This window comes from Lepus europaeus, chromosome 14 (assembly GCF_033115175.1).
Source record: "Lepus europaeus isolate LE1 chromosome 14, mLepTim1.pri, whole genome shotgun sequence".
In the NCBI taxonomy this organism is placed as follows: Eukaryota; Metazoa; Chordata; class Mammalia; order Lagomorpha; family Leporidae; genus Lepus; species Lepus europaeus.
Genome location: NC_084840.1, coordinates 90,875,495 through 91,018,021, shown reverse-complemented (window position 1 = coordinate 91,018,021; position 142,527 = coordinate 90,875,495). Strand labels below are relative to the sequence as shown.

The 142,527-nt window shown below is 53.0% G+C and overlaps 2 protein-coding genes across 2 annotated transcripts; both read right to left on the bottom strand.

Moving 5' to 3' along the window:
* Positions 1–34,380: 34,380 nt before the first annotated feature.
* JCAD (junctional cadherin 5 associated) lies at positions 34,381–83,882 on the bottom strand. Its single transcript, XM_062211117.1, has 4 exons — positions 83,853–83,882; positions 69,143–69,452; positions 47,392–50,945; positions 34,381–36,352 (listed from the first exon to the last, which is right to left on the bottom strand). The coding sequence occupies exons 2-4, from the start codon at positions 69,388–69,390 to the stop codon at positions 36,318–36,320; spliced, it is 3,837 nt and encodes a 1,278-aa protein (XP_062067101.1). The 5' UTR covers positions 69,391–69,452; positions 83,853–83,882; the 3' UTR covers positions 34,381–36,317.
* Positions 83,883–86,596: 2,714 nt separating this feature from the next.
* On the bottom strand, positions 86,597–87,404 carry LOC133773514 (uncharacterized; the record flags this gene model as incomplete). The annotated part of the gene is given in 2 exon segments (XM_062210823.1): positions 86,597–87,109; positions 87,111–87,404. Coding segments are annotated over 2 exon segments (807 nt in total), but the record flags the coding sequence as incomplete, so codon positions are not given.
* Positions 87,405–142,527: the final 55,123 nt, after the last annotated feature.

The following is a 142,527-nucleotide window of genomic DNA, read 5'->3' as shown; positions in this document are numbered from 1 at the left end:
GAGATTAGCCCCCAGGCCCCGGCTCCAGCGCTATCGGGCTCCAGCACTGCTGTCTACACTGATAACACGGCTACATCCGGGCTTTTCCTGCTGCTTTTTTTTTTTTTTTTTTCTCAGCTGTGTGCCCCGCCTGGTCCTGGAGCAGGAGTTGACCATTTGTTCAGCAGTCTGCTTGCCGGCCAGTGCTGCCGACAAAATACCGGGTGTCAAGACGCCACCCACGAGAGCCCCAGCCGCTGGGTCCCGTTCAACAATCCCCAGGGAATTCCTGCAAGGAGAACCAAGAGGCCTTTCAAAACAAAAATGGGTCTTCCGAATTTTTTGTTTCTTCTCATTTATTGGAAAGGCAAAGATCTTCCAACCACTGGTTCGCACCCCCAAATGCTCGAAGCAGCTGAGCTTGGACCAGGTTGAAGCGAGGAGCCAGGAGCTCCATCCGGGTCTTCCCCATGGGAGGCAGGGACCCGAGCACTTGGGCCATCACCTGCTGCCTCCCAGGGCGTGCACGAGCAGGGAGCTGGAACCGGAAGTGGAGTCTGGGATCCAGCCATGTTGTCCTTTCTTTCTTATTACTACACGAATCTGAGTCCAACTTGTTTGTCTCTTCTACTCTTTCCAGTTTCGGGCTATTACTGGCATGTTCTGAAGAGAAGAGCTAATTGAAATAACAAAAAAGAAAGCCATAGCAACAAAAATATGCGGTACATGCATGCATGCTTGCACAAATGCATGCTCACACACATGTACACACACATGCAAACGCATGTACACACATGCACACACAGGTTCGTGAAATCTTCAAGGGTTAGGAGTTCATTACTTTCTGTGACATACAAACAGCACGTATGAGGGTACTTCAGAAAGTTAATGAGAAATGGATTTAAAAGTTTAGGGCTGGGTGCTTAAGAAATCTGAATCCCAAATGGGAGAGCCTGGGTTCTGTTTCTGTTTCTAGCTCCAGCTGCGGCCTGGAACTTTCTGCTAATGAGAACCCCGGGAGGCAGAAGGTGATGGCTCAAGCACTTGGATCCCAGCCACCCACATCGGAGGCCTGGATGGAGCTCCTGGCCCCTGGCTTCGGGCCAGCCCGGACCCTGCTGTGGTGGGCATCTGGGGAACGCATAAGCAGATAGTAGCTCTGTCGTGCTTGCTCTCTGTTTCTCTGTTAAATAAAATAAAATTAGTTGGTTTTGGTGCAAAAGAATTCTGAAATCCATGCATGTGAGGGCTGGTGTTGTGGCACAATGGACACACCTGTGACACCGGCATGCCACATGGGTGCCGATTCAAGTCCCAGCTGTTTCACTTCCGAACCAGCTCCCTGCTAATGTGCCTGGGAAAAGCAGTGGAGGATGACCCAAGTACTTGAGCCCCTGCACCTAAATGGGAGACCTGGATGAAGCTCCTGGCTCCTGGTTGCAGCCATCTGGGGAGTAAACCAGTGGATGGAAGACCTCTCTCTCTCTCTCTCTCTCTCTCTCTGTAGCTCTGTCTTTCAAATAAATAAATAATTTTTTAAAGTTTATTATTTATTTTATTTATTTGCATGACAATGAGGGGGAGAGAGAGAGAGATTTTACATCTGTAGTTCACTCCCCCAATGCCTGCAGCAGCCAGGATTAAACCAGCTGAAGTTAGGATCCCAGAATTCAATGTGGATCTCTCACGAGAGTGACAGGGACCCACATACTTGAGCGATCACTGCTGCCTCTTCCCAGGCTGCACACAAGCAAGAAGCAGAGCTGGGAGTCAAACCTGTGGGCTGCACACATTTCAAACTCCATCTTCACCACCGGGGGCCAAACGCCCTCCCGACCTGGCACCCCCCCCTCTGCAGTGCAAGCTTCCGGCTTCAAGTCATGCCACCACCTTCGGTGTGCGATAAATGCCTTCCAGAATAAAGAAACCAGGTTCACGAGCTTTACCCACATTTCCGTGCAGGCGGGCCTTCGACACTGTTAGTCCTTCCTAGCAATGCCACACGGAAGTTCTGCTCGGAGCTGGGAAGCAGAGAGAACTTGGTTTGGATCTCGTCCTCAGCTGCTTCATCGGGACCACGTGGGGGATTTAACGCGATCAAGTAAATGAAGCGCTGAGTGCATACTTACAGACTCGATAAATACGCACATTGTAAAAGTTGTCACCGCTTAGGATCCAGAGTCCCCCTTGAACACAGGATGGATTTTGTTTGTTGAACTGATGGATTGATTTTGCTTTTAGAAAGAACAGAAAGCAAAGGAAGCCCACGGAGACTACCTAAGGTCTAATTGAACAAAGCCTCGCGTCTTCACAGCTTGGTTGTGTGCTTATTGCAAGGACACGCGTTAATCCCAGCAGCTCTGCTAACAGATTTCCAGAATTCAAATGACACTGGCCTCCGTGGGGCCCTGGCGTCGGCCCGAGCTTTTTCTAGGGTGTTGTCTGCTGGCTCTGAGCCGAAGGCACCACTGGACAGTGGTTGGGAAAAAGCCGGCTTGAATCTCCTCGAAGCAACCACTGCTAAGAAACCACATGGTCAGGCTGGGCAGGGTGGGGAGAGTGGACGGACTCTGTCCATTCCATCCGTTGGGCTTTGGCCTGCGCAGACAGGGGGCTGGTGTCCTGCTCGGGGGTGTCTTCAACCCACCCTCCCAGGATGCACCACAGCAGGACGCTGGAGCTGGGTCAAGAGCTGGGGCTCAGACCCGGGCCCTGTGGTCTGGGGCGCGGAGACCTTTGTTGGCACCCTAACTCTTGCTAAAATGCCAGCCACCCTTCTCACTTCCGATTCTCACTGCATCCCCCAAAACCCCAGGGATGCCCAGGGCGCCAACCACCCACCCTCCTGGATTCGGCCGGAAGAACACACCATGAGCGGACCAGAAGAGGGTCCCCCGAGAAACGCGTTTTGTCTGCAGAACTTTAACATACGCAAGGTGACCTCAAGACATTTGTGGAGGAGGAAATTAAAAGTTGCGTTTATTTTGCTGCTAAAAAGCTTTGGATTTGGGCATACTTTTTGTCCATGGCACACATTTTTTGGGGAACTTTTTCGAGACTACTCATTTGCCTGGATTTCTGAAGTTTTGGTGCCAAAGTACATTTGTCTTTTCCTTCCATTTCCCACGGGGTTCCGGAAGCTCCTCTGGAAGGCAGAGCCCTGCTCCCATAAGAAAACGGGATTTACTTGATGCCTGCTCCAAAGGAGGCAAAGCTGGCCTTCCTCGTATCATACACAAAAATACACAGCAGGGGCCCGCGCTGTGGCGTGGCAGGTTAAAGCCCCGGCCTGAAGCACCGGCATCCCGTGTGGGCACTGGTTCGAGTCCTGGCTACTCCACTTCCCATCCAGCGCTCTGCTGTGGCCTGGGAAAGCAGCAAAGATGGCCCAAGTCCTTGGGCCCCTGCACCTATGTGGGAGACCTGGAAGAAGCTCCTGGCTCCTGGCTTCGGATCGGCGCAGTTCCTGCTGTTGCGGCCATCTGGGGAGTGAACCAGCAGATGGAAGACCTCTCTTTCTGTCTCTACCTCTCTCTGTAACTCTTTCAAATAAATAAAATAAATCTTTTAAAAAAATAAAACAATATCAACTTGGAGGAATGTTTGGCAGAGTAGTTTTATAATCTAGGGGTTATAGAGAGATTTTTTTAATGATCTATTTATTTACTTATTATTTATTTTATTTTTAAACAAGAAATTTATTTAAACAACAAGATGTTTGACTTGAAGGGAAAATTATCTAGAATTCATTTTTGAAGAGTAATTGGGCTTTGCGTCCACTTAGCAAAAGAGGTACTGGGTCCGCACCCAGCGAGCATGCCAGCAGCACCAGGAGCTGCAGAAGAAGTTATCTATTTATTTATTTGAAAGGCAGAGTTAGAGAGAGAGGGAGGGAGGAGAGAGGAGTGGAGGAGAGAGAGGGCTTCCATCTGCTGGTTCACCCCACAAATGGCCGCAATGGCCAGAACCAGGCCAGGCCAAAGCCAGGAGCCAGGAACTCTAGCTGGGTCTCCCACATGGGTACAAAGGCCCAAGCGTCTGGGCCATCTTCAGCTGCTTTCCCAGGTGCATTAGCAGGGAGCTGGATCGGAAGTGGAGCAGCCGGGACTCGAACTGGAGCTCACATGGCATGCTGGCAGCCCCTAGAGTTCCTTTAAAGTAGAAAACTTGCGTTTAAAGAAACACACGTGTTTGACTCCATGAGAAGTGACACGGACACTTTGTATTATCGTATTAAGGATACTAGAAGCAGAGTCAAAAAATAAATTAGTAATGGGAAAAAGTAAGATTTTACACATGTGTGACAGATAAATGGTTGATAACCAAATAAGTAAACCAAACTAAGAGAAAAAAACATAATTCATTAAAAGCGTGCAATAAGGGGGCCAGCGCACCTTCCAGGGAAGCCGTTCTGTTGTAAATGAACCTGGCAGTCAAACACCCACCCCCTCTCCCTACCCCCTAGCCCCAGCTGAGCTAATCCTGAGCCTACAACGCGGGCACGTGACTTAAAGGACCTGATGGCACTGTCCTGTTTATATCACTGGGAGGTGCAGAGCCCAGCGCATCCCATTCCCTTACTGGGCGTGGCCATTAGATGCAGGTGCCCATTTGTCTTATCGACGCCTCTGATGCACCTCCCGGCTCCCATCCAGGATGCATGATTGTCATCGGGTGCATCTGTGTTGATGGACAATCACGTGTCCTTGGGCGTGGAGGCATGTGCATACAAGCTTAGGAAGTGACAATGCCTCTGACTGAATTAGCCTCCAAGGCTGCGCTTGTTGGGCCATGGGGTTCTGCGGTCGCCTGCAGGTGAATCTGGGTCTAGCTGTTTCCCCAATGGGAAGATGAGACTTCAGAAACTGCATGAAGAAAGGTGAGGAAAAGAACTCTGTATGGATTTCAAAACTGTTTTGCACCAAGATAAACTTTTAAAAAAATTCTTTGTTCAATTTATTTAAAGGCGGAGAGAGAGAGAAATCTCACATCCACTGGTTCACCCCCCAAATGCACGGAAGAGTAGATGCTGGGCCAGGCCAAAGACAGGAGCCTGAAACTCCATCTGGGACTCCTATGGCGGGGGCAGGGGCCCAAGTCCTTGAGCCACCACCTGCTACCTTCCCAGGAGCATTAGCAGGAAGCAACCAGGACGCTAACCAGCATCCGAATACTATGCTGGCATCACAGGCAGTGGCTTAACACACTGTGCCACAACACCAGCCCCAGCTTATCTGGTTTTTAAAAATTATTTATTTAATTTCTTTGAAAGGGAGGGAGAGAGAGAGAGAGGGAGGGAGAGAGAGAGAGAGATCTCCCATCTAATGGTTCATTCCCCAAATGCATGCAAGAGCAGAGGTTGGGCCAGGCCTCAGCTTGAATCTCCCACATACGCGGCAGCGACCCTCGTCCTTGAGCTGTTCACTCTCTGCTATCCAGGGTGTGGCTGGACTCAGGAGCCGAGCGAGGGCTCAAATCCAGCCACTCCAGTATGGGCTGTGGGCATTGCAAGCATCGTCTGAAGCGCTACACCAAGGCCCGCCCCCTACATCTTGTCATTCCATTTCCCGCACACCTTCTGAGTACCCTGGTACCAGCTCTCCACACCCGGGAAATTCCCAGCTGCGTAGGTTGCTGGTGTGGAGCCCAAGGAATCCAGCCGCAGGCAGACTCCGCGAAGCCTTTGCCTGAACCGCAGCTGCTGGGGGCTCGGCTTTGATGAGCTATGTGGGGCAAGAACTTCGCAGCCCACAAGGAGCCTAGGAAAACAGAAGCCTGAAATTCACAGGGTCCGTTCGCAGTTCTCTGCCCTGGGCTGTTTGGATTCTCAGTTCCCGAGGTCCGCCTGGACGGATTAACTTCTTCCTTGGCCCTGGTGGGGAGAACGCAGGCACCACGTGTCAATGGCACCTGACCATTTCTGGCCAGGGGTTGGAATCCTGGGATTGCAATTGGGGTTGGAATTCCGAGTGGATCTTGGAAAAATAAAATCATTTAGAAGACGTGTGCAAGGTCTGTTGGCTGAAATCATTGCCTCTTTTCATTTATCTTCATAGACGTTTGCTTCCTGCCCAAGAACCAACTTGAATAACAAATCTAGGCCGGGCCCCTCCACACGTGGGTGGACTGGGCCCGCAGCGCGTCCTCTGGAGCGTCCAACTGGTCCAGGGAGAAATCCAGACTTGTGTGATGGATTCCTCTTGCTCCCCAGACAAATGATGATTCATTGGGAAAATGTTCCCTGTGGTTTTTAAGACCCATGGCGAGGCCCGGGCAGGCTGAAGAGTCTTGCTTAGTGGCAGACAATAAACTCTGTGGCTGGGAGAAAAACTTCGTCTTGAAATTGGAAACCTCACGCAGCCCTGGGGTTCAGCATTGCAAGGACCCTCAGATCATTTCGCCCAGCGAAAAACCTGGCTTATAAACCATTCCGTCAAGTCTGGACCCTTCAAAAAATGTGCCCTTTCTTCTGTTTCATAAAATGCTGGGAGTTTTTTTTTTTTTTTTTTTAAGCCTACAGATTTATTTATTTATTTATTTATTTATTTATTTATTTAAAAGGCATTGTTACAAAGAGAAAGGGAGAGACAGGGAGAGAAAGATTTTCCATCTACTGGTTCACTCCCCAAATGGCTGCAATGGCCAGAGCTGGTCCTGGCCAAAGCCAGGAGTTAGGAACAGTTCGCAGCTCTGCCATGCAGGTGCAGGCATCCCAGCTCTTGGGCCATCCTCTGCTGCTCCTCCAGGTGCAATAAAAGGGAGCTGAATCAGAAGAGGAGCAGCCAGGACTTGAAATGGTGGCCATATGGGATGCTGGCATCGCAGGCAGTGGCTTTATCTGCTATCCTAGCTCCAAAACATTGTGTTTTTTTACAGACAAATTTAGCCCTGGCATCAGATGTCTGTGCAGTGTGGGATGCACGTGGCAGAGAGGAGACAGAACACACAGAGTGTTTGAGCCAAACCCAAATCCCTGCTAGGGCTTGGGCAGGGACACTCTTAGTCCGCAGAGTGGGAGCAAAATCCCACAGCCCACTCCATCGCCCGTCTGGATGGCAGTGGGTCTTTCCTCTGTCCGATCCAGTATACCTAGCTACTTAAAGTTCAGGCGACCTGAGACTCTTGGGCACCTGCCTAATGGCGCTGTCTCTTTAACTGTCAATTTGATATGCCCACCTTCCCAGGATGCACCTCTTTCGGTTTTTCCTTTCTCTCTAGTTTACGGGCAGTTCTTTGGCTCACTCACGTCAGCTGTTTCCCAGCGTGGGGCAGCCCATGCTTGCACACGAATGTGTGTTTACTCCCCCACTGCCAAAGAAACTCTCTTCCTATTTGAACACAACACCAGCATCCACTTGGTATTTCTATTGTGGCGGGAGGCAAGAACCTGGATTAAAAAAAAAAAAACTGATCTATTCATTGCCTACATCATATCGATACCATGGGCAGGGTTCCCTTCCAAAGAGCCCACGAGGCTCTGTTTACCCCATGAGGCAAGACTAGGGTGCTGCAGCCCCATGTGATGTGCAAAAACTCTGGGAGAGCAGGTGCAGCCAGGCATGCTCAGCCCTAGTTCAAGGCTTTACAGGTATCGAGACCTTTCTAGAAGGATATAGAAAGAATCAACAGTTAGCTATCCTGGGGTAGGATGGAAGAGGTAGTGCCCCCTGCTCGAGCGCACACACGCACTGGGGAAGCTGAGTGCGGGAAGAGGGTCCGGCTTGCTTCCTGCAGACACACAGCTGTGAGGGTGGAATAATTCCAAGACCGAAGAAGGTAGCATTTCCCCACGACTTCACAGCACCCGGAACACCCTAGCACCACCCGGAATTCTGTCAGGGTCAAAGCCAGGCTGCGCCGCTGTCACACGTCCGTCTGTCCCCAGCAGGCTCCCCAGCAGAGGCATCTGGAAACCAAGCCTTGGTGGAGCTGTCTGCTTCCGCCGGAGCACAGCGCTCTGTGCATTTCACTTCATTTTCTTCTCTTCTCCTTCTCGCTCGTAGCCATGTGGGCCAACTGCCACAACTCCCTGAGTGCACTGGGCAGATGCTGAGCACAGAGGGCCTGGCTGCCGGCCCAGCCGGTGTAGACACAATACGAGAACGCCGCCGCCACGAACCTACAAACGGCTCTAAAAAGCAAAGTCTACTGAAAACTTCCCACAATTACATAAATAAATAAAAACCAGAGGACGAGCATTCCAAGTGCTAGAAGACGAATCCCGGGTTCAAGTTTCCAGTTCCTGAAGTTTCAATGCGTCTGCAATGCAGGGATGGGGGTCTGTGGCCCCTCGGCCTGTCGGTTAGCCATCCGGGTATCCACCGACCTACATTCTAGATACCTAGGAACAGATCAGAGTGGGCGCCGGACCAAACCCGTGTCCCGTGCCTGCTGTGGGCAACTCAAGTGCGCCAACCCAGCAGTGGCGGTGCCTTGTTTGATGCAAGAATGGCCACTACCATAGGACAGCAGGCAGCCCTGGCCAACAGAGATGGGGGTTTCTGGGGAGATCCTCTCCTGATGTCTCCACTCTCCTTGGCTGGAAGCCCAGGAAGGAGATGAGGTGGCCCCAAATTCACAACCGGAGCCTTGTTTTTTGTTTTTGTTTTTAAGTCCTTGCATTTTATCAACAGTGCAAGCCAGATGGGTAAAGAATCCAGCCCTCTTGTAACAGGATGCTCCACAGAGCTCTGTCACCAGCTCACCAAACGGGTTGGCCCGAATCCCTTTCCAGTTAAGTAGTTCCCATGGGATCAAGGGTTCCCTTGGTGTTTCTAAAGGTGTCAGCCAAGCACTCATGGTGGGTATGTTATCTTCAGTAAGAATCTATTTGTTTTTTAAAGCCAGGAGCTTCTTCCGGGTCTCCCACGTGGGTGTATGGGCCCAAGCACTTGGGCCATCTTCTACTGCTATCCCAGGCCATCAGCAGAGAGCTGGGTTGGAAGGGGGCAGCCAGGACTAGAATCGGCCCCTGTATGGGATGGCGCCACCACAGGTGGAGGATTAGCCTACTGCACCACAGCACCGGCCCCTCTATTTGGTTTTACACAAAGTTCAAAAAGTTCATGGAAAATGAAATGAAAAGATAAGGTTATTTCAGTGCAAACCATTGAAACCCACACATAGCTTTTCCATGGGACACATTTTCCAGAAATTCTGTAAACATTTCATATATATTCAGTGAGGCTGAATTAAGCAGAGTCCAGCTGACATCTTCAACTTCACCCACGACTGCCTGGATCCCAAAGCATAAAACTCCAACAGTGGAGGAAGGAAAGGTATTTGGTGCACTGGTTAGGACACCCACATCCCTGGTTCAAGTTCTGGATCTGAGAGATAGAGAGAGATAGAGATAGAGATAGAGATAGAGATAGAGATAGAGATAGAGATAGAGATGATAGAGATAGAGATAGAGATAGAGATAGAGATAGAGATGATAGAGATGATAGAGATAGAGATGATAGAGATAGAGATAGAGATAGAGATGATAGAGATGATAGAGATAGAGATAGAGATGATAGAGATAGAGATAGAGATAGAGATAGAGATAGAGATGATAGAGATAGAGAGATAGAGGATAGAGAGGAAGAAAGAGAGAGAGAGAGAGAGAGAGGAAGACAAAACAGGTGGAAGGAAGGGAAGAAGGAAGGAGGGAAGAATAATCCAGGTCCACCCATTCATTTGGTGCCATCCTGGGAGGCTCGGGCTGTGGCATTCTTCACTATAGGTCTCGTCTCCCTCATGCCTCTCCCCCAGGCCCGGCTCAGCATTCTGGAGTGCCAAAGCCCGGCTCAGCAGCCTGCCTGTCGGCCCAGCTCCTATGTCTTCGGCTCGCTGTGTTCTGCATCCATCCTCCAAGTTCACGTGTTGGGAGCTTCATCCTGAGTGCCCCAGGATGGAGAGGCGGGACCAACGAGCTGTGCTTAGGTCACGGAGCTGCACTCACAGGACAGCAATGCCATCGTAGCCACAGTGCGCTCGGCACCGCGGCTGTGGGTTTGCTACACGAGTGAGCGCGGCCCCCTCTTGCTGTCTCATGCCTGCTTGCCCGGTTGCTTTCTGCGTGGGGTGATCCGGCATGAACGCCCTAACCAGAAGCCTCTGCAGGTATAGGAGACAAATGCTGCCTCTCCTCCCTTGTCCAGGCCCTGCTCTCCTCTCCTGGTGGGCTTCCTGCCTTCTGTCTCTCACAGCTGCTGGGGGGAGGTGTAGGCATAGACTCTGGTGAGGCTGCCCCCTGCCTGCAGCCTGCTGTCCACTCCAGCTGAGACTAAGAGAGGAAAAGAGCCCGTGCGAAGGTTTGAATCTGGACACAGACCTGGGCATATTTGGTGTTCAAATTGGAGACTTCTGCTTGGAATGTCCTAGGAGCTCTGGCACGATGCTGCAGAGCCCGCAGTTGGGGCATTGATTTCTCTTCTTCCCCACAGCTCGGCCCCTTGCCCCACCTCGGAGCTGAGACCCTCCACCCCCACTGGTGGCCCCCGGGAGTCCCAGCACCCTCAGGGAAGCTGCCGCCTCAGCAGCCTGTGCTGGGGACCCTGAGTCCGCCAGGGTGGCCAGGGCCAGGCAGGGCCAAAGCCAAAGCCAAAGCCAAAGTCAAGTCTCAGGGGACGACCTCTTGCTGTCCCCGCAGCAGAAAAAGGAGCTGCGTCCCTGGCTCTGTTGCAAAGTGGTCATCCAAGCAGCCCTGTTGCTTACCCGATGTACTTCTCATTCTTAGCCGCCGTCCGGCAGGAGGTGAGGCCAGGCCAAGGGAAGGGAGGTATCGCAGGGGTGGGAAGATCATCACAACAAGGAGCACGCTTTGAGCCACCTGCACCGCGTGGGCAGCCTCGGCCCCCGGCTGGACACAGCTGACAGTGTGGACGCACAGGTCTGTGAGGACAAGGGAGGGCACCGAGAGGAAGGGAAGGGGCAATGCATGGCAGTGCTGGACTCACGGAGGTGTCTACTGTGTGCAATGCCTTGACGAGGAAGATGGGAGGGAGCGAGACCCTCCCTGCCCACCACAGCAGCATCGCCATACCCGAGAGGACCCGTAGCATTCTGGCTACGGGTGCAGTTACTTGCACCTTGCATTATAAAGTACAAGGTTTGGGGGCCAGCGCTGTGGTGCAGTGGGTTAAGTGGCCACCTGTGACAGCTGGGAGCCCCCAGCAGGGGGATTGCTGCCCTGATCTAAGGGCTCTGGGGAGCTGCTTTGCCGGGCAGAGGCCCTCGCTGGAACCCAAGCACGCAGGCACCCCGATCTCACACATGCAGCCTCCAGGGGTGGGGGGGGGGCGTGTCTGTGGGTGACACGCCACGCAGGCTGTGGCGCTCGGATGTGGCAGCCCGCGCTGCAGAGGGCAGATCGCTGCGAGTGATAAACGAGCGCCTGGCCATCCTTCCTTCCTCTCCTGCACCCCCCATCCCCCCTGCACAGAGCTGCAAGCCCCCTCCCCCTCCTCTGTCATCCGGGAAGTTTCTCTCCTCTGACTTTAACCAGCAAAATGCACAGTCAGCATTTCAGCATTTTGGGTCCCGGTTTAGTTGTCTTCCTGGAGAAATGTACCCCTCGTTGGAGTGCTGGAAGGTTGCAGTTTGTGTCTGGTCTGACATATGTCAGAGGAACCCAGACCAGCGGGGCACAGACTGCCTGGGAGTGGGCACAGGTCCTGGGCAGGCATCTTGGGATTGCGATTCCGGGTGTGGATTTAGTCGGATGCTTCCTTATGGGCGCTGGTTCAAGTCCCGGCTGCTCCACTTCTGATCCAGCTCTCTGCTGTGGCCTGGGAAAGCAGTAGAAGATGGCCCAGGTCCTTGGGTCCCTGCACTCGCATGGGAGACCCGGAAGAAGCTCCTAGCTCCTGGCTTCGGATTGGCTCAGCTCTGACAGTTGCAGCCATCTGGGGATGAACCAGCGGATGGAAGACCTCTCTCTCTCTCTCTCTTTCTCTGCCTCTCTGCCTCTCCTCTGTCTGTGTAACTCTGACTTTTGAATAAATATTTAATTTTTTTTTTAAAAAAATACAATAAAAAGTTCCTGGCAAATGCATCTTTTGGGAAAAGTAGGCATGGATTTCAAACACGTCTGTTACTAAAATGGACATCTTCGACTTGCATTTTTCCGCTGGCTTTTCGAGGTCCTCTGGTGCCGTCCTCGCGTGTGTTGATTTACGAACCCGCGATCACGAGCAGTATATATTTCTTCTCACTTTCCTCATTTGCTGGCCCTGAGAATGATCTGGTGCATTTTATGGGCGGCGGTAAGCATCGCCATAAATCAGCCATTTTAAAAAGCGCCTTTCTCGAAAACATAATTACTCGTGTTTTGGCTCGTGGAGAGGAAGCCCCCAGAGACACCTCCTTCCTCGTGTTGGAGGAAATGCAAATATTTTTATGAAAACAGCGCTCGCTCCGTGCAGTGGTATCCGAGGGAGAGTACACAGAGTCCTTCTCCCAGGCAGCTGAGCCGAAAACCAAGACACATATTTTGAACAATGCGGGTGACAGGAAGAGGCCGGAAGCCTCCACTTCTTCAAACACCAGCAGGGTCCCCAGCGGGGGCCGGGGCTGGAAGATGGGGGGGGGGGGGAGGGATGAAAGATCAGAAACAGACGGGAGGTTCTGCAGCTGTGATGTGGGGAAGAGTGGTGGGCTGAGATGAAAGCCACAGCCTCCACCCCCCAGGCTTGGTGCCTGGGTCACTCCGGAGCTTGAAGGCCTGGAGCCCTGGAGGCCGGCAATTCAATGCTGAGGGAGGGGGGCTGTTTTCACCAAATCCCAATCCCCTGGCCCCTGTGGTCCCGAGACCCAGGGTGGGTCAGGCGCTCCAGTTCCCAAGAACCCCCTCACTCCCAGTACCATCCTGCTTACTAATAATTTTTCAATATTATCAAACTTGTGGGCCATGAACTCAGAGAATTCTAAATACTGGTTCATATAGAATAGACCAGACTGCAAGGTAAGATTTAAGGATTTTATTCAGTGAGAGCAATGCGCAGGAGAGTGAGGGCTTTAATTAGGGGAGAAAGAAAAGTCTAGAAGCTAAATTGGGTCCATACCAAGCAGAGAGCAGGAGCCACATGGAGCAAGCATGGAGGCAGGAAGGCAGAGTGTGGTGGTGGCCAAGGGAGTGGCCACTGTGTTCCAGGCCTTTTATCCACTTCCAAAGGGGAGTGGTTATGTGGCCTGATTGGCAGGTGGGCGTACAGGTGGGATAAAATAGGGGCGTGGTGAGGGCTTGGTCTTCCAGCTCACAAACCTAATTGATGTTATCCTATCTGCCTGCTTATATCAGCTCCCAAAAGGAGAAAGAAGTTTCAGACCCCAGATGCGGCCTCCCTGGGCCTGCAGTCTGCCTTGGATGGAGTAACAGTGACACCAGCCACCTCGAGGTCCCTATGCACCAGGCACAAGGCTACAAGGAACACGAGCCGTGTCATTATAGCCATTTACCTCTGATCTCCTCCATGCCATAGGTGGAGACGCTGGGCTGTGGTGTCGGCAAGAGATTTTCACCAAGGCAACAGCCATGGGCCGTGGAGCTTGGATTCGAACTCCAGTCACAGGCCCGTGGTTACGCTGCCCTGTGGGTATTTATAAAGATGTTGACCAGGAGTCTAAATGGCCTTTTTTTTTGTGGGGGGAGGTTAGGGGAGCAACATTGCTCTCTGGGATCCCAGGGTAGCAGGCAGACTTGGCCCAGGAACGGAGAAGAAGTAAGCTCTTACCTGCCCCCAAGAAAATGCTCATCTTCTGTCACTTGGGTGCCACTTGGGTGTCACACTGCTCTTCCCGCTGGCTGGGTGCTGTCACCCTCTCCACACCTCTCTCGAGGCCCTGGTGACGCCCTCAGGGGTTCTGGGGCACCTCCATCTCCCTGTGACTCCTGCCTGTCTGGGAGACAGCCTATAAGTCCTGGAGATGTCTGATGGCACTGGGCACAGCCCGGACTTTGCAGTGGGACAGGCAGGTAGGCCCCGCCCCACGTGTAACAGGGTCCTCCTACTTGCCATCACAACACCCCCTTTCCCAGGGTGCCTCTGGGTCATCATCCTGGAGTTTTATGGAGGTATCCTAAAACTCCCAGGTGACTTCATGCCTGCAGGAGCGCCAGTCCCCTGGTGGGGCGCTCTCTCTCCTGCCAGAGACCAGGACTGGAGGAGGTGCGGGGGTGTGCTTTTCCCTTCCCCTCCCCCACCTCCTTTCCCTTTTGGGCCCACTGCCCACTCACGATGGGTGCCTCTCTGCGGGGCAACCCATGTTCATGTGTGTGTGTCTGTCTGTCTGTCTGCGTGTGCTTCTTTCTCATCTTTCAAATAAGACTTTATCACTTTGTGCACTGGCACACGCCTGTACTTAAAATGTTTCTCTAAGGTACAAGGCAAGAGCCTGGAATAAAGAATGCAATAAGCCACTCCCCCTCAGCACCTGGGTTAGTGCGCGTGCTCCTCAACCATCGGCAGCGCACCCACTCTGGCAGGCTGGGGGCTGGGGGCAAGGCTCGAACAAGGCAAGTGTTGCTAAGGAACTCGGAGAGCGAGTGGTGTGTGCAGGAGGTGAGCGTTAGACTCCCTTGAATTTATTTTATTTATTTGAAAGGCAGAGTGACAGAGAGAGAGAGAGAGAGAGAGAGAGAGAGAGAAATCGTCTATTCACTGGTTCACTACCCAAATGGCCACAACAGCCATGCCTGGGTGAGGGTGAGCCAGGAGCCTGGAATTCCATCTGGGTCTCCCACATGGGTAGCAGGGGAACATGTACTTGGGTCTTTCTCTGCCACCTGCCCAGGCACATTAGCAGGGAGCTGGATCAAAAGTGGAGCAGGGGGCCGGTGCTGTGGCTAAGCCTCCACCTGCGGCGCCTACATCCCATGTGGGCACCGGTTCAAGTTCTGGCTGCTCCTCTTCTGATCCAGCTCTCTGCTGTGGGCTGGGAAAGCAGCAGATGATGGTCCAAGTTCTTGGGACCCTGCAACCATGTTGGAGACCCGGATGAAGCTCTTGGCTCCTGGCTTCGGCCTGGCCCAGGCCTGGCCTTTGGGGCCATCTAGGGAGTAAGCCAGTAGATGGAAGATCTCTCTCTCTCTCTCTCTCTCATATTGCCTTTCAAATAAATAAATAACTCTAAAAAAACTTTCTTTTTCTGTGTATAAAACAAGAATGGGAAGACTAACCTCAGAGAGCTTTTCATTCACCCAACAAATGTTGATTGAACACCTGCTAGGTGGCAGGAAGAAGCCAGAATCCCCTCCATGGGTTTCCAGAATGAGGGTGGCCCTGAGAGGGGCCCAGCAGACCCAAAGCACCCCATAGATAAGTCTGAGCTGCATGGTTGACCAAGAGGCATCACCCCCACCTGATCACCCCCTACAGCTCAAGGACTGTAAGGCGCGTAGCCTGAAATTCGTACAAAACCACAGACCTAGTTAGCATGAGCACAGCCAGCACCAGGCCCAAGCATAACATACAGGTGGGCGCTAAAAAAAACTCCAACTAAGATGAATAATAATTTTTAAAGATTTATTTATTTATTTGAAAGGCAGAGTGACAGAGAGAGAGAAGGAGAGAGACAGCCAGAGCCAGAGGCACACACAGCAAGATCTTGTATCTGCGGTTTTACTGCCCTACTGTCCACAACAGCCCAACAGCCAGGTCTAGGTCCAGCCGAAGCCAGGAGCCAAGAGCTCCATCTGGCCACCTGTGTGGGTGGCAGGGGCCCAAGTACTTGGACCATCACCTGCTGCCTCCCAGGGGCAGTAGAGGGAGCTGGCGCAGCGTAGCCAACATTTGAAGCAGCATTCCGATCGTGGGGTGCAGGGATCCCAGGAGCTGCTTTAATCTGTTGCACCATGTGCTTAGCCCCAAAATATGGATTTTAACTCAGCCTCAAAAGAGCACGCAAGTACATGCACACTGAACAGAAGGCCAGCGTCTTAAATTAAAGTGAACTCCGGCCTCGCAAGCTCAGCCCCGCACGTGGTATCTGCCCGGCGTCCCTCTGTGCCCCAGCACGGCTGCTGGCGTGGACTCCGCCTGCTGAGCGGACGGACGTCAGCTCAGCCCCTCTGCCCTGTGCAGGCTCAGAAGGGGAGTTTGTGTTGTTCCTTAACACCCACCAGAACGGAACGAGCGCCCTTCTGGCTGTTGTTGGTGGCTGTTGTTGGCCGCGCCTAAGAAAAGGAAAACCAGCAGGCCCAGGCCCAGGCAAAGCCGGACAGAGCCCAGCATAGGGGAAAACAAGGGACCCTCTTCCTGGGGGCCTGGGGCTGTGGGGACTCTGTCCCCCTTCAGGGCACCCACGGCTCACGCGTGCCCACCTGGTCATGACTCCTGTGGCCGGAACACAACCTCACACCCTTGTAGGAGTTAAAATAGTGGCAATTGTTTGTGTCACACTCAGGATATGGGTGTAAGTAGAAGACGGGCCAGATGAATGTGGGTGTGCACCAGTGTGTCTGGGTGTACCCTGTGTGTGTGTCCATGTGTCAGTGCGTGTGTGTGTGCCTATGTGTCTGTGTGTGTCCAGGTGTATGGGTATCTCAGCATAACGTCATGTGCAGTCAGTGTGTGCGTGTGCCAGGGTGTCTATGTGTATTTCAGTGTGTCAGTATGTCTGTGTCTGGGTGTATCTATGTGTGTGTATGTCAATGTATGTGTGTTTCAGTGTGTCTGTGTGTGTCCATGGGTCACTGTGTGTCAGTGTGTATCTATGCATCTGTGTGTGTCAGTGTGTGTGTTAGTGTGCCAATGTTTCAATGTATATTGTCGGTGTGTATGTGTTGGTGTGTGCATGTCTGTGTGTGCCAGTGTGTATGTCAGTGTGTCTATGTGTATCCACGTGTATGGATGTGTCAGTGTCTCTGTGTGTGTGTCAGTGAATGTATGTGTATGTGTTTGTATAAATATATAACGTGTGTATATATATGATGTACATATATGTATTATTTGTGTCTGAGTATATTTGTGTGTATATATATAAGGTGCCTGCATATGTGGGTATATATATAATATACATGGTGTGTATATGTATATATAATGTGTGTGTCTATGTGTGGATATATGTGTATGTATATATATGGTGTCTGTGTGTATGTATTACATATAAATGGTGTGTTTATATGGTGTGAGTATATATATAATTGTGTGTATATGTGCGTATACATATATATGGTGTATTTGAGTGTATATGTGTGTATATGGTGTCTGTGTGTGTATATATATAATGTATGTCTATATATAAAATGTGTATATGTACATATAGTGTGTGTCAGTGTGTACATGTGTATATATGGTGTGTCAGTGTGTGTATATAATGTGTGTATATATATATATAGTGTCAGTGTATATGTGTATATTGTGTGTCCGTGTGTGTGTATATAATGTGTGCATGTACACGTAGTGTGTGTGTCAGTGTGTGTATGTGTATATATGGTGTGTCCGTGTGTGTATATATAATGTGTGAGACACACGCATGTGTCTCAGTGTATATGTATATGTATGGTGTGTCCATGTGTGTATACATGTGTATACATGTGTGTGTGTGCACGTGGCCACTCAGAGAGGCCTGGGCTGCAGGGCATTCCCAGCGCGGTCACCATGTGTGGTGGCCTCCATGTTGTTGGAGGACAGCCTGCCCTCTCGGCTCCGCGTTGGGCCCAGCCTGCAGCCCAAGTGGTTAGGAGGTGATTTGTGGCTGTCCCAGCATCTCGCTGTGGATTTCATTGTCAGGAGCAGAGCTGTGGGTTACAGGGCGGCAGGGCGGGGGCGGGTTCAAGTTGAGCTGCAAGACAAGGTCTGGGGGCTGGGACATCCCCCCTTCCCACATCAGCTCCCAGGAGTGAACCCAGGTGGAGTTCTTGGCCCCAACCTTGGGCCTGGCCCAGCTCCAGCTGTTGCAAGTTTTGGGGATGGAATGAGCAGATGGGAGATCTCTCTCTCTTTCTCTCTCTCTCTCTCACTCTCTGCCTCTGCCTCTCTCCCTCTATGTACTTACCTTTCAAATAACTAAGTATGCTAAAAAAAATTTTAGATTTGTTTGCTTATTTGAAAGGCAGAGTTGAGAGAGAGAGAGAGAGAGAGAGAGATCTTCCATCTGTGGATTCACCCCCAAATAGTAGCAACAACCAAGGCTGGGGCAGGCTGAAGCCAGGAGCCTGGGACTTCATCCAGATCTCCCACATGGGTGGCAGGAGCCCAACGGCTTGAGCCATCATCAGCTGCTTTCCCAGGTGCATCAGCAGAGAGTGGATTGGTAGCAGAGCAGCTGGGACTTGAACCAACCCTCATAAAGGATGCCGGTGTCGCAGGGAGTGGCTTAACCCACTGCACCACACCGCCAGCCCCAAGTTAAAGTTTTAAAAGGCACCCTTGGAATCAGTCTTTTCACTGGGAACCATACCCACCGTGTTAAGTGTTAAGTCTTTCTTATCAGTCGACAGCCACTGTTGCTTTCTGGGCTAGAAGCTTGGAGGGGAAGGAGCAGACAGGACCTGCACCTTCACAGGGTCTATGCAGCACGTGGGGCTGCAGGAACCCCACGGGGCTCTGACCAGTGCTCCGTGGACTCACTGGGAGACCACCGTCAGGGCAGGAGCTTCCGCCGCCTCTCAAAGCAGCTAGCAGCCTGGGCAAAATGCAGAACCTCAGCAGGAGGTCGGGGTGCTAACGAGCCATGGGGACCCCATGGGTTCCTGGGACAGCCTGAAATTTAGAACCACCATGTTGGACACACTTCTTTATCTCTTTGGTGCTATGTTTATCACTCCCCCAAAAATGGTAAAAAATAAAAAAATCAATCATCAATCACATCACTCTCCACTCAGGTTAGGGGTGGGGATCCGGGGAGCCCCTCAAGACACTGAGCCACTTCCAAGGGTGGGGCCCTGGCGTTGTCAGGGCGTTCACAACCTCATGCGATCACCACAGATCTCTGCCTCCGGGACTCTACGCCTTCCGCACCGGAAGTCTGGGTTTGCTAAGCAGACCTCCCCGGTCTGCCTCCCCACAGTCCTGCTCTCTGCCTCTCTGAGTTTGGCGCCTGCAGGAATATCGCATGAGAAGAATGTGACAGCACATGTCCCCTGGTGACTGGCTCCTGTCACTCAAGGTGCACCTGTGCTGAGCACTTGCCTAGGGTTGGCGCTGTGGCTCAGCGGGTAGAGCTGCTGCCTTCCATGCCAGTATCCCCTATGGGTCCTGGTTCGAGACCTGGCTGCTCCACTTCTGATCCAGCTCCCTGCTAACACACCTGGGAAAAGCAGCAGCAGATGGCCCAAGTCCTTGGGCCCCTATACCTACGTGGTAGACCCAGAAGGAGCTCCTGGCTCCAGGCTTCAGATCAGCCCAGCTCTAGCCATTGCAACCATTTAGGGAGTGAACCAGTGGATGGAAGACCCCTCTCTCTCTCTTTCTCTCTCTCTCTCTGTCTCTCTGCCTCTGCCTTTCAAATAAATAAATCTTTTTTTTTAATTGATTTGTCTGTTTTGAAAGGCTAATGCCCACAACAACCAGGGCTGGGCCAAGCTGCAGCCAGGAGTCACACACGCAATCCGGGTCCCCCAAGTGGGTGGCAGGGACCCAAGGACTTGAGCCATCACCACTGCACCCAGGTGCGCATTAGCAGGAAGCAGGAATTGAGAGTGGAGCCGAGACTCAGAAATGGGACATGGGGACAGCACGCTGTGTCTTAACTGCCATGCCAAGAGTTGGAGTTTTGTTCATCTAAAATAAAAGATAAGTGACAAAGAACCAAGGACTGACCCTCCATGGGCAATAGCTGGGATATCTGTGTCACTCAGTAAGGAGCAAGCATCATTTTTTACAATATTCATTTATTTATTTCAAAGGCAGAGTTATATATACAGAGAGAGAGACAGAGACAGAGACAGAGAGATTTCATCCACTGGTTCACTCCCCAGTTGACCTCAACAGCCAGGGCTGGGCCAGGCCAGAGCCAGGAGCTCCATCCAGGTCTCCCACAGAGGCGCAGGGGCCCAAGCACTTGGGCTGTCTTCTGCTGCTTTCCCAGGTGCATTAGCAGGGAGCTGGATCGGATGTGGAGCAACCGGGACTCGAACCCGCGCTGACATGTGATGCTGGTGTCACAGGCAGTGGCCCAACCCTCTGTACCACAGCAGCGGCGCCGTGGGCATGTTCCAGGTGGGTCTGTGAGGCTGACCTCCATGAAATCTCCCAGCTGCCCAGCTTCCTAGGACAGACATGCATCAGGGAAGAGCCTACGATCCTCTGGGCTCCCAGGCTGCCCCCAGCCCCGGGGCCCCCTCGCACAGTGAATAGGATGCAGGTGTGGGGTTAGGCAGGGCCTGCTACTCAGCAGGCGCTGGAAGACAAGACAAGTTCAAGTGCACAGGTGCAGAGGAAGCCAGCGGCTCCCTGTGGGGAGAGAGAGCACGCCCTGGCCAGGACTGTATTACAGACAGAGCTGTGTGTGAGGTGGGACAGTTCATAAATAAATACGAGCTGGGGAGGAAGCAGCGCGCGAGGGCTGAACCTAACAGCAACATCGCATTAGTGGCACAGGGGTGCAGAAGTGCAGGGGAGCCCTCTTCTGTGACTGATGGCGTCCCCCCCAAAACACACCCTTTGTTTTCCTCTGTGCACCTACGTTCTGTTTTCTCAATAGATAACTGGGCAAATACTTCCCTCTCTGGGGGTCTGATGTGGGGTGAGCTCCTCTCGCAAAGCTGACTTCACCCACTGCACACATGAGGCCTGGGCCGCGTTCTTGCCAAAAGAACCTCATGGTCACAAGGAGTCAGCAAAGAAATCTGGTCTGGGCTCTTCAAAGCAGCGTCGAGTTGTGCCGTGCGTCGTCTCAAGAGAAATGAACTCTAAGGCGTAGTGGGTTAATCCTCCACCTGTAGCGCCGGCATCCCATATGGGCACTGGTTCTAGTCCTGGCTGCTCCTTTTCTGATCCAGCTCTCGGCTATGGCTTGGGAATGCAGTAGAAGATGGCCCAAGTGCTTGGGCCCCTGCACCTGCATGGGAGACCCAGAAAAGGCTCCTGGCTCCTGGCTGTGGATTGGTGCAGCTCTGGCTGTTGAGGCCAGTTGGGGAGTGAACCAGAGGATGAAAGACCTCTTTCTCTCTCTCTCTCTCTCTCTCTCTCTCTCTCTCTCTCTCTCTGCCTCTCCTTCTCTCTCTGTGTAACTCTGACTTTCAAATAAATAAATAAACATTTTTTAAAAAGTTCTGTGCCTTGAGCCTATGTGCTGAACTGATATTAGACTAATAGAAGTCAAAGACAGAGTGTTATCTGATATTGATTATTTTATATCCCAAAGAGGAGTGGGCATTTGGCATAATGGTTAATGAATTTTTTTTTGAAGATTTATTTTAATTTATTTTGAAAGGCAAAGTGAGAGAGACAGAGAGAGAGAGAGAGAGATTTTCCATCTACTGGATCACTCCACAAATATCTACCACAGCTGGGGCCGGGCCAGGCAGAAGCCAGGAGCCTGGAACTCCTTCTCACATGGGTAGCAGGGGCACGGGGACTTGGACCATCTTCTACTGCTTTCCTGGACACATTAGCAGGGAGCTGGATCAGAAGTGGAGCAGCTGGGACTTGAGCCAGTGCCCACATAGGATGCCGGTGTCTCGGATGGTAGCTTAACCCACTGTGCCACGATGCATGAGCAATTAATTCATTGCTTGGACATCCACATTCCAAATTAAAGTGCCTGGGTTCAAGTCCCCAGGAGGCAGCAAGTGATGGTCAAATAGTCAGGTTCTTGCCACTCATGTGAGAGACCCGGATCAAGTTTCTGGCTCCTGAATTCGGTCTGGCCCAGCCCTGGCTGTTGTGGACATTTGGGGAGTGGACCAGCAAACGAGAGTTTTGGAATACTGGTCATTTTGAGCTGAAAGCAACTGAGATGCAGCAGGTGCAGGCGGGTCTCGCCTTCCCCTATTCTACTTAAAAAAAGCAGGGCGTGAGTTTCCCATGAGAAGGAACTGCCCTGTGCCTGGAAGAGGAGGAGGTCTTATCCCCAGAGGTGAGGAGCTGAGGTTGATGCTGAATCTCCCTAGGCATGCCCTCACGAGCCGAGAGAGAGAGAGAGAGAGGGGGAGAGAGAGAGAGAGAGAGAGAGAGAGAGAGAGAGAGAGAGAGAGAGAGAGAAAGGCAAAATGTCAACAATTGGTTAAAAAATTTAAAAGTATACCTGTACTCATTATACAGCTCTTGAATTTCATTCTAAAGCTCTTTCCTTTTCGGCTGGATTGAAATTTTTCCAAATGAAAAGGTGGAGTGTAGAAACACTTTGCGAAAAGCTTTTGTAAAAAAATATTTTGACTGGGGCCAGTGCTGTGGCTCACTAGGTTAATCCTCCGCCTGCGGTGCCTGCATCCCATATGGGCGCTGAGTTCTAGTCCCAGTTGTTCCTCTTCCAGGCCAGCTCTCTGCTGTGGCCTGGGAGGGCAGTGGAGGATGGCCCAAGTCCTTGGGCCCCTGCTCCCGCATGGGAGACCAGGAGGAGGCACCTGGCTTCAGGCTTTGGATCAGCGTAGCGCCGGCCGAAGCGGCCATTTGGGGGGTGAACCAACGGAAGGAAGACTTTTCTCTCTGTCTCTCACGATCTAACTCATCTGTCAAATTAAAAAAAAAATCTATTGATTGTATTTATTTGAAAGGCATAGTGACAGAGAGAGAGAGGCAGAGACACAGAGATGTCATATCCACTGGTTCACTCCCCAAATGCGTGCGACAGCTGGGGCTGGGCCAGGCACCCTCCAGGTCTCCCATGTGGGTGGCAGAGACCCAAGAACTTGAGTGATCACCTGCTGCCTCTCTGGGTGTGCACGAACAAGGGTTTGGATTGGAAGTGGAGTTGAGACTTGAACCCAGGCCCTCCAATATGGGATACCAGTGATACTGCCATCCAAAGCAGTGGCTTACCTGCCACGCCACAGTGCCTACTCCTTATTTCTAAGGCTGCCACCACGGCCAGATCCGGCCCAGGTCTGTAGGACCCAAGGCAGTACCAAGCCCATGAAGAGGCAAGTGGCCCAGGGCGAGGACACTGACCACACGTGGTGAGCGCCTGGCCCTCAGTCCCCAGGGGGGCGGGATCACAGGACTCTGGCTTCCTGGACCTGGGCGTCAGCTGCCGATCCACTCTCCACAGCCGCCAAGAACTCATGAACTTGAGACAGAGATTTTCATACACGGTGCACTTCTAAGCTGCTGAAGACTCAAGGCAGGCCAAGAAATTACTGCTTGCAATGGTTCTCATCTACTTTGAATAATGAGTTCGCTCTCTCTCTCTCTCTCTCTCAGTTTTATTTATTTATATATTTGAGAGGGAGAGAGGGAGCCCGCAAGCTTGCATCCACTGGTCCTGTATCTCTTTGAATGACTCATATCTTCTCTGATTCCAAATCAAATTCTTCGCTCTGCTCATCGCATTGGATTTATATTCCTCTCTGTCTCTCTGTTCCTCTGGGCAGGCTGTGAGCGACGAGTGTTTGGCCCACGGTAGGAAGTCAGTAGCTACTGGTTGAATGCATGAACACCATCCAGACCCAGAAAGCAGGAAGGCGGAGCCCAAGGACGGCTCAGCTCTGACAACTGGAGCTTCAGCAAGAGGGGAATGTCTTTGGGTTTGGCCTGAGTTAGACAGGAATGGAGGGCTGCTCTCATTGGGAACCCTGGACGGCCAGGACCAGCGACAGCCAAGGCACAGATAATCCCGTTTCATCTCAACAGCGACTCTCCCAGCGGAATCTTTCCACGGAGCAGTGCCGGCTCTGTAGAAATGTGATGCAACACCTCGTGCGTGCTCGAACATCCTCTAGCATCTACATTTACAAAGGAAAGAGGGTGGACTTAGTTCTAAGTACATTTTATTTGACCCCATATACTTCAATCGTTTTAGTCTGTGATCAATAGGAAGGTGATGGAGTAGGTGTTTGGCTCGGCAGCTGAGTTGCAGGTGGGATTCCTGCATCCTGTGTTGCAGTGCCTGGATTCAAGGCCTGGCTCTGCTCCCAATTCCAGCTTCCTGCTCATGTGCACCTGAGAGGCAGTAGGCGATGGCTCAAGCGGCTGGGCTCCTCCCATGCATGTGGGAGACCTGGATGGCGCTCCAGGTTCCCGGCTTCAGCCTGGCCCAGCCCTGGCTGTAGGGAGCCTTTGGGGAGTGAACCACAGGATGGGACCATCTTTGTCTGTCTCTAACTTTCAAATAAAATGAAAATAAAGAAATTTTAAAAAATTTATAAAGGGGCCAGTGCTGTGGTGTAGCAGGTAAAGCCGCCTCATGCAGTGCCGGTATCCCATATGGGCGCCAGTTCTAGTCCCGGCTGCTCCTCTTCCCATCCAGCTCTCTGCTATGGCCTGGGAAAGCAGTGGAAGATGGCCCAAGTCCTTGGGCCCCTGCACCCACATGGGAGACATGGAAGAAGCTCCTGGCTCCTGGCTTCAGATTGGCTCAGCTCCAGCTGTTGTGGCCATCTGGGGAGTGAGCCAGAGGATGGAAGACCTCTCTCTCTCTTCTCTCTCTCTCTCTGTAACTCTGCCTTTCAAATAGATAAGCAAATCTTTTTAAAAAAAATCTATATAAACATCATAACTGAAACAACTTTGCTTTTTTAACTAAATTTCTGAAATCCAGTGTGCATTGTGTTCAGAGCACATCCCAGCTCTGACTGGCCACACAGGCAGCATTCCAGGGCCCACATGCAGCTGGAGGTGCCATTTTATACCAAGAAGTTTAGAGCGGAAACTCCTCCCACCATGATCAACCCCCCATTCTTGATTGGTCAGAAGAAAGTGAGCCAAAGACAGATCCAGTCACGCACGCTGGAGCGGTCAGCAGTGGGTGTGACTACCTCCAGGTGAGACCACCTCTTGTGGACAGAATTCTGTGGGCATCAAGCAACAAAGCCCCTCCTTGAACAGAGATCAGAAACAGGATCATGGGGTTCAAGCCTCAGGACCATTTCTTTAAAAAATTAATTATTTAAATGTATTTGAGGGTCTATGCCCCATAATTGCCACCATGGCCAGAACCGGGCCAAAGCCAGGAGCTGGGAGCTCCACCCAGGTCTCCCAGGTGGCCGGCAGGAGCACATCTACCTGAACCATCACTGCTGCCTCCCAAGGTCTGTGGGGGGACAGGAAGCTGGAATAGGAGGAGGAGGGAGGGAGGAGGAAGTGGAGGAGGAAGAGGAAGAGGAGAGGAAGGAGGTGCGTTAGGGGAAGCCGTCACCTTTGGAGTGCCGCAGAAATGCAAGTGCTGTGCACTGCACCGTCCATATGCACGCATGCACACCACACACAGTACACACCCATGCAGCACATACAACACACGGAACATGCGTAGGCACCACAAGCTCACACAACACACCCATGCAACCTACACCACAGAGCACCTGTACATGCAGTAGAAGCTCACAAAACACACGCCCATCACCGTGCATGCAACGCAAACACAGAAAACAAGCACGCACACAACACACACGGGACACTACCACACAACACACACCCAACCCAGCTCCTGCGGACCCCCGTGGCGCAGTTCCAGGGATGAGCCAGCAGGGGGCAGCATTGCAAAGGCTTTGTAGGACCAAATGCAATCCATCAGAGGCAGCAATGGAGGAGGACCAACTTCACAGCCTGCACCCAGATGTGCCAGGTGTGCCAGGTGCCTGCAGCAATGCGGGAAACAGAAATGGCCCTGACTTCATCCTTTTTGCACCCTCGAGGGGGCAGGGAGGGGACTTGATCTGGGGTCAACAGGTCTGAGGCTGGGCACGGGGTGGTTACTGCTGCCTGGGGTCCTGCTCGGCCCCTAACTGGGGTTGTGATGCCAGGCAATCCTCGTGAGCTCTGCCCATCTCCTGGAAGAGGACACGTCCAGGAGGAATGCTGGCCACGCGTGGAACTGACGTGTCCAGTGGCGCCACCAGCAATGCAACATGTGAAATCAGCTTTGGTGAGAGACTTGACTTAACCCAATGTATCAAACATAGCTTTTCAGAGCAGGCATTCTCTCTCCCTTCTCTGTTAACCTGCCTTTCAAATAAAAATACAAATAGATATTTTAGATGGTATTTCTACATGTGTGTATAAAAACACTGAGCTAGCTGGCATTCACCTTGTGCTCGCACCCTTCAAAGCCAAGGTGGGCTTTGCCCGGTGGCAGCCCATGTCACCATGGCTACATGGCAGGTGCTCAGAGGGTGGTGGTCGCTCTGTGGGACAGCCCAGGACTGGAGCGCTGACACTCAGGCTAGACAGCCTATTGCAGTGGCCTGGGCAGCGATTTAAAAATGACCCATCCTGGAAGCAGAACAAGTAAACAGACACAGCGGCCAGGCCCTATACACGGGTCCTCCTCTGGCTGGGATTATCACTGAACGCCGGCCAGGGCTGTTCCTTTCCTGTTCCCAGCCTTATCAGCACCCTGTGCGGATCAGAAGTTAGGGTGCTTTTTTAAAAAAGACTTATTTATTATACAAAAGTCAGAATTCCAGACAGAGAGAGAGGGAGATATCTTCCATCTGTTAATTCACTCCCCAGATGGCCGCGGCAGCCATAGCTGACCCAGGCTGAAGTCAGGAGCCAAGAACTTCATCCGGGGACCCCACATGGGTGGCAGGAGCCCAGGCACGTGGGCCATCCTCCGCTGCTTTTCCCAGGCCACGAGTAAGGAGCTGGATTGGAAATGGAGCATCCAGGACTCGAACCGGCACCAATAGGAGATGTTGGTGGTGGAGGCAGTGGCTTTACCCACTATGCCACAGCACCTGCCCCCGAAGTTAGGGCTTGCAGAGTCTCCTTCCGTTACAAGAACCCCCAGAAACGGGGTAGGGGAGAAAGTGGGACTGTTGCTAATGCCCGCCCCATGTCCTCCGGCCCCAGCAGGTGCTGAGCCTGGGAAGGAGCCCTCCACGCCTGTCCATTGTCCAGGTAGGAATGGACTCTGGGCAGCTGCACGCCTTCGCTCTGCAGGCAGCACACGGTGCTCAGCCTCCACAACCCCTCCTCTGGCCCTGGGTGGGGTGGGCTGGGCATGGGATAGGGACTCCCAAGGCTCCTTGCCTGCTGGCCTTTTGGGGATCAACAGGGAGAGGCAGGTGGACTGACAGCTTTTCCCAGGGGGCCCCTCCGCAGCCCCCGGGCACAGGTGCAGCTGCCGCCGACCTCGCTGAGAGAGGGAACCCCGCGGTACAGTGGTCTCCACGGCAGAAGGCTCATAGGGCAAAAATCGCACTGATGGCGCTTTTTCTCCGTGGGGAGCTGAAAATCCAACCAGCCCACAGAAGCGACCCCATGGGGTGGGAAAGCAGGAGGAAACTGGAGAAGATCCTGACTCCCCTCATGTAGCACTTGGCTTCCAGACAGAAGAACCTCCCAGGTGGCATGGGCAAATGGGAATAAAGACACCTGCCAGCCCCACGCCCACCCCACACCCAGGGTTGTTATGGAAACCATAGCCACTGACGACTGCCAAGGGCCCCAACAGCGGGGATAGGGGGGTGGGAGGTTGTCTTTGACTTTGCCCTGCTGGTCGGCCCAGAGTGAGGCTGCCACAGGGCTGAGGGGGGTCGGCAGTGGAAGGCAGACGCCTGCATGGCAGCCATGGTAGCCAGAGTCTCGGCGTCTGCGTGCTCAGATCCCTAGGCCCAAGTTCCCACAGGGCAGGTTGAAAGGGGTCTTGGGTAAGACCTGCACGGGGGCAGGAAGCCTGGATCGGGAGTAAGTCAGACAGGAGCAAAGGCCAGAGACCTCCGGAGCACTGCTTCCTGCCCAAGAATACCCCCTGCACCTGCCACAGCTGCTCGAATTCAGAGCAGCCTGACCACAGCCCGGTGTGCCCTGCCCCTGTGCCAGCTCTGTCCAGGGCCCCCAGGCGCTCTGCTGAGTGGCTGGGTCAAACCCTGAGTGGACTCGGCTGCAGGCCCTGCCATGCCACTCCTGAGACGTCTCTGTGATCGTCACCCAAGCCTGATGGTCCCCACCGCTGTCTACCACTGCTGACTCCCCGGACCGCAGCTAGCAGTGATGGAGGCCGGACGAGGCGGCTGTGCCCTGGGCTGTCAGCCTCCTCCCTGCTCAGCTCCTACAGTATGAGGGGGCTACGAGGGACCCCTGGGGCCCTGTGCACTGCCTCAGGGTGGGGTGTGGGTTCCTTGTGTGCCAGGAAGGCTGGAGTCAGGCTGATCTGAAGCCAGCAGCCAGGAGCTTCCTCTGGGTCTCCCATGTGGGTGCAGGGGCCCAAGCACTTGGGCCATCTTCCTACTGCTTTCCCAGGCCATAGCAGAGATCGGAAGTGGAGCAGCCAGGACTCGAACCACCGTCCATAAGGGATGCCGGTGCCACAGGCAGAGGCTTAGCCCCTACGCCACTGCCTCGGCCCCCAGATGACCCATTCTATCGCCATCAGCCTTTGCAAGGACCCAATCTTAGGACAGATGATTGTAATTGAGATTTAAAAAGTCCCATCAAGGTTCACTTTATTTTTCTTCTTATTTTTCTGCTTATGTATGTGGCATGGATTAGAACCAGAGGTAACACGGCTACAATAGATCTTGGGTGTGGATTCTTCTGAGACTACCAAGGCTTTGTCATAAACGCGGTCATTGAAAAATCCCCGTATGGGGGCCGGCATTTGGGGCAGGGGTTAAGATGCTCACAGCCCACCCCAGAGAGCTAGGGTTCATATCCTGGCTCCATTCTGACTCCAGCTTCCTGCTAGCACAGACCCTCGGAGGCGGCAGGTCAGAGTTCAAGTACCCAAGACCCTGTCACCCACATGGGAGACCTGGGTTGAGCTCCCAGCTCCCAGGGCAGTGTGGGTATTTGGGAGTCAGCCAGCAAATGGGAACTTTCTCTGTCTCTCTGATTCTTGAATAAATCAATGTTTAAAAAAACTCTCAGTATAAACTACAGCAGCAGGGCTGGAGTTGTAGCACAGTGGGCTAAGCCTCCACCTATCGCCAGGGCAACCCACATGCGCACCGGTTTGAGTCCCGGCTGCTCCACTTCTGATCCAGCTCTCTTCTATGGCCTGGGAAAGCAGTAGAAGATGGCCCAAGTCCTTGGGCCCCTGAACCCATGTGGGAGACCTAGAAGAAGCTCCTGGCTCCTGGCTTCAGATCGGCGCAGCTCCGGTTGTTGCAGCCATCTGGGGAGTGAACCAGCAGATGGAAGATCTCTCTCTCTTTCTCTCTCTCTCTCTCTCTGTAACTCTGCCTCTCAAATAAATAAAGTCCTAAACACTGCAGCCCCAATTGGCACGACCTAAGAGCATTCTAAGACCACGCACAAAGGGCTTCCCAAAGGCAGAATCCATTCTCGCAACACCTTCCGTTTGCTCCGCCATCATTGAAAACAAAAGGGCAGATACTAGGGCAGAACCCCAAGGCCAGCAAGGGGCACCCCCAGGTCCCGTCGCGACAACACGAGGCGGACTAAGACGATGGCTGTTGGTGTTCTAGAGGGGACACTTCCAGACCTGTTCCTGAATTTCATTGTGCTGTGCTGTTGGCTTCCTGCTTGGCCAAAAATAAAACAGGACGGCCCGGTGTGCTCCGTCTCTCCCTGTTGTCCAACGTGCTTTGTTCTTGCTTCAAAGTAAATATTTATGGAGAACCGGAGTCACTGGTACGTGCCGGGAACTTTGCCGCATCCTGAGGTCTCGCGAGAGAGCCACCACCCAAACGCTGGTGACACTGCTGCCTGACGGGTCGGTGACATTCAACCCCCTAAGCAGGATCCATTGCAGTCCTTACGGCCACAAAGGGGAGGCCTGACCCACAGCCCCTACCCACACCCGGCTGGGACAGGGGAGTTGAGGATCGAGGCGAAACTGACACACACAGGTGCTCTGGGTGACAGGGGCTGGGACAAGAGCTGGTGTCAGCTCTGCCTGCTCTGTTGGGCCACTCTGAGCGCTCCAGGCTTCTGGAAGTTTCTGTGGAGCTGCTCACAGCCAAGTGGCAATCGCGCTACTTGGAGCGAAGTTGCCCTGGTCCCCACCCCCAGATGTACTAAGTTTGCCTCTTCCTCACTGAACACAATCCAAGGAAGTTGGATTCCCACCTGCATTGGGGTGGGGGGTGCACTCCTAGGGGCCCCCGTGGCTGGGGAGGGTCAGGAAGGAGCCCTTGGGCCTCAGACACCATGGTGTCATTCCACATGTGCCCAGAAGGGGGCCTCACGGGCAGGTGGGGCGGAGGAGTGTGTGTGGAGTGTGAGAAGGCAGATGCAAGCAGAACCACGCTTGGATTCCATAAACTGTATGGGCACGTTTATTCTTCACACTTATAAAAAACTTGTTATTTTTGATCTCTGAAATTGGGGTGCCCTTCTCGTCCAAGGCAAGCCATAATGTAAGCACTGGTGCATTCTGTCAACGTGAAGCGCATGAAATCACGGAGTGTCTTCTGGAACTAGGGGAACTGTCCTGCTGTTCTCCCTGCCGCCTCGCCCACTCCACATGTGGAAGACCCCCGGAGGCAGGGCTACACGGCCCAGAATCTCTGCAGCGTTGATGACGTGCCTGCGTGAGCGCTGCACCTGCCACATCTCAGTGGCTCCCGCTTCCCCGTGTACCGGATGACAGAACAATAGTGGCCCTGGGTGCGAGTTCTCCACCAACAGAGATGCCTGGCCTCCAGGACTGAGCTCAGAACCCTTCCCCTGTGAGCGAGGCCGGCTTCAAAGGAGCAAACAGGCCAAGGTGGCCATGGGCAGCAGAGGCCTGTCCCTGTACCCTTGTCACCAGGGTTCCCAAGGCTGCAGGGCCCGCCTCGGGCTGGTCCTCCCAGCCTCCAGCGATAGGTTTCAGTCCCTGCTCTGCTGTTGCTGTGTGACACACACGAGAACCCAGCCTCTGACCACTGAGCCTCCCGTAACACAACATGCGCCGATGTCACTAATGCACAGAATCTACCCCGCTCCCCGCAGCAGCCACCCAACACCATTCGTGTCACTGCCGTCGTCTCCTCCTCCCCAGGCTGAGCGCTCTTACAAAACACTCAGAGGACATTCTGGGCAGGTGCACACTTGGGTTTATTTTCGGCATAAGGCAACTCTTCTATGCTAACCTTATGACCATCCCAGGGGGCTTGGGTGAGCTAAACACCCCCTAGTTACTGCACTAGGGAGCCCGTGATGGGCAGAGGCCACCCGGAGAACAAACAGCAATGGAATTCTCTGGAACAAAGTCCCCTTAGGCTCGCAGGGGCCCTGAGGGCCGGCGCTCAGCTTTCCATGGACTCAGGTCCCCAAGACCCTGAGCAAAGAGGGGACCCACAGGGTCCCCAGACCACCGGGGGAAGGACTTGCGTTTGGGATAGAAGCAGAAAGGCCAACTTTCTTTTGTTTTATTGGCCAGTGCGTTTGGAGTGGCTGAACGGGGAGACCAGCTGTCTGCATGTCGGCCCGTGCCACTCCGAGCCCGCCAAGGGCTGGCTGCCAGGCTCAGAATCGCTCCAGCGCCCGCCCACTATTGTCAGGGTCTTGGCCGGCCCGTGGCCGTGGTGAGCAGGGGCGGGAGGGAGGGAGTAGCATGATAAGCTGTTGGAAGGGGGAAGTGGACCACCCCCGCGAAAGAAATGATGGCCGGACGCCCACCCTGGCGACCACCCAGTTTTCAAACTGTCTTCTTTTTGAATTCTTCTGGCAGGGCCAAAGGCCCTATGGACTTCAGGGTTGCCAAAAAAAAAAAAAAAGTTACATCATGTGAGACTTGGAAGAAATCAGCTGAAAGTTCACTCTCCTTCTCCACTCGGGGGAGCAGAGCATTCCAGAGTGTGTGGTCAAGGTCAAGGTCACGGCCAGCTGACATCAGAGCCGGGTCCAGTTCTTTTCCAATTCCTAGGCTGTGTTTCACGTTACAGCATTAATTGAGTGAGGTGACTTCTTTATCGGTTGTGATTTATTTAATTACTAAATCGAGAGGCGGAGAGACACAGAGCAAGCCAGCTTCCATTTTTGCTGGTTCACTCCCCTCAAATGCCCACGATGGCCAGGGCTGGGCTGGGGTTGTACTGAACGCAACCCAGGTCTCCCATGTGTGTGGCAGGGACCCAACTATCTGAGCCGTCACTGCTGCCTCCTAGGGTGTGCATTAGCAGGGAGCTGGGCCCAGGAACAGAGCTGGGTGTCTAACCCAGGTACCCTCGGTTGTACATTAATACACGGATTCGCTTATTGCCAGCTGGGGCCAGTCCTCACTGCAAAGCCTTAATGTGCTCTCATTCAGGCTAACAGCAAGCTCTGGAACACTCAAGTCTTGAGCACCACACACCGGGAGACAGGAAAGAAGACCGGGAAAGCAGTGAGCAGGAGATGGAAGAAGCCTAAACTTGAAAAGCACGGCTGTTATTTTTAACTCAGAAACACGGGCCAGTGGTAGGGTGCAACATCTGTGTCCCACATATGAGTATTGAATTGAGTCTGGGCTGCTCTGATTCCCAACCAGCTCCCAGCTCATGCACCTGAGGAAGGGGGGCAGCAGATGATGGCCCAGGTGCTTGGGTCCCTGCCACCCACGTGGAAGACCTGGCTGGAGCTCCTGGCTCCTGGATGTGGCCTGACACAACCCTGGTTGTGGTAGCCACTGAGGGAGTGAACCAGTGAATGGAAGACCTCTCTCTCCTTCCCTGTCACTCTGCCTTTCAAATAAATTAATTCCAATTTTTTTTTCTTTTTAAAAAACTCGGGAAGAACATTCTAGAAGCATATTAGCCATTGAAAATATATGAAGCACTGACGCTGTCCATCTCGGGTGAGTCTGTGAAGCCCACACCGGAGCTGTAGCTCCCAGGAATCCAAGGTGGAGGCCCAAGGCGCTGGGACTCCATGGCCCCCTGTCCCTGCGCTGCCCACACCAACCAGGCTTCCCCTACAGAACTGGCCTGAAGCAACCACAGGGCAGCTCTCGCACCCCAGGTCAAAGGCAACCGGCACAGGTATTCTCTTGCAAGATCTTTATATGGACACGTGTCAGGGAGCTCCTGTCCCCACCGCGCTGGCGTCTCGGCTGCCACCCTATCCCCTCCCATGCCGCCCGGCCTGAGGTGGCCACCACAGCGCGTTCCTGGGACCCTCTCTCCCTGCCTTCTGTACTCACGCACCCCCGAGGAGGAGCACTGTGAGCATTTTTGGGGGTGGAGGGGTGGAGGGGTGGGGGTCCCAGGGTGTCGGGAAGTTTTCTGCATCTCCTGCTTTTGACATGTCGGCTCAGCGTCCATGGCAGACCTGAGTGGGGAGGCTCCACCTGCGAGTTTTGGAATCTGTATGTTACTGCTTCCCGCCCTGGCTGAGAGTCTCTGCCACAGCTTCTCAACTTGAACTTGGACTGCGACAGTAGACGTCACACACCCTGGCTCAGCTGTGGGGCAGGCGTGAAGGGAGGTGGCTTAGCTGGAAGCCCCCGCAGGGCCTGGCTTCCACGTGGGAAAAGGCAACGGGTCCTCCTCTCCCCATGTGGACCAACGGCTGCACAAACCGGCCCTGCCCTTGGGTTTATGTCCCTGGCATCGGCTGTTAGTAAAACCCACCATGACCGGTTCTCATGGCAGGCTGGAATGTGCAGGGTGCTGGCTGCCTCCCCGTACGGCTCAGGGACCTCAACCACGGCTTCACGGGGCACCGGCTGAACCACGGAGACTTTAAGAAGCCTCCACTTGAACGCCTGGTCTTAGCCGCTTCCCAAGCATGCAGGAAACTTCACCAGTTTATCTTACCCACACCCCTGCAACGGGACCTCCCGCCGTGCACACAGGCTCCTAGGGGTCACCTGGAAAGGGTCTCTTAGATCCTTGCCTCCCACACAGGTGCACAGAATCTGCAGTGGTAAGACAGCGCCCCAGGGAGGGCCTGCCAGGCACCCAGGGACGGCTGATCAGAAGGTGGGCAGAGATGTACAGACCCAGAATTCTGCCTGCCCTGGCCATGCTGCAGGAGACACAATCACCGTGCGTGATTCAATCATTCCCGGCAAACAGTAATGGGAGGAAGCACGCAATGTGGCTGAACGGGCAGGCAGGTGCTGCCCCCGTCAGGGCCTCGTGCCGGGAGCCGGTCAGCAGGTACACCGCCGGCTTTCCCACTCTGCCTCCCAGGATCTAAGCCAAGGTGCCCCCCTGAGCATGCCGGGCCACTGCCGTCTCCCAGTCCCCAGAGCTCCGAGTGATGAGGCACAACACAGCAACGGTCCCCAGGACCCACCCAGGGGCTGGCAGCAGCCTTACGGTGCCGTCTTCTGCCGTTTGCAGAGGGACAGAATCCGGGTATCTGAGTTCCCAACCATTCAGGAGTGTTCCCAGGAAAAGCAGTGACACCGAATCACCACCATGCTTCTCTCCGTTTGCCAAGTTGGGACACGTAAACACATTTCAAATGCCAGTCCTCAGAGAACTTTTAGGTCAAATAATCAAAATTAGAATTTTTAATTTCATTGTGGTACGCTCCAAATGATTAAAACACCAACAGCAAGCATATGTATGTATGAGCAATGCAACGACAAATACAAAGTGAAAACTCTCCACGGATCCCCGTGTCGGTGAGGAGCAGGAGGTAAACAGATGGCAGGAACTCCGAAACCTCTGGAAGACGGCTTTCAGCCGCAGGCCCTCATTTAAACGGCTAAGAGCTGTCTGTTCCCCTGCGATGATCCGCAGCCTGGAATCCAGCAAAACTGAAGTAAACGTGCACATGTTGGCAACTGCAGCTGAACTCAAAGACTTCAGGAAGGTGTTAGACGGTAATTTAGAATAAAACAAGGCAGAGCCGCATCGGGTTCTGTTTGGAGAACATACGATTGACGCACACGAGGAAGAAGTGAAAATGTCATTCTTTTCATTGCAAGAAGCTGTTAGGTGGTGTCGACAGAACTGAAGAGGAAGTCAGAACAGAGTTCCCACACATGTACACGGATGGATGCATGCACACACACACACATTGCCCTGCACTTGTCTCATGGTGGCCATGGCAACTAGCGCCTCCTACAGCGTTCGCTAAGAGCCGAGTTCTGGGGGCAGGTGGCTGTGGCAGGTTCCACTGCAGGAGAATCGCGTGGCACAGGTCAGCACGGGCTCTGAGGCCCAGCCGGTCACTCGGGGGCCCCGGGACAGCCCACCCGGGGCTTCACATCCTAGGAAGCTGAAACACCCACAAATAGAGTGGCTTCTCAAAAAAAAAAAAAATTAATAAAGAGAAGGGGAAAAAGGGGCGGGGGGAGGGAAGGAGGGAGGGAGGAAGGAGAGAGAGACAGAGAGGAAGGCATACAGAATGTCTCCAAGCGCTTCTTAAAGACGTGTACCTCGGACAGGGGCAGTCGAGATAACAATACGTCCCTCTGTAAAGGGGCAGTGTGGGGGTGGGGGGCGCACACCAGGGCAGCGGGGACCCTCGTGCGACGCCGGCTGGTCCACCCGGGGCCGTCATCAGGGGGACCTCCCAGCTGCATCTGTAAAACCCTTGCTGTGGGAAGTCTACCTCATCAACCCTGTGCTACGTCCACCCTGACATTCCCTGAAACAACAACAGAAACATCGGAGCGGCCAACGGGCCAGGGCCACGATGCTCTGGGGCAAAAGGGAGCTCCCTCTGGGCTCCTCTCACAGATAGGGATCCAGGCTCCTAAATAAAATAACACCTCCTTAAAAACCTGCTGCCTGGCAAGTGTCTACATCATAGAAAAATAGCAATTTTTTTTTTTGTAAAAAGAAATATAGTTACTTTGTTAAAATGGTCTATTTTAAACCAGCGATTCTTTTTCATATAAAGAATTTCTAAAATATCCACACGGAAAATAAAAATAGATAGTAATACTGAGTGCAAAGCAGACAACGGCATGTTTTCACAGCCCGAGGATTCCATCGCCAGGGAAACACCACTCTCCGTCACCGCCCTGCCCCTGTCCTTGGAAGCGCTGAGCCCAGCCACTTCCAGCCGCAGAATGCCGAGCGGGAAACAGGTCACGTGCACACGCCGAGGCACTGAGGCATGGGCCCGGCCTGGCTGACGGACCACATGCCTCGGGCGGGCGGCGGGAGACCGGCGACATCCACAGTCCTCTCCATTTTGTTCACCGCACTTTCCAGGTCTTACTTTCCAGGAACACCAAGCTCACGACTGGCCTGGCCCAGCGCGTCTCAGGGACGCCCTTCTAAATGCAGGCTTTGGTCTTCATGCTATAAATGCAGGTGCTCTGTCTCCACAGGGGACTCCACATGGACGGCAAGGTCTGGTTCCGCTGGCAGCAGTGGGGGCAGCTCCGACGGGCACGAGGTGGACTGGCCGAGCCCATCAGAGAAGGGCAGGCTGGGGCGGAGCGGCCGTGGGCTCGCCAACGTGCCACCGCCATCACACTCTCTCCACCCGGCTGGGGTCATATGCCTCTGCAAAATAGGAGAGAGAGAGAGAGAGAGAGGAAATTAGTGGGACCATTGCCTGGCCTGGATTCTATGTAGCAGTTGCTAACCCAGCAAAATCCACAAGTGTGTTAACAGTTCATTTTGGGTATTTACAATCACGTGACACACATGGTCAAACATGAGTGGCTTAACGCTCACGGTGGTTACCGGCAGCTTTAACCACAGCATTTCTGCCGTCGGCCCTCCTGTGCCTGGCTGGTACCACAGAGGACTTCTCTCCCCTTTCTGTAAGTCCCCGCTCTAAATGAAAGGTGGGTTGTCAGGTGTGCCTCTCTGTGACCAAACACGGCCCCCCAGAGCCTGGGGATCCTGCCGCCCCAACTGCTCTGCTGGCCAGGGGAGGCCTCCCATCTCCAGCCGCCACCTGCACCTGTCACCGTCTCCCACGGCCTCCATAGGCAGGTGGCTTTGAGTCTGGCCAGCACCCTGGAGAATCCCAGGCTGTGGTTACACAGGACACCCTACAGAAGAGCGAGGACCCCAAGCTGCCACTGGTGCAGCCACTGGGGCCGCCAACCTCTGGGACACAGCTCACTGCTCAGACGTCTCCCGACCTTTCAAGAGAAAATGTTTAGACGGTCTGGAAGCTCTACAGCCATTACGGAAGACATTCTGGAAGTTCCTCAAAAACAGAGCTATCCTATGATGCCAAACTGGTTATCCGGCCAAAGGAAATAAAATCGCTCTCTGGAAAAGGGAGCTCACTCGCATGTCCACTGCAGTGTTTACTCGTGTTAGCCAAGAGTGGAAGCAACTTTCTGAAAGCAGCCTTTAAATGAAGGGAATCTTGCCACTTGCATGATGAACTTGGAGGACATGTGACAAACGAGAAAGAAGCCCGTTACAGACAGACAGGCTCGGCTGATTTCACTTAAAAGGGCCAGCGCTGTGGCGTAGTAGGCTAAGCCTCCGCCTGTGGCACCGGTATCCCACGTGGGCGCTGGTTCGTGTCCCAGCTGCTCCTCTTTCGATCTAGCTCTGCTATGGCCCGGGAAAGCAGTGAGAGACCCGGAAGAAGCTCCTGGCTCCTGGCTGTGGATCAGCTGCTTAGTGCCTCCATCAGCCTTGCATGCCGACCCCTCCCGGGAGCTCGCGTGTCTTCCTATGTGAGCAGGAAGTCACCAAAGGACCCCAATGTGCCAAAGGCACACTGCTGGCCAACAGGAGGCCTAGAAGAGGCTGAGTATTGATCAAATCTCAAACTGCAAGGAGGCAGCACCTTGGGAAGCTTGCCTCAGTGCCCCGGGCATCGGGGGCCCTCCCGGTGGCCTGTGAATCCCACAGTCCTGCAGTGGGAGCCAAGGACTCAGACACAGGGAGCTAGGGAGGCCGTCTGCGGGCCCTTGGGCTGCTGCCTCAGCTCACTGCTGCTCCAGGGCCAATAAAAACACAGCCTGAGCCGCGGAACACTGTTTTCACACTTTCAAGTGACCGCGTTAAAACACACAAGAGCGGAGACGGGTGAAACCAATGGCAATGCTATCTCTTTACCAACTCTATCCAAAATATTACTGCTTCAGCACACAGGCTACACAGAAATCACCAAGCTACACCAGCCCCGTTTTAGTCCCAAGCCTTTGCAGTCCAGCTCCGTGAGGGTGAGCTGCATCCAGCGGCACACGTGACAGGGACACACAGCACAGGTGCACGGGCCAGGGTGCTTGCTACGGGCTACATCTCAGCTGACAGTGTTGCCGTGGCCTGCCGTGGAGCCACACTGTCACCTGGCCTCCTGATGTCGTCACCTGGCTTCAGGAAGCCTGCCCAGGTCTCCCAGGCTCGGTGCCTCCACCAGGCATCTCTCACTCCCATGCATGGGGCCCGCAGCAGAAGGGGAGAGAGCCCGTGCTCACCCTTCAGAGCTGGGACCCGAGCCACCTCCACTCATTCTGAGACATTGAAAATGACCACCGGGTAGATGTTGGCTGAAATGGCCACACTTCGTGTACAACGAAGACCCTTCACCGTATGGCACGTACTACAGTGCCACAGAAGGTTCTAGAAGGGTGTGGGGTTGAGGAGGCACACGGTGTGACCACCACGTTTTACAGTGCCAGACAGGATCTGAACTCAGAAGCCAGGCAGTGGTGCAGGCGCCAGGGGCTCAGGGCGGGGTTAGAAATGACGAGGATTCTTGTGTTTACGTGAAAAGGAAAACATAGTGCAAGAGTTTACCGGAAACACGGCAACAAGGCTTTGTTCTTCTTCTTATTATTGTTATTATTATAAGATTTATTTGTTTAGGGCTGGCACTGTGGCGCAGCAGGTTCAAGCCTCCGTCTGCAGTGCCAGCATTCCATATGGGTGCCAGCTGCTCCACTTCCGATCCGGCTCTCTGCTATGGCCTGGAAAGCAGCAGAAGATGGCCCAAGTCCTTGGCCCCCTGCACCGTGCCACTTGAGAGATCTGGAAGAAGCTCCTGGCTCCTGGCTTCAGACTGGCTCAGATTTATTTGTTTATATGAAAGGCAGAATAATAGACAGGGATAGAGATTGCTCATCTGCTGGTTTATTCCTCAAATAGCCACACAGTTGGGGCCGTACCAGGCTGAAGCCAGGAGCCAAGAGCTCCATCCAGGTCTCCCACACGGATGGTGGGAACCCAAGCACTTGGGCCATCCTCTGCTGCTTCCCAGGTGCATTAGCAGGGAGCTGGATCAGAAGCGGAGCAGCAGGGATTTGAATCTGAACTCCAGTATGCGAGGCAGGCATTGTGAGCGGTGGCTTAAACTGCTACGCCACAATGCCAGCCCCCAAAGGTTCTGTTCTAACTTGTGGGGTAAGTGAACACAAGAGGAGGCTTCACAAAGCTTCCAGGGTTGGGGTGGGCTGGCGTCTGGCCTAGCAGTTAAGACGCCACAGGTTAGGATGCCCGCGCCCCACATCGCCACAGTACTGGGTTCACGTCCCGGCTCCGGCTCCTGGCCCCAGCTTCCTGCTAACACAGATCTTGGCAGGCAGCGGCGGCAGCTGAGGTCGGTGGGTTCCTGCCACTGACGTGGGAGACCAGGGCTGGGATCCAGGAACTGCGGGCAGCTGGGGAGGGAACCAGAGAATGGAACACTCGCTCTCTCCCTCTCCCCTCCCCCCATAAATAAAATGTAAAGATAAAAAAGCTCTTTTTTGTTTTTGAGATAATATATTTTTAGTTTACATTACAGACAGTCAAAAAGGCTTGAGGCTCCACTAAATAGAGCTCAACAAATAAAAAGTACGAAGACTTTGGTTCCGTGAGAATATAGACCAAGGCTAGAAACAATAATCGGATGAAGAAGTGGCCATGTCGCTCATCTACAGCTAACTTTAAAATCATCACAGATCACTAGAACTATAGTAGTCTATCATTCTCAACCGCTGGCTTGACAAAGATACACCACGACACTTGACAAAACTATGTTTACGGCAATAGTGATACACATAGGCATTTCTTTTTTTGTTTTTTGAATTTTGTTTTCCTTTTAAAATTTTAGCTCCCACGTATATGGGAGAACACGCAGTACCTGTCTTGCTGTGTCTGGTTTATTTCACCCTACGTCCGCCCTGCGTCCACTTTGAATTATTCAGCTATAAAAATGAATGAGATTCTACCATTTGCCTGTGTGTACCAGTGTGGCTGCAGATCCAATTTGGTCAAACTTTGTTTCACATCCTTGTCAAACCCACGGTTAAGAATGATATACTGCTACAGTTTTAATGAACTGGGATTATTTCAAAAAAAAAGAAATGAAAGGAAGGAAGGAAGCTAGGGAGAGAGAGAGAGAGACAGAGGGAGAGAGAGAGAAAGAGAGAAAGGGAGGGAGAGAGGAAAGGAATATTTTATTCTTTTTAAAAAAGATTTATTTATTTATTTGAAAGAGTTACAGAGAGAGGGAGAGACAGAGAGAGAGGTCTTCCATCCGCTGGTTCACTACTCAGATGGCCGCAACAGCCGGAGCTGTGCCAATCCGAAGCCGGGAGCCAGGTACTTTTTCCAGGTCTCCCACGTGGGTGCAGGGGCCCAAGGACTTGGGCCATTCTCCACTGCCTTCCCGGGCCACAGCAGAGAGCTGGATCTGAAGAGGAGCAGCTGGGACTCGAACCGGTGCCCATATGGGATGCCGGTGCTACAGGCCAGGGCTTTAACCCACTGCACCCCAGCACACGGCCCCAGGAATATTATATTCTTAGACTTGCATATGAACTACATTGAATCTGTTCTCTGTACTAATATCATGTTAACATGAAAAATATCAGAGGTTAAAAAATGAAAATTAAAAGGTTCATGGAAAATATGTATTAAGAAAAAAGATGCATGCATATACAATTTTGTACTGAAATAAACTTAACTTTTTTTAAAAGATTTTATTTATTTACTTGAAAGTCAGAGTTACAGAGAGGCAGAGGCAGAGAGAGAGAGAGAGAGAGAGAGAGGTCTTCCATCCACTGGTTCACGCCCCAAATGGCCACAACAGCCAGAGCTGTGCCGATCTGAAGCCAGCAGCCGGGTACTTCTTCCAGGTCTCCCACGTGGGTGCAGGGGCCCAAGGACTTAGGCCATCTTCCACTGCTTTCCCAAGCCATAGCAGAGAACTGGATCAAAAGTGGAGCAGCCAGGACTCAAACCAGCGCCCATATGGGATGCGGGCGCTGCAGGCAGCAGCCTTACCCACTACGCCACAGCACTGGCCCCCAAACTTAACTTTTAAAGCCATTTCCCACAAACCTTCTGAAGGATCTCCCAGGTCAACACTGCGACCGTGTGACCTCTATCTCTTCCAAAACAACTGGTGCTGCGTCCTGAGGCCCAGGGACCACTTCATGGAAAGCCCATCACCTGCGCAGGGGCAAAGCTAACAGACTGTGCTGCTCTCCATGGCCTGAGTGAGCTAGAGGGAGCCCAGCCCCAGGATGCTCTGCCTGCGGATATTGGGCTATTTTATTGTGTGTTAACGGCTGTATCAGATAGAGAGCGGAAAAAATAATTAAAATTTCTACTTGTAGGAATTGTGGTTAAAAGAGAGAGAGAGAGAGAGAGAGAGAGAGAGAGCAAGTGCGCAAGCTCCCGGGGAAAGTGGTCCTAGCGGCTAAAGTTAACATTTGTGTTATCTGGTTGTTTTCGGACACCTGCTGGAGCCAGTGCCGAATGGTCAGGCCAAAGCTGAGAAAGTGAGTTCCTGAACAGCACATGGTGCGTTATGCACAACACTCCCTGGAATATGTGTCCGTGAACTGAGACACAGAAATGTTTACAAGTCGTGTTTTTAATAACAAGATTTGTCTTACGTTGAAATCCTTACAATTCTCAGGAAGAAACGGGACTGGTAAACTCACCCTGGGGCAGGCACTGTGCCACAGCGGGTTAAGCCGTCACTTGGGCCGTCTACACCTGGATCGACAGAGTCTGGTTCAAGGCCCAGCTCCTCTGCTTTCGCTCTCACTTCCTGCTAATGCCCCCTGGGAGGCAGCAGGTGATGGTTTAAGTACTTGGGCCCCTGCCACGCACATGGGAGATGAGGATGGAGCCCTGAGATCCTGCCTTGGGCCTGGTCCAGCCCAAGATGATGCAAGCACTGGGGGAGTGAAGGAGCAGATGAAGATCGACCTCTCTCTTTGTCCCTCTGTCTCTGTCTCTGTCTCTCTCCTTTCCCCCTTCTTGCCCCACCCTCTCTCTCCATCTCACTTCCCCCACACCACCCCCATGCCACGCTGCTTTGCAATTAGATGAACAGAACTTGCTCTAAAAGCCCATATCAAGATCTACTTGTTTCAGGGTGATGCTGGAGAGGAATCCTGGCTCCTGGCTTCGGACTGGCACAGCTCCGGCCATTGTGGTCAGTTGGGGAGTGAACCAGTGGATGGAAACGTCTCTCTCTCTGTCTCTCTGCCTCTCCTCTCTCTGTGCAACTCTGACTTTCAAATTAATAAACAAATCTTTAAAGAAAAAAAAAAGAAAAGATGAGCAAAATCAACATAGTATAAGACTCTAACAAAAACAGATAAGAAAAGGGAGACGTCACGAGTGACACCACAGATATACAAATGACTGCTGTGAACAATTATACCTCAGTTAGCTGGACAGCCCGGAAGCCACGGACGAACTCCTGGGTGTGTAACACCTACCGAGACTGGATTAGGAAGAAACAGCCTATCTGTACAGACGGATAACCAAGAAGCAACTGGATCAGAAATAAAGTCTCCCATCAGAGAAAAGCCCCGGACCTGAGGGCTTCCATGTTGAATTCTAGAAAACATTTAAAGAAGAACGAATACTGGCCAGCGCCGTGGCTCACTAGGCTAATCCTCCACCTTGCAGTGCCGGCACACCGGGTTCTAGTCCCGGTCGGGGCACCGATCCTGTCTCGGTTGCCCTTCTTCCAGGCCAGCTCTCTGCTGTGGCCAGGGAGTGCAGTGGAGGATGGCCCAAGTGCTTGGGCCCTGCACCCCATGGGAGACCAGGAGAAGCACCTGGCTCCTGCCATCGGATCAGCGTGGTGCGCCTGCAGCAGCGCGCCTACCGCGGCGGCCATTGGAGGGTGAACCAACGGCAAAGGAAGACCTTTCTCTCTATCTCTCTCTCACTGTCCACTCTGCCTGTCAAAAAAAAAAAAAAAAAAAAAAAAGAACGAATACTAATTATTTTCAAACTAGTCTAGAAAAACTAAAAAGAGGACATTTCTTTTTTGAAAAAGATCTATTTTTTACTTGAAAGGTAGACTTAGAGAGAGAAGGAGAGACAGAGCGAGGTCTTCCATCTGCTGGTTCACTCCCCAGATGGCTGTAACAGCTGGGTCTGAGCCAGGCTGAAGCCAGGAGCAGGAGCTTTGTCTGGGTCTCTCTCATGGGTGCAGGGGCCCAGGGACTTGGATGTACTTCAACATCCTTTCATAGTAAAAATTCACTAAATACTGGGGCCAGCACTGTGCTGTAGCAGGTTAAGCTACTGCCTGTGACAATGGCATTCCATGTGGGTGCCGGTTCGAGTCCCAGCTGCTCCACTTCTGATCCAGCTCCCTGCTAATGTGCCTGGGAAACAGAAGAGGGGCCAAGTCCCTGAGCTCCTGCACCAATGTGGGAGACCCAGAAGAATCAGCAGACGGAAGCACTCTCTCTCGCGCACGTGCACTCTCTCTCTCTCTCTGTCTCCCGTTCTCTGTATCTCTGCCTTTCAAATAAATAAAAATAAATCTTAAAAAGAAAAATGACTTTATCTACCATAGCTACAATTTAGAAATAAATATAACCAAGGAGGTGAAAGATCTCTCCACTGAAAACTACAAAACTCTGATGCAAGAAACAGAAAATGGTATGAAGAAAAGAGAAGATCTCCCACGTTCTTTAATAGGAAAATAAATATTATTATGTCCATTCTACCTAAAATAATGCACATATTCAATGTAATCACTATCAAAACAACGACGACACTCTTCACATAAACAGAGACAATCCTAAAACCTGTATGGAGCCATAAGACAATGCTACACAGCCAAAGGTATCTTAAGAAAAAAAAAAAAAAAAAAAACAAAGCTGGAAGCCTCACGTACATAATTCTAAGCGATATTACAAAAATTATAGAAGCCAAACCCAGCACGGCATCTGCCTATAAGCAGACGCAAAGACCAGCACTCAACACAGTCAACCCAGAAACAAACCCACTCAGCTACAACCAACTGGTTTTCCACAAAGGCAGCAAGGGCACGCAATGGCGGAAGAGCGGTCTTCGCAACAAACGGTGCTGAGAAAAATGCAAGTCCACGGGCAACGGCATCAACGTGAACCCCGCCTCTCACTGGACCCACAGATCAACCCAAAGCAGACCAGGGACTCCAACGGGAACCCCCAGGCTGTGGCACAACTAGGAGGAGACGGGAGGAAACCCCACGACACTGGTCTGGATGGCGAGTTTTTGGCCATGACCTCAGAAGCATCAGGAAAATACTAACCAGCACCCCAGTGCCTCTCGCTCCTGGGAGAATGCCCGTTACCAAAACAGACACAGCGGGGTACAAGTGCTGCCAGGGATGCACAGGCAACTATGCAGGCTGCTGGGGGGGGGGGGGGCGGGGGCGTGTCGCCTAGCACAGCCGTCACGTGAAATGATACGGAGGTTCCTCAGACACGACCCAGCCAGCCCGCTGGTGGGTACGCTGCATATCTGAAGGAGACGAGATCACTCTGTTAAAGACACCTGCGCCGCCCTGTTTACGGCAGCGCTACCCCCGACAGCCAGCACAGAGAAACCACCCTGGAGCACGGCGGTGCGCCCACACTGTGCAGCTCCGCTGGGCCTTCACAGAAGAACAAAGCCGTGGCGTTCGCAGGAAGCAGGAGGCCATCACGCTAAGACAAACAGCCCCAGCAAAGACAACAAGCACCGCAAGGTCTCACGCATCCGGGGACCCTGATGCTGTGGACCGGAGGCAAGTGGAGCGGGATGGTGGTGAGCAGAGCCGAGGCGGCCAGGGACCGCGGGTACTGGGGAGGTGCCGGTACGTGACACGTAGCTCGCCAGGAGGAACAGGCCCAGAGGATCCACCGTACAGCACGACAGCTACAGTCAATGATGCGGGATAAGCGCAAAGTGGGGGTGCTCAACATCCTGGTCACAAAGATCACCACGTGAGGTCGCACATTCCTTAAGCAACTAAATCCAGCCATCCGGAGGGGCAGACACTTCCACCCATCATGCTGTGCGTGATAAATACAAACAGTGGTGTCTGTCAATTCAGAGCAAATCCCCATTCAAAAAAAAAAAAAAAGGACCATGTAATGCTTCCTCATTCTTGTCTTCCGCAAAGCCTCCACCTGTCAAACCAGAGGATCCACCAGGCCCCTGAGAAATGGATCACTTCTTTCAGGTACTGGCTAACACCCCACAAATCATACTACATTTGTGGGCAAAATTTCAAAGTGCCCGAGTAGACTTTTGAAAAAAAGAAAGTTCTGGATCTTTCTAGCTGAAACAATTGCTCTTTCCCATTTACCTCTACCTCTGGAATCTTGGAATTTGAGAGGACAGAAAGGACCGGGGTGTGAGGGGTGGGACCACCTGTTGAGCCAGCACAGAAAGATGGATGGGCCTGCCTTGAGAGGTGATATCCAACCCATCTTCCTCTCTGGAGAGAGGTCTGGAATGAGTGATTTAAGGTTGCTCCTAGTCTATGGTTATTTACATTTATCTCAACTCTTCTCATCATTTCCAAGACACATAACTGATTCATTCCCAGTCTCTGAAGAGATGCCCCAAAGAAATGTCAAGAACCCTTATGGGGGCTGGGGGCTGGTACTGTGGTGTAGTGGGCTAAGCCTCCACCTGCAGTGCTGGCATCCCATCCAGGCACTGGTTCGAGTCCCAGCTGCTCCACTTCTGATCCAGCTCTCTGCTATGGCCTGGGAAACCCACGTGGGAGACCTGGAGGAAGCTGCTGGCTCCTGGCTTTGGATTGGTGCAGCCCTGGCTGTTGCGGTCATCTGGGGAGTGAACCAGCGGATGGAAGACCTCTCTCCCTGTCTCTCCCTCTCTGTCTGTAACTGTACCTCTGAAATAAATAAATAAAATCTTAAAAAAAAAAAAACACCTCTTTGGACCTGTTCTGTTAGTGCTGGGATGGTGAAATCTCATTTGAGAAGAACCGCTGTTAATCGATAGGAAACTGCCTTGTGCTTTACCCACCAGAGACGGCTGCAGAAACATAGTAAAGTAGGACCAGGGAGGGGCTCAGAGGCCTGCCGACGCCTGGCCTGAGGTTTAGCGACCACAACTGAGGGCCCTGGGGTGGGCCTTTCGCACACTGGCTACGTCACCACTTGGGATCCCCGCATCCTGTATGGGAGCACCTGGGTCCAAGTCCCGGCTCCATTCCCAACTCCAACTTCCTACTCATGCCCACCCTGGGAGGCAGCAGGAGACAGCTCAAGTGCTCGGCTCCCTGCTCCCTGTGGGGAGACCTGCATGGAGTTCTGCACTCCTGGATCTGGCCTGGCCCAGCCCCAGCAGTTGCAGGTACTTGGGGAGTAAACTAGCGGACAGGGTGACTCTGTCACTGTCTATCAATGACAATAAATATTTTTAAAGGCCAACTTTGGGGGCCATAAGAAACAGGTTGGTGGGTCCCTCTGCTGGAACAAGGATTGTCCACTCCAGAACTCTCCACAGGGCCTTTGAGTGGTGACGAGGGCTTAGGCGGGACGAGGGTCATTCCCCACAGAGCGAGCAAGCTCCCTGGAGAGCAGGCTGCCCTACAGCGACCCTGGCTCCTGCCCACACCGGCTCACACACACGCTGCTCCTCTGCCCGAGCTGGCGTGGCCGGTGGCTTTCAGGCGATGCCGCCTCCCAACCTTGACCTCCCCAGCCTGCAGGGCCGCGAGCCCAAACCAACCTCCTTTATTCAGACGCTGCCCAGTCTCGGGCGTTCTGTTACACAACACAGAGCGGGCCGGGCAGGTGGGGGGTGGGGGGTCAGGGGCTGGGGTGCCGAGAACGTGAAAATCGACCTTTTCATCCACTGGACCTTTGCAAGATTCATAAAGGGTGTGGCAGTGAAAACAGAAAACAAGGAGGGAGATGAGGAGTCCCAGGTGAGACCCAGCAGGTGCTCAGGGGAGACCCAGCAGAGTGGGTCATCCATCAAATCTGCCAGGTGTGGCCTGGATGCCTGCTGTGTAGACAGAGGACAAAGAACGCTGGGTGTGGTCCCCGGCAGGCCTGATCCAAGGTCTGAGCTGGAATACTTGGTGAGTGTTAAGGGGCCCCAGCAGCTGTTCAGGAAGCTAATTGTATGCAGCTCCTTACACAGCTGATGTCTATTAAGGGCACCATCATTTAAAGGATGCCACGAGACACTGAGTTCTAAGGAAGGCTCCTGGGTCATTCTTTGAGAATGGGGACTCTTTTGATGTAACTACTCCCTGGTCGCCTCTGGTCTTTCCTGAGACGCACATCTTCCTTATCCACTGCCCTGGCACGCTCTGTGATCTGAGGATGCCGGATAACTCCGGACACCTGCCCTCCGGCCTCGCTCCTCACCTGGGCACCAGGAGTCTTCACTGGTGATCCTGTCCCTCTGTGCGGCCGGATGCCCGAGGTCTTCCCAAGAGACGCCGCCCCTGGCAGGCGCTGACAACAGCCCCCTCGGGTGCGCGCGGTCCCCGGCGCGGGGAGACCCGCAGCCTGCGGGCTGCCCGGCTTCCTCGGCGGCACGGTCGGCGCTCTGGAAGCTGAGGCAGCGCATCCGGGACACGGAGCTCACCTCCTTCATTCTCATCAGGCGGCTGGGGTCGGCCCTGCGCGGGGGCGCGGCCAACTTCTCCTGCAGACTCTCGATTACCTTGGAAGGGCTCCGCAGCCTCTTCTCCGAGCCTGCCGCCCCCGGGGTCCGCTCTATGACGTGGAACAGCGTGGACCTGAAGGAAGGCGCCAGGCCCCCGGCCCTGCACTCAGAGGGCTTGGGCTCCGGGGCGTCGGGCTGAGGCTCAGGGCTGGGGACCTGGCCAGCGAGGACCCCATCTGCAGCCGAGGGCTCGGGAGCCGGAGGGGCCCGCCGGGTCCCCTCCCGCTCCCCTACAAAGAGAGGGCTTTCCGTCCAGCCGCACTTCCTCCTGCCGTAGAAGGCGTCGGCGGGCGCCGTGGGGCCATCTGAGGGCGCCGAGCTGGCCGGCGAGGCTTCCCGGGGCGGCTCAGGGCGCTGGCTCTGCCCGGCTCTGCTGCTGTCCGGCAGGAGAGACTCCACAGCCACCTCAATGCCTAGGATCCTCGCAGCCCTGGCTTGCAGGGTCTCCCCTGGGGGGATTTCCGCAGCGCTGGAATCGCCCCAAGACCCGTCCGACCCTATGGGGTGCTGCTCTCGCAGCCCCACGCACCGCAGGTCTGGTGCTGAGAGGCCTCGGCTCCTGGCAGCCAGGGGCAGCGGGGCAGGGGGCTCCCCCGCCTCAGGAGGGGCCGCGCCGCTCACTCTCAGGGCGCTGACTTCACGCGTGGGCTCCCGCACGCCAGCAGCGCAGGCCGGGGCGGCTGGCCATGCGTCACTGGCTCTCGAGGACTCCGCTCTTCTGGGAGGACCTGGGCTGTGCACCGGCTCTCTGGCGCTGCGCCCTTCCGCCTGGTCCCGCTTCTCCGGGATGGAGCCCCCATCGGCTGCCAGGAACACCACCCCTCTGCCGTCTTCCGCCTGCGGAGGGCCCCACGGGGACCGAGGACAGGCCTGCGGCCAGCCGGGTGCCACCTGCTCGCTCCAGCCCCCAAATTGGCTCTTGGCTCCTCCCGACCTAAACTCGGGGTGCTGCGGCCCCCACGCCTTTGGCTGCTGCTCCACTCTCTCCTCCCTGTGGCTTTCAGGGAAGCCCGGGTGCTTCTCCAGGCTGGGGTCGCCGTCTTCCCAGGGCCCCTGCCCCTCACTTCCCTCGCTGTCGCTGCCGCTGCCGCCGCCACCATCACTGTCGGGATGGCTTTCTTCTTCCTCCTGCAGTTCCTTGTTGAAACTTTCCAGCTGACTGATCAAGTCCCAGGGCCGGCGACTCACGGGCTTCAGGAGAAACTGACCGAAGGGCTGCTGACTGTTGCACGAGCCTGCGGCTGCCTCCCCCTTCACCACCTCCGGCTGCGGCACGGGGCTGGCCCCAGGCGCCCGGCCGTCCACGCTGGGGCCCGCCTTGGCGGCAGGTGCCCAAGCCGTGGAGGAGGAGGAGGAGGAGGCCCTGGAGAAGGCGCTGTTGCTGGCCGGGCTCAGGGGGGACGCCTGACCCTGGCGGTTCTGAGCGTGGTCCCTGGACGCACATGCCACCGTGTGCGTGCCTGGGTCGGACACGGCGGGGTCTGCACGACACGGAGTCGGCACCGCGGGCCTCGCGGCTCCCAGCTCAGCCGGCTGCTGCGAGCTTTTGGGTTCTTCGGGGAAACTGGTTTGCGTCTGTTGATCTCTGTACTGGTGGCCAGGCCACGCGCCAGGGTACGTGAGCTCAGTGTGTCCGGTAAGGTAAACGAATCTGAGGTCATTCGTGTGCCTGTCCTCCTCGGGTTCTGCGGGCGCTTGTGTGCGGAGCGTAGGTCTCCCCACCAGGCTTCCCGTGAGAGCCTGCAGCTCCAGGTCTGTGCACGAAGCGCTCAGGGGGCTCTTATCAGCCCCATTCATTTGACGGGCGCCCTGTTTTAAGTCATTGTTGTTCCTATCTGTATCTGGCAGCTGCGACTCTGATTTCACTGGGATGGAAACCAAGCAAAATATGGTCTCGTTCACTTTTTTCTTTGACCTTCTCTTGAGCTCAGGCCCAGTTTCAGACTTTTTGAGCTTGGCCTGAGTTTCGCAGAGGCGCTCGCCATGTGGGCTGGCACGGGAAGCCAGGCCCTCGGCGTGCCCATGCTGGCCGTCTCTCGTGATACGGTGGTCTGTTGGGTTAGGGGGGCCACTGCTGTCCCTGTTCCTGGGGAGCTGGCCCCACAGCCACTGGGGGCTCGGCTCAAAGGCCAGGCCTCTGTCATCCCCACCCGGGGGGGTCGGGTTCCGTGGATTCCGCCCGGCGCCATCGAGTTGCGTGACGGTGCGGGCTGGCTCTGGGGGAGCGACAGGACCGAGGCCACAGGAGCTGCCCTCGGGCGTTGCGTCCTGGTGGGCGCCGTGTGGCCAAGCCAGCTTGATGTGCCGTATCCTGGGGTCATCAAAGGGAATGTATTGGACGCCAGCGGGACAGGGAGAGCACTGGCTCACACCGCACTCATCCCCGCTCCCGGAAGACGGCAGCCGGGGCTTCTCGGTCAGGTGCGGCTGCTGGCCGTGGCCGCTGCTAGAAGGTGTAGGCGCCATGTCTTCCAGGTAGGGGTTCGGGATGTGCTCGGGGGGCGACCTGTACGAGGGCGGGGGCACGTACACTGGTGGCTCCAAGCCGGGGTCGGACCCACAGAGCTCGTGCCTGGGCTCACTGGCCTTGCTCCAGCAGGAAACGTGCAGGGCCCCATGCTGGGGGGCCTGAGGGTCGCCGTGCCCTCCCCCACCTGGCTTGACGGGTCTCCCGAACTTGGGCCGGGGCAAGGGCGCCTTCTCGGGGTTCCTCTTGCAGTCCAAGCTCGGCGCGCAGTTGGGGTACGGCGGCATCTGGGGCACACCCGGCACGTGCCCATCGCTGAACGGGATGGGGACCTCCATGTACCTCAGGCTCTCGGGGGACAGAACTCTGGGCAGTGACTGGGACTTCCTCTTGCTTTGAGCAGTCCAGGCGGGCTCGGCCGGGCCGAGCGGGTACAGGTTGTGCGGCAGCCTCTGGCCACCGCCATCGGACATTTGCCTCCCCAGCTGCCTCGGCTGGCTCCAGTTCTCCAAGCTTCCGTCCGGCCACCGGCCAGGGCTCGTCCTCAGCTCTTCCTCCCACGCGGCCTTTCTCATCACCTTCTCTGTCCTTCCACTGACTTCCCAGGGACCCTCTTGCACGGGGGCGGGCAGGCTGTGGGCCTGCGCCATGGCTCTGATGCCCAGCTCTTTCCGCTCTCTTGAGCCCAGCAAGCCGCTGCCCTCGGGCCCTCTCCTCCAGTGGCCTGGGTCGTCCCTCGGCGGGGGCTGAGCAGACCACACTAAGGCCGGGCGATTAGAAAACCTACAAGACAAAGAGACGCAGGTGTCACACGCGGAACCTATACGCACTTCTCTGCCCTGGCGCCTGGCACTCCAACCCGGACCGCGGTCAGGACCTCTGACAGATCGGTTCCCGGCCACAGTTCTCACCGACGGTCAAAAAAACAAACACCCACTATGGCTGGCTGGCAGGGACTCCATTTCTAACCTGCCCCCAGGCCACGCCTCTCTGCTGTGACCCTTAGAACCCAGGAGGGCTTTCAGAGTCCCCAGGACCTGGCAGTGTCCCAGATGCACTGCGTTGGAATCCTGGAAGCCGCACACCAGGCATCCGAGCTTGTCTGGGAGCCCCCGGGCGTCTCCAGCGTGGGGCCGCTGATGATGTAGTCCCCAGGGACTCGGGACACGATGACACTGCAGTCAGCCATGAGTCCTGTGAGATGGGCGTGGAGCTGGTTAATTCCTGCCTGCCGCCGGTGACACCCTGGGACGATGCACTGCACACGGGAAACCAGTCTCCTGCCCGGCCAGGCCTGTGTAAGTGCCCCGGCATGGCCACTGTGTGCAGTGCAGCGCACCTGGTGGCGCCACGAAGCAGCTCCGTCTCTGGCCACACACCTCCTGCAGTATACTTCCAATGGTTATCAGACAGTACATTTAATTTTCAAAAACTCAAAACGTAACCGACGCTGGCAAGGATGTAGAGAAAAGGGAGCAGAAAACAGTATGGAGATTCCTCAGAAAACTAAAAATAGATCCAGGATATGACCCAGCTGTCCCCCTGCTGGGACTATATCCAAAGGAAATGCCATCAGCGCACGGAAGAGATGCCTGCACTCCCCAGTTTACCGCAGCACCGTTCACAACAGCCAAGACACGGAACCACCCTACACGTTTACCAACAGATGGCCACCGATGGCCACGGACACAACGGAGTATTATTCAGCCATAAAAATGAATGAGATCCTGGCATTTGCAACAAAATGCATGGAACTAGAGATTATTATTTTTTTTTTTGACAGGCAGAGTGGACAGTGAGAGAGAGAGAGACAGAGAGAAAGGTCTTCCTTTGCCGTTGGTTCACCCTCCAATGGCTGCTGTGGCCGGCGCACCGTGCTGATCCGAAGCCAGGAGCCAGGTGCTTCTCCTGGTCTCCCATGCAGGCTCAGGGCCCAAGCACTTGGGCCATCCTCCACTGCACTCCGGGGCCACAGCAGAGAGCTGGCCTGGAAGAGGGGCAACCGGGACAGATCCGGCGCCCCAACCGGGACTAGAACCCGGTGTGCCGGTGCCGCAAGGCGGAGGATTAGCCTATTGAGCCGCGGTGCCGGCCGGAACTAGAGATTATTATACCAAGTGAAATAAGCCAGACACAGACAGCATATTTTTTCTTTCATACACACACACACGTCAGGCTGTTATTTGGTATACAGCTGTTATCTTCCTGAACTATACCCCTCACATAACTTCTTCCCTCATTTTATGATCATTGTCAGGAATCCTTCACTGAATGATATTAATATGTCTATCCGTTTAAAAAAAATAGTGTTTGTGTGTGTGTGTATGTGCAATGTTTACTCGTGAGGTAAAGTATTGAAACTACAGCAAAATATTAAAAACTTACATCTCGGTATGCTCACTGAACTCCTCCTTATACCTTTCTGTATTGCTGTAAAATGGCAGGCAGTGCCAGCCGCCCCAGGTCTCTCCTGGGCAGTGACTGACGAGGTGTGTGTGAGTGCACGCCATGTCCAGTCCTCACCCTGGCGACACGGTGCCCAGCGCCACATCGTGGCACGACATGCATTATGCACAAGCCCCCAGCTCTCTCTGCATGGAAGTTCGGGGCCAGCAGGTGCAGCCGGGCCCAGGCGTCTGCATGTTTAATGCATGATATGGGGGATTCTTATCCCTGGGCACTCCGGGCGACTAGGGCAGGGGCTGACTTTGAGGGCGAGGAGCAAGGGGGCTGTGTTCACGGGTGGGAAGGACCCTGCGGGGCAGGAAAAGGTCGCAGCAAGTGCAGGCTGCTGTTCGCTACCCAGGGAGCAGCGCAGCTTCCTTGTGAGCCCACAGCCCCACCGGCAGGTCTAAGGCGGCATCTCTCTGTAGGCTCCAGCACACGACGGGATGGGGAATCGGCCCCCCAGATACCCAGGACGCCTGTGCAGGACTAGGACACGCCTCTCTGACGTCCTGACAGCCAGGGGCGCTCCCGGGACTCAACGCTGGGGTGCTCCCAAACCCCCGCTGGCTCTGCAGGTGATGGAAGCAGTACGCATGCGCTGTTGAAGGTGAACCTGCGGCATCTAGTCCGTGCGTGTGAGGACGTGGGTTTCAAACTGTGCCACCAGGTGCCGTGTCTGGCTTCAGGCGAGCACCTCCTGACGCTGCCAGGACGCACAGCAGCTGTCACTCACACATGGCAGGTACCGAGGACAAGCTCCAACCCCAGCCTTGCCTCCATGTACTCGGTCAAGCTCCAGCAGCGCCCCTCCAAGGTGGGAACGACCCACTGGACAGAGGAGAAGACCGGGGCTCAGCGGCTGCTTGACCTGAACACTTACTGCGAAATTCAAGTGGTGTCATGCATTGTGTGACAAATGCCAGCCGAACTCTCTCTCTCTCTCTCTCTCTCTCTCCCTGCATTTTAAATAAATACAGAGTGTTTTATTTTTATTTATTTTTTTGACAGGCAGAGTGGATAGTGAGAGAGAGAGACAGAGAGAAAGGTCTTCCTTTTGCCGTTGGTTCACCCTCCAATGACCGCTGCGGCCAGCGCATCGTGCTGATCCGAAGCCTGGAGCCAGGTGTTTCTCCTGGTCTCCCATGTGGGTGCAGGGCCCAAGCACTTGGGCCATCCTCCACTGCCTTCCCAGGCCATAGCAGAGAGCTGGCCTGGAAGAGGGGCAACCGGGATAGAATCCGGCGCCCCAACCGGGACTAGAACCCGGTGTGCCGGCACCGCAAGGCGGAGGATTAGCCTGTTAAGCCATGGCACTGGCATACAGAGTGTTTTATAAAAGCCCTTCTGGTTAGTCTCTGTATTTCACTTCTCCCAACAGAATGAAGAATTCCGCAAGTGCTGGATTTTAATGGATAAGCACCATTCTATCATAGGCACGCGGCTGCTGGAGCCACTGCACCGACATGGGGCGTGTGGTGGAGCCCACTTAGAGCACTCGGAGGGACACCACTATCCACAGACACTTCCCGCAGGCCCGGGTCATTTGCAGTCGGTCCCCGGAGCAAGAGGGAGTGGACTGTGGGGTGTACCACCACACCAGCCTCGTCAGACCATCCCCATCCACAGTCTCCCTGGGGCACAGTGGCAGGGGGGTCTTGCCTGGCCTTCTCATTCCTGGCTATCTGTTTGTTTTTCCTTATCAGGGAGGTGGAAAGAACTCATTTTCATTTGCTGCTGTCATGAACCCACACCGTGTGGTTTCCGGTCCACTTTTCAGCCAGCAGTACGGCAGAGTGAGGGCTGGGGACACAGCGGTGCCACAGCCACCAATGCTGTGCCACACAAGGGCATGGAGGGCGCTGGGCACCAGGCCCGTGCTGTGTGCTGGGCTCAAGGAGAACCATTCCCAACACCTGCCAGAGGGTCGCTGTTCTGCAGGAGCCTCTAAAAATCTGCATTTTATTATTATTACTTTTATGTTTTTTTAACTTGTATTTATTTACTTGTGATACAAATAGACGGGGAGTGAGCCAGTGGATGGAAAATCTCTCTCTCTCTCTCTCTCTCTCTCTGAGTTTCAAATAAATAAATAAAACTTAACAACAACAAAGACGACGCACACCTTAGGAAGCTCACACATATCTGCTTCACTGTCACGCTACCTCCTCCACGACCTGCTGCCATTTGTGGCTCCTGCGGGCACTGCTAATACTGAGTACCACTGAGAGAAGCAGTCAGAGGTGACAGCTCCCGGCTCACCCAGAACCAAAGCCAAACCAGCAGCCCAAATGACAGTCCACGTTCCAGCTAAGCTAGGGAGTCTTTGCCAGGACAACCCACTCCCTAAAAAAAAAAAAAAAAAAAGGAACTATTACACCAGATGCACAGATGTCAGCGTAAGGACATGGGAAACACGAAGAAGCAAGGAAGTGGGACACCCCCACAAGGTCACAATGGTCTCCAGAGACAGATCCTGACCTGCAGGAAATCTATAAAATGCGCCAAAAGGAATTTACGACAACGATCCTAAGGAAACGGGATGGGATGTGAGAGAATACGAAGAATGGAGGAAAAGGACACAGGATATGAACAAGAAATTCAACACTGAGACAGAAAGCATTAAGAAGAACCAAACAGAAATGTTGGAGCTGAAAACTAAAATGGAATTAAAAGGATAAATAGGGGCTGGTGCTGTGGCGCAGTGGGTTAATGCCCTGGCCTGAAGCACCGGCATCCCATATGGGTGCCGGTTCTAGTCCCGACTGTTCCTCTTCCAGTCCAGCCCTCTGCTATGGCCTGGGGAAGCAGTAGAAGATGGCCCAAGTCCTTGACCCCTGCACCTGCATGGGGGACCCAGAAGCTCCTGGCTCCTGGCTTCGGATCAGCGCAGCTCCGGCCGTTGTGACCATCTGGGGAGTGAACCATTGGATGGAGGACCTCTCTCTCTCTCTGCCTCTCCTCTCCCTGTGTAACTCTGACTTTCAAATAGATAAATAAATCTTTAAGAAAAAAAAAAGGGTAAGTAAAGTGTTAAAAGCAAAAAGAGACCAAGTGGAGGAAGGAATTTCTGAATTGGAAGAGCACACTCTTGAATTAACTCGGACAAAAATAAAGAGAAAGGAATTTGAAAGAATGAAGACAGCCTGTGCGACGTGTGGGAGAGCATTAAGCGAACAGATATTCACGTCACAGGGACATCTGAGGAGAAGAAGAGGAAAACGAGCACTGAGAACCTACTGAGGGAAACAGCAGCTGAAAACTTGCCGTATCTTGAGAGAATGACAGACGTCAGATGGAGGGAGCTCGAAGGACCCCGACCAGACTCAACCAAAAAAGATCACCTCCAAAGCACGTCACAGTCAAACTGTCAGAAGTTAAGGACAGTGGGGCCAATGCTCTGGCTCAGTGGGTTAAAGCCCTGGCCTGAAGCACTGGCATCCCATATGGGCACCGGTTCTAGTCCTGGCTGCTCCTTTTCCAATCCAGCTCTCTGCTGTGGCCTGGGAAAGCAGTAGAAGATGGCCCAAGTGCTTGGGCCCTGCACCCACATGGGAGACCCGGAGGAAGCTCCTGGCTCCTGGCTTTGGATCACACAGCTCTGGCTGTTGCAGCCATTTGGGGAGTGAACCAGCAGATAGAAGACCTCTCTCTCTCTCTCTCTCTCTCTACCTCTCTCTGTAACTCTGTCTTTCAAATAAATAAAAATAAATCTTAAAAAAAATTAAGGACAAGAAGAGAATCCTAAAGACAATAATAAAAAAAAGTCAAGTTACAAACAAAGGAAGACCAATCAGACTCACATCACAGGTAAAGACACTCACAGACAGAAAGTGAAGGGCTGCAAAAAGCCACCCCGGGCAAACGGAAACAAAAACCAAGTAGGAGTAGCTATACTCACATCAGATGAAACAGACTTTAAATCAAAAACTAAAAAGAGACAAAGAAGGACATTATATATTGATAAAAAATCAATTCAGCAAGAAGCTATAACAATCATAAACATTTATGCACACTCAACACCAAGCCACCCAGATATATGCAGCAAATGCCACTAGACCCAAAGGGACAGAGAGACCCTAATACTATAATAGAGGGAGACTTCACCGCCCCACTGTCATCAGTGGACAGCTCACTCAGATGCAAGTAAACCATGACACAGCAGAGTTGAGCCATACTATTGAGCCGACGGACCTGATAGACATTTACAGAATAGCTACGGAATACATCTCATCAGCAGGTGGAATGTTTTCTAGGATAGACCCTATACCCAGCCACAGATCAAGTCTCAGGAAGTTTAAATCATACCATGCACCTTCTCAGGCCACAGAGGAGTAAAGCTGGAAGGAACAAGAAGAACAGAACATTTACAAACAGATGGAAATTAAACAACACGCAATGGATCTCTGAAGAAATTAAAAACTTTCTTGACCAAAGGAAAATGAAAACACAACATATCAAACCCTCTGGGATATAGCAAAAGCAGTATTAAGAGAGACATTTACAGTGATAAGTGTTGCATTACAAAAAAAAAAAAAGATTTTGAGTAAACAATCTAATCATGCATCTCAAGGACTCAGAAAAACTAAAACAAACCAAACAGCAAATTAACAGGAGGCTAGAAATAATAATCAAAAAGAAAATAAATGAAATTGAAAAAAAAATACAAAAGATCAACAACATAAAAAAGCTAGTTTTTTTTTAAGGAGACAAACAAAATAGATAAACCCTTAGCCAGATTCACAAAGAAGAGAAAAACCTCAAATACATAAAATAAGAGATAAAAAGGATATATTACATTGATATTACTGAAATGTAAAGGATCTTAAGGTAACTACTATGAACAGCTATATGTGAACTCATTGAAAACTTCAAACAGACACATTCCTTGATACAAGCAATTAAGTCATGGGGATGCAGGAAATCTAAACAGACCCACAACAAACAAGACTGAAGCATGGTTACAGGTCTCCCATCAAAGAAATGTCCAGGACCCGACGGCTTCACTACTAAATTCTACAGAACATTTAAAGATGAACTAACTCCGATACTTTCCAAATTATTTCAAAATATCAACAAGATGGAACTCTGACACCTGAACCCAATGAAGATACAACACAGACAGAAAACGACAGACCCATCTCCATACAGGCTACGATTCTCAACAAAAAAAATATAAGCAAACTGGATCCAACTCTGCATCCCAAAGCTCACGCACCACGATCAAGAGAGATTTATCCCAGAGATGCAAGGGTGGGTCAGCCCTGGAAAATCAATAAATGTCACAAATCACATCAGCAGGATGAAGGGCAGAAACCATGTGGCCATCTCCATAGGTGTGGAGAAAGCATCTGATAAGATTAAGCGCCCCTTCATGATAAAGGCCCTCCAGAAACCGTGTGTATCAGGAACATTCCTCAGAGTTATAAAGGGTATATATGGCAGACCAATAGCCAATGTCAACTGAATGGAGAAAGCTGAACTCATTTCCTCTTAAATCTGGAACAGGACAAGGATGTCCACTTTCATCACGCTCATTCAATTTAGGATTGGAGGTATTACAAGAGCAATTAGGGAGGAGAGAGAAATAAAGAGTATCAAAATTGGGAAAGAGGAAATAAATGATCCTTGTTTGCAGATGATACGGTGTTGTACGTGGGAATCCCTAAACACTCCAACAAAAGCCATTAGAACTGATAAACCAACTCAGTAAAGTCACAGGTTACAAAATCAACATTTAAAAACAGCAGCATTTTTATACACCAACAATAATACTGCTAAAAGAGAAAACAGAAAAGAAATCCCATACAGAATAGCTGTAATAAATATTTAGGAATAAACTTAACAAAGAAGTGAAAAATCTCTACAGTTATTATAAATGTTGATGAACAAAATCATCCAGGACACAAAAAATGGGAAGATTTTCCTTGCTCATGGATTGGAATAATTAATATCATTAAAATCTCTATACCACTTAAAGCAATCTATAGATTCAATGTAATCCCTATCAAAATACCAATGACACTCTTTAAAGAATTAGAAAAAAAGAAATCCCAAAATTCATATGGAATCACAAAAGACCCAGAATTGCCAAAGCAATCCTGAGGGGAAAAAAGCCAAGCTGGAGGCATCACAATACCTAATTTCAAAGCTATGGTAATTAAAACAGCACGGTACTGGCATAAAAACCAGCACACAGAAATCCCAGAAATTAATTAGTTAATTTGTATGTGTGTGTGTGTGTGTATCTCCTACTGATTTTGACAAAGGTGCCAAGAACTTACATTGGAAAGGCAAAATAGGATATAAGAAGTATAAAATTAGATTCCTACTGCTCATGATCCACAAAAATTATCAGAGACCTAAATGCAAGACCAGAGAACTATGAAACTGCCAGTACAGGGCATAGAGGAAACACTTCAAGATACCAGTGTAGGTCACGACTTCCTGGGTAAGAATCCAAAAACACAGGCAACAGGGGCAGAACAGACAAGTGAGATTACATCAAGCTCAGAGGCTTCTGCACGGCAAAAGAAACAACGGGGCGAGGAGACATCCGACAGAATGGGAGAAAATTCCTGGATGCTACTTACCTGGCAAGGGAGCAATAATCAGAATACACAGGCAACTTAAAAACCTCAGTATCGAAAAAAACCAATGCAGTTAAGAAATGGGCCAGAGGTCTCAGCAGGCGGTTCTCAAGAGAAGAAACAGAAGTGGCCAATAAACATGCGAAAAAAATGCTCAATATCACCGTTCATCAGGGACATGCACATCAAAATCACAACGGGCTATCACATCACCTCTGTCAGAATGGCTATTATAAAAACAAAAAAAACAGTAACAAATGCTGGTGAGGGTGTAGGGAAAGGGGAACTCTTATACACTGCTGGTGAGAATGCAAGTCAGCTCAGCCAGTATGGAAAACAGTACGGAGATTCTTTTACAAACTAGAAATAGACTTGCCGTATGATCCAGCAATCCCACTGCGGGCATATACCCAAAAGACATGAACATGCCCATGTGTACAGCAGCACTGTTCACAACAGTCAAAACACACAATCATTAAGGTGTCCATCATGGTACACACACACACACGCACACACACAGTGGAATACTATTCAGCTTTTAAAAACAATGCAATCCTGTCGTTTGCAGCAAACCACCTAGAACTGGCAGCAGACTCCGACTGCAGACAAAGTCTCACGGAGACTTGAGAACTGAGACGGACACATGGCAATCATAGGAGCCCCAAGTGCAGAGGAGGGAAAGCAAAGCCCAGGAGGGGCGTGGCTGGTACCTTGCAAAGAAACCTCGTTTTCTCAGCCAATTTTCTGCTTTCCCAGTGAACCTGACTCGTGCTCAGAGGGGTGGCTGAGATCCTAAGGTGAGACATGTGCGTGCTATGCCAGGAGCATAACCAGATAGAAGGCGACATAAACAGGGCAAGCGTATCAGCAGACCGCGCTCCCCACACCCCGGATGCGCGCAGCTTTCTTCTGCGCCCAAGAATGCAATCTTGTGACCGTAACTGTGCCGAAGCTGCCACAGCAACGAACCCACCTGGCTAAGCGTCCCAGCCTAAACTTTCTCCCATTTGCACAATACACCATTTGAGGGATTACCTACTTTAAAAAGATGAGAGGATCTACAAAGAGTGTGTAGAAAATGCACATTGCAGGAAAAAAAAGTGCACAGATGTCAAAAAAGCTCTTGCACCAAAATAAACTTCTCCCTTATTCTCATTTTCCACAAACTCTTGGAAATCCTCTCTCAGTCCTTAGGGCCCCTCCCAAAGGCTATAAAGCATTGATTCATTGCATGTCCCTTCTGCACTGAGGTGAGCCAGGCGCTCTGACAGGCCCAGGTGGCCCTGACGTGGTGAGCATTCTGGCCAGGTCCTACTCCAGGCAACGCAGTGAGTGTGGCTCTTCCACCAGCTCAGACACTCGACATCCACGGCCAGCCTCACAAGGCTTCACAGCCACAGCTTCTAATAGCTTTGATGAAATAAGATTTTTCTTAAAAAAAAAAAAAAAAAAAAAAAACTAGAACTATGGTTGGAGTTCTGTTGAAGCAGGTTAAGCCGCCACCTGCAGTGCTGGCATCCCATATGGGGCACTCAGGAGGGAGCAGGGACCCGGCAAAGAGAGGTGAGGCCAACAGCGCCACCGACAGGCAGTGTCTGGAAAGCACCTGATGTGTGAACCCGTGAGACACCGCCTGCGTGCAGGCACATCAGGGAAGCTACTTGCTGACCGACTGTCCGAGAGCTACTTGGGAGAAAACTTCGGATGATTCTCTGCTGGGTCATGTGACTCGTTTTCAGCTGCAGCAGAAAACACTGCGCCCTTTTTCTGGAAAGTGAAAGCCTGCAGCTCCAAATGGCACTGCCGACAGCCGCGGCTCCACACTCGGGGGCGGGGAGGTGCCGGCAGCTGCCCGGCCTTGCTGCCATCTGGGTGCAGGCTGCCGCTGGGGCAGAGTCAGGGGAAGGGCAGTGCTTTCTGTTGTGGCTGAGGACGAGTCTGGGGCGTAACAGGAATTCCTCCTCATCTTTCTCCTAATTAGCTCTGGTACACTCAGTGAATGGGCGTGCTGACTTAGATACGCTGGTTTTCAGCCGTGCACATTTGAGATTTATCTCTGGTGCCCAGGGGCCAGGGGATCGATGTGTGTGGTTTTGTTTTGTTTTGTTTTAATTTGAAAGACAGAGTTACAAAGAAAGGGGGCAAGACACAGAGAGAGATCTTTCATTTGCTGGTTCAGTCCCCGAATGGCCACAACAGCCAGGGCTGGGCCATGCTGAAGCTGGGAGCCTGGAACTCTCCAACTGGGTCTCCCGCGTGGGTGCAGGGGCCCAAGCACTCGGTCCATCTTCCACTGATTTCCCAGACACATTGGCAGGGAGCTGGTTCAGAAGTGGAGCAGCCTGGACTCGAACCGGTGCTCTTATGGGATGCCTGTGTTGTAGGTAGTGGCTTAACCCACCTCACCACAACGCCAGTCCCTATGTGTGGTTTCCTCAAATTGAAAACTGAAGGAGGCATGTTGGCTGCCTGCAGGCTTGGGGGCCTCATGGGAAATGAACGTGGCCGATGCACACGTGGGGAGTGGTGGGTGGGACTTCACCGTGGAGGCTGGGGTTGGGCGGAGTGCTTCCTGGTCCTGCGTCTGCGGTGCAGCAGGTGCAACAGCTCTCGGCACCAGACTGCTCCTTCAAAGACAAGAACTGCAGAGGAAGGGCAGCTGGTGGGTCAGCTGTCTGTACCCTGAGGGACGAGCTGAGCACAGAGGCCATGGGGACCCCAGGAGGAGGCTCCCACTCCCTGGCCCCGGTACACACTGTGCCCATGCCACAGGGTGGGCTCTGCCACCGAGCCCCACAGAACATGTTTCTCCTGCTCTTACGGCTGGGAGGCCGCACACAGGGCTGGGCAAAGCGGGACGTGTGCTGGGCACCTCAGTCCCCGCACCACACAGGCTCTGCACTCCAGAGTCCTGGGCCCCGTTCCACGTTCCACAAGGATGAGCTTGGAGAGGGGACAGGTCATTTTGAAAGCCAACCTGCCGCAGGGCCACCTGCTCTCCTCGGAGGGCTGCCAGTGTGCGCCAAGCTGCCCCGTGTTCCCTTTGGGCTAGGACGTGAACAGACTTTGGGTTCCTCAAAGTCTAATGCAGATTGTGCCTGGCTGAGACACAGACCCAGCCCCAGAGCCCGGCTTAGGGACTGGAGCAGGGGCTAGGGCTTGCCTTTTATCTGCCTGCAAATCCACAGCAGCTACGAAAGACAGGAAGACAGGTGCACCTGGCAGACCGGGCTCAAAGTCTCCACGGTGAACCTCTGTGGTGTGGCTGAAGACTCAGGGGGCTGAGCATGCGTGCATGTAAGGGGACACGAACCACAGAGGGAGGGCAGCAGGCGCACATGGAAGGAGCTGCTCATCAGCTTCTCGCCAGTGACCTGGTGTTCAGAAGAAAGAGCTTTGAGGCAGGAAACTACGATGAGAAGACCATGTGTGCAGCCAGGCCTGGGCGTCTGGTGCAGGGCTGTGGCCCTGCCTGGGGCTACAGGTGGCACCTGATGGCATCTGGTTTCCCCCACGCTAGCAGGGAGCAGCACGAGCATCTGTTCGGGGCTCTGTGAGGAGGCTGCAGGTCTAAATGCCAACACAGAGCTGCCCAGCTGCAGGCTCTCTGCTTTCTCCCCACCCCACACCTCGCCTGTACTGACGGCAGGAGTTTGTTGGGAGGGATCAAATGAGAGCCTCACGCACAGCGCTTAGCACACTCTGTACACCAGCAGAGGGACCCCTGTGCTCACCAATCAGAACAGCTGGGGCGTGGCCAAGCCATTACCTGCAGTGCCGGCATCCCACATGGGTGCTGGTTCAGGTCCCAGCTGCTCCACTTCTGAACCAGCCCTCTGCTATGGTCTGGGAAAAGCAGCGGAAGACGGCCCAAGTGCCTGGGCCCCTGCCACCTACTTCATCATTGGGTGAAGTTCCTGGCTCCTGGCTTCTGCCTGGCCCAGCTCTGGCCATTGTGGCCATGCTGAGAAATAAATTAGTGGATGGAAGCTCTCTCTCTCTCTCTCTCTCTCTAACTCTTTCAAATAAATCTTTATTACACACACACACACACACACACAGGGATGGCATTGTGGTGTAGTGAGTAAAGCCACCTCTTGTGATGCTGTCATACCATATGGGTGCTGGTTCAAGTCCTAGCTGCTTCACTTCTGATCCAGCTCTCAGCTGATGGCCTGGGAAAGCAGCAGAAGAGGACCCTAGTGCTTGGGCCCCTGCTCCCACGTGGGAGACTTAGATGAAGCTCCTGGCTCCTGGCTTCAGTCTGGCCCATCCCTAGCCACTGCAGCCATTCAGGGAGTGAACCAGCAGACAGATCTCTCTGTCTCTCTCCCTCTGTCTTTCCCTTTCTCTGTAACTCGTTCAAGTAAATAAAAATAAATCTTAAAAAAAAATTACACACACACACACACACACCCCTTGTGGGTCCTTGTATCTCCCAGGCAAGGGTGCAGGCAGCACAAAGGAAAAAGAAGCGCTCTGTCGGCCTTTGATGGCTTCAGTTCCGTGCTGTCTTCTTCCAAGTCGTAACCGGCACACCTTCGTGATGCCAGGGAACAGCCACGGCGGGTGCTGCCTGCCCTCACACGCGGCTGCGCAGGGGCGGCCGGGCCCAGGGCAGGAGCCCGAACCCCTTCCCCAGGACCGTGGGGAGAGAACCAGTAACCAGCTTTCCTCTTTCATAAGGAGGTACTGGATTTCTTGTTTTTTACCAAGGTATAAACTGGATGGTGCCACGCCCATCTTACCCCCCCCCCCCCTCGCATGCTTCCATCCCCACCTGCAGGCTCACGTGCCATTCACCCACTCACAGACATCTAGGGACCGAATCCTGTGCCTCCCACCCACTGTCCAGAAGTGAGGCTGGGACGACTGGGCACCAAGGAAGGCAGACAGGGGCGCCACAGCGGGAAGGGCTGGTGGACCCCCTCGGCCAGTCCCACCTGGCAGCACTCACGCATCAGGGCGTGCGGCTGACACTCGGCAGCCCGACGGACAGATTGGGAGCCCAGGCTGTCTGTCCTTCAAAGAACACAGAGGGACTGGACCTGCGACCCACGTGTGTCACATGATCTACTCTCCCAAGGTCTCCTGCACAGGGACCCCCCCCCAGCTCTCTGTCTCAGTGACAATATGGCCTGGTGACGGCCCGGAGGCCCCGGGCTCGTGGCTGCTCTGGGAGTGGCTCCTGTCACTGCTCTTCCAAGGTCTCACGGTTAAGGACCCAGGCTGCTTCTTGGTGGGGAAAATGGATGTGGGTCCAGCAGTGTGGGGGCACGAGCCGAGGGCCAGCCAGGAAGAGAGAGTGAGGAAAGTGGGGGCGACAGGCGCTCAGGGTCCCCCGAGCGTGTCCGCCAGGGAGCACACAGCTCTCGCCCAGCACAGGCTACGAGACGGCAGGGAGAAGACAGGACACGTGTGGATCAACAGCCACGTGAAGAGAGACACAGGTGGCCTCCGCTGTGGAACGGAGCAGTCCTGATGCGCAGCAGCTGAGCTGGCCCTGCAGAGGCTGCTCTCTCCCAGAGCCGCGGCCTGGCGCGGGGCGATGTTTACCGAGACGGGGCCCCGGGCCACCACATCAGAGGCCGGCGCAGACAGCCAGGTCTCTAATCAGCCCTGGCGGCCGCTGACGACAGCCCATGATTACGAGCTGTTCTCATGGGGAGCTCACAAACACACTTCCCAGAGTTCCCGGGGCCGTGTGGGGCACACAGACCCGGGCCAGGCTGAATCTTTTACAGCTTCCTGTGATTCTAAGGTTTCACAGGAAGCACGCCGAGGAAACCGGGGCTGCCCGATAAGGGGCTCTTGCGTCGTCCACCGGGAGCCGGGCACTACGCAGGCGGGGCTCCTCGTGGGTTAGGCAGCACACTGTTCCCCTAATCCTGGTGTGCTGAGTGTGTGTGTGTGTGCGAGCACCTGTGTGTGTGCGTGTGCAGGTGCATGTGTGCATGAGTTTGAGTGCAGGTGTGTGAGTGGTGCCTAGTGTGTGTGCAAGAGTGCGTGTGTGTGAATGTGTGCATGTGTGTGCATTCCGGAGTATATGTGTGTGCATGTGTGTATGCACGTGTGTGTGTGTGTGTGCTGGTGCGTGTGCTTGTAGGTGGATGTTGCCACAGGTCTCTGGACAGCATGAGGGTAAAGCCGACAGCTGGTCCCATCTCCACCTTCCGTTTCCTGAGCCCAGCCAGGAGCGGCCAGCACGCCCCAAGGGCAGCCAAGTGCAGCCTTTGGGGATCCCTGATGGACAGCAGTCAAGAGAAGAGAACAGGCCGACCTCAAAACCCAAACTGGGAGACAAGGCAGGTGTCAGCGGCGGGCTCTGAGGCGGAACCGTCAGGGGCCTGAGGACAGAACAAAAGCCCGTGGGTTCGGAGGCAAAGGACGCTGCACAGCACAGACGCACGTGCATCAGAGATGGAGGCGTCCCCAGCCCTGGCGTCGCATATCCAACACGGCCCATGGCCTCGCTTCATTTACGGGTGGTGCCAGAGCCTCTTCCACTCAGCTGTATTGTCGGGAGCCCCTTGCACGACCAGAGAGGCCTGGCTGCGGCCATGCCTGTCCCCTCCCCGCCCTTGCTCCCCACCTGTGCCCCCCGAGTCAGCAGGGAAAGGCGGCTGCCACCTCCACCGCCCCTGCCCGGCAGCCCCGGCTCGGCCTCCCCTCTCCTCTGGGCTCAGACACCACTGCCCTGGCATGCAAGTGCCAGGCTTCATCCGGCAACGCTTCTTCTCAGTGAGCGTTTCCTACCAAGCAGTGGTTTCACAGACATTCGCCAAGGGAGAGTATGTGCGCTATGGCGTCAGCTTGCAGGAAGCCAATGGTCCTGGGCACCACGTGTGCTGGGAGACCGTGCAGGAGAGACTCACTTCAAGGAGGGAACTCCAAGAGGCTGAGCTGTGGGAGGAGGAGCCCAGCGGGGTGGGTGGGGCAGAGGGAGCTCAGGGCACGGCGTCTGAAGCCGGAGCCCCCCAAGCCCTCTGGTTACAGGCACGGCTGCCATCTGCCTCCATGGCTCCTCACCTAAGCCACGGAAAGTGGCCCTGCATGAGCTCTCCATTATGGTTATGACAGCACTTTGTCCTCCTGTGGCTGCCGGGACAGCAGGGGACACTGCGTGTTCTGAGTGCTAGACACATCCGTGTGCACAGGGGACAAGAGCACAGTGTGGCCACTGGAGGAGGAGTTTGCAGGGCTGAGTCCTTGCAGGCCTCGCTGGGGGATCTGGCCAGGCGGGGCTTAGAGTCCTAGCCAGGCTCTTCCACTGCCACCAGACCCGGCCCTAAGGAGCACCAACATTCTGTGGGCTCCATGCTCGGCGGCTCCAGGCGACCACGTGGCTGATGTGTAAAACACCCATCTCCATCCAGCTCCGGTAGCTTCCAAGCTGCTCTGACCTCCCCCTCCCCCTGGGGAAGTCCAGTAGCCCTGGGCGCCAGGCCAGGGTGAGGACACTCCAGGGCAGTCCTCAACCTGCTGAGAGGAGCCCCCGCCACTCTCCTCCATTTCCCTGAGGGCTCGCAGCCTTCCCGCCCAGGGACCAGCCCAGAAACAAACAGTCGCTGCGTGGGACAGGACAAAACAGGCGGCAACACACAGTGGCACACGTCAAGCCATGGAAGCTGGGTCCTGGCTGGCACCATGGATTCACACCTGCCACAGTATCGCTGGTTTCTTTGTTTCTTTTTCTGTTAATTTTTTAAGCTGTTAAACTATGGCACCTATCTACTTCCTCCCAAAGCACTTTTTTATTCTGATGGGGAAAGATGGTCCATCTCCACCTTTCTGTTTGCCTTCTATTCCCAGGTCCCTGTTGGCTTCGAAAGAAAGAAAACATCTTCATTGTGAGCCAGGCAGGCCTGTAGTGGGGGTCTTGGGGCCGTGGGCACCAGCCTGGGCCTCTGCAAACACAGACTCACGTTTACATACTACCCCACCAGGCCACAGCATCCACCCACAAGCCACCAAGTAAACAAGGCAAAGGAAACACTGACTCCCAAGTTAATCAGCTGACCCCAGAAACAGGGAGAGGCGGCGGGTCAGGGAGAACCCTGTCATCGGTGCAGGACACCTCAGTGCCACACAAAGTCCCCCACCCGAGCCCCTCAGCAGAGCTGGGCCAGCTGCTTGCAGCTCCGACTGCACCCACCTACCTACGGGCTGGAGGGGCGATCCTTCCGGTTCTCAGAAACCCGTGCGCTCACGGGAAGGGGCAGGAAGGTCCTGAGCAAGTGACACATGAGGTGGGGGCCACCTGCCCCCAGAGACTTTCAAGGGGATTCCATTGCCTGCCAACCTGGGACTCACGTCTGATTGGGCAACCTCAAGTTGGCAGGGGAACCCCCGCCCGACACACGCACATCCCGCGAGCCTTCGTGGGGCGGTGATGAAGGTGGTCTCACCCCGTGGCCCCCTCCTCCACGGGCGCCCCCTCCAAAACCCATAGCAGGCAGAGGGAGTCTCCCACATAACACGGCTGAAAAGTGAGGGCGGCCTGAGACAGGCAGGACACAGCTGTGAGCTCCGAAGGGCCCGGGACTGGGCAGTGAGAACCTGCTCGTCCTACACTGGCAGTGAGGGGCTCGTGCCTTCAGTGCTGCCCACTAGCCCAGGCCCCACCGCTCTGACCACAAACTCCCCGCCCTCCCATTCTTGCTGGAAGCTGTCAAGCATCCCAGAAGCCCCTTTCTGGAGAAAGTAACTTCTAACCACCGGGGGCAGGCTCACCCCCATCCCACGGATTCCCTGTGGCCCGTCTGTCCTTCTCCCCCTCCTGCACCTGTCTCCTGTGGCCAACTCTGCTGGCGGCACACAGCTGCAGGCCACGCCGCCCTTGCTCGGAGCTCTTCGTCCCCGGTCTGCGCCAGGCCTGGGGACGGGGGACAGAGGCCTCCCAGGCTGCCCTCCCTCGGGGGCTCTGTGGAAAGCTCAGATCCCCTTTGCTGCACCGGCCATGGCCCCTTTCTGAGCTGAAGGGAACGGCCACAGATGCAGGCGTGTACAGACCCCATGGGGGAGGATGGGCGGGGTGGGTCTGAATGAATGCACAGGAAGAAAGGTGCATTCTTCAGAGTCGGGAAACACAAGGGAAAATGAAGCCAAAAGCAGTTTATCTGGGTGCAAAAATCCTGAAATCTACACACACACACACACACACAGGCATCTTCAAAAAGTTCATGGAAAGTATTTATTATGAAAAAAATATGTGTGGGGATTTAAAATTTTTTGCACCAAAATTATCTTTAAAATGCATTTTTTCCCCTGGGGTTAGCACTGCGGCATGGCATGTTAAGTGGCCACTTGCAGTGCCAGCATCCCATATGGGAGCTAGTTCAAGTCCTGGCTGCTCCACTTCTGACCCAGCTCCCTGCTAAAATGCCTGGAAAAGCACCAGAAGATGGCCCAGGTGCAGAAGCCCTTGCCAACCACGTGGAAGACCTGGATGGAGTACCCATGCTTCTGGCTCCGACATGGCCCAACCCTGGCTCTGGCAGCCACTTGGGGAGTGAACCAGCGGCTGCAAGATCTCTCTCTCTCTGTGTCTCTCCCTCTCTCTCTAACTCTGCCTTTCAAATAAATAAATCTTTAAAAATAAGTTCCGTTTTTCCATGAACTTCTGGAAGTCCCCTCGTACTTCCACTCTGAAATACACTCACGAGCAGGCTGAATGTGCTATGGACGTGTGTGCGCACGCGCGGCAGCGTCCACCCAGCTCTAAAATGGCCCTGTCCGAGGTGCTGGGAAGACCCGCTCACTGCCAGCATCAGTGCAGCGCTTGGCACCGCGGGAGAGGCAGACCTTGGACGGCCACGCCTGCGCCCGGTGCAGCGGGAAACAGTACTCTTGCCCCTGCCTCTCCCTCTGCCTCCCCGCCCTCGCCAAAGCCAATGGGCAGCCCCCCAAGTGCACAGCCAAGGGCAGGCGCGGGCTCCAGCTTACCGGGCCTCAGCAGCACTGGGCGGCTCCCGGCGGCGTCTGTCGGGGTCACTCACGTGCCCTTTCCCAGGGGGCGTCTTCCTCCGCGCGGGCGCGGCGGGGCCATCCTCGCAGCCGTTCAGCAGGCCGTGGCCGGTCTTCGTCCTCGTCCTGGCCTGCGGGCGGCCCTCAGGGCTCTCCGGGCGCGGTGCTGGGAGCTCGCGGGAGGGCGCATACCCGTGAGATATCAGGAGATCTTCCACACTGTACATGGTGCTCCAGCTTCATCAACGCGCGGCCGCTGGGACCATCGTGGTGGGGGCAGGACCCATCACTGCGGGGACGAGAGAGAGCTCTGTCTGTGACCAGCTCCCCTGCACAGGAGCCTGACGCCTCCCCCCACCAGCAGGACCACTCCCTGCTGCCTTGGCGTGGCAGGGGTGGGTGCCGACCCCGCCCTACAGCAGCTCACCCTCGGACCATGCCTCTGCTAGGGGGGCCTCCAGCGGCGCTTAAGCGCCCACAATGATCAACCCTGCCCGGCGCCCTCGGCCCCACTCATCTAAACACGGCAGACAGAGGAGTGGGGGCGAAGTAAACACAGACTTGGAAGCCGCAATTACTGCTCAGAGTTTCTAAAAAGGGCAACCAGCACCATCCAGCGTCCCCGCGCTGTACGCTCCCTCGCTCTCAGCTTGCACATGCACCTTGCACTCAGAGAGCCGGAGCCGGGTCTGCGATGGGCACCCAGCCACGGGGAACCGCAGCGGAAGTGTGGACCGCGGCGGTGAACGAGGGGCAGGATGCAGACCGCGCCTGCACGGCAGCGAGCGAGCGAGCAAACCCTGCACACATGCCCTGCACGGTCCCCAAGCGCCTTCCCACACGGAACGTTCCAGAATCCAATGCCTTCCCAACCAATCGTGGGCAAAATGTTCTGTGTCTGAGGGCCCTGGATGCTGCTATGGTTGGGGCACCTGCACCCCAAACTCGGAGTTAGTCCCCAAAGTCTTGGGTCAATGGCGCTGAGAAGGGGGGACAATTAACTCCACCATGGCACTTGCAGGCGGAGCCTTTGGGGTGTTCAGATTGGACCGGGTGGGCGGGGTGGGGCCCAGAACTGAAGTCTGACAGCTGTGTCAGGGACCATACATGTGGGTGCCCTGGCTCTTGCCATGACACAGCCTGAGCCACTAGAGGATTCCACCAACAAGAATACCATACCAGAGGCCCCTCAAAGAGGCCTGTGACCCCCGCCCCCCCAGAACTCCCAGTCAAAATAAACTTCTAGCAGCCAGTGTTGTGGCGTACCAAGTAAAGCCACCACCTGCAACGCAGGCTTCACGGAGGGGCGCCAGTTCAAGTCCCACCGCTCCGCTTCCGATCCAGCTCCCTGCTAACATGCCTGGGAAAGCAGAAGAAGATGGCCCGAGTACTTGGGCCCCTGCCAGCCACGTGGGAGACCTGAATGGAGATCCTGGACCCTGGCCAAGGCCCTACCGTTGTGGCTATCTGGGGAGTGAACCAGGAGATGGAAGATCTCTCACTCTCGCTCTGTCGTTCCCTCTCAGTAACTCAGATAAGTAAATAAATCCTTAGAAATGGAAAAGCTGCCTAATACAGCCGCCTGCACCTGAATCCCATCACGGTGGGCAGCAGCAACTTCCCCCAGAAGCGAGTGGGTCAGCAAAGAGCACCAAGGGACAGAAACCTGCACACCAACACAACAGAGGGGCTGCAGCCTCTTGCCTGAGCTTCCCTTGCTCAGTGGGGTATGGAAGATGTTTGGGTGAGGCGGCTCTGCAGAGGCCGGCCCAGGAACACACCAGAGCCGGCCCCATTCCTCTGGTGGACGCCAGCAGAGCCCCGGTGGCCACAGCGAACAATGGCCAGGAAATGCCTGCTGCCCACGTCCAGGTGTGAGGAAGCTGCGTGTGCTTCCTGCCAGCACAGGGCCTGCCCCGGGCCCAGGCCGAGCTCTGCTGACCACACACAGCTCTCCGCACACCACCCATAGCTCGCACCCAGGGGAGCCGGCCTGGCACGGCTACCCCGCGCCATCACACGCCTCCCTCTGATGGACGGCTGGCAAGCTCTGCCAGGTCCTGTCTAGGGGAGACGCGTCCTCAGCAAAGCCACCGTGCCCAATGCTCTGTGGCTGCTACGCCTCTGTCCCACAGCTGTGTGACGTGGGTCATTCACACAGGCGGAAAAAGCAGGCCCAGCGAAGCAGGTGCATCGCGCAAGTCCCTGGGGTAGGGTCTACAGAGGAAAGGGACCCGACCACGCACAGAGGGCCACAGGGCTATGGCAGGGGGCGCGAGGGTGGGCTTCCTCCAGGGCTGTCTCCCCAGTACAGGCACACAGTGTGCCCCTGAGGAACCTGCTGAAAGACACACAAATTAAGAAGGGGGCTTGGGGCTAGGTTTTGAAGGAGTCCATTGGAAAACCTGCATGGGAGATGTGGGGGGCTCGTCATTTAACGACCTGTGGTACACTGATCCCGGGGCAAAGGGGCCCTGGAGGCCAGGATGACAGCCCCCAGACTCCCATGGCCGCTCGGCACCAGGGTCAGAGTTCAGGCTCAGCAGATTCTGTTGCCCTCTCTTCACATCAGAACAGCGAGCGGACAGCATTGCACTGCACCTGGCCACCAGCACGCCGAGGGACCGGCCAGCGTCTACCCAGGGCTGGCTGTGGGGCCACCCACCTGCCACAGGGAGAAGAAATGGCCCTCGCGAGACCCGGGCCAGGGGCATCGCCCCACAGGGACAAGGGTTTCGAGGCAGGTGGGCCCGGGGACTCTGTCTGCGAGGTAATGATCCCTGGCAGGCCAGCCCTCGCCAAGCCACAGGCGTCGTAAACGCCACCACCTTACAGTCCCCAGGTCTGAGGTGTCTGGATGGTGGGAATCCCTGCCCCTTGCTGTCGGTGACGGGCTCACTGGAACTAAGGGCCTCTTTCCCCAAGTACCTCCCCTTTACCTGCTGAGTGGCTCTTCACCCAGGAGCCGGGCAGCCATGAGATAAGGAAGAGATACGGATGCCGATGGAGTAAACACCAAAGGCACGAAGGGGAGCGAACTCAGCCTCAATCCCCACAGCCTTCATCTTGGACGGACACCCAGTCCCAGCCCTGACCCCCGGGCGAGGCGTCAACCACACCAGGCCCTGGTGATGCCACTGTCGTCCCACCTCACTGGACAGCTGCAGAAGTGCACCTCGGCACTGGAAGCCTTGGGCAGCAAGGGCTCCAGCCCAACTCTCATGGGAGACTGCACGGCCACTGTCCATTCTCTCCAGGCAGGTTAGAACCGTCTGTGAGCCTTGTTGGATCACTCGGCGCGTTACTCTCTACTGTAAGTCATAGCTTGTATAATACACGCCATGCTGGTTCCAAATCTTTCCATTTTTTAAAGGACTATTTTATTTACTTATTCTTTTTTTAAAGATTTATTTATTTATTTGGGCCGGCGCCGCGGCTCACTAGGCTAATCCTCCGCCTTGTGCTGCCGGCACACCGGGTTCTATTCCCGGTCGGGGCACCGGATTCTGTCCCGGTTGCCCCTCTTCCAGGCCAGCTCTCTGCTGTGGCCAGGGAGTGCAGTGGAGGATGGCCCAAGTGCTTGGACCCTGCACCCCATGGGAGACCAGGATAAAGCACCTGGCTCCTGCCATCAGATCAGTGCAGTGCACCGGCCGCAGCGCGCCAGCCACGGCAGCCATTGGAGGGTGAACCAACGGCAAAAAGGAAGACCTTTCTTTCTGTCTCTCTCTCTCACTGTCCACTCTGCCTGTCAAAAATTTAAAAAATAATAATAATAAAATTAAAAAAAAGATTTATTTGAAAAGCAGAGTGATAGAGAGTACAAAGGAGAGATGAGAGAGAGACAGACAGACATCTTCTATCTGCTGGTTCACTCCCCAAAAGGCCATAACAGCTGAGGCAACCCAGGCCGAAACTAGGAGCCAGGAGCTCCATCTGGGTCTCCCACGCGGTGGCAGGTGCCCAAGTACCTGGACCATCTTCCGCTGTGTTAGAACAGCGGAAGCCTGAGCCAGTGCTACAACATGGGATACTGGAGACACACACACTGCCACACTGCCGGCCCTGCACACCTTGTATGTTTGTGTGTTGTGAGTGGGCACACCATCCTCCATCCACGTCACTTGGAACAGAATGTGACACCTTACGGAGTCTGAAACATTTAAGCCCACTTCCTGGGTGCCCCAGTGTGCCAGGCACTGAAACCGCAACAGCCAACAAGAGCTGTTCTGTGTGCTGGAGGAGCCCCCGGGCTAGCGATGGGGACAGCTGGCACACGGGTGATTAGATCACGGCTGTGCACGATAGTGACGGAGCCTGCAGCCTCTCCCTGGTGCCCAAGACCACAGCGGGCATGAAGACAGGATGGCCCAGGGTCAGGAAGATGGCTGCTAAGCCGGACCAACCTTTAACCTCACGGCTGCACCACCAGCTCGCCCCGTGGCCAGTGTTTTCCTGCCTGCTCGCTCAAGACATTTCTCCCTTCACTACTTCTGCGTGTTGCCTGGACGCTCACAGTGGGCATCTAGGACAGGGGCCTGGACCCTCAGGTTCAAGTGGGGAGGAGCCATCTGGCACTGGGTGGGTCAAGGACACAAGGACGGACACAAACGCACCCACCTGGGAGATCCTTTTTGTTCCATGAATAGTTTTACAGAGCATGAATGTGAAATGTGACCCCCCAGGACAAATATGCAGACAGAACCACCAGTCAAGGTAGAGGCTACCCCTGGGAGGGGGGACTTCCCTAACCGGGAAGGGGGGGGAGTGTCTCCTAAGTGGACATGGAGGCAACTGATTTTTTTTTTTTTTTTGGACAGGCAGAGTTAGACAGTGAGAGAGAGATAGAGAGAAGGGTCTTCCTTCCGTTGCTTCACTCCCCAAATGGCTGCTATGGCCGGTGCTGTGCCGATCCAAAGCCAGGCACCAGGTACTTCCTCCTGGTCTCCCATGCAGGTGCAGGGCCCAAGCATTTGGGCCATCCTCCACTGCCTTCCCGGGCCACAGCAGAGAGCTGGACTGGAAGAGGAGCAACCGGGACAGAATCCGGCGCCCCAACCGGGACTAGAACCCGGGATGCAGGCACTGCAGGTGGAGAATTAGCCTAGTGAGCTGCGGCGCCGGCCCAGCAACTGATTTTATAAACAACTTTGTGTGCACAGGTCACGGCCAGGTCCTGGATCAGCGGGAAAGGCACTGGAGGACACGCCATGCCTACACCCGGCAGGACCACTGGGACTTCCTCAGGTTCAAAGATCCCATCAACCCACGAGAACTCCCTCAGTCTCACAAGTTCATGGCTCTGTTCTCAACAGCACAAACAGACAGAGAACCCAGCAGCCAGCCCACTGCTGGGAGTTTACCCAAAGGAAGTGAAGTCAGCACACAAGTTGTGCGCACTCCCATGCTTATAGTTGCTCAACTCACAACAGCTAAGATGCCCATCAGCCCAGATGTTCGTCAATGGATGATAAAGGAATTGTGGTATCTAACCATGATGGGATGAAATCCTGTCTTCTACAGCAAAATGGATTCAACTGGAGACCGGTATGCTTAGTAAACTAAGACAGACCCAAAAAAGACAAATATCATATATTTTCTAATTTGTGGTAGCTAATATACAGAGTACGAAAAATGTAATGTATATGAGTGAAATGTATATGAGTGAAACACAGCTGGTTGTACGCCATCAGAAGTCCACCTTCATGAAGCCAGAGCTACCGAGTGAGCTGTTTTGCAAGTGCTGAGATCATGACATGGGAAACAGAGACACTGCCTCCGGGGTGAGCCTTGCGTCCACTTCCTTCCCTCGCCCACCTGTGAGGGGCAGGACACAGACCCCTGAGGCCTCAGAAAACTCCGGGATCACGCACAGCCCTGCACTGCCAGAGCCAGGGGCCTCCACGCCCAGGCCGCCACTTGCTCTCCGTCTCTGTCTCTGTCTCTGTCTCTGTCTCTGTCTCTCTCTCTCTCTCTCTCTCTTTCTCTCTGGCTTCAGCAAGCCCAGAGGCACCTGCTTGCTTCTCTGAGCCTCACTACCATTCTTTCTGGGTTTCCCTGACCCGAATATCCCTAGGGTCAGCCCCCTACTCCCAAGAGCAAACGGATAAAGCCATTTAGAAACTCCACAGCCACGGGAAGAGCTGAGGATCCTAAAGGAGAGGACACGGGCACCAGGCGGCCCCTCGCCAGGGGCGCACATGCTGTGCGGGGCTCAGATGGCCCCTACCTCTGGTGAGGCTGCACGCAGAGACGTCCCGCACAGGGCTTCCACCCTGGCTTGGGCGGGGGGGGGCTTCATCAGGTACTCGACTCCCCAGCCTCCATGTCCTCCTCTGTAAAACAGACAGACCCGTGGCCTGTGGCACCCGGGGAGCCACGGGGACATCAGACGACCGCCTCTGGGATCAGCTCAGCGCCTGTTGCTGGCCTGCAGACACACGCCCCTCCCTACTCTGGTCAGGTATGGCTCCGACTGAGCGAAACAAGCCCTGTGGTGCAAACAAACTCTAAGCACAGCGCACACAAAGGGAAACTGGGTTTGTAGGAATCCTCTTTGTGTAGGAGAAAGAATACAACATTCATAGCGGGGGGTGGGGGTGGGGGGAGACAATCCTTGGTGGAGTGGGAGTTCCTACTTTCTGTTATTAAACTGAAAAATACCATAGTTCTTAAAAAAAAAAAAAAAGCTTTATAGTGCTATTGCAATTGTGATGGAAATAAAACCCAGGCAACGCTGAGCCGGGTGGGACCCACTAGGAAACACTTAGTAGCCTGTAGTCTCTGGATGCAGGGGCTCAAAGGGGGTGACGTCGGACAGTGACAGTGCTGCAAAGCCACACGCCCTGGGCTGGGCTTCCTGACGGGCTCAGGACCCCACGGGTTTGCCTCCCAAGTCTTTGTCTCTCGAGGATGCTCGTGCCAGGCTGTACAGTGCTCAAAACACTCTCTAGCACGTGCACAGACCCACGGGGAACAGCCTGCGATCCGGACTTCACTAACTTCCTCCCTCCCAACCCCAGTTGATGCTCTCTCTCCAGATCACAAGGAGCAGGCCCCAGGGTCAGCTCCGCGTGGCAGCCTGCTGGGAGTGCCCACCACGTGCTGGGGGTCACGGGCACTGCCTGATGTGCTTCGCTCCGCCCCGCCCTCCCAGCAAACCTCCTGCTGTGGCTGTCTCCACTTCACAGGCAAGGACACCAAGGCAGACAGCCCTAGGTCACGCAGCTCGCGAGTGGCAGACCCGGGGGCTGTCCCCAGGTAGAGTCTGTCTGGCCTCCATGTCCAGGCTACTGCTCTAAGCTCACCCATCTGCATTTCCCTCCTTAACATCAACACAAGTTTCCTAACTCCCCAGACAGTGCTCGGACAGAAACAAGAAGAGATGGAAGGCATTGTGGCACAGAGATTAAAATTACATAAACATACATATACTAAAGATTTATTTATTTATCTGAAAGGCAGAGTTACAGAGAGAGAGAGACAGACAGACAGACAGAGGAGAGAGAGAAAGAGAGAGAGAGATCTTCCATTCACTGGTTCACTCCCCAGATGCCACAATGACCAGGGCTTGGCCAAGGCCAAAGCCAGGAGATTCATCCAGGCCTCCCAGGTTGGGTGGCAGGGGCCCAAACACTTGGGCCATTTTCGGCTGCTCTTCCCAGGCCATTAGCAGAGATAAAATTAGATATTTAAAACAAGGGTAGGGCCAGCACTGTGGCGTAGCAGGTAAAGCTGCCGCCTACAGTGCCAGCACTCCATATGGATACTAGTTTGAGTTCCGATCCAGCTCTCTGCTGTGGCCTGGGACAGCAGCAGAAGATGGGCCAAGTCCTTGGGCCCCTGCACCTGCATGAGAAACCTGGAGGAAGCTCCTGGCTCCTGGCTTTGGATCAGCTAAGCTCCAGCCGTTGCGGCCATTTAACCAGAGGATGGGAGGTCTTTCTCTCTGCTTCTGCCACTCTGTAACTCTGCCTTTCAAATAAATAGACAATTAAAAATAAAATTAAAAGTTAAAAAAATAAAAAAGGGAAAATAAAAACCTCTGCCATTATCTGGGATTCCGGGTGCTCACCTACACCTACATGAGTCCTCCCTCACACAGCCCCACGCACACGCATGCAGGTGCACACGCATGAACATGCCAGGCTGGTGCCTCGTCGAGCTACAGTGCCTGGCAGCAACAGCTGTGCTATTTTTTTTTTTTGACAGGTAGAGTTATAGACAGTGAGAGGGAGAGACAGAGAGAAAGGTCTTCCTTCCATTGCTTCACCCCCCAAATGGCCACTACGGCCAGCACGCTGCGCTGATCCGAAGCCAGGAGCCAGGTGCTTCTTCCTGGGATCCCATGCGGGTACAGGGGCCAAAGCACTTTGGCCAACCTCCACTGCCCTCCTGGGCCACAGCAGAGAGCTGGAGAGGAAGAGGGGCAGCTGGGACTAGAACCCGGCACCCATATGGGATGCTGGCACCGCAGACAGAGGATTAACCAAGTGAGCCATGGCGCCGGCCCCAGCAGTGCTAATTTTTACACACTCAGCCACGTGACTCATTCACAAAGCGCAATGACCTTCACACACCCCATCATTCCTTCTGTGTTCAGGCTCTTCACAAGTAACACGGAGCTCTCCGAAAACCCAGGGAGCAAAGCTGAGATGCAGAACAGCCATTCTTGCAATAAGCAGACGTGGGCCGGTGCTATGGGGTAGCAGGTTAAGCCTTCCCCTGTGGTGCCGTATCCCGTGTGGGCACTGGTTCAAGTCCCAGCTGCTCCACTTCCGACCCAGCTCCCTGCTAACGGCCTGGGAAAGCAGAAGATGGCCCAAGTGCTTGGGCCCCTGCCACCCATGTGGAAGACCCAGGTGAAATTCCTGGATCCTGGCTTCAGTCTGGCCCAACCCTGGCCATTGCAGCCATCTGGGGAGTGAATCAGCAGATAGAAATAAATAAATCTTGGAGAAAAAAAAAACAACCATAAAAAGAAACGGGACCTGTAGGGATGGCTGCCATATGGGCACAGCTACAGCAGGTGGACTTCCTCTGCGGGGGCGCTGGTGACCACAGTCTGCGTGGAGAATCGGGGGGCTGCCGTCAGAGGGGTGCTCTAGTTTCTGGTTCCTCTGGCGCAGGAAAAGAGTAGGCTTGTGGTCGTAGAGCAGAAGGAAGCTAACTGGGGCGCGGGGAGACAGCACCTCTGACCTTGGCCTTATCAGCACCCATGCGGTGAACTTAAAACTAGTGAGGGACAAAAACTCAGTTAAAAATATGACACGAATGAGGGCCAGCGCTGTGACACAGCAGGTTAAGCCTCTGCCTGCAGCGCCGGCATCCCATATGGGTGCCTGTTCATGTCCTGGCTGTTCCTCTTTCGATCCAGCTCTCTTTCATGGCCTGGGAAAGCAGTAGAAGATGGCCCAAGTCCTTGGGCCCCTGCACCCACGTTGTAGACCTGGAGGAAGCTCCTGGCTCCTGGCTTCAGATCGGCGCAGCTCCAGCCATTGCGGCCATCTAGGGAGTGAACCATCGGATGAAAGACCTCTCTCTCTCTCTCTCTCTCTCTCTCTCTCTCTGTGATTCTACCTCTCAAGTAAGTAAATAAATCTTAAAAGGAAGGAAGGAACTGTTCAGCCGTACTTGGAATCAGGAAAATACAAATCAAACCAAGATGAGATTCAGGGGCCCGATTACTGAGACTCCTGTGTGCTGGTGGTGAGGGTGCAGGGAGGACTCAGGGCACTGGGATTTGTGGGTGCCCGGATGGAGGGCAGGGGGCGCTGTTGGGGAGGAAACGTGTCCTACGTGCCCTTGCTTAAGCCCGGGGAGGTGATAAGAGATCGAATCTTTCAGCACCTGAACCCTGTGGACTTGTGAGGGTGCATTTTAATGAAATAATCGGATACACGTACATTCTGATGGAAGGCTATTTACCCAAGGTTTATTTGTGAGGATGAAAAAATTTAACTAAATGCCCATCTAAAGGATAACTAAATTAAACTAAAGGATAGTTTACAAAAAAGCTTCCAGTGCGGACTATACTGTGCATGCACATGTACCTGATTGTGCTGTCGGTACACAGGCTCCGGGGAATGTGACACCACGTTGAAGACGGGGCCGGCGCTGTGGCGTAGCGGGTAGAGCCACCGCCTGTGACACCGGCACCAGTTCAAGTCCTCGCTACTCGCTTCCTGTCCAGCTCCCTGCCAATGGCCTGGGAAAGCAGCAGAGGATGGCCCAAGGGCTAGGGCCCCTGCACCCACGTGGGAGACCCAGAGAAACTCCTGGTTCGTGACCTTGGTCTGGCCCAGCCCTGGCCGTTGCAGCCATTTGGGGAATGAACCAGCAGATGGAAGATCTCTCCGTCTTTCTATAACTCTTTCAAATAAATAAACAAATATTTACAAAAATAAATAAATAAATAATAAAGACAGGACACAGAGCTGTAGACTCAGTGCGATGCCAACTCCCTCTCTCTCTCTCTATATATATATATATATATATATCTCTCAAATAAATAAATAAAAGTAAAAGTATTTATCAACAGTGGTACTGGACCGTAAATTTCTAAAAAAAAAAAAAATCCTTATTTACAGTTTACTGTATTTTATGATTCTGTCATGAAACATATTAGGCCAAATCACATCAAGTTGGCATTTTGCAGGTCAAATTGGGCAAATATTGGCAACTTCGTATACTTTATCTCAACTGCACTTCATCTACTGAATATTAAGCATATACAACTTAGAATTCTCTAATTTATCTATAATACTAGACACTTTAAAAAGTTCATGGAAATGTGTATTGTGAAGAAAACTATGCCCGTGTTTATTTCAAGAATTGTTCACACTGAAATCAGTATTTTTTAACTCCATTTTCCACAAATTCTTTGAAATATCCTCTTACACCATATTTAATATTAACTTGGCTAAGTTATATTCTTTGCTGAGTTATATTTCTTCCTTAGAATATATATTGCTTCCATAATGTATTATGAAGCTACTTTAACGTAATATTTCATCATCAGTTAAAAAAGAACTTTTAGAAACAGAACCGATCGGGTAGGATTGGAAAAGGGCATCTCTGGAAAGATATTTCCTGTCTGGAAGCCTCCGTGATGATGCAAAAAACGCTGGAAATCAATCCATGAACGGTGAGCTACAAGGTTCCAGTGTAGGGTGCACGGGTCTCACTGCCGCGGTGCGCCTGCGGCCACATGTTCTGCTGATCGCACGGAACAGCCGCCTGCAACACGCATCCTGAGGTCTCAATTACACACGGCTCCTCCTAGAAACCCCACAAACTCCTCGGTTGTAATCACTGGCATTCCATACTTACGATGTAATTGGTCCCTCCGACTGCTGGCAGCTCGCTCGGCGTACATAGTTCTTGCGCTGACAACTTTTAGGGCTAATGTTACGATGCATATGTAACACCGTGCAGGCTTTGCACAAGAGGCGAACAGCTGAGACGCAGAACCAACCAGAAGGGGGACCGGGAGCGCCCAGTGCCCCTGTGCGCTCAGGATGCCTCCCTCAGCTTTTGTTTTCTTTAACCGGCAGGACGGTGAACAATGGGATTGCCATTTCCCCTCCCGGGCCTGACTGTCACAGGCAGGACTCCACAGCTCTCTGCTGAACTGTGGAGCTCCAGGTCCTGGCCCCCCCAGCAGCTGACACAGAGCAGCACCCCGGATCTGCAGGACCCTCCCCGAGTTGGTCTAAGATGACCAACAAAAATGAGATGGAAAACTCTGGTCCGAGATCCAAAGGGTCACAGGATGTTAATCTCGCTGGGCAGGGGGAGGGCACCACAGATTAACAGCCAGCACGAGAATTTACTCTCTCTTCTAACTTTTTTTTTTTCTGTCTTTTTCCCCCAACCACTCCTGGGACTCCTGGGAAGCCCTCTCTCCCCTTCACCCCAAATTCTGTGTCACCCAATTACTGTGCTAGCCACTTTACCCCATTTGTAAGGAGTTCCTAAGTACCTCATTAACGTCCTAAAAGATTAGGAGTCATTCAGAAAGGGTGGAAGTGGGTACGATTATTTAAATCTTTTGGAATTTTTGGCTACTTGCAAAAATAGCCTTAAAAGTTACAACAGGCTGGAATTTTATTCCATTGCTTTCATACACATCAAGTTCCACGTGGAAAGATCCCTAAATATTCTATTAAATATACATAATACACGCTTCTGGGGGTCTGTAAATATCTTGGGAATAAAAGAGCCAAAACTTTACCAAAGTGTTGAAATTTAAATTATTCCATACTAGTTTTTACATTTTATCTATGTTCTAATCATGGAAGTCATATAAAGCGATTTCTAAAGGAAACTCTGCAAAATTCAATGTTTAAGCAAAAAAGTTCCCAGGCATCCCACTGTGCCAGGAGGCGACCAGGAGTGAAGAGCAGCCGCCCAGTGGCTTCTGTTTCTCCAAGCAGTCTTCCTGTGCAGGCAGTGGCTGGCTTCCTTCCAGTCTGTCTCAAGTCCACCTCGCTGCCTGCTCCTAACAGGACCTAAGGAAGAACTCTCTTCCCACACAGAAGAAACGACGCCTCGCAGGTGCAGAGCTGCCACAGGCAGCAGAGGGCTCTGGGGCAGGTGAATGTCCCTGGGCATTCTCAAGCCCAGCACAGCAGCAGGTCTTCCTGGGGGAAGCCAATCCCCCGCCTTTCCTTCCCCCAACAAGGTGCTCCAAGAGGCAGGGAGGGGTTCAGCCTCCGGCCTGGGAGAGCTCACAGATGGAGTCCCTGCTTATCAGAAGCAAACCACAACAGGACAATTGTTTCCACCCAACTCCCTGTGTTCTACACTCTCTCCAGATTAATTAGCGTGGAGTCCCGCCAAGCTCATTAGGCGGGAAGGCTGTTTACGGCTGTGAGCAGCGGCCCCCGGCAGCAAGCAAGGACCAGCAGAAGGTGGGCAGCACCACCCACCTTCCAGGGCTAGGGTCTAGGCTCTGCTGTGCGGCTGCATGCAGAAACAGCAGGATCCACGGGTATGCTCTTCCTTGTCTTTTTTTTTTTTTCCTAAACAGAACCGGGTCCTTATCTATTTCCCTGGCTAGCCCGGATCCCCAGGGGAGCACCACGCCAGGCAGTTCTGGAATCTGTGACCACTCAGAGCACATGGACACTTGAAGTTTTGCCCAGAGGGCATGGAAAAACCAACTTTTCCTTCTCCAAACCGGCTTCCTCCAGGCACCCAATCCCCCCGAATCTGTGGGGCCTGACCTTCCCATGCTGTGGGAGACCCCAGCCCCTCGCCCAGATCAAAGCCTCTGTGGCTTGCTGGCCCACTGCTGGCAGGAGTGAGAACAGTTTGCTCCAGGCTGCCTGCCTAGTGTGGCCCCTAAGAGGCTGGGTCAGCTGGCGGCTGTGGCCTACAGCCCTGATGTCAAGGTAAGGTAGGGGCCAGCCAGCAAGGTGGCATAAGGGGTGAGCTGCTGCCTGCAGCCCCTGCTCCCCATAGGGGCACTGGTTCAAGTCCCAGCTGCTCCACCTCCCATCCAGCTCCCTACTAATGCGCGGGGGAAAGCAGCGGAAGATGGCCCAAGTGTTCAGGCCCCTGCATCCATGTGGGAGACCCCGATGAAGCTCCCAGGTTGGGCCTGGCCCAGCCCTGGCCATTTTAGCCATTTGGGGATCGAGCCAAAAGATGAAAGATCTCTCTCTCTCTCTAACTCTGCCTTTCAAATAAATACAATATATCTTAAAATAATAATAATAATAATTCCAATCCTACATTAGGGAAAAAACAAAGGAATTCACCCAACTCCCAACTGCACCTGAAAAGTAACCCAAGTCCCATGAAACAGAGTCTGCACGCCACTGGCAGAAAACCCATACACACCCTTGTCTCACTGCATGGTCTCAAAGGCAGGCGATGCCAAAGCTACCTGACACCAGGTACCTGGCCCCTAAAGTTTCACCGGCACAGCGGGGGCCACTTTCGACTCCTGTCTGTCCGATCATCTCTGCTCACCCCCACCCCATCCTCCAACCCTCAGCCCAACCCCCCCGGGGGGATGTCCGTCCTCTCTGAACCCCAAAAGACAGACGGGCCAGGGCGGGAGACAGGGAAAGGCTGCGACTTGTGTGGTCCGCGCGGCCCACGCCACCGCCCAGGAGCCGAGGCGGGGCCGGGCGTGGGGCGGGGGCGCCCGGGGTACCCAGGGGGAGACCCCGCAAAGCCCCAGTGCCCCGGGAGGGCACGGACGAGCCGGGCTGCGGCCGCGCCGACGTCCGGGTCGCCCGATCTCCTGCCCGAGCCCCTCAGGACGCGCCGGGTGGGGGACTCGCGTGTCGGGCGGGGGGCTCCCGGGGGTCGGGGGTCCCCGCCCCCGCCCCCACGGGCCCCGGCGCCGGCGGCGGCCGCCGCGATTAGCGCCTAATCCCCGGTCCGAGCGCGGGCAGGTCCCGACCCCGCGGCTCCTGTCAGCGGCCGGGCGCCGGGCTCCGGGGCGCCGGGAGCCCCGCGGGCCAGCGACCCCCGCCCCCCAACCCCCGTGGGGCGACGCCGGCCGCCGGGGATCGCTCCCGGCCTCGGGGCTGAGGAGAAGGCTCGGACCCGACCGCGTCCGGGCTGGAGAAGTTGGGGCGCGCCCCCGGGCTGCGGGCGAGGCCCGCCGGGCGCCAAGGGTCGGGCCCCCCCGGGCCGCGGAAGGCGGGCGCGCGACAGACGCGGGACTTACCGAGGGCTCCCTCACGCCGCCCTGCGCCGCCGCCGCCGCCGCCGCAGCCGCCACTCGGGCCGGCCGGGGACCAGCACTGCCCGCCCCGCCTGCAGCCGCTGAGGCCGAGCATGCCCGGAGCGCTGGCGCTCGCCCCGCCCCCCGCCGGACGCCCCGCCCCGCGCCCGGCACCGCCCCGCCCCCGCCAGTGCCAGCGCCGCCCGCGCCAGCACCGCCCCGCCCCGCGCCCGGATCCACCCGCCCACCGCCGGGCCGCCCCGCCCACCGCCTGGCTCCACCCCGCCCACCGCCGGGCCGCCCCGCCCCCGCCAGCGCCAGCCCCGCCCCGCGCCCGGCACCAACCCCGCCCCCGCCAGCGCCAGCCCCGCCCCGCGCCCGGCACCAACCCCGCCCCCGCCAGCGCCAGCCCCGCCCCGCGCCCGGCTCCACCCGCCCACCGCCGGGCCGCCCCGCCCACCGTCAGCCCCAGCCCCGACCCGCGCCCGGCACCGCCCCGCCCCTCCGGGCTCAGGCCTCCGGCGTGGGAGGGCGGCGCCTGGCTGGAGCCGGCCGCTGGCCTGCAGGGACGCCCCAGGACGGGGGCGCGGGAGGCGCTGGTGGGCTGGTGATGGTTCCCTGCCTTTCATGTGGCAAGGGTGTGGACTGTGTCCATCCAGCGCGAATGTGTATGTACACACACACAGATACACTGAAACATGGACTGTTACATGCAAGCACACAGACCCATGCACACTGACATGTGTTCCTACGCAGGTACAGACACGCATAGATACACACATACTCAGATACACTGACACACACCACATACACACGCACAGATAGAAACAGACACACGTACAATCACACACAGGTACACACACAGACATACACACATATACAGATACAGTCACAGCCACACACCCAGATGCACACGTGCTATCACACCTGCACACATATGCACAAAATACAAACATGCACGCTTCCACACAGTGACCTACACACAAACACACTGACGCGCGCCTTGAAGAGTGTCATGGGCACACCTGAGCCTTTGGGGTTCGCTCTGAGAAGACCCAGGGTCTCCTCTGGGCTGGCAGGGGGCTGGATCAGCTGGTCTTAGACCCAGGGTCTCATCTGGGCTGGCAGGGGCCAGATCAGCTGGTCTTTCCTTTCCTGGGGCTGGTGTTCCCCATGGGGAGAGAGCAGGAGGATCTGGGGGTGCTCTCTCCAGCACCACTGACCCCAGATCCCTTTTCCGGGCTTCTCAGCCCCTCCCAGGGCCCCAAACTCCCAAAGGTGGGGAGAGGAGAGGAAAAGCAAGGCTGTGCTGGCGAGTGGGGAGGAGGCAGGGAGCGGTAGGTCAAATCCACGGAGGCAGAAACCCAGCACACAGCGGGTTGGCATTCCTGGGATAGGAGTCCTAGGAAAATAATTGGGCCACACCGCAGTGTTGGGACGACACCGATGACAACTCGGGTTGCATGTACCCTCACCATGTCTCTCGCAATCCTCTCCACTATCCAATGAAGCGGCCAGCACTTTACAGGTAGCGAAACTTGGGCTCGGGGAAGAGCCCGGAGAACGAGCTGCGGCCTCTGGCCTGAGACCCTGAACCACAGAACAAGTTGGGTTGTTAAAGTTTTGCTTGGCTTTTGCTCTGTGATTTTGTATGTCCCTAGCAGCACTCAGTACGGATTGGTTCTGGCACAGTGAGAATGTAGACAATGTTAGTTAATCCTGGACTCCTAGGGCAGTGAGGGCTAGAGACCCCAAGGAAGGCTCCATGGGGGACACCTTGCAGGACAGAGGGGCCAGGACGAGGAAGAGACACAAAGGACATGACTTCCAGGCTGGGGGATGTAGGATGAGAAAATAAAAATTAAAAAGCAAGTGCTGGCATTGTGGCGAAGCAGGCTAATCTGCTGCTTCCAACGTAGGCATCCCACATCAGAGCGCAAGGTCAAGCTGCTGCACCTGTGCTTCCGATCCAGCTCCCTGCTGGTGCACCAGGGAGAGCAGCAGCAGGTGGCCCAAGTGCCTGGGCCCCTGCCACCCATGTCAGAAACCAGGATGGAGTTCCTGGCTCCTGTCTTCAGCCTGGCCCAGACCCAGTTGTGGCTGTGGTCATTTGGGGAGATGGGTGTGTGTGTGTGTGTGTGTGTGGTGGTGGTGGTGTTACTCTTTTGTCATAAAAGCACCTTTGATGGATGCATTGCCTCAATGACACATGCAGTTTCTTTCTCCTCAACAAACTCAGTGAGATAACTTTTTGTTGTTGAGCCAGAGCACCTGTGTGTGCCCAGGGCTGTGCAGGCTAAGGCCGAGCCAGATGTTCCCACGAGTCGTTTATCAGTCACTGAATTGCAATTCGGAATTCTCTCCCACATAGAACAATATCATTTTGTTGGGTTTCTGGGTCAACTCCACAGAAGTTTCCTAGTGTAGCTGAAACTGTGGAGTTGCAGTAGGAAGCAACATTGTTGCAATGCTGGGAGCGGAGATCTAACAAACCACATAGAATTTAGGAAGAAATTGGGTTTTTAGCAGCCAGCTTGGCAAAGGCAGATTTAATTTAGGGGAAGGCAATGACATTGCAATCCTAGAGATTCTAAAGAAGGCAGCTACATGATGTCAAGGGTTTTTGTGGTTTCTGGCCCTTGGCTCTTAATCGTGACAACCTAATTTCAAAATGTGTCTTGCCTCCTGCCTTTCTCGGGACTGGTGTGTCCCAGCCCTGCCTTAATGCTCTGCAGGGACGTCCAAGGTCAGCAAATCAACAAGTGGGAGGAAACCTGAGACAGGAGGACAGAGGATGGGGCTGGGGGCTGGGGGCTGGGGGCTGAGGGCTGGGGGCTGGGGGCTGGGGGGCTGGGGGCTGGGGGGCTGGGGGGCTGAGGGCTGGGGGGCTGGGGGCTGGGGGGCTGGGGGGCTGGGGGCTGGGGGGCTGAGGGCTGGGGGCTGGGGGCTGGGGGCTGGGGGCTGGGGGCTGAGGGCTGGGGGGCTGGGGGGCTGAGGGCTGGGGGGCTGGGGGCTGGGGGGCTGGGGGGCTGGGGGCTGGGGGGCTGAGGGCTGGGGGGCTGGGGGCTGGGGGCTGGGGGGCTGGGGGGCTGGGGGCTGGGGGGCTGAGGGCTGGGGGGCTGAGGGCTGGGGGGCTGGGGGGCTGGGGGCTGGGGGCTGGGGGGCTGGGGGGCTGGGGGCTGAGGGCTGGGGGGCTGGGGGGCTGGGGGCTGGGGGGCTGGGGGCTGGGGGGCTGGGGGGCTGGGGGCTGAGGGCTGGGGGCTGAGGGCTGGGGGGCTGGGGGGCTGGGGGGCTGGGGGCTGGGGGGCTGGGGGCTGGGGGGCTGGGGGCTGGAGGCTGGGGGGCTGGGGGCTGAGGGCTGGGGGGCTGGGGGGCTGGGGGCTGAGGGGCTGGGGGCTGGGGGCTGGGGGCTGGGGGCTGGGGGGCTGGGGGCTGAGGGCTGGGGGGCTGGGGGGCTGGGGGGCTGGGGGCTGAGGGCTGGGGGGCTGGGGGGCTGAGGGCTGGGGGGCTGGGGGGCTGAGGGCTGGGGGCTGAGGGCTGGGGGCTGGGGGCTGGGGGCTGAGGGCTGGGGGGCTGGGGGAGGCAGAGAGAGGTGGAAGAATTTTCTAAAGATCTGGAAACAGAATTAGGAAGAGGAAAGAGAGTGAGGTTAAAGAGAGGCGTGACTGTGCGTGGGTGAGCCTTCGCATTACACATGTCAGAAGACACATGGAGATGGAAGGCTCCATACTGTGTACCAGGAACCTATAAAGGGTGCCAGACACACATGGGGCAATCCAGTGATACATAAATAAATATATGTATGAGTTCCCGCATGTGGTCTATGCTTTTTACACACACACACACACACACCTATATGTGCAGAAGCTTGCAATTATATTTTTAGAAAAGCCTTTCTTTCCCCCCATAAATCAGGCCTTTGCAACTCAAAAAAACACCTGCATGCATTTTGTTTTGACCAGAAGAGGAATCACTTCCTTTCTCCTAACCTCCTAGCCCTCCAATCGTCACACACTCCCACGTCCCTAAAACCTCCATCCCTTTCTGCCACCGACTTCATTTGGAGAGACTTAAACGCAAGGGGAAAAAAAAATACCTATCCTTGACAGGATGCAAAACGCCCACTAAAGGGAAACCAACGGCTAGCCCGACGCTCCTGCAAGACCAGCGCAGCTCCAAGAGCCCAGCTCCAGAGGCCCCGCGTGCCTGCCTGCCTGAATCCTGCAACAGGGATTTCACGGGCCCGGAAGGAGCTTGGGTCACTGCGTTATCAGGGGCAGATGTGGTGACCAGAGAACGAACCTCTGATGGCCCGCTGGGGGAGAGGCACAGCACCGCTGTTTCTCTGACTCATCACCTTTGATCTCGGATGCCTCTCCTCCCTCCCTGCCTTAGAGCCCTTCTCTGATGACACTAAGGTTCCTTGGACTGATGGAGGCATCCTTTGATTTCTTTCTTGGTCTGTCAAAACACCACCAGTTCTTGTTTTCTTTAAGGAAAAAAAAAGAATAAGATTAGCAGTCCCCCTTGTTGGCTTGTTCTGCAAAGACAGATATCAATGGTTATACCCAAGCTACGAAAGGGTTTATGTCTACAAGATCTGATTCAACTTGTTTTTAGGCATTGACATGCTTCATATTAATTCTGAAGCTATGCTGCCTATTTTTATTTTACTTTTTTTTTTTTTTGAGAATTCATTTATTTGACAGACAAGGTGGTCCATGGTGGGGGGAAGTGAGTAACTAAAAGATTCCTGGGTCTTGTCAACCAAGGACACAGAATGTGTAATTCCTAGGTTCAGATCCTGCAATCCATACTTGAAATCAATGTCCAGTTGATTCGGGCACACAGTAAAGTTTAAGAGGCAGGGAGAGAGCAAAGAGAGAGCATATGCGTATCCAAGGTAACAGAATGATTGGCAGACAGTGCACCCAGTGCACAGGCCTGTGTGAGGATACCGAATGAGGCAGCAGCATCCAAGTTCAAGTTCATCAGCCGTCTGCTAACCACTTAGATCTGGCAAAACCAAAACAGAATCTACATCCCCGGGGACTAAGAAAAAGATAACACACATTTTTCAATCCTATACCTTCCATCCAAAGAGACAGAATCTGTGTGGTTATTGCATGAGAAAGAATCATTTTTAATTTTGTGCCATCTTTGTGTCAGCGTTTTCCCACAAGGTTAATGGAAAACAGCCCCCGTCCCGCCCCGACTTCTCCTAGGCCCTGTCACCACTCACCACAGCACAGGGTTCTCTTCACTTGTGCAGACAGAATGCTCCAAGAGTCTCCCTGTGTGTACAGCTCTGTTGAATTCATAAGGCCAAGCCTTGAGGGATGGTGCCCTCTGGAGAATGGCTGGGCTGGCCGGATCCCACTGGTACAGCAGATGGCAAGAAGAAAGAGAGGTGGCTGGTGTCGGAGAGGTCTGGATGTAGGCTGCTTCTGCCAGCCTCACACACCGGCTAATCAGGCATCAGTCACTGGGGGATGCACTGGGCACAGTGTTTAAGATACCACTTGAGACACGCACATCCCATGCCATGGTGCCTGGGTTCCATTCCCAGCTCTGCTCCCGACTCCAGCTGCCTGGAAGTACATGGATGGATCAGGTGCTTTGGTCTATGTCACTCACGTGAGAGACCTAGATTGAATTCTGGTCTCCCGGCTTTGGCTGCTTCAGCCCCAGTTTGTTATGGGCAATGGAGGAGTCAACCAGTGGATGGTTGATGTCTGTCTCTTTCTCTCTGCCTTTCAAAGAAAATAAAGTCTTTTTTTTTTAAATCAATCAAAATTAACTCAAGAATGTTATAATCCTATGTGACCTTTTATTTTTGAAATGAGCAGCTGTGAACCAAGTTGGCTATCAACATTAATTGTGAAAGAAATACTTTAATTTGAGGAGAGGAGGCTATATCAGATACTGATTGAGTTAGTGATGGCTGGTAACTCAAAAATGACATCAGGGTAGGAGAGAGAGAGCATCACATTTGATTTCGCATGTCCCAAGCTCTGGGCTGGGCCTCGTTGTGTCCTTGTAGGCACATAAGGTAGCATTTGTTAGCAAAACTGGGTGACTCGGAAGTTGCTCCTATGGTCAAGTGTTGAAGATGATGTCGTTACGATTTGCATAATAGTTTGGGTGTTGGGAGAACCCAACATGTTTTAGTGGTTTGATCTACAGGGTCTGAAATTAGTGGGTTAAGGCTAGAAATGAACCCAGTTACAGCATCTGAGGGTGGGGCCTGGAAAAGTGGTCCGATTGGGTTTGGTTCTTGGAGCAGAGTCCCTGCCATGCAATGGTGGCGGTTTGAAAAGGAGAGACACAGGGATGGGATGAGAGAACAGCTCCCCAGTGTCTGCTTCCTGGCTTACCATGCAACCCTTCCTCTGTATGCATTACGGCCCCCACTGCCCTCATTGGACGCAGTGTGGCTGCTGATTCTGGACTATGAACCTCCGGAATGCAAAACCCAAGCTTTTCTGCAGAAACCTCTGAAATGCAAAACCCAAGCTTTTCTGCAGAAACTTCAATCAACGCTGTGGCCCAGGGCTTCCTCTGGCAGCTTTCTGCCTGTCGACCAGCCCTGGAGCTCCCTCCGTACCCCTGCACAGGGAAGGTTGTGCCTCCTGTTTCTAGGGGAGCTGCGGGTCACTTCAATGTTCCCCTTCAACGCTATATTTACCAGCACCTAAGTCCGCCCCTTAGGTGCAGCTGGGTGGAGCAACTATTTCAGAAGTCAAAAAATGGTCACTTCAACTCACACTGGGGCGACCTCAAGTTGTGACTCCTTGGCACTGGATGAGGGGCCAAAGGGTTAGGTGAAGTCCAAGCATTTACCTGAGGGAAAGAGACCCCCTGGTCAGCACTTTCAGGAAAGGTGTAGGTTTTCTTAATGCATATCTGTGAATTTATGTTAAATCTGTTTAGAGAGGCCACTGTTGTGGCATAGTGGGTCAAGCCTCCACCTGCGGCACCAACATCCCATATGGGTGCCTATTGCTGCCTACGGCTGCTGCACTTCCCCTCCAGCTCCCTGCTAATGTCTTGGAAAATCAATGAAGGATGGTCCAAGTGCTTGGGCTGCTGCACCCATGTGGGAGACCCAAATGAAGCTCCTGGCTCCTGGCTTCGATCTGGCCCAGCCCTGGCTGTTGCGACCATTTGTGAAGTGAACCAGTGGATTGAAGAAATCTCTGTCTCTCTATGCCTCTGCTTCTCCCTTTCTGTAACTCTGCCTTCCAACTAAATAAATAAATACATCCTTTTTTTTTGAAATCTGTTTGGAATTTGACTTTTGCTTTTACCATGTTTTATCTTAAATCCAGCTTATGGTGCTCAACCTGGTCACCCCTTATACACACACACACACACACACATCTAAGTTAGATTGCATGCTATTTGTACACTTCATTTAATGCAACAGAAACTACATTTTCAAAAGCAAATCACATCAAAACATATAAGCAAGAGAGGTCCAAGAGAATAATTACTGGTTTACAACTAAAAGACAGACAATATGAAGTCTGCAGAAGAGCAAATAAAAGATAATAAACCAAGTGAAAGCCTGTCTTTCATCAGCAATGGTTGAAAAATAACAGTGAAACTACACAGCCGGTGTTTTATCTGGCCGGGACAATTGGTCAGTGTCTCTGAGCTCCTGGGTAACCGCTGCAATGTTTCCTTTGGCACTCCCTCCCGCTCCCTCCCCTGATAATTTACTGCCTTTTCCCCAGTCAGCACTGATAAGGCCCGCAGGGTGCCCCAGCTCAGCACCCCCCATCACTAGATCCTCTCTCCCTGTGTGGGTACTTGTAGCAACATCCTTGGAAAAGGATGGACTGAAAGCAATTTCCAAGTGGGCCGGGAACTGCGTGAGCATCTTTAGTTTTCTCCAACTCGTGCATGCATCAGTTCTGTGTCTACAGATTCGGACAGCATTCCCTGTGGTTCTCGGTGCCTGGAACGTGTATTAGGACTTTTGCTGAAACCACGAGCTACCTGGAGGTTACCATAACTAACTAGTCCCGGATGTAGTATCAAATCCACTCCTATTTTTTCCCCTGTCCATAGAGCATAAACTAGTGCCATCACATTACATGTTCTTGGAACAGATGCTCTTCATACACAGAATGAATCTCTTTTCCAGAGAACACCAGCTTCTTTTTGGGGTCAGTGGCCAGCTGTTCATTTTATCTGGAAACACCTATATATGAGTGGGCATGTCTAAATATGGGGTTAGGATGGATGTTTTATATTGAAGGATTAACAAAGTTCAGGAATGGATGATTGGTCTAGTGGTTAAACCACCAATTGAGATTTGGGAATGAACCAACAGGTGAAAGATGTGATCTCTCTCTCTCTCTCTCTCTCTCTCTCTCTCTCTCATAAATGTACATAGAACTTTTTAAATGTAAAAAAGGTGTACAGAGGCTGGTGCCTTGGCTCACTGGGCTGATCTTCAGCCTGTGGCGCTGGCACCCTGGGCTCTAGTCCCGGTTGGGGCGCCGGATTCTGTCCCGGTTGCGGCGCCGGATTCTGTCCCGGTTGCTCCTCTTCCAGTCCAGCTCTCTGCTGTGGCCCGGGAGTGCAGTGGAGGATGGCCCAGGTACTTGGGCCCCGCACCCGCATGGGAGACCAGGGTGAGGCGCCTGGCTCCTAGCTTTGGATCAGCGCAGCGTGCCGGCCATAGTGGCCATTTGGGAGGTGAACCAACGGAAGGAAGACCTTTCTCTCTGTCTCTCTCTCTCACTGTCTAACTCAGCCTGTCAAAAAAAAAAAAAAAAGAAAAAAGAAAAATATGTACAGATTGACATCTTCCAGTGGCCAACTTTTGCTGCTACCTCGCAACAAATTGTCCTAATATTATTTTGATGGTTTTTCCTTTCCTGGCTTCCCTAAGGAACAGGGCACTGGCCAGTGGGGGGAACCTCCACAGGGTGACAGACCAAAGGCCCTGAGGACAAAACGCATAATCTTGAAGCAATCGCAGGCTGATAAATCTGACTCCCAGGCATTGGACGACGCACCATGTTAAGGCCTCGACAAATGTGTTTGAGGAAGTAAAATTAGCGGTTAAAAGAGAGGTAGACTTCTTACATGTAGGTTTGCAACATTTCTATAAAGGCAACAGAATGGAGTCCCACAGGCATCAACCCATCACTGTGACTACACTGGGAAGCAGAGTGTTCTGTTCCTCGTACGAGAGGCTGATGTTACAAACGCGTACTTGGCATTGGCGTTAAAGGCCACTGTCGCAGATTGAATATGACTTGGGTTTCCCAACACCTGTGCAGATATGTAAGTCTTAAATTCAGGGCACGGGATTAAGGGTGGAGACTTGATCTGAATAAGGCGTTGGAGAGGTTGGGGCTGGTGGGAGGTCTTTGGGACGCTCCTCGTGTGATTGGTTATTTTCCTTTTGAGTTGAATGTAGCTTCTCCCTCTCTCTGTTTCCTGGCTCGCCATGGAGCTATATTCCTGTGCATCTGCACCTGCCATTGCCAGCCCCAACCAGATGCCAGAGCAGCCCCCCCCCACCACACACCCATCCTGAACCACGACCTCAAATATGTTAGCTTCTCCTTCCCAAGAGGCGCCTCTCCCCTATTTTAGTTAAAGTCACAAAAGCTGACTAGTACAGCCAGGAAACATTCACAGTCTGCAGCTAACTCCCACTGCTCCTCACTAATGCATATTTATTTAACATTCCCAGTTTCCGGGTTGCATGATTTATGTTAGGTTCCATGCGGTGGTTGCCATTTCTACTAGCATCTCAGCATAAACACGTGCCTTCCTGCAGCCTATGTGGAGGTAGATCGATGACAGCCTCCATTCACAAAATAAACCATCCAGAGGAGAACCGTCAGTGTCTGCATCTACCGAAGTATGAATCAGGGGCCGGTGCTATGGTGCAGTGGATCAAGCTGCCGTCTGCAGCGCCGGCATCCCATATGAGTGTTGGTTCGAGTCCCGGCTGCTTCACTTTCCATCCAGCTCTCTGCTATGGCCTGGGAAAGCAGTGAAAGATGGCCCAAGTGCTTGGGCCTCTGCACCCACGTGAGAGACACAGAGGAAGCTTGGCCCAGCCCTGGCCATTGCAGCCATTCGGGAAATGAACCAATGGTTGGAAGGCATCCTCTCTCTCTCTCTCTCTATCTCTCTCTCTCTCTCATTCTGTTTCAAATAAATGAATCTGTGAATGTATGGGTCATTTGGGAAAAAACATGGTGGTGTTACCCGTCATTGGCTAGGATCTGAGGGGTGGGGCCCAGGATGCTGCATTTTTTTCCCCCTGATTCTAATGTGCACCAAAGTTTGAGAAACACAGTTTGTGACAGAGGCTGATATGAACTTGAACCTGACAGGTTCTCCGAGCAGTACCTGATCACTCACTCTGTAGACCCCAGCCACTACAAAGTGTGCACTGTCCCACCTGGGGAGCTGTCACACCAAGTGCTTCCCGGGTTCCCCTCTTCACAGCAGGCAGCACGAGCTGGCACCAGCCACCTGAAAGCGACAGATAGACGTGGTCTGTGTCTCCGTGCTGCCCTTTACGGCGCGCCTGTGGGGCCCAATCACCTCCCTGAGTCTCAGTGTCCCCAGCCTGGGGATGAGAACTCCCTGAGATCACGTGCAAGGGCCTTCCGTTCACAGCCTTCCAGGCACATGTGGGTCCTGCGCTGCGCCCTGCGCACAAGGAGAGACGCACAGCCCTGCGCTGGGCAGACAGGGACCTGCGGCTTCAGGGGACTAAGCGGCGCTTAGGAGCCTACGCCCCTTGTTCACTGAGAAGTATGGGAGGGAACTATTTCCATCCTCATCGTGTGGGGGAAGATGTTACAGAGCCGGCAGATGGTGAGCAAATTTTAGGAGAGACTGTTCACCTGGCTTCTAATTGGGAAGTGAGAATATAGCTTCCTCCCTCCCCCTCTCCCTTCCTTCCTTCCTCCCCTGCTTCCTGACCAGAGCATGTGTGTTTCCAGGTTGAAACAAAGCGCTGGGTTCCTTGGAGTTAGGACAATAGCCTCAAGTGGTGAATCAAGAGGCCTGACAAGGCAGGATATTTAGAGCTAACTTCATTCTGCCAGGCAGCCGGAGAGTGCGTCACTGCGAAGATCTTATGTAATGTGAAATGTGTGCGCTCAGGGCTTAATCTGAGCACGTGAGTGTGTGAGTGTATGTGACTGTATGTGTGTGTGTGACTGTGTGCATGTGTAACTGTGTGTATGTGTGTGTGACTGTGTGTGTGTACACACATGCAGGTGCAGCACCAGAATGAGGGCCGTCAGTGCCCACTTAGTTCAGCAGACTAGTTTGGGGCCAGTGATAAGAGGAGGAACGAATGCATTGGAAATCCTGACAGAAAAGCCATTGACAGGGGCCAGCGCTGTGGCCTAGCAGGTAAAGCCACAGCCTGTGGTGCCAGCATCTCATGTGGGCGCCAATTCAAGTCCCGGCTGCTCCACTTTGATCCAGCTCTCTGCTAATGCACCTGGGAAAGCAGCGGAAGATGGCCCAAGTGTTTAGGCCTGTGCTACCCAAGAAACTCCTGGCTCATGGCTTTGGCCTAGCCCAGCTCCAGCCATTGCAGCCATCTGGAAAGTGAACCAGCAAGTGGAAGATTCTCTCCCTCTCTGTCTCTGTCTGACTCTCTCTCTCTCTGTAACTCTTACTTTCAAATAAGTAAATAAATCTCTAAGATGTCTGACACCATACCCAGAATAGCACCAGGGGCTACAGGAAGGTCCCAGGGCTTCCTCTGGGTAGGACGCCCACTGCACCTGTGGCTAGGATGCTCCATCTCAGCCTTCCTCCTTTTGCTTCCAAATACAATGGACCAGCATCAAGCGCAGGTCTGCGTCCACCGTCACTGCCCCTCTAACAGATGCAACAGCAGCAACCTCCAGGCAAAGCATCCATGCCCTCCTCCAGCCTCCAGCGAGCCCCACAGGGGAGGAGCACCCAGAAAGACACAGAAGGGATTTTACAGTCCTCTGTGGGGGCGGGAGAGAAGGTCACGGTGCACCTGTTACCTACTGCAAACCTATCATCACCACTCCTTCAACCGTGACAGTCTCACTCCAAGCCCCTTCTCCAACAAGAAGCAAAAGATGGCCTCTCCATTCTCCAAGTCGGTCTACTTGTTAACGGGATTGGCAATTTACTTTTCATTCTGATCGCATGCACTAGAAACCTAGACAGGCTCCTGGGGCCTGTCGCCTTCTTGTCCCACAAAGAAATGGGCCTTAGAGTATAGAGAGAAATGGCCTAGCATTTTCCTAATCTGTAGGAGTAAAGTGTGCTTTTGGGCACTGTGAATGCAAGGCAAATTGGAGCGTCGCTCCAGCTCTGGGAAGAAGCTCCTGGTAGACCAGCCCCTAAGAGACCAGCTCACACATTGCTTCCCATATGTTTTTGCTGGTTTCTTTAGGACCAAAATGCTCTTAGCCATCCTGTAGGTATGGTGACATTTCACACAGCGTCTCCCCGACAAGGACTTGATTTGCTGCTTGCATCAATACTGATGACGCTGGATAATTGTTATTTGATGTGTGGGCCGAGGGTTGGCTAAGGAGGTGGCACACACAAAGTTTGTTCTGACTGTTGCATATCGATCCAAAGCTGTCCCCTTAACCCACCCTGGGATCTCACACTGGTTCTGGACACAAATCCTCATCTAAAGAGCAGCTGATGTCACATCAGAAATGCCAAACACCAGCAGATGTCAATCTGTCAGAACGGAGCCATCAGATTACTGAGGCACACACTGGAAAACTCTGCAGTGCGTGGGAGGGCGACGATGCTGGGGGAAGTGTTTTCCATTTTACTGGTATCTGGGAAAAAAAGGGAAGTCCTTGGGAGAGAATGAAGGAAAAGTCAAGGAACCACCATGCTGTGTGCCCGCTCTGTGTCCCACACCTGCCACCCGGTACCTGCATTCTCTCACCACATTTATTTCCAACCCTGTCGTTTGTTCTGAATCATCTAGACCAAGGTGACAATGGGAGTTAGCCTGCTGCTTCCTGGGGCATGCGTGTTTTCACTTCCAATTTATAAATATGGTTCAGCCAGAGCCTCTGAGCATTTGGAACCTACACAGAAATCTGACAGCTGTCTCTTTCCAGATTTAGAATGTCAGTGCCTTTATTTTATCAAAAGAACCACGCCACACAGGTGTTGATTGCAGCAACCGTGGCAAAAGCTGAGGTTCAATGTCTCCGGTGCTCCTAGGTTGTGGATCGCACTGAGCTAGGTGAAAAGGGGAGCTCGGTGAAAGGGGACAGCCCAGGGCTGTCCGGTGACGCCCTTCCCTTTGCAATGATGCGTTGTGGCCAGGAAGGGCAGTCTGTGTGCAGCCAGGAGAGTAGAAGAACACATGTGTATTCCTGGGTGGCGCAGGGTGGCCAGTGATTACAGGGATGAAAGTCAGCATGGGGGCAAAGCCATCGCACTCATCAAGAGTGGCAGGGAACAAGAGACACGGGGTGGGCAGGGGAGGCCCGGCTGGGCAGGCTGCGACCGAAAGGCTGTGTTTGATTCGCTGGAGGAGGGTTTCTCAGGGAGAGGAGAATGCACATTCCCCAGGCCACGCCCTTGGGCAGATGATGGCTGGAACTAGGACAAATACATCCAGACATGTGGAATGGCAGAGTATGTTAGCACTGCTGCAGCTCGCCTCCTAGCATTGAGCCTGTAGTCTTCTATGCTACGAGGTACCCACACCGGTACTCCCCCTGGGCAGGGGCCCGCACTGGGCCTGGGGGCGAATTGCTGGTTAGGATAGCCACATCCCGTACCAGAATGCCTGGGTTCTCCTCCCGGCTCTGGCTACTGATTCCAGCTTCCTGCTGACGTCCTCCCTGGGAAGCAGCAGGAGATGGCTCATGTGGCTGGGTCCCTGCCATCCGTGTGGGAGACCTGGATCGAGTTCCTGGCTCGTGGCTTTGGCCTTGACCTAGGTCTGGCCATTGTGGGCATTTGGGAAGTGAACAAGTAGATTGGAGTTCTGTTTCTATCTCTCTGCCTGCCAGGAGAAAAAAAAAAAAAGTGAGAAAGAAAGAAAACAAACACACACACACACAGAGGGTGAAAGTTGATTGACAGATTTGCTTAAGGCCTAGGCAAGGAATTAAGGAAAATTTACTTTTCCACGCTTTTTAATATAGAAATTTATTTATTTCACTTGAAAGGCAGTTACAGAGAGAAAGAGAGAGAGATCTTCGATCTACTGGTTCACTCCCAAGTTAGCCACAATGGCTGCCGCTGGACCAGACCAAAGCCAGGAGCAAGGAACTCCATCTGGGTCTCCCATGTGGGTGCGGGGGCCCAAGCACTAGGGCCATCTTCTGCTGCTACCAAAGGAGCATCTGCAGGGAGCTGGATCGGAAGTGCAGCAGCCAGGACTTGAACAGGTGCCCGTCTGGGATGCCAACATCACAGCCAGTGGCTTAAACTAATCTGCTACAGCAAAACCCCAGCTCCTCCATACTTCTTCTAAGTGCACATTCCAGGGGCATTAAGTACATTCACAGCGTTAAACGACCATCCTCATGATGTATTTCCAGAAATTTTCTGCACCCTGAACAGAAAATTCAACGTTCATTAAGCGTAACCCTACTGAGTCCCTGGTCAGCTCGCTTCTATTTCTTGTCTATGACTTGTCCTGTTCTGACTATCTCATAGCAGAAGACTCGGAAAATAGTTTTGAGAAACTGTCAGACCAGTTTCCAGAGCGGCGGTATGCTTTGTCCTTCTCATCAGCCATGAACTAAAGTCCGGATTTCTCCAGATTCTTGCCAACACCTGTTAACCTTGTTTTGTCCCCCAGTGGGCATGAAGTGGAATATCACGGCAGTTCTGATTTGCCTTCTGTGCCTTTTTCCAATTTAGTCTCTAAGGCCACATAGCAGTTATCCTCTGAAATTCCAGTAGCTTCCTCTGGTCAATCAACCAGATCAGCCCCACTCACTGCGGAGTGAGAAGCCTGTTTCCTGACAAAGCCCAGAGCTGCTCGGCAGGAATTTCACCTTGTAACTGTTGCAACCCCACAGTCCAGGAAGGCGGGGAAGAGGAGAAAGAAACATTCTAATCTAGAAAGACACTTGGAGCCCACCATGGGGCAAGATGTAGAACCTGCCTTCCTCCCTCCCACCCCTGTTCCTTCTTTTTAAACTACAACGCCATGAGACAGCTGCCCCCTAGGGCCAGCCAGGCAACGCACCCACCAAACATGCGGAGATGGTTGAAGCTGATCGTTTAAGGGCTGAGTGGCTGGATAAAGGCGGCCATTACTTTGACTGCTATTTTGAGGGGCCATGAGTTTCTTTAAGAGAGAAAAATTCAATACGTAGTCGCCAGGATCTCAGGGTGGGACTTCCTTGCAAACGTCTACCTGGTTGCTGGCTCCGGATTGGCTGCTGTTGGGTGAGCTCATCAACCAGGGCCCAATCAGCTGTGGCTGGCGGCTGGGTCACGTGACATACAACATGGCTGCTTCAATGCAAATGAAGGGCCGAGGGCGAGAGAGGTTTTTGGAGTTGGGGGCTGGGAATCAGGCCTGCGTTTGATGGTTCTCAGGCTCCATAGCTAACTCTGCACTTAGGAAAACCAGACGGTTGGACTTCATGTTTATCTCCCCTCTCTGCAGATTATAAGACTGTGCAGATTATTATAAGTTATATAAAAAGAATTTAGGCCAGGTCTTCTTCGCCTTGCACACGTATTCCTACTCGTTATTATTCATCATTTATTTAATTTTTCTAATAACCCCGCTCCCATAAAGAGCAAAGAATGAGAAAGAAAAAATCCGTATAAATCTCTTGGCAGGAGAAAAAAAAACCAAACAAACTATAAAATGCTTCCCTTAACGAGTTAGCTCCATTGTTGAGATGTTGCCTAGTGTTAAGACCAGGTGGTCTAGCACTCCTTGGCAGGGGTTGGGGCCAGATCTATCCTTTTATGGAATTCTCATCCTAGAAGAACTACTGTGTTTCAAAGCACCACTGGCATCTCTCTTAAGGATTCCCTGTGGGTTTTCCTCCTTCCCAGCTTCAAACAGCTGCGTAAGAGAACTCTCCTCTGAGTTCCCGAGACTCACACGGCTTTGCATCCAGCTAGGTCCCCTTCCCCAACAGTAAGTCGCCCCCCAGCCCTGAGTTGGTGCCTTTCCACCCCCCCCCCCTTGCAGCGCATTCCCGTAATATCTCCTGTCTGGGGGCTCTGCCACTGGCACCCACTGCCACCTGCGCAGATTTCCTGCGGAGCCTGGAGAGGAATCGCACCTGAATCTCATGTTCACAAGCCCGTGATAAAGCCTCCAGCAAGGTCAAGTTCCTATTCCCATGCTTCCTACGTTCAAGTTCCTAACCACAGGCGTCACAGATGATCAACCCACCCCCTCCCACCCCTGCCAACTTGGCAGGACTGTCCCACCCCCCAGCACTCTGCAGCCCCTGTGCCAGGCGCACTCCCTCACCAGGCTTTCTACAGGTCACTGCCTCAGCACCGCATTCCTGGGCTCATCAGGCCCATTCCAGCGGCAATGACCCAGCAGGAATCCACCAGCCTGCTGCCTGCGTGCCATGCTTCAACCCGCACCCAGCATCCTCCAGTCCACCATGCCTGCTGCCTGGCTGGCTCCCTAAGCTCCGTTCTCATATGGCATCAGAAAACTCGCCAGACTTCTCAGTTTGGGGAAAGGAGAAAGCACATTCTCTCTCTCTCTTTCCATTGGAGAGCCCGAAGCTAGATTTGCTCCAGGTGCTTGTATACCAAATGCTGTGGAAAACGACGGAACACACCCATACCCCGGGGCAAAATCTCTTCACTGCTGGTCATGATTGGTTCTGCAGCTGGGCACAAACGCTTCCTGAGGTTAAGCTTACAAGAGTCTATGTTACCTGAGTGGGGCAAGACGTCATGACACCTACCCACTGAACTCATTCCAGGTTCACTAGAAAATAAGGGGAAAGAGTATACAATGAAGAGTAGGTCTATTTTGATCTCTGCCATATCAGGAGCTTCTCTTGCTTACAAATGACAAAAACTCACTTGGAAGTAGCTTGGTTGATTGATCCAGGGGGATTTAATTGGAACACAGAATTGGAGAGAGGATTGAACAAACAAGTTGGGTAAATGAGGGCCTGAAGCTGAATCAGTGCTCAAGTTTCAAGTGGTACCCACACACCCCTGGCCAGAAGAGACCAGTGTCTCTGAGACTTTCCCCAAAGAGAACCCGCACACCCTGTGTGCAGCAGCTCTGGGCATTTGTAGATACTTGTTGGAAGCTGTAGCATTCTCACCTCCAGGGCTGCCTACAGTTTTGTTGCAGTAACAAGTTTCTGGGGCCAGCACTGTGGTGTAGTGGGTAAAGCCACCACCTGCAGTACCGGCATCCCATATGGGCGCTGGTTCGAGCCCTGGCTGCTCCTCTTCCAGTCCAGCTCTCTGCTATGGCCTGGGTAAGCAGTGGAAGATGGCCCAAGTGCTTGGGCCCCTGCACCCATGTGGAAGACCCAGAGGAAGCTCTTGGCTCCTAGCTTCAGATTAGTCCAGCTGCGGCCAGTGTGACCATTTTGGGGAATGAGTCAGTGAATGGAAGATATCTCTCTCTCTCTGTGTCTCTGTCTCCCTCTGCCTGTCTGTAACTCTGCCTTTCAAATAAATAAATAAAAATCTTAAAAAAAAAAAAAAAGAAATTTCTTTTACTGTTAGAGCTGTCGGTTTTGCACTTAGCTAGGTCAGTGGGTACATCGAATTTCTTAATTGGCTGAAACCTCAACCCATCTACATGTGCGCAAGTACTACATCTTTTGCGTAGAAGAGTAATTGTGCTTTTATCTTTCTTTCTTAGAAATGAGCAATTATGAACACATATTTACAGAGCTCACACATAATGGTGATGATAGAAACCTGAAAATGTGCCTTGGAACAGATGGTAGTTTTAGAACAAAACAGATCCATTAGCTGTCAAATCCAGCTTCCCGCAGGATGAAAAATAGAGTCAGTTAGTTCTCAGGTGGTGCTAAGAAAAGCTCTTACTCATTCTAATACCTTAGGGTATGGAGTCTTCTGTTAAAATTGGCCTGGGAAGATTATGGCAATATGCGTAGTTAATAAACATTACAAATGGCAAAAACTAAACTAAAATTAATAGTCCTCTCCAGTCAAGTGGCGGGAAACTTAACTCAGACTGTATTTTAAAAGATGATGCTATTGATTTGGGACCAAATGGTTGAAATTTCCAGGGTTTTCCAGATATGCACAAATTTCCTGTCCCCATAGGTGGAATCAATCAATCTCTCTCTCTCTCTCTCTCTCTCTCTCTCTCTCTCTCTCAGACAGTAGTCATGATGAGGAAGAAGAAACAAACACAAACAGTATACTGGTAGAGATTTCTAGAATTGGAGGAATCCTTATAAGTGATTATAGGCGAAGCAAACAATTTGTCCAAGGTCAGACAATGGCTATGATTCACAGAAGGAAGTGGAAATCAGTTCTCCTCCCCCAACGTCCTTTGTGTTGCCTCCATCCAATTCCACACAGTCGTTTTTCTTTTCTTTTTTTTTTTGAAAAAAAATTTTTTAATTTATTTTTTGACAGGCAGAGTGGATAGAGAGAGAGAGACAGAGAGAAAGGTCTTCCTTTTTGCCATTGGTTCACCCTCCAATGGCCGCCGTGGCCGGCGCATCGCACTGATCCGAAGCCAGGAGCCAGGTGCTTCTCCTGGTCTCTCATGCGGGTGCAGGGCCCAAGCACTTGGGCCATCCTCCACTGCCTTCCCGGGCCATAGCAGAGAGCTGGCCTGGAAGAGGGGCAACCGGGACAGAATCCAGCACCCCAACCGGGACTAGAACCTGGTGTGCCAGCGCTGCAAGGCGGAGGATTAGCCTGTTGAGCCACGGCGCCAGCCCACACAGTTGTTTTCTAAACGAATGTTTCTCTCAACGGTCATCCAAGTCAGATTTTCTATATCTGTACATATGCATATGGACTTTCTAAAGAAAGGGTTTGATAGGCAGGTGTGAGTCAGAAACAGAAGACGTAGGAAAGAAGACACACAAAGGGGCAAAGCAAGTTTAAAGACTCTGAAAACTCCTCTTTTTCAAGGGGTGGGAGAAGTCGAGGAGTTTGAGTTCAGATAGAACAGAGGGTGTGATGAGTAATTTTGTGTGTCCACTTGGCTGGGTCTGGAGGTGCCCAGGTGTTCGACTCAATGCTCCATAGGCACGTTTTTGCATGCGATTGACATTTCATTGGTAGATGGAGAAAACGCAGACTGCCTTCCCAGATGTAGAAGGGCCGAGGACAATCGGCCTGAATAGAACAGAAAGACTAAGTAGGAGAGAGCGCCTCCTGCCTGCCTGCCTTTGAAAGGGGACATGGCTTTTTCCTGCTCTTTCCTTCAAAGATTTATTCTTTATTCAAGAAGCAGAGTCACAGACAGATAAAGGGAGAGACAGAGAGAGAGGTCCTCCATCCTCTGGTTCACTCCCCAGGCGGCTGCAGTGGTTGGAGCCTGGCTGATCTGAAGCCGGGAACCAGGAGCTTCTTCTGGGTCTCCTATGCGGGTGCAAGGGCCCAAACACTCTGGCCATCATCCACAGCCTTCCTAGGCCATCAGCAGGGAGCTGGATCAGAAGAGGAGCAGCCGGGACTAGAACCGGCACCCATATGGGATGCTAGCACTACAGGCAGAGGCTTAGCCTACTACTACGCCATAGTGCCGCCCCTTTCCTGCCTTTAAACTCAACTGAAACTGCACACATCTGGGTCCCATGCCTGTAGGAAATCACTGCTGGGGCTCCAGCTGCCTGCCCAACCTGCAGATTTAGGGAACTGTCAGCTCCATAATGGCGGAAGTCAATTCCCCCTATTAAGTCACAGCCACCCATCCACAGCCTATCAATCAGATGTTTCCCTAGAGAACCTTGGCAAACATGAGCAGAGGCCAACTGGCCCTTAACAACAACCACAACAAAAAGACAGGAAGTAGTAGGTGTTTGGCCCAGTTTTATGACACCAGTTTTTTTGTTGTTGTTGTTGTTTAAAGATGTATTTATTTACCTAAAAGAATAACAACAGAGATAGAGGGAGAGAGACAGAGACAGACAGACAAACACACACACACAGATCTTCCATCAGCTGGTTTACTCCCCAAATGCCTACAATGACTTGAGCTGGTCCAGGTTGAAGCCAGGAACTCCATCTGGGTCTCCCACATGGATTGCAGGAGTCCAAGCACTTGGGCACCTTCCACTACCTTTCCAGGTGCATTAGTAGGAAGCTGGATAGGAAGTGACACTGCTGGGACTCCAATTGGCATTCTCATAGGGGATGCCGGCATTGCAAGCAACAGTATAATCCATTGTACCACAGTACTAGCTCAAAATACTGGGCCACATCAGAATGCCTGGGCTCAAGTTACGGCTTCGGCTTGTAACACCAGCTTCCTGCAAATGCAGACCCTGGAAGGCAGTGATGATGGCTCAAATAATTGAGCTCCTGACACTCATGTGGATGACCTGGGTTGAGTTCCTTACCTAGTTTCAGCCCTGGCCCCGACCTGGCTGTTGTGGACATTTGGGGAATGAACTAGAAGCGCTCTCTCTCTATATCTTCTGCCTCTTAGGTGAATAATTTTTTTAAAATATAGGAATCCTGACACTAGAATGGCAGGTATCCTAATATTCACTAGTTTTAGTTTCCCCTCCAGTTATGTAATCTCCGCCCCCCTCTTTAAGTTTCTTTATGAATCAAGTTCAGTTTCTATATTCACTATTTCTTCAGAGTAATTTGAACTACAGATTCAGTGTTAATTTGCCAACTGTGACATCAGGGAAAAAGGCAGAGCCCGCGTGTGCACATTAAACAAGGACATTTCAAGGCCCCAGTCTGTGTGCACCAACTGCTTCATTTGCCTCTCTTTTGATGTGACCCCGGGATTGGTCATTGCATTTCAAATTTCTCAACCTTAAGATTCCTTCCAGTTCAAAAATTCCATCATGAATAAAAGACGTGGCGGCGGCATTGCATGCATTCGCCAAGTGTGTGTGGTCGTAGCCTGGAGGAGAGCTTTGCAGAGACTCCAAGAAACCAGAGGCCCAGGCGCTACTTGAAGGGGAGGAGATGCCCTTACACAAAAGGACCATACATGGGATTCCTAATGATGGACAAGGGAGCTACCAGCCAAAGAAATGAGAGCTAGTTCCCAGATCCAAGGCTGGATATTGGGGTGGGTATGGGGGTGAGCGGTAGAGCTGGGGAGTGATGGGTCAACCTTGCGAATGTCTGCCAATCACTTTTCAGCTGGACCAGGAGCTACAATGTCTGTTTAAGGTTGCCCATGGATTTAAGGAGGTATTGTCTAATCCAAGGGCTTCTAACTATGTGCCCTGCCCATCTGCATGGCAGGGATCCGTGGCATCACAGAGAGTTTTATTTTGCAGACTTATAATACTGATCGCGTCCTTTTTCTGGAATACAAAGGTGCTTACATGAAATCCTTTGACATGTTAAGGATTGAAATTACTCAGCAAATTGTTTGGGTTATCAAATTCTCGTAACTCCATCAACTCCGTAGAAAATGGGAAATTTAGAATTGATTGTAGCACTCAACTGTCACCAAAAGAAAAAATACATCAACTTTTTTTTTTTTAAATGGATTAAACTACAGGAAAAATGAACACATACAAAGCGCACTTGAAGATGCACTAGGCAGAAAAACAGCTGGAAGTAAAGTTTACTTATCGTCTGCTCTTCTTGTGCATCGAGCTTTGCCCTTCTACAACCCTGCAGGACAAATCAGCGCAAAGGGAGCACTGTGCTAACAGGGCAGGAAGCAGCCCCTTCTGTGAGTTGCAAGCGCACAGCATCAGACAGTGCCGTGGGGAGCGCACGTCTTCCAGTGTGCAGCCATCCACAGGATGTCACTCCTCGGCTCAAGGTAGAAAATTCTGTCTATGTGTGAAAGAGGCTTTGGATTTTCTGCACAGAATTTTGCATGCCGGGAGTGCTGCCACTAATCCAGGTGGGGAACTATGGCCTAGCCTGGGCCCACTCTTGAAAAGGTTGCCTGTGCTGACAAAAGGGAACCCCACCGTCTTAGCCATGGTGGCTCCTACAGCTCACTAGCTGAGCGCTCCCTCACTGGCTGGGGTTTTCAAGGCAGTAGATCTGACCACTTCCCAACCTGGCACGTGGGACTTGAAAATGCTTATGTATTTCTTGTAAACAAAGAAATTGGATCAGCCCAGAAGCCGACTAATTTTTAAGAGGTTTCCTGATATTTTTCTATTTTTTTTTTAAAGTCCAGAACAAATTTTTTAGGTTTGGTAGATTTTTATTTCTTGTTGATGACATTTTGCTGTTACCCATCACATGGGCAGTGGAACAAATATGGAAGAATGAACCTCAGACTTGGGGTCCAGAGCGCCTGGCTTTTCCCACTGGGGTAGAATGAGGTGGGCGAGATGCGTACTTCCTGTTGGTGATCCACAGCCTCTCCATTCCCAGTGGGGGCTGACTGCCAACTACACCCAGCACCTCCCTTTCAGCCAATAGTCAGCAGACCCTTGGGAAGCTCTCAAAGGCAGTGGCCTGGGCTTGTACAGCAGCAGGGGACCAATGGGTGGCTGGGAAACTATATTTAATTTAAGGGCTTGGTCATTAGGTTGAAGGAAGCGTTATGATCCAATATCGTTTTATCAGTAACATCACTGCCTAACTCAGCTGACCCTTTATGGCGGGAGGGAAAATGAGTTGTCATGTATTCATTCCTATTGAAAAAGGGCTATCATAGTACCCTGAACCTCATGGAATTCCAGTCAATATTTGCCTAAAATTAGTGAAAGTGGAGAGTGGATTTTGGGACAAAAGAGCAAAGTAGGCTGATAGTGAAAATTATGAATTTATAAAATTATATATTATTATATTATAAATCATAAATTTATAAAATCATACATTTATAAAATTATAAATTGAGGCTGGTTGCTCCAGCCTCAACCTCCCGAAGAGACGAGGGTGCTTCAAAATGTTCATAGAAAAAATGGAATTAAAAAAATTGTTTGGGTGCAAAAGCATTGCAATCCATGCATATTTTTTCTTTTCATAATATATGCTTTCACACACTTTTTGAAGATTCTTCATATGCATGGATTGCAAATATTTTTGCACCGAAAGAAACTTTTCTTTGAACCTGATTTTTCCACAAGCTGAAGTACCCTCCCAGATCGTTAGCATTAGCATGGGAAACGGGAAACTCATTCATCCCATGGCAAGTGCAGGATGAAACCGTCCCTCAGCAGAGTCAGCAAACGTGACTGCCCTCCAAGACTGCTGGTCTCAGCCAGAGCTGGAGGATTTCTTACTACAGGGCTTCTGCTGGTTGACCCAGAGCAAGGGGGAGAGAGCAATCAGCCTGCCTCAAGTTCAAGTTTTAAATCAAATAATTTGGGAGACAGCAAGATAAAGGCCCTGATACAATTTCAGTTGATTCTCTTCTATAAAAATAACTGGAGTCAGAAGTGTGATGATCCAAAGGCAGGACCTGGTCGAAGTCCATTCAGGTTCCAGGCTACGGGAAGGCAAGAAGGTAGGAGCACAGAAAACAGGCCTTTATCCCAAGGAAGCAGTCAGCGTCCAAAAACAATGCCCATTAACCCAAATGGAATTCTACTTTCTCTCCGCAGGGCAAGTCGTAGGAAGCCATTGGTGACAGAAGGGCTGACAATCCCAACAGCGCTTTTAGATGCCATGGTGGGAACGACACATGGGGGTGATGGATGGAGCACTGGACTGGAATTCCAGCCGGGTTCCCCTAAGACTCACTGCACGCCTTGATGAAGTCCTACTCCCTCTGTGAAATGAAGGGAGGCTGGGTAGCTTTCTGCACCGGGCTGAGGAGTAGGGGGCGGAGCCTGCTGGCTGCACCTGCTTCCCCCTGCTGGGTGGGACTGAACCGCGGTGGTGTCGGGGAGCGGGAGACAGCAGAGGCTCCCGGGAGAGGGTCTGTCTTCCAGCGCCTCTCCTATCCCGCCTTGGGCTGGCTGTCCCATTTGGCAGCTCCTTGCACAACAACTGCTATGTTTCCATCTGTCAAATCTCCGCGGAACCCCAGGGACCAGGGCGTGATAGGTACATGATGCTTCCATATACGTATATTTTAGTTGCTACTAATGGCTGTCTAGGGACAGAAATATTGGAGACCTTTTGGGAAGTTTCTTTGGAAGTACATAAAAATTTCGAGAGCGCACTAACTAATTGTTTCCTGGTCTGCAGGGTGGCGGCTGCCACCCCTCGTGCAGTGCTGAGGCTGCCTGACTTCACCCAAAGGGATAAGAAGTCACTGTGGATGAGTTAATCACTTGGCATGGAGCAGCCGACGCCAGATGTCTACCGAACAGCAACGCTTTCTGTATTTTGAGGTTTTTAAAGTGCACTCACTCACTCACACACACACACACACTCAACTCTGCTATACAAAGGTTATTCACAATACATGAAAACACCATTGTTTCCAAATAGATTCAAAATGACTGGTTTGTTCCTTTCTCGGTTACGTTTATGAAAATGGTAAAAAAGGAGGTACGCGAGCATTTCGAAAAACTCATGGGAAAATAATTAAAAGATCAGCTTGTTGGAGTGCCCCAAAGTTTTGAAATCAATGCCTACAAGAGGGTCTTCGAAAAATTCATGCAAAATACCTATTAGGGAAAAAATATGAACAGCTTTCAAAAAAGTTTTGTGCTGAAATAAACTTTTCATTCCAAGTTTCCACAAACTTTTTGAAGAGCCCTTTGGGCGCTATGCATAGCCTGCTTAATTAAGCTTGATGAACAACTAGACAATGTGTTGATACTTTCCTTTTCAACTTAATGGGGGTCTTTGTTTCTATTTAATTGTATTTGAAAATCAAAGAGATATAGATGGAGAGAGAGAGAGAGAGAGAGAGAGAGAGAGAGAGAGAGAGACTCCAACTGCTGGCTCACTTCCCAAATGCCTAAAATAGCCGGGACTGGACCAGGCCAATGCCAGCAGCCAAGAACTCAATCCCGGTCTCCCACGTGAGTAGCAAAAACTCAAGAACTTGAGCCATCACTTGCTGCCTCCAGGGTGCACAGCAGCAAGAAGTTAGGATTGGAAGTGGAGGTGGGATTCGAACCCAGGCACTCTGACACGGGAAGCAGACACCTACCCCTAGCAGGTGCTTATTTAATAAAGGGCTATCATCTTTAGCTTAGGGGTTGTTACCAAGCAAGCTGCTGAAGCCAGCAACATGATAAATAATGGTGTTTTGCGCCTTCCTTTGTTTCCAGGGCTAATGATGCCCGAGATGCCCTAATGGCACACTGAGGTCCAAAGCTCACCGCGGACACATGCGCTTACTCGCTGATTGCTTGATGACCATTGGTGAAGACAATATTTGCACAACAGATAGACGGCCAGTGGGAGGGAGCTGAGAGGGTTGGAGAGGTGGTTAGGAGAAGAGACGCAAGCATTTCACCGCTAATCCCTGTCTCCTACATCCGTTTCCACATTCAGTCAAATGTTGGATCATGGCAAGCAGAACCCTAGAAACTGGAAATCAACTCACTCTAAGGGATGAGGTGCCAGCAGACCTCAGGGACAAGGCTGTCCTTCAAAGTGGAAGGAGGGGCCATGGTCAGCTTGTCCGGTCAGCTTCTGCTCCAATTCACGTGCTAGTGATCAATAAGGTTGGGGCCAACGGGTGGAACCGGAGCCAAACCCCACAGCTAGATTGGCAATGGCAGGCTGATGCAGGCACAGCCTTGGAAAACACAGACTGCCCGGCCTGCAAAGCTGGGCCAGGCTCATTCATCTCCTTCCAGGCTCAGAGACTTATTCAGACCACAGGTGCGTACGCCTGTCCTCATCCTCATGGCTAAATAAAACCCTGAAACCCGGGAGGAGGAACAATCTGGCGACTTCAGGAGGACCGACTGGGACATTCGTGAGCAGCTTTGCAATGTAATTTCTGACGGTTGTTTGGCACAATTAAAAGATCACTGCACAGAGCTAAGAGAAAACGTTTCAAAAATAGATGCGATTCTGGATGAGATGCTAATAGCACGATGGGATTTCAGCTTAAATTTATCTCTGAGCAAAGCTCTTGTCAAAACCAGGGCTGAGGTGGCAGTTACATCTGGGTGGGGCCGGCACCCGGGCCCTGACGTCAGGCTCCTCAGAGCGGCGTGGGAGCTGAGAAGGTGGAGAGACGTGGAGAGATGACTTTGTCAACTACTTGCGGAGAGCGATAGCTGTATTCAAAGCTCCAAGTTCTTGAAAGTCAATGTACTTTAGATCTGCGATCAAACGGTCCGAGCTATAGAAAATGTCTGTCTGTCTGAAAGGACATCGAAGGGTAACGGTGGGCAGAGGGGGTGGGCAGTGAATTCTCAGTGGGCTGTTTGCGGGGACCCAAGGAAGACTGTAAACAGGGGGGCTACAGACAGACAGACAGCAGACAAGGCTGTAGCCTCCGGCATATGGCAGCAGGCAAACAAAGCAGCCGGGAACACCCATGCTTATCAAAGTCATCCAAAGCAACCCCCAGCTTCCCCACCCAAGCCCTGGCCCTGCCAGCAGGAGTCAGTAGGCCACGCTGTTTGCTCCTAGATTCTCAATCCGGCGTCAAGAGTCAATAAGGACATCCCCTCGGAGCCCATAGCCCAGCTGTGGCTTCAGGCAGCCTCCCAGTGGAATCTTCCAGAAAGACGCATTCTCCTGCTTGCACACAGGATTTCATGATGGCTGCCCAGTCAGCTTCTTGGGTGCCTTTGAGGCTTTGATCTTCGACCATTGGAGAACAATCCCCAAAGCTGGAGATGTGTCATCATGCGTGCTGTTGCAGGAGTATAGGTTACAACAGCTGTGCTCTCCACGTGGACAGCAGGCCACACAACAGCACGAAACCAGCGTAGCCACGAGCGAGGGGTGGTTCACCTCGGCTGTGCTTTAAATGTTGGTGAAGTCCAACGTTCGTCAAGTTTTCTTCCCATTCGACACGGTCTTTTGGGGGTTCACCTGTGAGGGTTTTCCTATCTGACACCCACCTCTGTGTGAGTCACTTGGAGTTGGTTTCTCAGTGGCATGGTTGGTGCACCCAAGAGGTGAGAAGCAGACATAGGCCCATAGCGGGTCCCACTTCGGGACTACAGAGCAAACAGAGGTAGAGGCAAGATGTCTTGCTGAACCCAGGACTGAGTATCTGCTGAGCGGATTGCCCGGTGCTCTGGCCCCAAGCTCCCCACAAACACATCTTGAGCTCCAGTGTTTGACGCTGGTGGGCAGCACCAAAGCCAAAGGAACCTCTTAGAACATCAGCAAACACGTTCTTCTGCGGGAGTCTCCAAAGGAAACCTAGAACGCTGGAGTTGCATGGAACGTTGGCTTATCGCCTGGCTGGCAACCATCAGATCTTTGCCCTAGAGCCTAGACGCCTTGTTCGAAACAGGTTGAGGCCTCCATGGGATTCTACCTTAACTGCAGAACCCTTTGCCAGACCCACAGAGATGAAAGGAAAGGATGCCATCTTTCTTTGGGGGTTGGAAATCATTAGGCCCTGGCATCCCTGCTTTGTCGCTCCTCACCTTGAGGTCACCGTGACAGTCAGAGGACTACTGTGACATATGGGAGAGGCAGGGGACCCAGCCAGCATGGGGGTGCCTAGGGGTTGCTGTCGCTGTGCGTGTGTACAATATGTCACTGCTTGCATTTTCCCGCCGGCAGTCCTGGGCTGGAGGGTGGGGGACGCAGATGGTGGCCTGATGGGGAAAAGTCAGCTCCCTTCCTGCTCTGCACAAAGGCACAGCTCTTGCCTCTGCAGAGGCCGCCTACTCCTACCCTCTCTTCTTTCCCACGCAGCTCACAGATTTAGCCCAGCGGCCCTCCTGCACTCTCACTGCTTCGTTCTCACTCCCGTTCTCTGGCCCGAATTTCTCCTTCCCTGACGGCTGAGGTCTGGAGTAGGCCCCCTCCCTTCCTCCTCCCACCCTCTCTCTAAAACCAGCACATGCAGCCTCTCACGCAGGACAACAAGTTCACACCGGAAGTGAGTTCCCTTCAAATCTGTCTGCGTAGGTTGCCAGGCCCGGTGATTCAGATTCCAGTCAGAGTTGGCCTTGGGGGGGGGGGGGGGGGCACTGCGAGCTGTGACTCGACTCCAAGCCCTCTCTCCCCTCATCCTTTTCCCTGGCAATCCCTGGTCATAGTACAACTCCATGTCCATACTCCAGGCCCCAGGCCTCTGGGTCTTTTTTCTGGACCACGCTCTCATTTGTCTCTCCTATATTGAACTTAGATTTCACTGTTTGGCCCTTGATGGCTCTATTTTCTGATCCCTGACCCATTTCTCTATTTGCAGCTAAGTTTTGTTGGTAGTTACGGGTGCAATGAAGAAAGCTGATTCCAACCCTGAGTGAATGAGTTTCGGCTTTTGAGCCTGGACTTCTGAATTGATTCCTGGGATCAGCTTTAGCAATGGTCTCATGACCTTGACCCTAGAAGCTGGTGTCCTTGGTGCCTTGTCCATGTGGCCTCAGCTCTAACCAACAGCCCAAGAACCCACGTGCCATCTCATTCATTCATTTTTTTTTTTTTTTTTGACAGGCAGAGTGGACAGAGAGAGAGAGAGACAGAGAGAAAGGTCTTCCTTTGCCGTTGGTTCACCCTCCAAGGGCCGCCGCGGCCGGCGCACTGCGGCCAGCACAAAGGCAGGAGCTAGGTGCTTCTCCTGGTCTCCCATGCGGGTACAGGGCCCAAGCACTTGGGCCATCCTCCACTGCCTTCCTGAGCCATAGCAGAGAGCTGGCCTGGAAGAGGGGCAACCGGGGCAGAATCCGGTGCCCCAACCGGGACTAGAACCCGGTGTGCCGGCGCAAAGCGGAGGATTAGCCTATTGAGCCACGGCGCCGGCCCTCATTCATTCTTAAACGTGCATCCCCACCTGACCTGCCGTAGCTGTGAATCCAGGACTGCAAGAACGCATGGAGCTTCTACTCATTTGAACTTCACAGGTTCCCCAAATGACAGCATTCATCTTGCTGTGTTGTTTGCCTAACTGTGAGTTTCCTAGCCCAGACTCCAAGTTCCTCGTAGGCAAGGACTGAGTCTTACCGTTGGTTAGTGAGTGCCTGGCATCCGAGAGATGCTCAGAAAATAGCCATGAGCCTCTCCCGTTAGCAGCTGGCTGGAAACTTTGCAGCCACCTGTGCAAGCCCACCCTTGTCACAGACAATCCTCTACACCCAGAGTGGCTGCGATGCAAGCAGCCAAGTTAGTCCTATTTGCGGGTTTTTGTTTCTCTCTCTTTTGCTTGCTTGCTTGCTGTGTTTTGAGTCCAGTGGAACTTGTCTTTGAAGCTCATGTCACGCTATGTTAGTTGATGGCAAGTCAGAATAAAATATAGCCTGGCCCATTAGGATTCAGCTCTCCCTGTCACTCTGTCTCTGTGTCCTCCCAAGCCACCTGCCCCAGTCTTCCCCACCCATCACCACAGGTGCTGGGAAACAGGCGTGTGCATCTGAGGGCTGCCATGCAGTGGGCTGCTCTGTGGGGGACACACAAGCCAAATCAGTCTCAAGCTGGACTCCTGCTGGGCCACTAGCCCCACCCTTTGCACTCCTGCTGGGCCACTAGCCCCACCCCCTTGTACTCCTGTTGTCCCCACCCCTTTGAGTCTCAGTTTCCCTATCTGTAACACATAGAAATGCTACACACCTTGCCGAGGGTCTAAGGGCAATGGCCGGATGCTATTAACCATTGTCACTATGGAATCCTCTAGAATGGCCACGCGGAATGTCCAGCCCACGGGCCATGTAAGGCCTCCAGAACCACGTGGCCTGGCCCTGCCAAGGCAACCACAGGCGGAACTCAAAATTCAGTAACACCTCTGGCGGGCTCATTTTTAAGGTTGATCATTGTGCATGGCCCACGAATGATGTTATAAATATCCAACTTGCCCTTGGCAGTAAAAACGGGTTCTCCACCCCTGCTGTAGACCCAGATCACATCCTCGAGCTGGCTTGTAATGAAAGCCGAGTAATCATGCACGTATTATGCATTCCACCTTGACACGACTTTTACATAACATCCAGCTGGAAGATCTTCCATCAGCGCCTTCATTTGCTATTCCAAGAGCAGAAGATAGGGTAACCAGCTCATTAATTCACTGAGCCACCTCTCCTTTTTCTAATGAACATCCGATTCCTGACTGTACCCGGTCTCCCAAGGTTGAGGGGTGAACGGATGGAGGCTCGGTGGGGTCGTGAGATTTTTCTCCAGTTAGGCTAAGTTTGTGGGACACGGAGAGGGCTTGTGTCTATTTGTAGACACTGCGGGAAGGTGCATCCAGGAAGAACTCCGATTTCCCAGTGAGCAGCTGCAGAATTTCAATTAGCTTGGAGTCCACTTCTCTGCTGCAACTGGCGGATCTCTGAGCATCTCCTCACTATCGTGACGGTGATTACAACAATTCTGCAAGGGCATGTTCACACGACGTGTTTTTGCCAGCTCAGACATAGGGCCACGTCCCGTTTATCCCTAGAGTGGCTGTCAGGCAGATGTCGAATCACAGTATTAATGTGAATACTGTAGGTCGTTAGCTTCATGTCCCCGTGTTGTTCTAAGACAGCGCTATCTAATAGAAATGTTCCTATCTGTGTTGTCCAATATGTGGCCGATGAGCCCTTGAAAGTGCCTAATACAGGGCCACCATGGCGGCACAGTAGGCTAAGCCACTGCCTGCAATGATAGCATCCCGTATGGGTCCTGGTTTGAGTTCCAGCTGTTCCACTTCTCTCTCTCTCTCTCTCTCTCTCTCTCTCTCTTTAACAAGCAGATTTAGACAGTGAGACAGGGAGAGAGAAAGACAGAGAGAAAGGTCTTCCTTCCATTGGTTCACCCCCCAAATGGCCGCTATGGCAGGCGTGCTGCACCAATCCGAAGCCAGGAGCCAGGTGCTTCCTCCTGGTCTCCCATGCAGGTGCAGGGCGCAAGTGTTTGGGCCATCCTGCACTGCCTTTCCAGGCCACAGCAGAGAGCTGGACTGGAAGAGGAGCAACTGGGACAGAATCCAGCACCCCAACCGGGACTAGAACACGGGGTGCTGGCACTGCAGGCGGAGGATTAGCCTAGTGAGCCATGGTTCCACTTCTGATCAGACTCCCTGCTCATGCACCTGGGAAAGCAGTGGAAGATGGCCCAAGTGCTTGGGCCCCTGCAACCATGTGGGAGACCTGGGTGAAGCTCCTGGCTAGCCCTGGCCAGTGGGATGCTTTAGAGAGTGAAACAGCACATAGAAACTCTCTCTGTGTCTCTCCATCTCTCTCTGTAACTGACTTGCAAGTAAATCTTTTAAAAAAGAAAGAAAATAAATTGGCTAGTACAACCAAGGACTACTTTCTTGATTTGATCTTAATTAGTTGAAATTTTGATTGGAGCATATAGCTAGTGGCTACCGTGTTAGACGCCGTAGTGCTAAGGTAGCAGCCAGAGCTTACTCCAGCCACCCTGCCCTCTGGAGCTCAGTGAGGTTTAAGAGAAAACCCAGTTGACACCAACAAAGCCCACACAGCAACATGCAATGGAAGCCCCCTCATTGGGCTCTCTCGTTTTCCATTCCACAGCAAGTTGGGAGCGAGGAGTTAGAGACAAGTATGATGGCAGCAAGCAGAAGTGGATTCCTTTGGAGACAAACCCCAAGATTCTCAAGGGAAAAACAGTCAGCAACTCCTGAGCCCGGGCACCTCAGAGGCATCAGACTCCTCTGGGGTGCCTTGGATCATCAAGAAAATGCCAGGAGTTCAGGGGTGCAGGTCTCAGAGACGGAGAGAAGACGAACAAGCCCAGGACTTTGCACACCAGAGGTGGTACAAATAAGAACCATTTTGTGCACAAAGAGGGGAACAGTGGTGATGTGCAGAGTCCCTCTCCTGGTCACATCTCCTTGAAACTGCACCCCCCACCCCATGAGGTCTGCTCCCTGGAAGGAAACCTCAGATGGACACTGTAGCCCTCTAGTCCTGGATACTGTAGCCCTCTAGTCTGCACTGTTTCTGTCTCAGATTACACTACTTCTCTCTGTGTTCCCAGCCACCCTGGTCTTCCTTCTGTGTCCTGAACGGACCCTACCTGTTTCTCCATATAGGACTTCCTTCTGGAAGATTCTCCCACCTAGACCCATCCCTCCACCCTAGCTGGGCACCCTCTGATCTGCAGTCAAACCCACTCCTGGGAAAGCATCCTGTCTCCCCACCACATCTCGAGCCAGTTCCTTTGTTAGATTCTCTTCCTCCCCCTAAACCTGGACTCGGATCATCAGTGAGTTGGGCGGACGCACTCCTCCGTGTGCTCCAAGCAGGCAGCGACTGCTTGAGCTCATTCACCTTGGTATCCCCAGCACCTGGATGTGGTTCCAGAGGTGCTCACTGAAGGAATGAGGGAATTCTGGTTTATTTCTAAGATTCTCAGTAGGACCCATGTCCTACAGTTCTTCGCAATTTCCCATCTTTAAAAAAAAAAAAAAGTGTTGCCAGTCATGGTCCCATTAAATGCCATTCCAAAATTCTTAGCGTTCAATAACTGATCGTCATGAACCCCCACCCTGACGGCTTGTCCTATCTTTCCCCAGGGATGCCTACTCACCCCATCAGCCCCAGGGCTTCCTGTGAAAGCCGTTGGCACTCTTGCTGAGTGGCGCCTGTGGCTCTCCCCTTGGCAACGCCGTGGTCCGCATGGCTTCTTCCCCGACTCTGCTTTTCCTGGGGGGCTCTCAGTCCCTTGCTGACTGATGTTTTCCCAGGCTGGCTGCCTTGTCTTCTGGGATATGTGGTTCCAGCTCCACCCAGGCTTTTTCTGTGATGACTTCCAAATTTTCCATCTTTCTATTTCTTATTCTTTTCTCCTTTTAAGGCAAATTATTTGAAAGTAGGGAAGCGAAACCTAAATGTCTCCCTTTACTTCTGAAACACAAAGCATCTTTATAGAAGATCTGAGTTCATCCTTTCCGAAGCCTTGGATTCATTCTGATCAGACTCATTCACTCCCAGCTTCCCACTTTCTGTCTCGTTCCATTGTTTGCTTGCTTGCCTGTTTGTTCTGTTTTTAAAGAAATCAGAAGTAAAAACTCCCATTGGTCCTACCTCCCTCGCCCAAATCCAACCAAGGTGTTATGCCTCAGGCTTCCTCTAAAATTAATTTCCTCAGTGGTTAAATGATTTCTCCCTTCCAATAGGTCTTATTTAGTCCAAATTCTTGATATAAATTTAGATTTCATTTTAGCGACTGATCATTGAACACCTATCTGTGTGTCAGGCGCTAAGCAAGGGAAACAGCAATGAATGAGACAAAAAAAAAAAAAAAAAGTCCTCATGTGCAGGAGATTGCATTTTATGGGAAGAGCAATTCTGACTATATATAATTTTAGGTGGTGATACGCTTTACAAATAATACTGTTTGACAAATGCTATATACTCATACAATGAAAAAAAAGTCTAAATTCATTCTAACATAGAATAAGATTCATGATTTGGGTGGGAATTATGCTGTTGTTTTTTAAGCACAGAGTCCTATCATAAACATGTTAAAATCTTATTTTGGGGGCAATGCTGTGGTGCATCAGGTTAAGCTGCCACAGCTCACACCCTACATGAGTGCTAGTTTAAGTTCTGGCCACCCCACTTCTGATCCAAGCTCACTGTTGATTCACTGGGAAAGCAGCAGGTGATGGCTCAAATCCCTTGGTCCCTGCCACCCATATGGGAGACCTGGGTAGAATTCCAGGCTCCTGGCTTTGGCCTGGCCCAGCTCTGGGTGTTGTGGCCATTTGGGGAATGAGATAGTGGATGGAAGATCTCTGAGTCTTTAGCTGTCTCTCTCTTTCTCTCTGTAACTCTGCTTTTCAAATTAATAAATAAACTTTTAAAAAAGAAAAGGAAGGAAGGAAGGAGGGAGGGAGGGAGGGAGGGAGGGAAGGAAGGAAGGAGGGACACACACAGAGGAGCCAGTCAGGTTAAATGTCGCAGGTGCACATCTGGTGACAGCTACGCCTTTGTCATCTTGTCATCCTTTTCAATACCAGCTGTGAATACCAAAAACTTACTTTCACATCTTCCATGTGCATCCTTCTCAAAAATGTCATTGCCAGCCGGATTTAGCACACAGAGATCCACAGCACCTCCGTGAAGAAGGTGCATTTAGGAATACAGCTGACCCGGAAGGGGCTCCAGCCTGCCTCTTTGGAGCATACGACTTGACCTCTCAAAACTTCCATTTCCTGAGCTGTAAAATAAAAATGAAGAAAGCTCCCAAGCCCTTGGGAGGGCTGTGATGATTAAGTGAACTAACACATGCAAAGCTCTTAAAGAGCCCACTCAACCAGTGCTCACTGTTATTATCACAGGTCACCCGGGAATAACAGAACTGAGCTGCCATCTCCCAGCCAATCGGCAACCTGGCTTTTCCCCCTCTTCGCTGAGTTCATCTGCAGGCGTGGCTGTACGGGATTTCAAAAGCCTGTGTTGGATCAAGTCTAAGCCCTTCAGCCTGGCAGCCCAAGCTTCTCTCTCTCTTCCCATGCACACCCTGGCCAGCCCCTCTGTGATGTACCTGCCGGGACCCTGGGAAGCATTTCCCAGATCATGAAACCAAGTCTCTAGGAATGAGCTTCTCAATGCCTGCTCTCTTTTATTTATTTTTTATTTATTTGAAAGGCAGAGTTACAGAGCGAGAGAGAGTGAGAGCGAGAGCAAGAGAGAGAGAGAGAGAGACTTCTATACACTGATCCACTCCACAGATAACAACTCCCAGGGCTGGGCCAAGCTGAAGCCAGGAGCCAGGAGCTTCATCCATATCTCCCAGGTGGACGCAGGGGCTGAAGCACCTGGGCCATCTTCTGTTGCTTTCCCAGGCACATCAGCAGGAAGCTGGATCAGAAGTGGAGCAGCTGAGAGTCAAACCAGGAGCTAACCCGCTCGCTACACCACAGCGCCAGCCCCCATGCCTGCCCTCTTTCTTTTTTTTTTTTAATTTTTGACAGGCAGAGTGGACAGTGAGAGAGAGACAGAGAGAAAGGTCTTCCTTTTGCCGTTGGTTCACCCTCCAATGGCCGCCGCGGTAGCACGCTGCGGCCGGCGCACCGCGCTGATCTGATGGCAGGAGCCAGGTGCTTCTCCTGGTCTCCCATGGGGTGCAGGACCCAAGCACTTGGGCCATCCTCCACTGCACTCCCTGGCCACAGCAGAGAGCTGGCCTGGAAGAGGAGCAACCGGGACAGGATCGGTGCCCCGACCGGGACTAGAACCCGGTGTGCCGGCGCCGCAAGGCGGAGGATTAGCCTGTTGAGCCACGGCGCCGGCCGCCTGCCCTCTTTCTGATAGCCCTGTCCACTCTGTCTCTGCCTGTAGCCCCCTCGCAGCCGGAACTGTTCAAACGGGAAAGGATTTCTCTTCGGTATCCCCCTAACACTGCCTGCCGTTGCCATAACACTTGTTCCTCTCACTCCGCGTTGCATCTCCCACGGCACACGCGGAACCCCTTGAAAACTGAAACCAGATCGAATCCACTGTTGGGCCTCTTGTACTTCGCAAGTTATCATACACATAACCAAACCAGAAGAAAAAGTTGCTCGATTGCACTGAAAATTAGACTTGAAATGTTTATCGTCAGTAGGTTATTGCAGCAACAGTGGACATTTTGGGTCAAAAGAACTCGAGAGCCATACACAGACACATATTCCTGGTCTATGAAATAAACACGCGCTATTGGAAGTACCTTCTCATGCTAGGAGTATGACTGAGTTACTGGCTTTTTGTCTCTCCTCGCTACACGTCTTTAAGTGTTATAGCAAAAGAACAGCCAGGATTGCTGGGTCACATGGCAATCCTATTTTTGATATTTTGGGGACCAAATACAGTTTTCCAGATCCACACTCCTAGGTGTGTATCTGGAAGTATTGAAATCAGGGGTTCAAGGATGCACAAGAACTTGCATCCCTATGTTCATAGCAGCACGGTGCACGATGGCCAAGATACAGAAACAACCTCAATGTTCATCGGAAGATGAATGGACAGAGAAATAAGGTACATACACACCATGGGATAGTCTTCAGCCCTTAGAAAGAAGGGACTTTGCAGCCGGCATTGTGGCACAGTGGGTGAAGCTGTTGCCTGCAACACCGGCATCCCAGATGAGCACCAGTTCAAGTCCTGGCTACTCTGCTTCTGAACCAGCGCCCTGCTAAGCACCTGGGAAAGCAGCAGAAGATGGCCCAAGTACCTGAGTCACGATCATCCGTGTGGGAGACCCAGATGGCTCCCCAAGTTCTCGGCTTCAGCCTGGCCCAGCCCTGGCCATTGCTGCCATTTAGGGGAGAGAACAAGCAGAAGGAGACCTCTCTCCCTCTCTCACTCTGCCTTTCAAATAAAGTGTTTAAAAATTCAGAAAAAAAAGAGAAATCCTGCCACAAGAGTGATGATGGAGGACCTAATGCCAAGTGGAAGAAGCCAGGGATGGGACGACAAAGAGGGTGCGTGATTCCTATCACACAAGGCATCTAAAATAGTCAAACTCAGAGACACAGAGTAAAATGCTGGTTGTCAAGGGATACAGGGCGGGGAGAAAACGGGGCGAGGTTCGTCAGGTCTAGAAGTCAGACACACAAAAGGAAGAGGCTGGGGAACGCAGCACCTGTAGTTACTGATCTCGTGTCGTGCCCTTAGGAGCCTGGATCTCGAGCTAAGCATTTTTACTACAATAAAAATCCCAGTAATAACCAGGGCTCTTCCTTTAGATCCGTGGGAAATGGAGCAGGCAGGTGGGGGGCTGCGAGCAGTGGTCACCAGGGTGATGGCTCGGCGTCTCCTCTGGCTTTGCTTCGGCCACGGTGGAGCCTGCACATTACTTAATCTTGTTTTCTGAAGTCGGGCTAACAGGTGTCCCGTTCTTTACTGCACCACGCCACACGTATGTGAAGACCTTGCTCACAGTAGGCAACCCACAGCTCTCTCATGAGTGAATGAGTGGATGATCTTCCCTTTCGTTAAAATTAAACAAAAATGAAATGCTTGAAAGTTTGGGAAGCAGAGTTAGAGAGAGAGAGAAGCAGAGAGAGAGAGAAGCAGAGAGAGAGAGAGAGAGAGAGAGAGAGAGAGAGAGAGAGAGAGAGATCTTCTATCCATCATTGATTCATTCCTGAAAATGGCCACAACCACTGGTGCTGAGCCAGGCTGAAGCCAGGAGCCTGGAACTCCATCTGGGTCTCCATGGGTGGCAGGAACCCAAGCACTTGGGCCATCTTCTGCTGCTTTCCCAGCTCGTTAGCAAGGAGCTGGATCAGAAGAGAGCAGCCGGGACTCAAACCTGTGTCCATATGGGATGCCGGCCTCACGGGTGATGTCTTAACCTGCTACACCACAATGCCGGCCTCACCTCCACCTATTTTCCATTCTAAATCCTCACCTTCAGTTTGGGTGTGGAGAAACAGTTCAATGCAATTGAATATCAGTGTATGAAATTTAGAAATCAGAAAGGCTGTGATAAAATAACTCATCACACTCTTCAAAGTCTAATCCCAACAGGATGGAAGTTTGATTTCTATCATCTGCTTGGTGAATTTGGCACTGATGGTACTGCTTTTGATAAGTGTCAAATAGCAGAAGCTGATTTTATAATTTAGGTGCAAAGTGTCAACATGATGCTTTTATATCCTACATCCTCCCTAACTTCATTCAGACACAATATATATCTTTTTTTGGCATTTATTTGAAAAGCAGAGCTATAGACAGGGGAAGAGGATAGATTTCCCATCTGCTGGTTCATATTCCCCAGATGGCCACAGTGGCCAAGGCTGGGACAGGCTGAAGCCAGAAATCAGGAGCTTCATCCGGGTCTCCCACATGGGCTCAGAAGCTCAAGCACTTGGGCCGTCTTCTACTGCTTTCCAAGGCCATTAACAAGGAACTGGATGGGAAGTGGAGCAGCCAGGACTCGAACCGGTGCTGCTGAGGGATGCTGGCATCTCAGGCAGCGGCTTAATCTACTGAACCACGAGGCCTGTCTCCCAGAAACTGGAGTAACCTAGCTGTGCTAGGGGGCAATGTCTAAGAACCAACTCAAGACTCTATAGGACAAAAGTCCTCTGACAGTAATGCCCCAGCCAGCGTCTCTGTCCCGGCACAATTCCTGAACAACAGAACAGTTGCTATAGGGGCTGCCTTAGACACCACACACCACCGAGGGCCGCATTACACCAGGAAAGGCAGCAACGGGTGGAGGCAAATGCCCGCCTGTCCGACTTTGTCACCACGAAGCCTACAGTCGCACAAAGGTTAATGTGGATGGACACCATCTTTCTTGGAGCATCAGTGCCCTACAAAGCATCCATTTCCTCATTTGCTTTCTCATTCCCTACACTCCTGGCTGGGCATGCTAGGGAGGTGGCCACCAGCTCAGAGGTAGGGAGGCCAGAGCTGTGTGCGCAGAGCCCTCACACCATCTGTGTCTGTGCACCGCTGTGTGACCCCTCATTGCTCCACTGTAGTCCTAATGTGTTAGGAAGATCGGAGAACAGCAAAAGGGGCTTGGGCAGCCCTGACTATTGACGGGCTTCCAGGGGGCCTACAAATGCTTGTTAGAAGAATGTACTTGTAAGTATTAATTTATAAGCTAATTAGTAATTGGATGACGTCAGAAAACACACCGGGGTGGGCGTTTGGCCTAGTGGCTGAGCCCCCCGTTAGGATGGCTGCATTCTGCAATGCAAGGCTGGGTTCCAATCTACCTGCTGATGCAGCCCCTGGGAGGCAGAGGCTGTGGCTCCAGTGGTTGGGTTCTGCCCTCATGTGAGAGTCCTGGATTTGAGTTCTCCCCGAGGCCATGCAGATACCTGTGGAGTGAACCAGCAAACAAATGAGCTGGCATTTTCTCACCCTTCCTTTTTTTTTTTTTTTTTGTTGTTGTTGTTGTTTACGATTGATTGTTTGATTGATTTGAAAGGCAGAGTTACAGAGAGGCAGAGATGGGGAGAGAGGGAGAGAGAGAGGTCTTCTGTCTGCTGGTTCACTCCCCAAATGGTTGCAATGACCAGAACTGGGCCAATCTGAAGCCAGAAGCTTCTTCCGGGTCTCCCAGGAGGGGGCAGAGGCCCAAGCACTTGGGCCATCTTTCACTGCTTTCCCAGGCCATAGCAGAGAGCTGGATCAGAAGTGGAGCAGCCAGGACTCGAACTGGCGCCCATATGGGATGCTGGCACTGCAGGCGGTGGCTTTACCCGCTACGCCACAGCGCCAGCCCCCTCGCTATTTCTTTCTAACATAAATAACTTATTTTAAAAAGAAAGGAAACACATTGTACTAAGAAGTCAGTCTTGGAACTCCATCATCTCAGAGTGAAGATGCCAATCTTACTTGCTATTGGATTGCCTAAGGGACATCTTCCTGAAAGCTTTGTATTAGTTGGGCCATTCCCATTTAATCACGTCAGCACCCCTATCCTGGAACGCCCTGCAGCTCCCCAGGACATCCTTAGTCAGTAGCGAATGTTCCAGAAACGTGTCAAGAGCCCTGTCTTGTGATAAGAGTGACAGTGATGTGTACTCGGGTGTCAGGCATTTCTCCTTGTTCGAATGCAGAACTGGAGGAGTCTGGGTACCCACAGAACCCGCGGATTGGGAAACACTGGTTGTGGATGTTTGGCTCCTGAGACATTGGCATCTTATAGTTAGGAGCCTTGGTTTAAGTCCCCGCTTTGTTTCTGATTTCATCTTCTTGCAAATGCACCCCTGGGAGGCAGCAGGCGATGGCTGAGCACTTGGGTCCCTGCCACCCATGTGGGAGACCCAGATGGAGATCCAGGCTCCTGGCTTTGACCTGGCCCAGCCCTGGCTGTCACAGGCAACTGGTGAGCGAACCAGCAAAAGGGAGACAGTCTGTGTCTGTCTATGACTCTCTGACTTTGAAATAAATAAAAATACATTTGAGGAACCATCAGAGAGACAGACTGTAAGGGTCGGAAAACTGCTGAGCTCCGAAGTGAGGCTTCTAAGGAGAATCCTCAACCTTGGTCTCACCAAGTCCACGGCAGGAGACTGCAGCCGTGGGCTGCTCTTCCTCGGGTCACTCAGATTTCAGCCCACACTTGCACTTGTACAGCAGAGAGAATTCCCAGCGAAGTTATCAAAGCAAAACCAGACCAAAACAACGCTTGCGTGCCTGTGCCAAGTTCCCACCGCTGTGCCCCACGGGGATGTTTGGGGAGCAGATTTTTGTCGGTCCTGAGCCTCAGCGAAGCGGGGCTTGGGAAAGCCTGCGCCCAGCCTCCTCTGCCAGGGGCTAGTGTGAGCAGAGCCTCCCTCCCTCCTCGGGGGCGTCCTGAAGCTCCCCCTTGCTCAGTGACCTCGCTAGATGCTCACCTCCCGATCCCTGCGGGCGGCCCTACCCTGACCACACATGGAACACATGGCGCTTGATGGCTCCCACGCCGCCCCGCTGCTCAGTGGGCTGCAGACACCGGCGGCATCAGTAGTGACACCGTAAACTACAGGAGGCGAGTCTCACTCACAGCCTCGAATTCAAGGAACCGGGGCTGCAGGGGCACGGGGAACAGAGGCAGAATGGAACTGGCAAGTCTCTCTCTCTCTCTCTCCTTCTCTCCCTCTCTCTCTCTCTCTCTCTGCATTTCAAATAAATAAACTTTTTTGACAGACAGAGTTAGACAGTGAGAGAGAGACAGAGAGAAAGGTCTTCCTTCTGTTAGTTCACCCCCAAATGGCCGTTACGGCTGGTGCATTGCGCCGATCCGAAGCCAGGAGCCAGGTGCTTCTCCTGGTCCCCCATGCGGGTGCAGGGCCCAAGCACTTGGGCCATCTTCCACTGTCTTCCCGGGCCACAGCAGAGAGCTGCACTGGAAGAGGAGCAACCGGGACAGAATCCGGCGCCCCAACCGGGACTAGAACCTGGGGTGCTGGCACCACAGGTGGAGGATTAGCCTAGTGAGCCGCGGCACCGGCCCTAAATAAACTTTTTTAAAAAAGATATATTTTGTGCAAAGTTTTTAATGCAAACATGCATTTTTCATGAGCATTGTGAAGACTCATATTTTGAGTCCCTGCAATGCTGAGCACAGTTCAAGATTCTCAGGTGCAGCAAAGAACAGAGGAGAACTACACCATCCTAGGAGGAGAGAAATACAATTATCTTAAAGATTTACTTTATTTATCTGAAACTGAGAGTTACACAGAGAGAGGAGAGGCAGAAAGTGAGACAAAGAGAGAGACGGGGAGAGAGAGAGGGAGAGAGAGAGAGAGGTCTTCCATCCGCTGGTTCACTCCCCAAATGGCCACAACGGCCGGAGCTGCACCAATCTGAAGCCAGGAGCCAGGAGCTACTTCCCGGTCTCCCACATGGGTGCAGGGGCCCAAGGACTTGGGCCATCCTCTACTGCTTTCCCAGGCCACAGCAGAGAGCTGGATCAGAAGTAGAGCAGCCAGGACTAGAACCAGTACCCATATGGGATGCTGGTACCGCAGGTGGAGGATTATACCACAGTGCTGGCCCCTGGTCCACCTCTGATCCAGCTGGAAGATGGCACAGGTGCTTGGGCCCCTGCCACCCATGTGAGAGGCCTGGATGAAGTTCTAGGCTCCTGGCTTCTGCCTGACCCCGTTCCAGTTGTTACAGCCATCGAGGGAGTGAACCAGAAGATGGAAGATCTCTCCGTGTGAAACTCTGTCTTTCAAATAAGTAAAATAAATCTTTAAAAACAAGATGCTCAGGGCCACAAGTCAACTCATGAGGAAAAAAATGCCATTGAAACTCGCATTGTGATGTCCCTTCACACCCACCAGGCTGGCCAGCACCAAAAAACAAATACATCGATAAATACAAAGATAACAACCGGAAATAAGTGCCAGCAGACATAGAACCCTCCAGCACTACTGCTGGGATGCAACTGGGCAGGTTTGCTCCACAACCAGCCATTCGACGCCTGGGCATACTGCCCCGAAGAATCGAATGCATGAGCTCAGGTGGAAAGCTTGGGGGCGGGGGGTGGGGGGGAAGCAATGTTCCTGGCAGCACCACTCATGGCAGTCAAGAGGTGGGAGCAGCCCAAACGACCCTGGCTGATGTGTGCCCACACACAGGGGGCTGTGGGCACAAGCGTAGCGCCACTCAGCCTCAGAGCGGGAGGAGACATTGACACTTGCTTCCAAGGACAGGATCACCGACAGCCTTTCCCTAAGTGACATAAGCCAGGCACAAAGCATCACGTGGGCTATGGATTCTATTTATCTGAAGTGTCCAAAGTGGGGAAAAGATAACCAAAGAGAAATAAAGCAGATGAATGGTTTCTAGGAGACGTGGGGGGGGGGGGGAGGCAAAGGGAGCAACTGCTTCACAGCTATGGGGTTTCCCTTTGGGGTGGCAAGAATGTTCCAGAACTATAAGACGGCGATGGATGCACAACCTTCTGAGGGTACATGTTAAAATGGTGAAAATGGCAAAGTGTGCATATTTTACCACAATTCTTAGGGAAAAGAAATGAAAGGTCCCAGGCTGCTCGTTGAGTGGGATACTCCAGGGAAGTCTCAGGTGAGGGGACACGGGGGTCTGAGGCTTGCAGTGGGCGAGGCAGACAGCAGGTGCACAGCCTCGGGTGGCTCTGGGCAGGCGTCATTCACGGTGGTCTTGCTCCACTGCCTCCACAAGGGCGCCCTCTCTGCCCAGCTCCTCTCAATGCCTCCGCCTCGTTTCACCCAGAACTCGCCTTTCTGCCACCCATCAGGGCACGACCTCAGCCTACAGCGCTGCTCTTCCTGGGCGTTTGGATGCCCGATGCCCCTGCGGGTCCCAGCCCAAGGACCAGTTCTCCTGGGTGCATTTTGTGATGCTGCCGGGGCACAGATGGCCTTAGAATAAGGGTTTGAGCATCGAGTCTTGTCACTCAGCCCTTCTGTACGCAGCTAGGATGGCACTTCAAAAAGGCCATGGAGAAAGGAACTAGCAGATCCAGTTACGTTGATTTGGGGCGGGCAGGGGTTGTACGTAGTGCAGCAGGTTAAAGCACCACTTGGAACACCCACAGTCCATATCAGGGCACTTGGGTTTGAATCCCACCTGCCCTTCTAATCCAGCTTCCTGCTAATGTGCACCGGAGGAGGCAGTGGGAGATGGCTTAAGCGCCTAGGTCCCTGGGCTCCACGTGTAATACCCTGATGGAGTTCTGAGCTTCTGGCTTTGGGCTGGCCCAACCCCTACTGTTGCAGGCATCCAGGGAGTGAGTCAGAAAATGAGATGCCTTCACGATGCTTGGCTTAGCACCTGTGGCACGGCGAGTCTCCCTAATGGTGGCTCTTCTACCATTCAACCTCAGCTGCAAACTGAAGCTTGAAATGCAGCACTCATTCTGCCGACAATGGTTGCAGGTTCAGGGTCAACAGAAAGCTGGAATAGCCATGCCCCCCCAACCCTGGTGACCACCCCAGGGCTTGGCTGACGTCATCAGAGAGGAGTTAGATGACTGACGTCATCGATAGGAGTGAGCTATTCTTCAATGAGAGCAGAGAGCACTGCAGAGTGGGGCCAAACAAGTATCAATCCATCAGCACAAATGTTGAACAAAAACAACAAAAAACCTCCGCCTTGCGGCGCCGGCACACCGGGTTCTAGTCCCGGTCGGGGCACCGATCCTGTCCCGGTTGCCCCTCTTCCAGGCCAGCTCTCTGCTGTGGCCAGGGAGTGCAGTGGAGGATGGCCCAAGTGTTTGGGCTCTGCACCCCATGGGAGACCAGGATAAGCACCTGGCTCCTGCCATCGGAACAGCGCGGTGCGCCGGCCGCAGCGCGCTACCGCGGCGGCCATTGGAGGGTGAACCAACGGCAAAGGAAGACCTTTCTCTCTGTCTCTCTCTCTCTCTCACTGTCCACTCTGCCTGTCAAAAAAAAAAAAAAAAAAAAAAAAAAACAACAACAAAAAAAAAATTGTACAAAGGAAGACTGAGAGGAAGGTGGCAAGTTTTTCAGAAAATGGCTCATTGTGCCAACGAATTCTTGTTTTATTTTGAGAGATGATAGTTATTGATATTCAGAGAAACTGTTAACACATTCCACAATGCATTTCGGCAGTTCTTTAGTGATATATCGCTGGAGAAAGGCAGGGGTTTAAAAATACAAAAATATAAGATAACAGAGCTGATTTCATAACCAATTAAAGTGGCATACAGGAGATGGTCCCATGGCACAGTAGGTTAATCCTCTGCCTACAGCGCCAGCATCTCATATGGGCACCAGTTTGAGTCCTGGCTGCTCCTCTTCTGATCCAGCTCTCTGCTATGGCTTGGAAAAGCAGTAGAAGATAGCCCAAGTCCTTGGTCCCCTGCACCTGCATGGGAGTCCCAGAAGAAACTCCTGGCTTCAGATCGGCGAAGTGTCAGCCGTTGCAGCCATTTGGGGAATGAACCAATGGAAGGAAGACCTCTCTCTCTCTGTCTCTCCCTCTCACTGTCTTTAACTCTACCTCTCAAATAAATAAAAATATTTAATACAGATAAATAGGCAGATAGATTATAGATGTGTAGATAGACACATAGAAAGGCAAACAAGCAAACAGATAATGTATAGATAGATACGTACCTACGTACCTAGATGGATGGACAGACAGATACATAGACTGGTTGATTCATAGATGCATAGGTAGATATATAAATAGATTATAGATAGATACATATATAGACAGATGGACAGACAGGCACATAGACATGGATACATAGGTAGATGCATGAATAGATGATAGATTCAGATTCATACATAGCACATGGATGAATGGATAGACATAGATATACAGGCAGACAGACATATGGGGGAGAGAGAGAGCCAATTACTTGAAGAGATGCAAGTCATTGGACCACCTGCCCAAGCCCAGCTCTGGGGTCAGGCAGGGCAGAGTGGCAGCCAGACAGCTGTCCCCTACCCTGCCCACCTGCCCACCATGGAGGCAGATGCAGTCCTCACAGCCCGACCGCTGCCTCACACATGGAGCAGACTGTGCAGGGTCCTTGCCACCAGTCTTTCCCCATCTTTCCCTCCCCCTTTCACACACACACACACACACACACACAGGCCCAGCCGCCAGGAAGGAGTTAGGAAGCAGCTGGCTTCTCCCAGCGCTGGCGAGCTTTCTTCGTCATCTTCCCAACCACACAGCCAAAGAGGGAAGGAGACGGTTACTTGAGGACTCTGTTTCTTCACGAGTCTAAACACTGCATTTTTTCAAAAGCAACCCGGACACGGAAAACCCCGAGTCTGCCTGGGAGAGCCGTGTCAGCCAGTGTGAGCTCTGGATGGAGGCTGCGTGTCACTTTTTAGCCCCATGCGTCCCCATGGAGCGAGAGGAGAGGCGGAAGTGAGGCTCCGCGGGCAGCAGGTGCACCCCACCCCCACCCCGCGTCCAAGGAATCCCGCACTTGGCAGAGACTCAGGCCGGCTCACACCAGCTTGTCCTGAACCAGTGGCATGATGACTGCGGAGAATTCCAAGCCTAGGGTAACACACCACCGACGGGCTTTTCTAGAAACAGACGCCCCCTGCCCAGCGCTGTCCGCAGAGGAGCAGCTGCACATGGAGAGGAGAGGCCTCTGGAGCCCCGGCTTTGGATGGGACAAAGTGACACCTGCTACTGGCTCAGCTCCCCAAGCAAAGCAGCCCTTCTGGAGCTTAAAAATAAAAAATACCAATGGCCTGTTTGTCTGCAGGAGGGTCGCGAGCACGGGCGCGTGTGCGTGGGTGTCCCCGCATCTGCCGCTCACCTCCCAGACCAAAGTCGTGGCTGCTGCGCGTGCGCGCAGCGGGAGCGGTTTGGGGACCCTGGTCGACCCCGCACGCCCTCGGCTTGGGGGAGTGGAACCGTTCAGGACGCCCAGAGTCGGCGCAAACACGCGGGGCTTAGCTCCACTTTTGGAAAAGCCCCGCAGCGCGGCTGGTGAGCAGGGCCGTAACTCAGTTTTATACCGAGCCTTTCATCTCCCAGGCGCGCGCGGCGCTTTCGTACCGAAATATAAATCATCAAGTGTACGGTCCCCTCCCGGCGGAACGCGGGGCGCCCGCGAAGAACATTCCCTTCCCTGCATCCCCTGAGCCGTCCTCGGTGGCTTCCTGCCCCCGCGCCACCTCCAAGTGCGCTCAGAGCAGAGCTGGCCCCGGAGGTCGTCTGCTCCTGGCCTGCACGCGCGCCCCAGCCGCGCCCAGCCCCCTGCGCGCGGGCCAGTAAGTCTCCCACTCTGCTTAGCCTTTATCAGAGAGCGATCCTGGCCCCTGCCTGGCGACACATCACAGCTCCTGGGTTCTAGTACAGCTCCAGCCCTGACTCCAGCTTCCTGCCAGTGCAGACCGTGGGCTGATGGCTCAAGTCATTGGGTTCCTGCCCCGGATGTGGGAGGCTTGGACTGAGCTGCTGGCTTCGGGCTTCAGCCCCCGCCAGGCTCAGTTGCATTTGGGAGTGAATCGGTAGATGAGAACTCTTCTTGTCTGTCTGTCTGCTTGCCTGTCTGTGTCTTAAATAAATATGTTTTCAGTTAAAAAATAAAAAGCAGTGTCCTCATTGGCCGGAGATGCTGTTTTTTCTTGTTCAGTTTCCATACGTTCTCCTGGGTCTCCCTGCGTGTGTCTGCTTCTCCCAGAAAAACATTGTCTCAGAAACGGGATTTCTTTCTCTGCCACTCCAGCAGCTTCCAGGGGTCGCTGTGTGCTCCCTGAGTGGTTGCTGATGGGTTAAGCTGCAGCTTGGGACTCCTGCATCCCATACAGGAGAGCCTGGTTCAAGTCCCGGCTGCTCCACTTCTGATCCAGCTCCCTGCTAATGCACCTGGGAAGGCAGCAGGTGATGGCTCAAGTACTGGGGTCCCTCCCACCTATGTGGGAGACCCAGATGGAGTGCCTGGCTTTGGCCAGGTCCAGCCCTGGCTATTATGGCATTTGAGGAGTGAATCAGCAGATGGAAAACCTCTCTCTCTCTCTTTCTCTCTGACTTTCAAATCAATGAAACTTGAAAAAAAAAAAAAAAAAGACAGGAAAAAAATAGCCCATGCTAAAATTCCCTGCAAACATCATGACCGGGAGACTGATTTCTTTCTTTTCCCCAAACTATCTTTATTTCTTACTTTTCTGTACAATGTTTCTTTTAGCCAAGCTGCAAGAAACCTTGGGTTGTCTTTTCCCTGCTTGCTCCCTAGGAGGGCACTGGGAAGTTGTTTGACATCCAATCTGTTTGGGAAGGAAGCAAGGGCGAACTCAGTGGATTACAAAATAAATCACATTGTTGCTGCACACAGCTTGGCTGACTGGGAACTCATCCTTATCTTGCTATTACAAGGCGGGTCATCGAGTGCGATTGCGCACAGTGTGGCTCTCAGCTCTCTGCGGAATATAAACAGCATCTACCCGGTGCACTGCTCAGTGAATGACCACTGCCAATAATATAGAAGACCGCCTTTCACAAGGGGATGTGTTTTTCTAAATTTCTGGTACAACAGGCTCACGGCTCCTGGGTGTGGCGTCTCTGGGTGTGTTTCTTCTCCGAGTCTGCCTTACCTACGTTTGAGGGCATGACTCACATCTGACAGTCGTCCAGTCGTTTATTCATTTGGCTCCTACTGTATACCACACCCAGGGTCATGGTAGGCCCCCCAGGAAGTTTCCAAGCTCTCCACGGTTAAGTCTTCTGCCCACGTTTTGTGGAAGTTCATGGCTGGATCGTCCCCTTGATACTGTGTATCTGCTCTCTGGCCTTGTAAATTGCTTTCCAGGGAATGGTTTGGCACATTGGGTTCTCCGCCAATGGTTTTATTGAAATTTACACCGCATCTCCACATCTCTCTGGCAATTGAAATTCACACGACTGGATACTACACAGGGAGTACGATTTGATGTCTTCAGATTCGGAGAAATTGGTCGCTTGGACATCCTCAAGCACGACTGGTGGCTGATGGGACAGCCCAGGCCACAGGTCAGTGGCTGTCGGCACCGTCCACACACAGACCAGTAAGGCTGAAGACAAATGTGGGAGCAGAGGGGGCTGCTGCATGGAGCCCAAAGGCACAGGCTGTGGCCAAGATCAAGACTGAATCAAAGAGCAGTCGCCCAGTCCTGCCCGCACGCTTCTGAAGGTGCTGACTGGAGGCTGGCACTGCCTGTGATGCTGCCGTCCAATATCAGGGCCCTGGTTCAAGTCCCGGCTGCTCTGCTTCTGATCCAGCTCCCTGCTAATGAGCCTGAGAAATCAGCAGAAATGGCTCAGGTGCTTGGGCCCCTGCCACCCACATGGGAGACCAGGATGGGGTTCTGGGCTCCTAGATTCAGCCTGGCCCAGCCCTAGCTGCTGCAGCCATTTGGTGAGGGAGCCAGTAAATATTTCTCTCTCTCTCTCTCTCTCTCTCTCTCTCTCTCTCTCTCTGTCACTCTTGCAAATAAATAAAAATAAATATTTAAGAAAACAGACACTGCCTAGAAAAGCATGGTGAATGTGTCATGAGAGCACTGGGGGTTGTACCTTCTGAGCACAGACAAACATGGCGTGCACAAAACTGAGCCCTAAGCTGGATAGGATTTGTCCCATATGTTGGCCAAGGAAGCGCCACTGTTCACTGTGGGAGGGATGGAAAGTGAACGTTGCCGGGCAAAGCCCATGTGAAATTGATTAACCCCGTATGATTAGCGGTGTTTAGTTTGGAGGTAGATGAGATCGAACAGAGAAAAAGGAGGATCTGCGTAAATATCTTCAGCACGCAAAAAGCCAGCATTTCAAGGTCACGGCCACTGAATGTTCCCATGGCACCCAACGGCATGAACTTGCCGAGTCCTCACGGAAAGGCAGTCTTTTGGGATTCCTGGGACCAGGCTCATCAGCAACTCTCCCCTGAAAGTACCAAGATCTGTCAGGTTGCTTTTGAACTTGATGTATCATGAGATTTACTTTCTGCAGCCTTTTTATTTTTAAAGTAAGATACTTGGGTTTCATTTCCAGGGATTTTTTTTTTAAGATTTATTTATTTATTTGAAAGTCAGAGTTACACAGAGAGATGAGAGGCAGAGAGAGAGATTTTCCATCTGCTGGTTCACTCCCAATTGGTCGAAACGGCTGGAGCTGTGCCGATCCGAAGCCAGGAGCTTCTTCTGGGTCCCCTGCGTGGGTACAGGGGCCCAGGGACCTGGGCCATCTTCCATTGCTTTCCCAGGCCATAGCAGAGCTGGATCGGAAGTGGAGCAGCCGGGACTTGAACCAGCGCCCATATAGAATGTAGGCACTGCAGGCTGGGGCTTTACCTGCTACGCCACCGGCCCCATCTCCAGGGATTCTGACTCAGCAGCTCTCTTCAAAAACTTCCCAGGTGATTCCCAGGTGGGATTTGGGGTCCACTGGTGTGGAATTCTTCCTTCTACACCACACAGCTGGGCTGGAAAGAGAGGGTGGGGTCTGATGTGCCTGAAGAGGTGAGTGGTTGAGAAGACAAGACTTGACCATGGACAAGGAAGAGATAGTGCCGGTGAGCAGGTAGAGGACAGGGGGCTTTCAGGCTGCCCAGCACAGCCCCAGATGCAGGAGGATCCGAGTATCTCTGGCAATGCAAACAGCGTCAGCCAAGCCATGGAGGCGAGGCGAGGAGCAGGGAGGAGGGCAGCTGGTCGCGGTGGACGTGTCTGGAAACAGATCTGACTTGCTGCTGTTTAACAAGCTGCTCTGTGCATCTCGCAGGCGGGGCCCGGTGGAAAGTGTGACTTGGATCCACAGCTCCCCACCACGTTGGAGTTACAGGACGCTGTCATTGCTGGTCTGATTTCACAACACCCTGAGTTTTTCTTTCCCTATCTCTCCAAAGAGCTCATCGGAATGGCATCCAGGCCCGAACACATCGGACTTTTTTTTTTTTTTTTTTTACCTTCTGGAGCTTGACAGTGCTTCTGAGAGTTCCCAATGCTGAGAGAAAATAATGCTTGGGTTTAAGAGCTTGTAACTACATTTCCACATGGGCACAGGCCACTGGAGAGAAGGCATAGCCAGACGCATATCACAGCCATGCCCATCTGGGGGCAGGGCAGAGAGGAAGGTCCCTCCCAAAGAAGGCTACCAGGAGGCCCACCCTGGTCCCAGCAACCCTCAACACCGACTATTGCCAGGGGCTGATGTAGGGAACGTGTCGGAGCCATATGCATGGGGTCTGCTCTGAGCCAGGCGGCATGATGGGTGCTGGGATATAGGGCCCAGTGTCCCCATGCAGGAAGTTCAACTTCTCACCCGAGAGATTTAAGGGTGAGTCCAGGTTAAGACGCGGGCCCAGCGCCTTGGTTAGGTCTGGGGGTGGTGAGTGACAAGTGGGGGGAAGAGATGGGACGTGGAGGGAGACGCAGCCGCCAGTGGAGGAGGCCCGTGTCGGTCTCTCAGATCTTGGCTGTGGACACAAGTGTGAAGCCAAGATGGAGCAGGAAGGGGGCGGGCCAGGCTGTGCCCTCATCTCTCCCTCCCCTGTGGCACCAGCGGAACTGTCACCATCTCTCCTTTGCAGCGGTGGCTTTGGTTTGCAACACAAGTGGACCGGGCAAAGGGCAAGACCCATGCCGGTCAGGAACAGAAATGAGCCCGGGAGGGAAGCTACATGGTTCCAATTCAGTCCAGGAGAAGGGAAGCCAGGGAAGGGATTTAACAGCATTTAAATATAGGACAGTTATTTAAGGAGAAAGAAACACTTCTCTGTCTTAGCATGCCTTCGAGACGAGGAAGTGGCTTTAATTCACAGAAAAGAAGCTCATTTATTTATAAAGAAAGCTTTTGACTACGATCAGATGCCTGAGGGACAGTGGGAGTCAGCAAAGGACCACCATGGCCAAGGCTGGGCCAGGCCCAAGCCAGGAGCCAAGGACTCCATCTGGGTTCTCCCACGTGGGTGCAGGGAGCCCAAGGACTTGAGCCAGCACCTGCTGCTTTCCCAGGTGCATTAGCCGGGAGCTGAACACTTGCGCTCCAGGAGCTGCCCCGGTCCCACTCTGCCTGTCACAGCTGCCACAGGCCCTCCACCCCCAGGGCCATCCCACATCTCGGGAGCCAAGGAGAGTCCAGGGCAAGACAGAGCTCTGAAGGTGGCCACACGGGCACAATGCCGCATGCTCCGTTTATAAAGACTTCCTGGACAGCAGCATGTATCAGAACAAGCCATACATCTCTGATTCTGCTCCTCTCGAGATTTGGGGCTGGGGATAGGGACTTATACAACTGCAGCCTGGAATCAAGCTGATCTGTGTCACAGTGAGAACAAAGCCATTCCTCCCAGACCGGCGAAGTAGGGATGAGGCCACGCCCAGGAGGGACAAGACCACACCCAGAAGGGATGAGGCCACGCCCTGGGGGCAAAGCCACACCCACCCGCGGCAAGCTCCCTGTCTCCAGCTGGTGGCTCGCAGAGGTTACCCGGAGGCAGTGGTGTTGGGTGACGTGAGGCAGCCATTGCTGAGAAACGCATTTAGTGCCGTGGTTAACTTGCTGGCGGGACACCTGCATCCCATATGAGAGAGCTGGGTTCAAGGGTCAGCTCTGCTCCCAATCCAGCTCCCTGCTAGTGCACCCTGTGGGATAGCAGGTGATGGCTCCAGTGCTTGGATCCCTGCCAGCCACATGGGAGACCCAGAAGGAGTTTCTGGTTCCTGGCTTTGACCTGGCACAGCCCTGGCTGGTGCAGGTATTTGGGATGGAAGATCTCTCTGTCTCAGTCTCTCTGCCTTTCAAGCAAAATGTGATTGAATAAAGAAAGAAAAGCAATGTGCATTTGCTCTGGAGCCTTCCTTGTAAATAAATCTGCACTATGTGGTCCATTTTTCCCATGGATGGAAACCTACCCTGGGCCGGAAACAAGAGGCAGCTCACCACTGAGGGGTCTCCTTGCCACCCTCTGTGCCGGTGCCCAGGCAGCACCATCTTGAGAACTGCACTGAATGTTCTAGATGCAAGTTTGCAGGGCCCTGCACACGGCCCATTACACTCTGTGGATGAACCAGTCACAGAGGGCTCTGCTGCTCCCACACAGACCTGGAGACCCCGTCGGGGGCTCAGTTCCTCTGCAGACCGGCTGATGTGTGAGAATCAGAAAGGCCCCAGACCTGGATGCCTGCATGAGGAGGAGCTCAGCCCGGGTCCTGGATGCTGGAGACCAAGGAGTCAACGCACAGGCCAGGAAAGGGTGGGGCCTCGCCCCGGGCAGCTCAGGAAACGCTGCTTGGCTTTGAAGCCAGGCATGCAGCTGGCCTCTTTCACCTCAGAGCCAAAGGCTACTTTCTTCCCAGAGCCCAACCCAGGAGCCAGAGGCACAGGTGCCAGGGGCTGGCGCTTTTAGGCCAGGCGGGCAGAGTGGCTGCGTGCCCGGACTGCGGTGCCCGGGCCACGCTATACACTTGGGAGACACTGCTTCTGGGCACAGCCAGGGGCCATGTGCACACACAGCTGCACACGCACCTGGACATGCATGCATCACACCCACCCATTACACATGTACCTGAACACACATGCATTGTACACACATACATCACACACATACGTACCACACGACTGGCTCATACACAGCGATGTCTGAGACACACACATGCACACACATGATACATACACTACATGTGTGCATGCCACACACACTCATCTCTCACACACACATGCACACACATATGTATTATACACACACGTTATACACATGCACATCATACTGTGTCCGCAGCACACAGCCCAGTGAGCAGCCAAGTCTCCTCAGAGGGACCCCTGCCCCCATCAGCCACAGAGACGCGCTGTGCCAAGCCCCTTCTGACAGCTGGGGTCATGCCAAGAGGCTGACGGGAAGAGGGGACAGCAGGGATGGAGGCTGGACTCACAACTGTGACCTGGCCTCCCAGGGGGAAAGTGGAGGTGCCAGGAGACCGGGAACATGGAATGACACTGGAGTGGCTCAGAGCTATTTCCAAAGTGGTTCTTGGCATTTGTGGGACCCCTTGTTAAGGGCTGGCGCTTTCCTGGGTGTGTGGCCTGGATGAGCACTGATCCTTAGAGCTGCTCGGGGGAGTGGGAATTGCTGTGCCCATTTTGCAGACATGGAAGTAGAGGCAGGGTATGCATGAGCAGTCTGTGGGATCCAGGACGCGGTCAGAACTCAGACTGCCCGTCCAGCCACAGAGCCACCTTCTCTCCCCCAGAACAGTCTGGCTATTGTGCCGAGAGGTTTGGGCTGTCCTTGAGGGAGGATATCTCTGACTGCATTGTGCCAGTGGGAGGCTGGGACGAGAGCAGGCATAGAGGAATGCAGTCGGAAATTTGTTTCTAATTAAATCTGACACAAAATTTTCAAATGTATTATTATACACCGAGTGGCAAAACAAAATATGTTTCTAAATGCCAGCCACAGCCACCAGTGTCTCGGAAGATGATAAAAATACAAGCAGCCCAGGGTAGATAGCTAAATGCAGAAACCCAGCCAAGGACTGGAATCAGTGCTGTAGCTCCCGCCACTGCTTGTCAGTCACAAGGTGGGAGGCAGGCAGGGCTCGCTCTCTGCTGCTGGACGCCTCTCCCCCGGCCGCCGTCCAGTGCTGAAGGCAGCCTGGGGCGTGGTTTTGCACTTAATGGAGTCTGCGTGTCCTTTGCGTGCTCACCAGCCATGTAGACATCCATGGCCCACGCCTGTGTGACCTGTTTCCAAAGGGGCTTGGGACCTGTCACTTGGGTGGCCCCTGCACCCCCGTCCTGAGGCTGATAATCAGAGGGCAGAGTCGGGCTACAGTCAGACGGCAGAGGCAGAAGCAGGCACAGCTGGTGGACACCGCCTCCCTGGGGGCTGCTGCCCATGCTAAGCTGTACGAAGGAGCAGGGCCGAGTCACTCCAGGCCAGCGCGGCAAGGAGAAAGCTGGGCTGTCTCAACAAAACTGAGTCAATGAAGTAAGCCCGGAGGAGAGACAGCTGGGCCCTCATAATCCCGACACCTGCCTCCCTGAAAACCATATTTCCTGCAGGCTGTTTTAGGCCAGTCTGTAACAACTCGCGCTTCCTTGGAGGTTCTGGCCTGTCCTCACATGGAAGGGAGGGAGGGAGAGAGAGAGAGAGAGAGAGAGAGAGAGAGAGAGAAAGGTCTTCCATCTGCTGGTTCACTCCTCAAATGGCCACAACAGCCAGAGCTGGGCCAATCCGAAGCCAGGAGCCAGGAGCTTCTTCCAGGTCTCCCACGTGGGTGCAGGGGCCCAAGGACTTGGGCCATCTTCTACTGCTTTCCCAGGCCATAGCAGAGAGCTGGATCAGAAGTGGAACAGCTGGGACTTGAACCAGTGCCCATATGGGATGCCGTCACTGCAGGTGGCAGCTTTACCTGCTATGCCACAGCGCCGGCCCCCAGTCCTGATTCTTGCAGCATCAGTGAGTTAGATGCTTGGATGGGGCAGAAGATGAGCTGGGAGGGGCTGGTGCTGTGGCGAGATGAGTAAAGCTACCGCCTGTGATGTGAGCATCCCATATGGGTACTGACTTGTGTCTCAGCTGCTCTACTTCTGATCCAGCTCCCTGCTAATGCACCTGGGAAAGCAGTGGAAGATGGCCCAAGTGTCATCTGTGTCCTGCCACCCACCACAACAGAAGTCAGGAGCCAGGAGCCTCATCCAGGTCTCCCATGTGGGTGCAGGAACCCAAGCACTTTAAACCATCAATCTGCTGCTTTCCAAGGCCATCAGCAGGAAGCTGGATCAGAAGTGGAGCAGCCAGGACATGAACCAGCACCCATATGGGATGGCGCATCTCAGGCGGTGGCTTTACCTGCTAAGCCACCAGGCTCTGTCATGCTCTCCAAGGGACTTTGAAAAAGCATGATGTGGGATCTCTCGTGGCAGTACCCTCAGCATCATGGCCACACCTGCACCCCAATGGTGCTCTCTGGGTATCCTGAGACCCCAGAGGAATCCCTTGGGTGCACTATTGCTACAATGGGGATGCAACATCTACCAAAACATCGCATGGCCCAGGAAGTCTGGTCAAGGCCAAGGCCAAAGCTAAGGCCAAGGCAGCCCTGGGTATTAATTCAAGGCTCTGTGCTCTCAGAACTGTCGCGAGTCTGGAGAGACCAGACCAGCACGGCAGGTGTATCAAGTGGCCAGAGGAAGGCACACGATGTAGGTGGTGGCTGAACTGGAGACAGAGAACAGCCAGGGTTTCTGCCACCCACGCGGTTCTTCTACCCCTTCCTGCAGGTGCTCCTCTGAGTCCTAGCTCTGGATTTGCTCTTCCCTGCAGTTCAGCCCCCAGCTCCTAGAGTGTGCAGAGGCCCCCCTGCCCCCAGAGAGAAACAACAGAATGACCAACTTTATTGCTTCCTGTTTTCTAATTTGAATTGACAGCAAATTCTAAATTTTTCTGTGTCTTCTACAGAGAGCTGTATATTTCATTATGGGACGCCAGCTGGGTAACTTCCCATGGGGTTGCCAACAGCAGTTTTGATTGCATTGCAGAGATTTTGTGAATTTGTGTTGGTGGCCCGTGTGGCCTTTAAGGAGATGTGAATGTGCTGGGACAGTCGTGATGTGACCTGGGACTCTTCCTCTACAGGTGGCACTTGGAGATGAGCATGCCGGGTGCCTCGTTCTCTTCACATCGCTGTTCTCTCTGGGAGCTGTGGACACCTTCCCAGGGAGCCTGGGGGCCAGGATGCTTTTCCATGGGCGGCGATGCATTCCGCACTCTGTGCGCAGTGTAGACATTTCTGCAGAAGCAATGGCAGTGGTCCCAGTCTTTCCTAGAAGTCACCGTGGTCTTCCCCATCACACACTCAGGGAGGGTTGGGGGTGAGGAGGGCAGTGAGTATTACAAATGTTGTTACACTTCGGACATTGAGTATGGGCAAAGACCCGTACAAAGTGCGACAACCACTGATGGATCTGAATGGTCAGATTCCACGCGGCAGCCAACTTTGAAAAAACTCCCCCTCGGCACCCACATGGGAGACCTAGATGGAACTCCTGGTTCCCGACTTTGTCCTGGACAACTCTCAGCTCTTGCAGATATTTAGGGAGTGAATTAATGGATGGAAGCACTCTCTCTCTCTCTCTCTCTGTCTCTTTCTCTCTCCTCCCTCTCTCTTTCTGTCTCTCTGCCTTTCAAATGAATCAATAAATCCTTAAAAAAGAAACGACCACTTGTGAAGTTTGGATGTCGTGGCAAAGCAGAATACCCACAATTATCTGAGAAGGCCAATACAGTGTCTCCCCTTTCCTGGCCACAGTAGCACGTGAGAGCCCAGCTGTCGTCTCTTAAACCAGCGATTTCAGAGGTTCACGTGTTGGTATTCTAGTTACTGAAAATGAATTAACCCATCTGTTCAGAATTTCTCCATTTCTATTTCTAATGTGGTAAACACGGATAGAGACAGCCCATGTAAATGAGAGCTCTTTCGACTACTTGACAACTGCAAGGGTCTTTAGGACAGAATATTTGAAGGGGCCGGCGCTGTAGACTGGCAAGTAGGTTAAGCCTCTGCCTGTGGTGCTGGCACCCCATACGGGTGCTGGTTCAAGTCCCAGCTGCTCCACTTCCAATCCAGCTCATCTGCTGTGGCCTGGGAAAGCAGTGTTTGGGCCCCTGCACCTGCGTGGGAGACCCAGATGAAGCTACTGGCTCCTGGCTTCGGATTGGCCCAGCTCAGACTGTTGCAGCCATTTGGGGAGTGGACCAGTGAATAGAGGATCTCGCTCTCTGTCTCTCTGTAACTCTGCCTCTCCAATAAATAAATTAATCTTTTTTTTTTTTAAGAATACTTGAAAACCCACTAATTTGCCAGGCTAAAAATCCTTATCTGACTCACTGAGAGGCAGGAATCTCGGAGCAGCTGGCACCAAGAAGACTCCGCCTAAACTCCTGAGAGCCAGAGCCACCCCCTGCTCCCCCCAGGGGCCACCGGCAGCCTCCCGGGCATAGGCGTTGCCAGGACGATGATAAAATCAAGATCACTCTACAGTGAAGGAGCTGCTCTCCAACATCCGTGGAGCCACATGGTCTGGCTTTTACCAATGCCAGCAGTACCTGGACTCGGGCTGCTCGGTTACTTTCCAGTCTACATATGAAAGATTCTACAAACGTCTCCTATGCACAAAAATACTGCCCGAGATGTGGCATCCGTGCCAAAACATCCAGACAGATTCTTCACTTCCTATCTTCCAAGATTTCTCCCCTGAGACTTCTGTCCTTTCATTTATTTGAAAGGTACAGTTTCAGAGAGAGAGAGAGAGAGAGAGAGAGAGAGAATCCATCTACTGGTTCAATCCCCAAATGGCCACAAAGGCTAGGGCTGGGCCAGGCCAAAGCCAGCAGTTAGGACCCAAGGACTCAGGGCATCCTCTGCAGCTTTCCCAGGCCATTAGCAGGGAGCCGGATGGGAAGTGGAGCAGCTGGGACTCGAACCGGTGCCCATAGGGAATGCCGGCACTGCAGGTAGCAGCTTTACCTGCTATGCCACAGTGCCAGCCCTCTCCCCCTAACTTTAATCAGTGCCTGGTATAGCCATGGCAGTGAGCACTACAGCCCACCCATCACAGGTGCTGCCACTGGACCTTGTGGGTGAATTCTAGGATCCAAAACCGACATGGGGATGAAGAGCGGTCAGGAAGCCATTGTAGGCAACTCAGGTTTGCCGACTGCGTCAGTATGCTATCAGAAGAGCCCACTGGGTTTGCAGGCACAGGAGGAGGAAGAAGGATCACTCAATTAGATCACATTTCGGGCCAGTGCCGTGGCTTAACAGGCTAGTCCTCCGCCTTGTGGCGCCGGCACACCACGTTCTAATCTCGGTTGGGGCGCCGGATTCTATCCCGGTTGCCCCTCTTCCAGGCCAGCTCTCTGCTATGGCCCGGGAAGGCAGTGGAGGATGGTGCTTGGGCCCTGCACCCGCATGGGAGACCAGGAGAAGCACCTGGCTCCTGGCTTTGGATCAGCGAGATGCGCCGACCGCAGCGGCCATTGGAGGGTGAACCAACGGCAAAAAGGAAGACCTTTCTCTCTCTCTCTCTCTCTCACTATCCACTCTGCCTGTCAAAAAAAAAAAAAAAAAAAAAAGATCACATTTTGCTAAAGGGAAACCACAACCATGCTGGCACCTGATGTCGGATCTCCTTGACTTAGGCAAGATTCTGTGTTGTCTTACAGTGGCAACAATACAGACTTTTTAAAAACTTTTTAATGTTTAGATCCTGTAAAGCCAAGTTTCCTGGTAGCGGAAAATGCTTTGAAGACACAAAGTATACTCGTTTTGTAAGCTAAACATGATTATTTTGGAAAAAGAAGAAAAAAAATTGTTTCTTGAAGACTGAAGATTTTTTTTTAGTTAACTCTTAGTTTATTACGTTGCAATAGTCAGTGGAGCACAGAGGTTGGGTATTTTGCTACTTGCTTGCCTGTCATTTTATGTCTATCTGCTTTCCCATGTACACAACCATTTGATTCTCAAGCAAAAATTGTTCTTTTTTTATTTTTATTTTATTTTTTTACAGGCAGAGTGGACAGTGAGAGAGAGAGACAGAGAGAAAGGTCTTCCTTTACCGTTGGTTCACCTTCCAATGGCTGCTGCTGCCGGCACGCTGCAGCCAGCGCACCGCGCTGATCCAAAGCCAGGAGCCAG

What these genes read in the sequence shown, in the direction of transcription:
- JCAD (XM_062211117.1), bottom strand. Translation starts at nt 69,390, where the DNA reads ATGTACAGTGTGGAAGATCTCCTGATATCTCACGGGTATGCGCCCTCC. An exon ending in CCCAGTGCTGCTGAGGCCCG is followed by an intron (nt 50,946 to 69,142) that starts GTAAGCTGGAGC and finishes TTTGTCTTGTAG; the next exon opens with GTTTTCTAATCGCCCGGCCT. An exon ending in TGAAGACTCCTGGTGCCCAG is followed by an intron (nt 36,353 to 47,391) that starts GTGAGGAGCGAG and finishes CCTATTTTGCAG; the next exon opens with AGGCATATGACCCCAGCCGG.